The sequence below is a fragment of the Phacochoerus africanus genome, chromosome 2, assembly GCF_016906955.1.
Source record: "Phacochoerus africanus isolate WHEZ1 chromosome 2, ROS_Pafr_v1, whole genome shotgun sequence".
Taxonomy (NCBI): Eukaryota; Metazoa; Chordata; class Mammalia; order Artiodactyla; family Suidae; genus Phacochoerus; species Phacochoerus africanus.
Genome location: NC_062545.1, coordinates 169,876,199 through 170,020,377, shown reverse-complemented (window position 1 = coordinate 170,020,377; position 144,179 = coordinate 169,876,199). Strand labels below are relative to the sequence as shown.

Here is a 144,179-nt window from a genome sequence, read left to right as displayed (position 1 = left end):
AATACAGGAGGCAGAAGAACAAATAAGTGAGGTGGAGGACAGACTAGTGGAAATCACTGATGTGGAACAGAAAAGTGGAAAAAGATTGAAAAGAAATGAAAACAGAGAGAACTCTGGGACAACATTAAACACACCAACATTAGTATTATGGGGTGCCAGAAGGAGGAGAGCAAGAAAAAAAAATATGAAGAGATAAGAGCTGAAAACTTTCCTAACATGGGAAAGGAATCATTCATTCAAATCCAGGAAGCACAGGTACCATATAAAATAAACCCAAGGAGGAACACCCTGAGATGCATATTAATCAAACTGACCAAAATTAAAGACAGAAAATATTGAAAGCAGCTAGGGAAAAGAAACAAATAACATAGCAGGGAACCCTGATAAGGTTATTGGCAGATTCTTCAGCAGAAATTCTATAGACCAGAAGGGAGTGGCATGATATACTTAAAGTGGTGAGAGGAAAAACCCTCCAACCAAGATTACTCTACCCAGCAAGGCTTTTTTTTTCAGATTTGAAGGATAAATCAAAAGCTTTACAGACAAGCAAAAGCAAAGAGAATTCAGCACCACTAAACCAGCTTTACAACAAATACTAAAGGAACGTCTCTAGGTGGAAAAAAAAAAAGGTCACAACTAGAAACAAAAATATTACAAGTGACAAGGCTCACCAGTAAAGGCATACATATAGTAAAGGCAGGAAATCATCCACATACAAATATGCTACCAAATCAGAAATCATGAGAAGAGGGTACAAATGCAGGACACTGGAGATGCACTTGAAATTAAGAGACTAACAAAACAATATTGTATATATATAGACTCCTATATCAGAACTTCAGGGTAACCAAACCAAAAATCTGCAGTAGATATACACACACAAATAAGAAAAAGCAACTCAAATACAGCATTAAAGATAGTCCTCAAACCAAAAGAGGAGAAAACAAGAGAAGAAGGGAAGAGAAAAAGACCAACAAAAACAAATTGAAAGCAGTTAATAAAATGGCAATGAGAATATATATATATATATATATATATATATATATATCTCAATAATTACCTTAAACATAAATGGACTAAATGCCCCAACCAAAAGACCTAGACTGGCTGAATGGATACAAAAACAAGACCCATGTGTATGCTATCTTCAAGAGACCCAGTTCAGTTCTAGGGACATATACAAATTGAAAGTGGGAAGATGGAAGAAAATATTCCATGCAAACAATAATCAAAAGAAAGCTGGAGTAGCAATACTCATATCAGACAAAATAGACATTAAGATAAAGCATATTGTAAGAGACAAAGAAGGGCATTACATAATGATCAAAGGATCAATCCAAGAAGATATAACAATTGTAAATATATATGCATCCAACATAGGTTCACCTCAATATATAAGGCAACTGCTAACACCCTTAAAAGAAGAAATTGACAATAACCAAATAATGGAGAGGGACTTTAACACCCCACTTACAGTAATGGACAGATAATCCAGACAGGAAATCAACGAGGAAACACAGGCCCTAAATGACATATTAGACCAGATGGTAATAGATATTTATAGAACATTCCATCCAAAAGCAGGAGAATACACATTCTTCTCAAGTGCACATGGAAAATTCTCTAGGATTGATCACATTCTGGGCTGCAAATCTAGCTTTGGTAACTTTAAGAAAATTGAAATCATATCAAGCATTTTTTCTGACCATAACATTCTATGACTGGAAATCAACAAGAAGACAACTGCAAAAAACACAAACACATGGAGACTAAACAACATGCTACTAAACAACCAATGGATCATCGAAGAAATCAGAGGAAATTGAAAAGTGTCTAGAAGCAAATGGCAACAAAGACACAACAATCCAAAACCTATGGGATGCAGAAAAAACAGTTCTAAGAGGGAAGCTTATAGCAATACAAGCCTACTTCAGGAAATAAGAACAAGCTCAAATAAACAACCTAACTTTACATCTAAAGCAACTATAGAGAGAAGAACAGACAAGACCTGAAGTTAGCAGAAGGAAATAAATCATAATGATCAGAGCAGAAATAAATGATTTAGAAATGAAGAAAACTATAGAAAAGATGAAAGAAACAAAAAGCTGGTTCTTTGAAAAGATCAGCAAAACTGATAAACCCTTAGCCTCATCAAGAAAAAAAGAGGGAGGACTCAAATTAATAAAATTAGAAATGAAAAAGAAATTGCAACGGACATCACAGAAACCCAAAGGATCATAAACGACTACTACAGGCAACTATATGCCAATAGAATGGACAACTTAGAAGAAATGGACAAATTCTTAGAAAAGTACAATCTTCCAAGACTAAACCAAATGAAATAGAAAAGATGAATGGACCAGTCACAAGTACTGAAATTGAAACTGTGATTAAAAAACTTCCAACAAACAAAAGTCCGGAGCAGATAGCTTCACAGGCGAATTTTTTCAAATGTTTAGAGAAGAGTGAACACCTATCCTTCTGAAACTATTCCAAAAAATTGCAAAGGAAGGAACACTCCAAAACTCATTCTATGAGGCCACCATCACCCTGATACCAAAACAAGATGAAGATACTAAAAAAAAAAGAAAAAAAAAAAGAAAATTATAGGCCAGTATCACTGATGACCATAGATGCAGAAATCCCCAACAAAATACTAGCAAACTGCATCCAACAATACATTAAAAGGATTATACATCATGATCAAATGGAATTTATCCCAGGGATGCAAGGATTCTTTAATATCTGCAAATTAATTAGTGTGATACACCAAAATAGCAAACTGAAGAATAAAAACCATATGATCTTCTCAATAGATGCAGAAAAGGTTTTGACAAAATCCAACACCCATTTCTGATAAAAATCCTCCAGAAAGTGGGCACAGAGAGAACCTACCTCAACATAATAAAGGCCATATATGACAAACCCACAGCTAACATCATTCTGAGTGATGAAAAGCTCAAAGAATTCCTGCTGAGATCAGGAATAAGACAAGGATGTCCACTCTTGCCACTACTATTCAACATATCTTTCGAAGTCCTAGCCACGGCAATCAGAGAAAAAAAAGAAATAAAAGGAATCCAAATTAGAAAAGAAGAAGTAAAACTATCACTATTTGCAGATGACATGATACTATACCTAGAATATCCTAAAGACTCTACTAGAAAACTGTTAGAGCTCATCAATGAATTTGGCAAAGTTGCAGGATACAAAATTAATACATAGAAATCTACTGAATTTCTGTATACTAACAATGAAAAATCAAAAAGAGAAATTAGGGAAACTCCCATTTACCATTGCATCAAAAAGAACGCAATACTTAAGAATAAACCTACCTGAAGAAAAAAAAACCTATACTCTGAAAACTATAAGACACTGATGAAAGAGATCAAAGATGACACAAACAGATGGAAAGAGATACCATGCTCTTGGATTGGAAGAATCAATATTATCAAAATGACTATACTGCCCAAGGCAATCTACAGTTTCAATGCAATCCCTATCAAATTACCAAGGACATTTTTCACAAAACTAGAACAAAATATTTCAAAGTTTGTTTGGAAGCACACAAGGCCCAGAATAGCCAGAGCCATCCTGAGAAAGAAAAATGGAGCTGGAGGAATCAGGTTCCCTGACTTAAGAGTATACTACAAAGATACAGTCATCAAAACTGTATGGTACTGGCACAAAGACAGAAATATAGGTCGGTGGTACAGGATAGAGAGTCCAGAATTAAACCCACAAATCTACAGTCAACTAATCAATAACAAAGGAGTCAAGAATGTACGATGGAGAAAAGACAGTCCCTTCAATAAGTGGTGCTGGGAAAATTGGATAGCTATGTGTAAAAGAATGAAGTTAGAACATTTCCTAACACCATACACAAAAATAAACTCAAAATGGATTAAAGATCTAAATATAAGACTGTATATTGTAAAACTCTTAGAGGAAAACGCAGGCTGAACACTCTCTGACATAAATCACAACAGTGTCTTCTCAGATCCACCTCCTAGAGTAATGACAGTAAAAACAAAAATAAACAAATGGGACCTAATTCAACTTAAGAGTTTTTGCACAGCTAAGGAAACCCTAAACAAAATGAAAAGATACCCCACAGTGGGAGAAAATATTTGTCTTTTTTAAGGGCAGCACCTGTGGTATATGAAGGTTCCCAGGCTAGGGGTCTAATCAGAGCTACAGCTGCTGGCCTACACCACAGCCACAGCAACACAGGATCTGAGCTGCATCTGCAATCTACACCACAGTTCACGGCAACGCTGGATCCTTAACCCATTGAATGATGCCAGGTATCGAACCTGCAACCTCATGGTTCCTAGTTGGATTCATTTCTGCTGCACCACGATGGTAACTCCAAGAAAATATTTGTGAATGAAGCACTGACAAAGGATTAATCTCCAAAATTTATAAACACCTTCTGTAGCTCAAAACCAAAAAAACAGACAACACTATCAAAAAATGGGCAGAAGATCTAAATAGACAATTCTCTAATGAAGACATACAGATGGCCAAAAACCACTTGAAAAGATGCCAACATCACTCATTATTCGATAAATGCAAATCAAAACTACTATGAGGTACCACCTTACACCAGCCAGAATGGCCATCATCAAAAAGTCTACAAACAATAAATGCCGGAGAGGGTGTGGAGAAAAGGGAACCCTATTTCACTGTTGGTGAGAATGTAAATTGGTGCAACCACTGTGGAAAACAGTATGGAGATTCCTCAGAAAACTAAACATAGAACTACCATTTGATCTAGCAATTCCACTCGTGGGCATCTATCCAGAGAAAACCATGACTCAAAAAGATACATGTACTCCGATGTTCATTGCAGCACTAGATACAATAGCCAAGACATGAAAACAACCTAAATGTCCATCGACAGAGGAGTGGATCAAGAAGATGTGGTACATACACACAATGGAATATTAGCCATTAAAAGGAAAGAAGTAATGCCATTTGTAGCAGCATGGATGGACCTAGAAATTATCATGCTAAGTGAAGTTAGGCAGTGAGACACCAATGTCATATGCTATCACTTACATGTAGAATCTAAAAAAAAGGACAGACTGAATTTCTTTGCAGAACAGATACTGACTCACAGACTTTGAAATGCTTATGGTTTCCAAAGGAGACAGGTTGAAGGGTGGGGGATGGGCTGGGTGTTTGGGATGGAAATGCTGTAAAATTGGATTGTGATGATCATTGTACAACTATAAATGCAATAAAATTCATTGGGTTAAAAATAAATAAATTGTGAAAGAACATATCTCATGGATAGTTTGATGAGGGAAAATAATCACTCCGGATCTCTTATACAGCATTGTTTTTGTTTATTCCCTTCTAATCTTAAAAAAATTTATTATGGTAAAACTCTTATGACAAACTTTACCATCTTAGTTACTTTTCGTGTGCAGTTCAGTGATATTAGATACATTCATGGTGTTGTACAACCATCATCACCATCCATCTCAAAAATTCTCTTCATCTTATGAAACCAAAACTCTCTACCCATTAAAAACTAACTCCCCAATCCCCTGTCCCTCACCCCCTTGGCAACAACCCTTTTACCTTCTGTCTCTATGAATTTGAATATTCAAAGTGTCTCAAATAAGTGGAATCATGCAGTGTGTCTTTTGTGACTGGCTTATTTCACTTAGGATCATGCTTTCAGCTTTCATCCATGTTGTAACTTAGAGCTGATTTTAATGGTTTGGCTCTTGGTTTTAGAGATATATTCCTTATTATGTTAGAAAAATGTCTTTCTATTCTTAATTTTCTAGGAGATTTTAAATTAAAAATGTGCTTAATTTTTTTTGGTCTTTTTGTCTTTTCTAGGGCCGTTCCCGTGGCATATGGAGGTTCCCAGGCTAGGGGTCGAATCGGAGCTGTAGCCTCTGGCCTACGCCAGAGCCACAGCAGCTCGGGATCTGAGCTGCATCTGCGACGTACACCACAGCTCATGGCAACGCTGGATCCTTAACCCACTGAGCGAGGCCAGGGATCGAACCCACAACTTCATGGTTCCTAGTTGGATTCGCTAACCACTGAGCCATGACGGAAACTCTTAAATTTATTGAATAATTATTAGCAAACATTAAATAGATCTTTTAAAAATTTGATACTGAAATTCTGGATTACATCCGACCTCCTTAAATGATTTCTGTGTTTCTGATGTCAAGCCTAGTAAATCACAGAGAATTGTTCTCTTGATAGACTGTTGAATGATGTGGCTTGTATTGTACTTTGAATTTTTACATCTATATTCACTTTTTGGATGTGATAATTTAATCATAGTTTAACAATCCAGTTTAATTTGCTTAGTTATTTGAAAAAAAAAAACTCTCTGAAGTACTATTTCTTCTTTTTGCATTAATTTGGCAGTTGTACTTTGAGGTTTTAATTGATTTAAAGTTTGTCTCTAATCCTTTTGTACTATTTCATTTCCTTTCTTGAATTCTCCATTTTGATTTCATTTCTCAGATGACTAATTCATGTTTTGAAATATCTTTTTTCAAGGAGGAACATGTGGGTGATAAATTTTCTGAGGCTTACATATCTGAAACTGTCTGTATGTTGACCTCTCAATGAACAACTGATTGGGTTGCAAATTCTTGGGCCTCGCTTTTTCCCCCCATCAAGATTCTTAACCAAAAATGTTCCATTTTCTTCTGGTATATGGTGCTTTTGAGAAATTTGAGGTAAACCTGTTTTCTTTTGTTCTATAATGAATGTTCATAAGACATAGTTTAGTTTTTGAAATTTCAAAAACTATCCCTGAGATAAGAAGTCTCTGTTCATTAGATATTGCTATATCACAATGGAAAGCAAAATGTTTCTTCTATTAAGTTTTATTATTGGAGTTCCCCTCGTGGCACAGCGGAAATGAATCCGACTAGGAACCATGAGGTTGTGGGTTCGATCCCTGGCCTCCCTCAGTGGGTTAAGGATCTGGTGTTGCCGTGAGCTGTGGTGTAGGTCACAGATGCGGCTCAGATCTGGCATTGCTGTGGCTGTGCGTAGGCTGGCAGCGATAGCTCCGGTTTGACCCCTAACCTGGGAACCTCCATATGCTGCAGGTGTGGCCCTAAAAAGACAAAAAAAAAATTTGACTATTGACCTCCCTCCCTCTTCAAGGAACTGGTAAAATCTAGATCTGGGAATGTAAATAGTGAGCATATTCCTGACCCAGTTTTAAAATACTTTTTATTAAAGCGTTACAATTTTACTCATTTGTCTTTTAATTTACATGCAGTGTATAGTTCTGTGAGTTCTGACAAATGCTTTGTTATGTAACCACCACCACAATCAAGACACAAGACCTTTCTGTCACCCTCCCCCCAAATTCCTTCCTGCTGATCCTTTACAGTCATCCCATCACCAGCTCCTGGCAACCATGGATCTGTTTTCTCTGATCCAGGTTATTTATTTTTTCAATTTTTCATTTCAATTTAAAAATGATCATACCTAAAAGTGCCTTTTTTTTCTATTGGTGTACACGTTTATGAATTTCAGCATGCGTGTGGATTCTTCTAACCATCACTGTGATCAGTTCTATCCCTCCAAAAAGACTTCTCACATGGTCACCCACCTCTCCCCACCACCCATGACCCCTGGCAACCACCCCGATTTCTTCTGCATCACCATTGTTTCTTCTCTTTGAGACTGTCATATAAATGGAATTGTACAGTATGTAACCTTTTGAAAATGGCTTCTTTTACTTCACATGATGTCTTTGGGATTCATCCAAGTTGCCGCTCGTGTTCAGAACTTGGCCCTTCTTACTGCTGAGTCGTGTTCCATGGTTCAGATGTACCATAGTTTATATGTCCATTTGCCCGTGTCTGATTTTTAGAGTTTCATGGGCATTTGTTAAAGGGATTCTGGTTTTGCCATTTCTTCTCTGATCTGCACCTTCTCCACTCAGTCCAACCAGTGTTGCCCCTACCTTTGCCTTCCCCAGCCCCCTCCACCCTCTTCCCATGACCCCTCTCATCCCACTGGGTCAAGTGCAGGAAGCCCGACATGAAGCTATATGTGTGAGGGGGGCATCTGCTCCTCTGCTCAGTGCAGCCCAGAGACTGAGGCCGACACAGGAGCCAGATGCATCTCCGACTCTTTTTCTGCCTCTCCCAGCTATTTTGTTTCATGGTGGTGGCATGGGGGCAGCCTCCATTTGAGTTTCTCGGTGAAGGCAGGACTCAATCCCCACACTCAGACATGTGGCCACTTCTTCTCTTAGTGTCCAGAGTGACATTTCTTTATCAGTTGAGACATTTTAATTGTGAGTTGGAGAGAGCATGCTGGGCCTTGCTAGCCTACCGTCAGGTTCACCTGTAGCTCCTCTGTCCTGCATTTTCAACTACTTCCTCTCTTTTGGGGCTTTCCCCACAGCCTATGATCTAGGTCAGATCTCTCCCATCGCTTAAAGCACAAACGCAAGCAAAAAACAGTAGCTAAAATCATCATAAATTTACCCTGAGAAACGGGCCCCTGTTTATGCCATTGGATTATAAATAAGATAATTTGACAGCCAGGTTTATCAAAATAATATTCTACAATTATCTTTATTATTATTATTATCATTTTGTCTTTTTAGGGCCATATCCGCAGCATATGGAGGTTCCCAGGCTAGGGATCAAATCGGAGCTGCAGCCTACATCATAGCCACAGCAACTCAGGATCCAAGCTGTACCTGTGACTTACACCACAGCTCACAGCAACACCGGATCAATCCACTAAGTGAGGCCAGGGATTGAACCTGAGTCCTCATGGATACTAGCCAGGTTCATTACTTCTGAGCCACAATGGGAACTCCAGAATATTCTACAATTATTATCTTCACTTTTTCATATGTGTTCAGTTCTGTTTTTTTCCCAGAAAGTAATTTTTAAAAATTTATTATTTTTATAATTATCAAAATAACATATATACCTTTTGTGTAGAGATTGCAAAGTTCAGAAAAGAGTAAAGAAGTCTAAAGAAAACCCAGTTACAATACCACACATACCCTTAGCCAGAGGCAGCTATGAATAAGAGTTCAAAACAATTATTTCATATTTTACTTGATGGTACTTTTCCTTCACAATATATTGTACTGTATACAGTTTTGACTATTGACTTCTTTTTGTGCTGAACATTATATCATGAGCATTTTCCTGTAGAATTAAAAAAAACTCTTCAGAAACATACTTTTCATGGCCTCAGGGTATTTCATCATGTGGATGTATCTATATTTTACTTAATTACCCAAATGTTGAACATTTAAACCATTTCCAACTTTTCACAGTCATAAGTAACAGCTTGATTTGCTTTGTCCATTTTTAGACTATCTTGGGGTGGATTTCTAGAAGGAGAATTATTCCCTTAAACAAACATAAATGTTTCTAAGATTCTTGATACATATGAGGTTGAATTGCTTTTCTGCAGTGCTGGACCAAGACCTGCCCTGTGCAGCAATGATTGCGAGCCATCTTCTCCCATGTGGCTGTGTTTGGCCCTGGTCCATCATCAAGTCAGTCCTGCTGCTGCGAAAGGTGGGTGTGGCTTTCCATGGCTTTATTTTGCCCTCTCAAAGTGCTGCAAGGTAATCCATGATCTGGACACAGCATATTTTATTTAACTGGTCTGCTTTTACTCACCCTTTAGGTTGTTTCTAATTTCTCACTATCGTAACTGATGTTGCATTGCACATCCTTGTACATAAATGATTCATATTGTCGATTCCATCTTCTCTTTCCCCGTATAGCCACAAGGCTGGCCTCTCCATTTCTTCTGCCTGTCACATCCCTGAACACCCTCTACGAAACACCCCCTCTACCTGTCCCTCTGACCCCCTCCCTGTGCTTTATTTTTCTTCGGCGTTATCACCACCAGACATGTTGTTTGTTTATCTATGGCCTGGTCCCCACCATTGTAATGTAGCTCCACAAGGGTGTGGATTTTTATCAGTTGTTATAAAAGTAACACATGTTCATTAAATCAAATTTATAAATAGAAAAAAAGATAAAGGACACCGAAACACAATGGTTCCTATTTTGATTTGTTTCCTTTAGTCTTGTGTTGTTGTTTCAATGTTAACATAATTAAAATCATACTATATATATAGTTATAATACTTATAATTATACTATATGCATATATATGTGTGTATGTTTATATATATAGTGTGTGTAACAGCTTTGCTCAATTAACAGGGTACCTTATATATTATACCACAATCTTTGGGGGGGGGGTTGTGTGTGTGTGTGTGTGTGTGTGTGTGTGTGTGTGTGACTACTGACAATGATAATCCATTGTAATCAGGGTTCTGCTCCCACCATAGTAGGTGCTAGCGCTGGAAAGGCCACTCCTGGCCTCCCGGTCTCTAAACCCATTGCTACTTTTCAGTTCTCATGTACTTGATCTCCAGCACTGGAAATGCCTCTTGAGGTGTTCTCTGTCCTGGAGTTCTGCTGCCGTCTTCTTGTCCTCCTTTCTTCCATTCCAGCAATAATTGGGTTTTGGAAGGTAACATTTTCACTTAATATAAATTTAATGCCCCACAATTTATCACTTATTTTTAGCTCAGTGTCACTTGAAAGGACGTTTATAGGACTAAGAATTTTAGGGCAGAGGATACAGTGCTTTGGGTATTTTCCAAAGGGCACTAGGAAGCCCCCTCCATCCTCAGAGTGTCATCCACCATCCATCACAGGTTTGCTGTTCCCTCCTTCCCTTCTCCTTTCTAGTCTTTTTTTTGGACTGATTTTTGTGTGTGTGTGTGTGGTAAAATACTCATAAGAATTACCACTTTGGGAGTTCCCATTGTGACACAGTGGAAATGAATCTGACTGGTATCCATGAGGATGTGTGTTCGATCCCTGGCCTCGCTCGTGGGTTAAGAATGCGGCATTGCTGTGAGCTGTGGTATAGGCTGGCAGCTGTGGCTCAGGTTCCGCCCCTAGCCACGGCACTTCCATATACTTCAGGTGTAGCCCTAAAAAGTACACACACACACACACACACAAGCAACTACACTTTAACCATTTTAAAGTACAGTTCTGTGGCATTACGTACACTCACAGCATTGTGTACCCATCACCACCATCCAGCTCCAGAACATTTCCATCTTCTCAAACTGAAATTGCATCCAGTAAACACTAACTCCCCCTCTCCCTATTCCCCCAGCCTCTAGCCGCCCTTTTTCTACTTCCCGTCTCTCCATTTTAGGCCATTTCAGGTACCTCATATAAGCGGGTTACAACAGATGTCCGTTTATCTGGCTTATTTCACTTAGCCTGATATCTTCAAGGCTTGTGTCTGTTTCCTTGAATATTTATTGTACACCTGCTCTATGCCACTTCTCTACCCGGACCTGGGTGTACTGAGGAGATGTGACATGGGACAGGTAAGTGCCATCACCCCAGACATCAGTCATTAAGCCCATAAGAGGGATTAGCCTATCATGTGTGTCCCAAACTCATGGTCAACAGAGAGGAAATGGACAAAGGGAAGGTGAACTTCAGTAGAGGGAGAAAGACAGAGTGTTGGCTGGTGGAGAGGGAGGCTTGGGTGGACTGGGGCAAAGGTCGATTTGGTTAACCAAGATGTCCTGGGAATTTCTTAAGAGTGAGGGGTGGTGGGGGGTGGCAGTGTCAAGTCCAAATTCTCTGCACCTGAGATCATAAGGTATCGTGGCTGAAAGGGGCTGAGAGACACGTGCCTACCATCTCCTTGTGAGTGGTTTGAAGACTTGATCATAGTTCTCGCTTGAACTGCTAGGGCCCGATCCTCGAGCCCTCTGCAGAGTTGCTCCGTTATCAGTTAGCACGCATCCTTTCAGGTCTTGTCCAGTGCTTTTCCATGTATGAATATGGACATACAGAAATCTGCACATTTCCCTGTGTACCTGAGGTTTGCGCATGCTCTAACCTAAGTGGAATCCCCCTTTGCGGGCTTTGGTTGGGGCAGCCTGTCTGGTCAGATGTCACAGCCAGGGGGACTGGCACTTGGCTCAGCATGGGTGGGTTTCCAGTCTCAGCTTGTGTCAACAGCAGACATGCCTCTTGCAGCCAGCCAGGCCTTGGCGGGACTCAGGCTCCACTTTACTGTTCAGAAGCCGAGTGCCAGGGGACTTTGTATCGATGAGACTGCCTGGGCCAGGGAGGTACTGCTCTCCTCAGCCTCATCCTGTCCTCCTTTTCACTGTCTCTGCCATCCTAGTGCTCAGGGGTTTAAAATGAGCCCCAGCAACACTCCTAGAAGGGATGTGTGACAAGTTGTACCATGGTATGTTATATTGATGCTGACTGACAAATGCCCCTGGGAGAGTGACAGAGCTCACAGATGCAGCAGGCCCTGGGATCATACGCAGAGAGCTGCCTGCCTGTGTGAAGGCAGGGCTGCCTTGTAACCTGGTCACAAGCCACATGCCTGTCCCCAGAACCTTGATGGCTTCCACCTGCACCCAGTTGGCTAGAGGAAGGCAAAGAGAAAAGGAGGGAGGAAAAAAAGAGGAAAGCCAAGGAAGATGAGAGGGAAAGAGTAGAAGTAATTGGCAATCGGCAAGTTACTTGAGTCCTCAGTGACTGAGGGGAAGTTGGAGGTGGTTAGGGGAGTCAGTCAGAGGCTGAGGTAAGTTCTCATAGCGACACATAGAGGTCCAGATGGTGACACGGAGCCATGGTGGAGGGGGGAGAGAGAGGCAGAGGAAGAAATGGGGGACAGAGAGAAACGAGCAAAGAGGCTCAAAAGGAGGGAAATGGGGGGAAGCCCAGAAGGGCAGGGTGGCTGGATTTGAGGGGATAATCCTTTAATCCTGCCCAAGATCAAATTGTCCAGATCTAGCGAGCTTGTGGCTATCACCTTAGTCCCCAGAGATGAGCCAGGTGCTCCCACTGACCACAACAGTGGCCATTCTGATGAAGCCGGAAGGAGGTCCCTGTGGCCTAAAGTTCAACTCAGCTCTATTGGCCGTATATGTTCTGCCCAGCCCAGGAACAGTTAGGTAATTTAAAATAGGCGCAGAGAGAGAGAGAGAGAGAGAGGGATGAGACACCCGAGTGTGGCCCTACCCCCACAGCCCTCAGAGGGCCCACTCAGTTCTTGCTCACTCCCGCCACTTGTCAGGACCCCAGAATATTTGTAGTATTTCCCCAGGAATTAAATGAACTTGTTTTTTCCAGTGACTTTGGTGTGAAAGGAGCCACCCTTGGACATGGCCGATTCAAGAAGAAATTAGGAGAGGTTGTGTCCTGTCCTGTTTGGCCCTCTCCACTCACTGTGGAACTGCTCCATCTCCACTTAATGGACAAAGAAATTGCAATAGGGTTTGCAGCCCTTGGGGGAGAGGGCAAGACTAGCTTGGATCCACATGCAAGGAAGCCCCTTCCTGTTCTGAGCCTTGGTTTCCCTACCTATACCAACAGGAGGCCAAGCCCTGTGACTCTGCTCCATAGCTGCACATCTTTATGTGGAAGGTGAGCCCAGGCCCTCAGCACCAGCTGAAAGACAAGCAGCATGGGGTCCCCAAGGCTAACTGGCTGGAGCTAGCCCTCCAGGGATCGGCTGGCTGTGGAGAGCCACCTCCCCCAGTGCTCCTAGCAGCCTCTCCTGGCATGTCCAGTTGACCCAAGGACCTTGTACAGCCACAGAGCTGGAAGGGGTTAGACGTCAGGTGTCACTACCTAAATGTGTTACCTAAATGTGTTCTTAGAAGATCCAGACTAAGGATGTGGCCTCTGAAATTGAATACCCTTGAATTTGAATTCCAGCTTTGCCACTCCTGTCTTTATGACTTCAGGCCATTGATTTACCCTGTCACAGCCTCAGCTTTCTTGTCTGTAAATGGAGATAATAACAGTGCCTAAATCATAACATTGTCATGAGGATTAAATGAGATAATGCAAATAAAGGGCTTAGCACAGTGCTAGGCACATGGAAAGTCTTCAGTAAGTGTTCTGTTATAATGTTTAATATGGTTATGTGACTATATGTATGTATTTGGACAAATCAGTTTATACATAGCATATTACAAATGCCGACAGATCATAGAGGGATACAGCCCAAAGCAAAAGTTTGCCTTCATCCTCCCTTATCCTATATTCTTTCCATAAGTGGCTTGCTATTAGGAGTTTGTGTTCTTCCAGCTTATTTTATAAGCATTTATATACAGATGTACTAATACAGAAATTCATGGTTAGTTCTGTTTGCAAAGTAGTGTATTCTCCTACAGTCTGATTTTTTTTCCCTTTTTTGTTTAACAATATGTCTTTGCAGTTATCTTCATTATTTTTACATAAATCTGTTACCAAACAGATTCAGCTTCTCATTGCTCAAGAATCCGATAATGAGAGACAAGTGTTGGGTAAAAGGAAAGATAGTTTTATTGAGGAAGCTAGCACTCCTGGAGAGAAGATGGACTCATGTCCCAAAGAACCAGCTACCCCCTTCCCAGGTTTCGCTTGGGGATTATATATGGAAAAGAGGAAGGGGCTTTGTGCTGAGGAAAGGGTTGTGGGAGTGTGGTCAGCTCTTTAACATTCTTCTTATTGGTTGGTGGCGAGGTAACTGGGAGTCAATATCATCAGCCTTTGTGCTCCAAACAGTCTGAGATCTACATGCTTTTGGGAAGCATACATGTAACTTCTTCCACCTGGTGGGGGTTTTCATCTCTGCCAAACATCTCAAAGAACATGGCTCAGAATATGATCTACGGCCCTCGAGGGGGAACTAAAGGTCCTTGACTTTGTTTAATAGCTAAACTATTATTATTTTGTTTTGCTTGACTATTTCCCTTTGTTTCTGCATTTTCTCCTTTCTCTGATTAAATTTATTCTTCAGAATTCAGGGAAGGCCTAGGAGGCTAAAGGTTTTCTACAGATAAGAGGCAGGTGGAGGAAGAGGGTGGTGGTGTCCTGTCCTGGGAAGGCTCCATAGGGTCTTATTCAGTTACAGATCTATTCCATTAAAAACCAGATCTGGGAGTTCCCATCGTGGCACAGCAGAAACGACTAGGAACCATGAGGTTGTGGGTTCAATCCCTGGCCTTGCTCAGTGGGTCAAGGATCCAGCATTGCCGTGAGCTGTGGTGTAGGTCACAAACGTGGCTTGGATCCTGTGTTGCTGTGGCTGTGGCGTAGGCCAGCAGCTATAGCTCCAATTGGACCCCTAGCCTGGGAATTTCACATGCCATGAGTGCAGCCCTAAAAAGAAAAAAAAACCAAAAACAAAACACAGATCTGTTGTGAAGTGTTCTCTCATACAAATGTACTGGTTTGATCTTGCTTTGTGAATGGACATTCAGTTTGGCTCTTCTTTTCTTGTTATGGCAATGTAGTAATGACTATCTTAGACATATTGCTTTGTGGATATGTGCAGGTATTTCTCCAGGACAGCTACTCAAAATTTCTTTGGTTGAAGGGTCTGCAAATTTAAAACTATGATAGATTATGCCAAGTTGCTCTCCAACAATGATATTCCAATTTATATACCTGTCAGCAGCATAGAAGACCATTTCTTCAATCCATCTCCAACACCAAATATGTTCCTCCTCCCAATTTTTGACAGTCTTATAGGTAAGAAGCAACATCCTATTACTGCTTTAATTTGCATTTTTCTGATTACTTGCAAGCATGAGCATCTTCTCATGACTTATTGGCATTTCTTTTTCTGTGAACATCTCTTCCACATTCTCTGCTCATTTTTCTACTGAACTGTCTATTTTCTTATTGATTTATACACACAATTTATATATAAGGAGTATTATTTCTTTGTCTTTTATTCATGGCAAATATTTTCTCCTAGTCTGTCTCTTGTCTTTTGGCTTTATGTTATTCTCCATCATTTTTATGACACTTTTATGTGGTCAAATTTATCAGTTGCCGTTGAGTCCTGAATCTTTTGTAGATATATCCTTTCCCCAAGATGATGTTTTCTTCTAATACCTTTATTGTTGCATTTATTATGTTTAGTTCTCTACCCCACAGGCATTTTTTTGTGGGGTGTGGTGTGAAACAAGAAACCTAACTTTGCTTTTTTGCTTCAGTGTATGCTCTTTTTCCAAAACTCACTCTGTCCTATAGTCTATACTTGTGTCCCTGATATGATTTGTCACCTTTATCATATAATCAAATGTCATTTATATATGGATTGAAAACTGGCAGCTCCGAGGCCAGACCTAACTCTTGTTTGTTTGCATTTAATTGCATTCATTGTTTTGATAAGACAGTTGCATGTTTTGGAGACCTCTCCATATTGGCACACACACAACTTCCAGGTTGTTCTCAGGCTATGTGTTATGCCAGTGCCCACACGCCACCACTTGAAGATACCATCATATACTTAATCAGCCTTCTACTGATAGACAGTTGGGTTGTTTTCAATTTTTTTTGTCTACTACAAACAATGCTGCAATGATGTGTACAAACTGTTTTCCAAGTGTTTCAGTGTATCTGTAGGATAAATTTTTAGAATTGGAATTTCTGGGTCAAGGGCATAAGCATTTGTAATTTTGAAGGAGTTATTAAATTGCCTGATACCATAATCTGGGCCCGATTGTACTCCCCTGGCCAGTCTCTGAGAAGGCCTGTTTGCTCCCACCCTCACCAACACAGTGAAGTAGCAAAATGTTCAATCTTGCCGATCTGATAGGTGAAACTGGTATCTCATTGGAGTTTTAAGTTTCATTTTTCGTATTATGAATAAGGATAAACATCTTTCAGTGATTTCTGTTCAAATTCTTTGCTAGTTATTTTTTCATGTTATCTTTTTTCTAAAGGAGCTTTTTACATATTAGGTAATTTTCCATTTGTCTATCATATGAGATAGGTATTTGTGTGTATATGTCTGTGTGTATGTTTGTTTTACCGATTTCACTTATTTTTCGTATGCATTTATAATGGGTTTTGCTATTAAGAATTTTTTTCTATGGTCAGATTTATCAATTTTTTTATGGTTTCTGAGGTTCTTCCCCTACTTTTATCCCCCCTTTCTTTTTTTTGCTTTTTAGGGCCATACCCGTGGCATATGGAAATGCCCAGGCTAGGGGTCGAATCAGAGCTACAGCTGCCAGCCTATGCCAAAGTCATAGCAACACAGGATCTGAGCCGCATCTGCGACCTACACCACAGCTCATGGCAACGCCAGATTCTTAACCTATTGAGCAAGGCCAGGGATCAAACCCGCAACCTTGTGGTTCCTAGTCGGATTCGTTTCTGCTGCACCATGATGGGAACTCTCTTTCTGAGGTTCTTTGAATACTTAAGAAGTATTATCCACTATGAGATTATAAAAATATTCTCTAGTGTGTTCTTCCTCTTACTTTAAAGCTTTTGCTATTAACATTGAAATCTTTGATTCAGTCCTTTGACTCAGTTATCAAATATTTATTGACCACAGACTATATATCAGATACTGTTTTAAGTGCTGAGGATATAGCAGTGACCAAAATAGCCAAAAATCTCTGGCTTCATGGAACTTACATTCCAGAGGGGGAAGGCAGGTGAAAAACAATATAATTAATTGAAATTCATGGCATATCAGATTAGATGGAAAGTATTTTGTGTAAGGTGGAGGTGTAGATTTAACTTTATTTTTCTCCTATGAGTCTACCCAGTTATCCCCATCATTTGCTGATGTAATCCATGCCCCCATCTTAACAGTTCATCTTTATTATAGTTTAAATTCCCTTATGTATTTGGGTCTATTTCTAGACTTTACTTCTGGTTCCATCTCTCTATTTATTCCTCTGCCAGCACCACTCTTAACCGTTGAAACTTTGTACTGTTTTCCTATCTGATAAAGCTAATCCCCACCCTGACCTCTTCTTTTCCAGAATTTTCCTGTTATGGCATGTTTATTTTTTCCTGTATGCACTTTGGATTCACATATATTACTTTAAAAGTAGTACTAGATTACTTTTTATCTGGATTTGCCAGACTTTTTGTCTCCAACTCAGAGAGACTCAGCAGCATTATGATAGTGTGTTTTCCTATCCAAGCACTTGATGTGTCTTTCCATTTGGTTAAGTCATCGGGATGTCCTTCAGGAGAATTTGAAGTCTCTTAATTTAGTCCTCACACACTCAGAGCATTTAGACACATTTTCCCAATATCTAACAACATTGCAAAGTGGACAGAATTTTCTTTTTTCAAATCTGGATTTTTTTTTTCCTTGTAGAAAATGGGAAGATCTGGCAACACCACGCCCATGTCCTGCTACAACTATTGACGGTCCACTTGATAGGGCTGGCGTGTCACAGAGAATGCGAGCTCCCCAGATCACTGCAGTTTCTGATCATAGCCATGGCTCACCTGTTGCATCAGTGCCAGCACTCTGCAGGCATTGAGTTGCAGACCTTCTTTTGACAGCTCCTCCACTCTCATGCACATGCTTATTCCTTCCTAGGCCCACCTGCCTCACCTCCTGCTTGCTCAGGAGGGTTCCTGAGATGTGGCTCATGTGTCATCTTGACAGCGCCCCCCATCTCAGCCTCCTAAGATTTGAGGACCAGGCTCTGTGTGCTCCCTGGTACTGGCCATGAAACCCAGTATGCCCAGAGCAGAGGCTCTGATTCTTAGCACCATTTCTGGGCTCAATGGAGGGCCCCCGCTGCAAACATAGGTTGGTTCCCCCAGCAGCTGTCTCTCCATGACACAGTCTGAAATTCAGAGGACTTAACACCTTGGCTGAAAGTTTCTGACCGATGAGAAATAGAAGGTGGGAAGGAGATAGCAAGGCAGTTCCTTTTATTTCTTCCTTGCTGACAGGCCAGTGCAAGGAGCAGCAGTTCCAAAAAGCCTCTCCAGATACATCGAGTCTCTTTTTGTTCCTCAATTTAAAAAATTGTGATAAGATACATATGCCATAAAATTTGCTGTCCAACCCTTTTTTTGTATAAAGGTGTGACTGTCTCAGAGCACACAGCCTTGTACCTGCTTTCCCTCTGTATTGCTTTCTTAGGGCTTCCATCAAACAGGGTACCATAAGCACAGTGGCCTAAAACAGCAGGATTTATTCGCTCACAGTTCTAGAGGTCAGAAGTGTGAGATCCAGGCCAAGTTCCCCCCGACGTTTCTAGGAAAGAATCCTTCTTTGCGTCTTCAAGCTTCTGGTGGTTGCTGGCGATACTTGACTTTCCTTGGGTCTGTAGACACGTCGCTCCTGTTTCTGCCTCCCACTTCCCATGCTGCCATCCGTGTGTGTCTGTGTGTCCCCACATCTCTCCTCTTATAAGAATACCAGTCACTGTGTGAAGGACTACCCTGAGTGGTCCAGTGTGACTTCATCTTAACTAATTAAGACCCTATTTCCAAATGATGTCACATTCAGAGGTTCTAGATGGACACTATTTAACCAGTAAGCCTTACTTTCTTTTCTTCTGCCCTGGGATTATACTTCTTCCTAATAAAGCATCAGGATACAAGCTTGGTTTCAGGCTTTCCTTTCTAGGGAACCCAGGGTAAGAAAATATCTATATTCCAGAGGACCTTATAACACATAGATTTGGTTCCCCACAAGGAATTTGACAAATTCATTCATGCTGTCTTTCTTTTCTTCTAGAAACATTGATTTTATGTTAAGTTGATTTTAGGTTAAGTTCTGTGCCATCATGAGAAAAACCACAAGAGAAATTTTGGCTAAATCAGGGTTTCTTAAATACTTACACCATGGACCTACAAGCCATGTTATTTTCTTATAAAAAACTGCAGCAATGGGCAAAAGGAGGAGATGGGGAGGCCTACAGAGAAATTAAGGTATAAAGAAAGCTGAGTAGAGAAAATGGCAAAGAGGTCATATAATCTTGTCTTTCTAATTATTGGACAAAGGTTTAGGAAAAAATTCAGAGCTGGCTGATGGTATGTTAGATGCACTTATAACTGGTAAAGGAGAATGTTCAATAAGTGTCACTTTAAAAAAAGCATTATCAACCTGATGGGGTGGGTGTCTGGTGACATGCCACAGGACTCTGTCTTAAATGCTGACCAGTCTATGTCTTCATCAGTTAAGCTGATGAAGACAGAATAACTGCTTGCCACATGTTTAGCTGCCCTGAATTTGGGAAGAACAGTAAATACATTAGAGGGAAGGTAGCATGAATGCCCACCTTGACAGTCTGGATTGAAGAGGTGGACCCAACCAGGTAACATTTAATAAGGATAAACACCAAGGCCTACATTTGGGACCCCACAGCCAACTGCAGAAATCCTGGGTGCATATTCAAAATAGACAGTGAGGAGAGTTCCCTGTTCCCGCCACGGCCCAGTGGAAATGAACCTGTCCAGCATCCGTGAGGACACGGATTCAGTCCCTGGCTTCGCTCAGTCAGTGGGTTAAGGATCCGGCATTGACGTGAGCTGTGGTATAGGTCACAGATGCAGCTAGGATCCTGTGTTGCTGTGCCTCTGGTGTAGGCCAGCAGCTACAGCTCCGATTTGATCCCTAGCCTGGGAACTTCCATATATGCCTCTGGTGCAGCCCTAAACAAACAAACAAACAAAAAAAACAAACACACACTGAGGGTGGCAGGAAGTAGGGGTGGGTGCTGGCAGTTAGTCAGCTGTTAGCTCAGCATGTGGTCTGGCTAAGAACAGAGAAAGGGTATTGTTGGGTCTCCTTAAGAGAAGCACAGCATCTGAATGTGGGAAGAGGCAAGCATGGGTGGTGTTTGCTGTTCAGCCAGCATCTGGAGGAGCCTGATCCTGGGTCTGCTTCTTGGCAACAGAGCAGGAGAGGAGGCCTGCTTCTGCAGCAGGGTTGCCTGCGAGAGAGACAGTTGCCTCAGGTTCGAGGTCAGAATTCTGAACACTTTTCCACCTGGAGAGCTGTTTAATTCTACAGGGTAGAATTAATTAACTCATTAATTATCCCAACAGATACTAATTGAACTGCATTCTGGGCCATTCATTGGCTAAGTCTTGGGGCAAAGCAGTGAACAAGACAGATCCAGGTTTAATGGAGTGTGGTATAATACATGTGGCAGCTATGGGACGAGAATGCCAGGGGTTGTGCCTCTTACATAGGTGTGCAGGGTGTTCTGGGGTGCACGACAGGGACCTGTGCTGGGGCTCAGGGTGGGCTCCTCTGAGGTCATGATGTTGGTGTCCCCTATATCCATCATGGTTGGCTGAAGCATTATATATAACCACCTGAGCCACACTGCTTTTCCTAGAAAATTACCCTGAATTCAAATGTGCTTTCTCAGGCAGCCCTATAATGCAACTCTCCAAGGCTGAGCATGGTTATACCTCTAGTGGTTGGGATAGATGGTGCTAGAGGCCAATAATCAAGGGCTGGGCTAGACCCAGCTCTGCCACAAACTCTGGCAAGTCCCTTCCTCTCCCTTGGCCTCTGTTTCTTCATCTGTAAAAGGGATCCTTAGACCCAGTGATCCTGTGGGCTTCGGCTCTGTGACCTGGTGATTCCCTAGCACACTCTCATGCATGCATCCCACCACAGTGGGATCTCTCCCCAGGCCCCTGTCTTGTGGCCTCCCCACCCTCCTCACATTCATTGATTTAGCCAAACACTTACAGCCTTGGCTGTAAGGCTCAAAAGGGCAGGACTTTGCTGGCTCCAGGGAGCCTTTGGGCATTTGCTCAATTCTCAGGAAGCCACAGGGAGACAATGACCCAGAAGAGAAATTCCCACCTGGTGATACTCAGGTCTATGCATGAAATGAACTAAGCAGCCAAGTCTGTGGGGTCCAGGGAGCAAGCACTGTGCAAATCCCGCTCCTTTGGAAGGGCTCACCAAAGTAGCTGAGATGTGTGTTGGAGAGTCACCCTGCATGGAGAAGGATTACCTGGCTCCCCAGCCAACTTGTTTCTGGGGTCTGGGTACCCTTTGGAACCAACCATGGCATACACTCATTGGATCCAGAAGCTGGAAACTTCACCAAAAGCCAGTTTGGGGGGCAGGTCTGCTAGCTTAAGATCCCTAGAAGAATCAGGGGCAGCAGAGGCTGCCTGCCAGACCTCCATGTGACAGGCATTAATGAAGGACCTGGGACCCTCTAAAAGGAAGGAAAGAAGGGGAATGAGAGATTCTCTTCTTCCTGTCCCAGGTGGAGGCAGTAGGATCTATCATATTGCTCAAATTTCTTTCATCTAAAAAAAAAAATCCCCCAACTCTCTACCCCCTTGTCTCTTTCCATCTACTGCTCTATATCTCTTTTATCCACAAACTTCTGCAGAGCTGTGTGCATTGAAGTTCTCCATTTCCACATCACCCACTCTTTTCTTGACCCTCCACCACCTGGTTTCCATCCTTGTTCTCTTGGACCACTCAGCTGCATTTGACCTGTTGGCACCTCCCCTGCTCTAAAACCTTCTGTTGTATTTTATGACTCTCTTTCTATATTGAGTCTCCTTCTACCTCTCAGATCATTCTTCAGTCCCCCTTTGCAGGCTCCATTTCCACAGGCCAGGGCTTTCAACTCTGATTTATAGTCCGTCATACTGTCATTTGTGCTTTTAATGTGTTTGGCTCTGCCAGTGGGCTGTGTTCATCTCAACCTCCCTGGTAATTACCACAGGGATTCACAATGTCCTGTTTACCAAGTGAATGGATGGATGGATGGATGAACACATAAATGGATACACTTAGCACTACTCATGAGATTTTCCCAATGAATGAGAGTAAAATCCAAGGCTAGCTTTGAAGGTGACAACTCATTCACATGTGAAATACTCAGGCACTTTCATGATTAGTGTGAAAACACTTCCAGGAGGAAATGCTGGGGCCTGGGAGAGAGAAGGATGTAACCCAAATAGAACCAGGCTAGTACCATGGCTCAGTTCTGCCAGATTCCTGACTCTTTTCAGAATCTAAGTTTTCTATCAGGTCCACTTAACCACAGTTAAGAAAGGAAGGGGAAAGATGGACATTAAGAGGATCTTTAAAGGAAAGGGATGATAAGCTGAAGAGGGAGGGAAAGTTAAGCAGAGCAAGAGTTGCTGCAAAGGAGAGAGAATAAAGGAGGGAGCAAGAGGTAGGAAGCAAGGATTAGAGGGGAGAGTCAGACTGCGTGTGAGACCTTGCGTGTACTGAAGTGTGTCCACTTCAGTGATGTTATTGCCCCTTGGCAGTTGGACTACTCTTCATTGTTCTTCTCCTTTTAATCTTTATAGCAGGAACCCTGCTCTGTGCAGACTGGTTATAGCCGTCAACTGTGCAGTTGATTGCTCCCTCCTCAGGGCTCTTGACTCCTTTTTTCTTTTCTTTTTTTTTTTTAAACCTCTGATCCAGCCCTGGATGCTTCACATCATTCATGAGCTCTTTGGTCATCTGCCTCCTTCAGAACGTCAAGCCCTCTTCATCTGTTAGCTCATGCCTGGCCCCTAATAAGTGCTCAATATATATATTTTTTCCTTTCATGGAGAAAGTAATTCATGAATGGAAAGTCACAGATGTTGCCCTCAAGGGGCTTACAGTTTCCCTAGGGATATGAAACAAACCAATATTAGATTGATTAGATTGCTCTGACCCATGTATCGTCAACACGGTGGCAGATGCCAGCAGTGCTCAGCTTTCCTGATTTACTTCCTACCAGTTCCTCTAGCACAGAAGCAGGGGCCCCTCATGAAAGAAAGCAAGAGCCCAAGAGAGGCATTTCTGTGCTTAGTAGCCTTTGTGATCACAGTTGTCATCTACAATCAGTTTAGGTCATGAAGACTTAAGAGTCAGAATTAATGGAAATACATATTATGTAAAGCTCCAGCTTTTAAACATCCAATGTATACAGTAGGTACTCTGAGTGCTTAACAGAAGAATTCAAGAAAAGCTCATCTGTTTATGGGTCTACTTCTGCTCTTGGACAGTAAGCTTTCCACAGGTACTTTATTAATTTTTAAAAATTTTTATGGCTGCACCCACAGTGTATGGAAGTTCTTGGGCCAAGAATTGAATCTGAGCCACAGCCATGACCCACACACTGCAGTGGGCTGGGGATTGAATCAGCGCCTCTACAGCAACCTGAGCTGCTGCAGTCAGATTCTTAACCCACTGTGCCACAGAAGGAACTCCTCCACAGGTTTTTATTTTTCTAATGGTGATTATGAACATGCCTCCTGGAACAGATTTCTGAGGTTCTGATCTTGCTCTACCACCTAATAGCTGTGTGACCTCAGTTTCTTCATTGATAGACAGTAAAAACTGAAATCATAACAGTACCAATATGTAGGGTCATTATGAGAATTGAATGAGTAAATGTTCAGTACAAGGCACTACTTTTATCATCATCCTTTTGTTCCAGTATTTAGCATCAATGCCTTTCACCCAGTAGGGCTTCAAAACATGTTTACAGCTCAAAACATGTTTATGAGCTGGAAACATAAGCACAGATATTCCTCGGAGTTGAAAATGATAATAATGCTATCAAACGTAGATTTAGGAAATTCAACAACGGAATACAAAGACAATAAAAATAAAGTTAGTTGTCAAGGAATTGGGAATACACATTATTGCTCTGACTGCAACACAAACAAACAAGACTAATAATTCCACAATCTGAAATGTATCCCAAGAATGGTTATGGCTGCAGATGGCTGACTGGAGAATTCTGAGTGAGGTGCATAATTGCAGTACTGTTGCATCTCGTTGGACGGCTGCTGCACCCCTGCGTTTCAATGCTTGCTCCTGGCCCCCATGGGAAGGAGATCTGTAAGGCAGGAGCCCTTGGGGAGGCTTCCTGGAGAGGATGATGATAAATCATGAGGGCTTGGCACTTTAGGGGGCAAGAAATAGATGCCGGTCATGGAGTTGACCTTAAGGATGCCCACCTGTATGTACCACGGTGATGAGAGAGATGGGTCTCTGGGCTCCCAGGAATCTCCATTTCCAGCAACCCTGTCATCTCTAGGGACCAGCTAATTTTATCTCCTCCCTCAGAAGCAGACATCAAGTTTTATTTCAAGTTCCCGGGCCAAGGACTGAACCTGCTCCACAGTTGCTCCTTTTCCTGGGTCTTCAAAACTTTCTCCTGGCTTCACCTGTCATTCTCTCCACTGTGTGCCCGTTCCAATTCCAGAGGGAAAGTCTGATTGAGCTTCCCAGTCCTGATATTACCCCCAATCTTTGCATTGGGTGCCCCTTGGTCAGGAGTCTTCCAGCCCCTTCCTCTGGCCCCCACCGAGGTTCTGTCAGGAACTAGTCTTCGCTCCAGCCCCAGCCTGGTCTCTGCTTCCCTCAGGAAGGGGGGCGTGGGGGCAGAGTGCCTAGGGAGGACAAGGTGCAGGGCAGTCCAGCGTTGACAAGTCTGGTCTAATGAGCTTTGTCTGGTGCTGGGTTCCCCAAGGAGAGTGGGCGCAGGGTGGGAGGGTGGAGGAAGACATTTCTGGTGTGAGCCCGGTGCCGATCTTTCACCAGCTCCCCAGTGTCTGCTGGCCCTGCCAGGCAGACGCTCTTCGCTGTTCTCTGGAGAGAAGACGGCTGGTGCCTATGCTTCTGGAACCCTGCCTATCTGTCTCCCTCTGGAATTTTGACTGCTGTCTCAAGGTGTTGGGCTGGGGGCAAGGTGGCAGCCTGAGGACCCTGCAGCTCCCGCTTTCTGCAGTGATGTGGGGCGCAGGTAGGCTTCTTTGGGGAGTTCCCAGCTACAAACCGGAGGGCATGAACGTGCCCTCTGCAGCCTTCTCTCAGGTGGGCCCTGAAAGCAGCCATTGGGGTGAGAGGGGGTCGTTACCCTCCTTGACAGAGTCCCAGACGTATCTGCTTAGGGCTTAGGCTGTTTCTTCATGCCCTCCCTCCTCATAAGACATTGAATCACACCTTCCCTCTCATCTTAAAAAAACAGAAAAAAAAGTCTGGAAAGATCTCCTCTTTAATTGTCACAGGGTCTGCATGGCTGCTGGCTTTTGTGCCTGATAATTGGTCTGCAGCCTTCTCCCAGCTCCTCACCAGCGCCTTGGGGTGTGGGCCTGGATGGTGGAGGGGCAATTACAGAGATGCTGCCTCGCTGCTGCATCGCAAAGGGCCTGTGATTTACCTGCACCCCAATTCTGAGAGGGGGTCTGCGGCCAAGTTCACTTTGGTCAGATCAGTTTCCTGGGTGGGGGCGGTACCTTTGATCTCAGAGTCCTGGGGGTGGGGCCCAGGGTACCGTCACCCTACTCTCATGGATGAGGCTGTTGGCTGAGAAGTGGCCAGGAAGCAGCTGGAGGCAGAGGAAGTACCCTCCTTCCCACCCTGCAGAGACCTGCAGCTGGGGGCCCCCCGCTGGGCAAGAAGGGCTGTCCCTGTCTACCTTCCAAATATACTTTCAGACTGCCCTTCTGCCTTAATTTTCCTTCCTCTTCTTGGAAACATGAAAGCCAAGGTTCATTTATTTCTCAAACATGAGCTTAGGAGTGGGGGTGCAGGCACTATGCTGCCCTCCCAAGCTCCCTATCTTGTGGAGAAGAGGGTTGTGCCAGCTGGCAGTCACCACATGCGTGCTGGGGCCAGAATGGACATGGGGTGCTCCAGAAGCCTGGGGAGGGCATCACCTCAGCCTCTGTGATGGGGGTCACGGAAGGTTGTACCCTGTGAATCTTGTGTGTGGCAATGGCTAATGTGTGGACCAGAGCCTTTGCAGTCACTTGGCACTAGAGGCCATATGCCAGACCTACCTGCTTGTCAGGAGCCCACAGACGTGCCTGAGACCCAGGGAGCCAATTGCCATGGGCTCCGAAAGAAAAGAAAAATGCAAAATCAAAATGAGTAAATGGCCCATTAAATGCCTACAAAATGTGCTATGATGTCACCCAGTCAACTGCATCTCCACTCACCTCTTCCACACTTAAATATAAAATATACTTAATGTGGCATGTGGATAAATTAAATGGGTTTGATTTGATTAGGGGTGAGTGTTGCCAGAGTGCCTGAGGCAGAGGGAAATCCTAAGCCAGCCCTGCAAGGGTAGCACAGAGGGGGCTGAGGATTGCAGATAAAGGTGCAGCTTGGACACAGTGAGGGGGTGGGAGTAGCTTGCCCTGTCTAGTCCGCTGGGCCCGGGGGGAAGATATGTGTGATGGGGTGGGGATGGGGGGTTTCATGGATAGGGGCTCAAGAAGCATGGGAGGCAGCCAGGGGAACCCACTGGAATATCTAGAATGGCCCTGCCTATAGCTTCTCAGCTTCCCAAGCACTGATCTCAACATCCACCACATTCTGAGGCCTCCTGCGCGCCCCTCTACAGCCACAGCCGGCGCCACTGAAGATAAACACGCATCCCACAATTCATCGTGGTTTGTCTTCCCCTCCAACTCCAGATGGCCTGTCTGGGGACGGCCGAGGCCCCTGGGTGCAGGCCGTTGCTGTTTTTGATGAGCTGTGCACATATGGATACCCAAACATCTGGAGCGGCCATGTGCTGCTTGGGGCAGGCCAGCCCTGGTGAGCCAATCAGGGGCCCCGGGGCGCCGGGGGTGCACACAGCCCAGCCAGTGAGCACGGATAAATTATTCATGACCGAGTTATTTGTGGTGCAAGAGGTCCATCAGCTACTTTGATTAAAAATCCAATGAGTAATGAATATGCAAACGCCAGCGACTGCTCCGAGCAACAGATTTGTCAAATTGTCTATACTTCACCGAGATAAAGGAAAATCTCCTGGGGTCCAGAAATTGAAAAACCGCACCATCAAATCACAGCATTATCTTAATTATCAAATCTCCTTGGCCGTGCAAATACCCTGCGTGAAGCCGAGCAGGGCAACGGCAAAAATCGAGAGAAAGAGATATATTTGTCTCTGAAACTGGGGGCCTGGCTAGTGAGAAACAGGCTGGTGGAGGAGAAGCGATTTTAATTCACATGGTGACTCCACAGCCATTTAATTATTTTAATTAGGCTTAATTAGTGGTAAATTTACAATGATATGCTTGATACCTGGCATTAAATCTTTCATGCATAAATGTTTTGTTAAAATGAGAAAAAGGCAAGTGGCATTTCGCCAGCAATTACTGCTGAATGTTCTAATGAAGGATTAGGCTCCTCGGTGATTCATGAAGACAGGCGGGCACCAGACTTGTTTACGAGGCACCGGCACACCATAACTCATGTGCTCTCACCCACATCATCACTGTCCTTGTTGCTTTGGGGAGCACCTGCTTGGGGTGAGGGCCGGGGCGGTGGGGGCGGGGGCGGGGTACTGGCTCAGAGCCCCCAAGGCCCTCTGCGTGTGTGAGACCCTCCAACACTCCGCCAGAAGGGCTTCATCTGTGCTGTGTCACAAGCCACAGCAATGGGATGGGTTGTGGGAGGGGGTGGCCTCCAGTGTCATTGAGCAGGGTGGCTGTGTGTCCCTGGCCCTGGCTAAGTTTGTGAGCACCTGGAACTGCCCTGCGCATTCTCTGGGCTGCAACTCCTTTACCAGGGAACAAGGACTTGATCCCCACTCTCGGAGACCTGCTTCAGCTGCCCCCCTCCCTCCCCAGGAGGACACGCGACAGCTCACATCTAGACCAAAGGGGTGGCTCCAGAGAGAGCCAGGTGGACAGAGGAGAGGGTGCAAGGGCAGGGACAGAGAAGAAGGTGAAGCAAACTACCAACCCTACCATCAAAGCCTGTAATACTAACATCTGGCTACCTCTGTCCCTAGTCACATGCTGGTTTGGTCCTGGTCAGTATCAGAAGTTCCCAGTGTGGCCCCAGGGGGCTGTTGGTAGGTTCCTGCTTCACTTTGAACTTCTGACTCACCCTGCAGCTGCTGCTGCTCTGCCCACCAGAGGAGGAGGCCCTGCACCTGTTAGTGATGCTGTCTGAGGGGCCCTGGCCTCTTGCCTCTCTCCTCTTGGTCCAGCACTTGATCCCTAGTCACCTTCCCTCCCCAGGCTCCTCCACATCCTGCTCCCTTCTCATTAGCTCAAGCTCTTCTTAATTCAGTGGTAATGCCTTTGGCTCTGACTTAACCATTTCCCTGAAAAGTCCTGATGTTATGTTTCTTTAGCTCATCTCGGATCTCTAGTCTAGTTTCTTGGTTTTGGTCCCTTAATGGACTTTCAGAATTTTCTGCCTCAGCTTTTCTTTCCCTTCATGAGGAAAGAGTGACTACTAGTAAGGAAACCCCCTTTTTCGGGTTGCTGAATTAGCTTTTCGTTTTATTCATTCAAAGGCAGTGTTTATGCAGCCAGGTGGGTGTTTCTTCAAAGTAGCCAATGTTTACATCCACTTGAACAGATGTCCCACAAGGGTAGGGACCTCATCATTCTGGTTTTCTGACTGTCATCAAAACTTTCACTAACGGTACCCTGGAATGGGATGCCAGGGAAGGTAGAGCCCTGGTAGGGGCAAATATCTAAGACATTTGGGAAATTCTGGAGAAGTGGTAATTATGAATACTATCAAGTTAAATGGCTATTGCCAAGGGCAATCAGTGCATTGGATAAAGAAATAAAAGTCTGAGGGTGACTGTTCACCAATCAAAGACCAAGTCTCAAAGCCCAGTGAGCCCAATTGGCAGCATATAAAAAAACTTTAACTCTTGCAATTGGAGGGCAGGAAAAGCTGAGGGTCAGATCTAAGACTTAATTTTAAGGGTAGCAGGACTCTGGAAGAGACTGAATTCTATCTTTTCTCAGATAATGGACAACTGCAATAGCCATAGCTTGAGAAGGACATGATGACAGTCTGGGTCACTTCTCCAGGTTTCCCCCTTTTGTTCAAATAATTCGGCCCTCCTACTTAAACCAGACAGGTCTTGGAGGATGACAGTGGACTGTATGCAAACTCAAATAGGTAGTAACCCTAATTGCAGCTGGTATGCCAGATGTGACTTGTTAGCCTAGACTAAGATAGCCTCAGGTATGTAGTATATGGCCACTGATTTGGTGAATGCCTTCTTTTCCAGCTGCATCATGACTGAGGATCAAATATTTTACATTTGCTTGGGATGGATGACAGTATACATTGACAGTTTTATCCTAGAGCTCTAATAACTTTCTCTCCTCAGTCACAATTTAGTCCAAAGGGACCTGGACCATCTGAGCATTCTTCAGAACATCACCTTGGCTCATCCTGTTTAGATATCATGCTAATGAGACTAGCTGAACAAAAATTTTGGAGGCTTTGGTTGTATATGTGCCCAGAGATTGGGAAATAAAACTTACAAAGATTCGGGGCCTGGCCATGACAGGTTTTAGAGGTTCAGCGGTCTGGAACATCCTGGGACATGCTCTCTAGATGTTCATCATCTTGTATCTTTCACCACTAAGAAAGAAGTACTACACCTGTTAGGCCTCTTTGGGTTCTGGAATCAGCGTATTATATACTTGGAAGTGAACCCATCTGTCATATGCAGTGAGAGGCTGGTATGTATCAATGGCATCCAGGAAAGGGTATGGCAGCAGGTTCAGGCTATGGTAGGAAGCGGTTCTGGATTTGGGCCACACTACCCGAAAGACTCTATCGTATTAGAGATGTCAGTGCTGGGACAAGATGTTATGTGGAATTTATGAAAAACATCAAAGAGAATCACAGTAGATACATAGAGTTCTCGAGTAAAGCCATCCCTGCTGCCGTGGAGAAGGACCCAGCTCCTGGTGTGCTCCTGGGCCCTGGTAGAGAGTGTACCTCACCGCAGAACAGCAAGCGGCCGTGTTAGCAGCATTGCCCTTTGAGAGCTGAGTTTTTTCAGGCCCATGCACTTGCAGTATCAAATGCGCCTAGTAGCAATCTCCCGTAAGAGGGAAGCATTACTTCTGGGATTGGTGCTTAGGACTAGCTGCTGGAGAAGGAAGAAGCCTCAGTCTGGTTCATAGATGAATTGGCTTGGAATAGGGATGCAGGCTGAAAGCGGACTATTGCACTGCAGCCCCACTGAAGTTTAGCCATGAGTCCTTGGCCTTCTGTGGGCAGAGCTCCAGGCTGTGCATCTAGCAGTCTACCCTGTGTGGAGAAAGGAGACTTGAGGCAAAAGCAGATAAAGACTCATCCATGGCCAGTAGCCCTATGCCCAGTAAGTGGAATTGATGATTCGGAGAAGCCAGGAGTGGTAGGAGCAAGGGCCATGCAGGTTATCACTCCTAGTCACCCACATGGGAAGCTTTGCTTCTTTTTCCTGTAATTTTAGTCTTGGTGGGTCTCAAGTTCCTAGCTTCCAGGGGCGGTCATGCTTCTACTAGAGACACAGCGAGAAGTCTATCAAACTGTATGTGATGACTGCTGACTGCTCACTTTGAGCTCCATGTGCCAAAAGACAGGCAGGCAGAGAAAGGGGCCCCATCCTGGCTGGAGGAGCTGACTCTGATCATCATCGGGGGTGGGGCTCCTCTTATAAAACAGAGGCAGGGAGGGCTGTAGTTGGCACTCAGGCGATACGCTGGGGTGTCCCTTGGTCTTCTCTTGCTCAGTGTTCACAGGTAGTGGACAGCTGTAATTGCCACAGCTTGAGAAGGACATGATGATAGTCGGGGTCACTTCTCCAGGTTACCAATCTGGTCCAGCGTAAATGCTGAGTTTAAGGTAAGATAAATCTAGCATGGGGAGTAGAGAAAAGAGATGAGGGATGTCATTACAGCACTGAGACTAGCTCCACTGGTGGTGGACGTTGGGGTGGGAAGATACCTTCCTCCTCTGTATTTCCCCAGGGAAAATGAGCAGAATTCTAGAGGACCCCATGAAGGCAGGTCACTGTCGTGGTGTTGGTGTGCTGCCCCATGTCCCTCAGGCTCCCAGCACTCATCTTTCTAGCTTGAAGGGAGTATGAGTGACTCTCAGCTCAAGTCTCTCAGTCTCTCTCTAGGAATTCCTCTTTTTTTTTTGTCTTTTTGTCTTTTTGCCTTTTCTAGGGCCGCTCCTGCGACATATGGAGGTTCCCAGGCTAGGGGTCCAATCCGAGCTGTAGCTGCCGGCCTACGCCAGAGCCACAGCAACGCGGGATCCAAGCCTTGTCTGCAACCTACACCACAGCTCATGGCAATGCCAGATCCTTAACCCATTGAGCAAGGCCAGGAATCAAACCCGCAACTTCATGGTTCCTAGTCAGATTCATTAACCATTGCGCCACAACAGGAACTCCAGGAATTACTCTTAATTAAAGAGAATCCTCTTGGCCCAGGTCACTACCCCACTCTTGGAGGAGCAGAAAGGCCCAGCCCTCTTGTCTCAGGGCACGCCAGCTCAGCTGGGCCATTTCAACTGCAGGGCTCTCTGGGATTGGCTGAGTCTTTTGCCATGATAGTGAGTGCTCTCTTCCCGTTGCTTAACTTTGCTTCTCTCAACTCCCCACATCATCACCCATCCTGCAGGCAAAACTCAGAGTCTAGTTGCCAGGAACTGGCCTTATACCATCTATAATAGAAAAGGTTTAACCATAATTTCTTGCCCTCCCAGTGCCACCAAGCCTCTTTCTCCTCCAGCCAGTGGAAAAGAGCTTGGCTCTGGGAGAGGCTAAATAGGAGCACCACGGCCTGGGGAAGCAGGCATCACTGGAAGTGAGACAGAGTACAAGCCTGGATAGTGAAAGTGGAGCCTTTTCTACTGCTTGGCTTCCAGGGTGCAGGAGACCAGTCTTAGCATCTCCTCCCTGTTCCTTCCCTAGTGACAGAAGAGTGGATGATTTTTCTAGGGAAACTAACAGGATCCAGAGATTCTGGCAGGTGGAAGTACTGCAAGGAATTGGTGGGTCTCTATTTCATCATCCTATAGGCAAAACACCCACTCAGGCATTGAGATAATCCAGATGCCTTTTAGGATCTTATGAGTAAACATGTCTGTAAAAAACCTAAGGATTATCTGATATTTAAGGATAGTCTCTAACTTGAAAGGCAGATAGTAACCAATGAAACCAATGGAAAAAGAGCTGAGGAGAACGAGAAACAATGTAGGGAGAAAATGAAAACTGCAAATAACAAAGTAAAATCTTGGGTAAGTAAAGATATATTGTCTATGCAACAAAAATAAGATGTTATACAAAAGGAGCAGTCAGAGAGTCTAGAAATTAAAACTACCATTGTGGAAATAAAAATTGTGATGTATGGATATTGTGATATGCAGAGGAAAGAAAGTGTGTATCTGAGTATGATTGTGTGTGTGATGTGAGTGTGGTGGTATGTGTGTGTGTGTGTGTGTAAATGGTGTATAAAAAAAATCAAATCCTCATCTTCCACAGAAGGAAGATTTTGGATCACAGTTGTTCCTTGGTATCCATGGGGATTTGTTTCAGGATACTCCCTTCTCTCTCTATCCCTGTAGATACCAAAATCCAGGGATACTCATGTCCCTTATACAAAATGGCATAGTATTTGTATATAACCTATGCCCATCCTGCCATCCTGCCTTATTCTTCATCTCAAGATTACTGTGATGCCTAATACAATGTAAATGCTATATAAAGAGTTGTAAATACAGTGTAAATGCTATGTAAATAGTTGCCAGTGTGGCAAATTCAGGTTTTGCTTTTTGGAACTTGTCGAAGTGTTTTTTACTAGAAGTATTTTTTATCACAGTTAGTTGAATCCACAGATACAGAACCTGCAGGTATGGAGGCTAACTGTATATCTAAATGTTTTTTGGCTTTTTTTTTTTTTTTTGCTTTTTGGGGCCACATCTACAGCATATGGAGGTTCCCGGGCCAGGGGTCAAATCGGAGCTATAAGCTGCAGCCTCCACTACAGCCACAGTAACTCAGGATCTGAGCCGTGTCTTCGATCTATACCACATCTCACGGTAACATCAGATCCCGGACCCACTGAGTGAGGTCAGGGATCGAACCCACAACCTCATGGTTATTAGTTGGATATTAGTTTCCACTGTGCCACAACGGGAACTCTGCTGCTTTCACTAAAAGCCTCGTGGAACCATTTGACAGTTTAAATTATAATGCTTGTATTACCTTGTTAAAAATGCAAATCAAACTTAAAAAATTAATCACAATAGGATTTGAAATCTGAAAAACTTGGGTTGAAGTCTAAACTCTGCCACCCACTCCCTGAGGAGCCTTAGGTGAGTGCCTCAGTTTCCCTTTTGTAGAATAAGAACAGGAACGCTTGTTTGTTCAGGCTGTTCTGAGAATTCGGCCATATGATAAGTGTGGAAGCAAGTTTTCACCCGGAAAGCGCTATACAAACGAAGCTGCTATGGTTATGAACATTTTACCCCTGGATTTGGCCAGCAAAATGGATTTGGCTGTGGTGGTTGTGCTTTTGAGATGACAGTGTTCAAAAAGGCAAATCCCTTTTGGTTGTAAAGCTTTAAATGTCTTACTCTGAGACAGATTGTCTCATCAGAAATACTAACATATCTGGATGATTTGCAGACCAGCCCCCAGCTAAATTTGCTGCCTCCTGAAATAGTTTTGGGATAGCTCTAGGACTGGCCCAGCCCCCAGCACAGTCCTGAAGGCAGCCAAGCCTACCTTTGGCTCCCCTGCTCCCTTCTGGCCTGCAGCCTCTCTCCACCCAAGACATCCGGTACCCCACCCTCCTCCTCCCATCCCTCAGGCCTCCTTCTCCAGACAAAACCCACTCTCTGGGAGGAACTGAGACCCTACCACACTGTAGGGGTATAACTGGCCCATGGTAGCTTATGTCAGACTACCTTTTTCCTGGGGGAATATGCATTTAGACATGGAGTAAAGCATTCAGCTAAAGAAATAAAGCTCTGATGTGAATTAACGCAGGAGTGAGATATTAAAGAAGTGTATTTTGGTAAGTGATGACATCCTAGTCCTTCTAAAACTGTTTCACACAAATAAATAAGAGTTGAAATCTCTATTTTCACCCAAGGGGCCCCCTCCCCCCATCTGATGGGCCCCACTCTGAGGTCCCAGTAGGGTCCGTACGCTTCACACTAATAGAATCCTGGGGCTTCCCAGACTGCCCTTGGAAGCAATCTTCTTTAACTGCTGTTCTGGTACAAGAAGCCCTTTTGCAGCATCCCTTGACCTCTAATTATCCACCCTCCAGGCCAAGGGTGACCTTGTCCCTTCAGGCCCTAGCCTCATGCTACTCTTGTGTGGTGTTAGTATTAGAGAAGACTTCCTCTTACCAATGGGAATTCTGCCTCCCCTGGTTTAATGCCTTGGTCCCATTTCCACTCCCTGAAACAAAATGGAATAGCAAGTTGATCTCCCTCTCCAGTGATGGCCCTTTGTTTATGTGAAGACATTGTTTTGTTGGCATTTTCCCAAGTGTGTCCCATTGAACGCTAGTTCTAAGGGATGTTGCTAAGAGGTACGTGATGAAATGGTTGGGTGGTCAAACAGGTTGGGAGAATGCTGAGCTAATTGAACTTGCACAGGTTTCTTTACTGTGGGACTTTGGGGCCTTTAATAGACTAATGCACCAAATCGTGCTCTGAGAATGGGATTTAGATAATGCCATGTTTTTCAAAGTTGTGTAACCTTAGAATGCTCCTTTCGTCGTTGTCTTACGGGATTAGTGTTGGGGAACTGCTGGACCTGCAGAACAAGCCCTGTGTTGGGAGCCTCGGGAGTGCAGGACCGGCTTCTCCTGACCCACGACAGCTGAGTGTGCACATCTCTACCGGCTCTGCATTTAGTAACGGCACACTGGGAGCCTGAAATTGGCCACAGTGGGAGTGTTTACACCACAGAAACTGGCAAATGCTACAGATCAGGACTCTGTAATCCCAGAGAGCTGATTGTTAAATGTTCACCCGCATGCCACTCAATCAGAGGCCTTGGGTTAAATCCACCAGATACTTGACCTGGGATGAGTCATCCTGCTGCTCTGGGTCTCTGCCTCCACCCATCTGAATTTGCGAACTTGCATCCATTTCTGCTCTGAGACCCTGTGGCTCCTCTCGGGATGCTCTTTTAGGTTCAGCTTCCCCAGTCCCTCCTCACTATGTCCTGATTTCCAAATTTCTCACCACCCTGGCTGGATGCTCTAGGCCAAATGACCTCTATGTGGTCAGTTTCCCTTTCAAATGGAAACTTCTAGAAGGAGACACCATCCTCCAGGTGTGGCCTGGACAGTATGAGCTGGTGAGTTCCAGAGCTTCCGAGTGAGGACCAGAGGCATCAGAAGGGGGAGACTCCTGCCCAAGGCAGCCCAGCATCTTCAAAATGGCACATTCCTGCCACCAATGTGGCCACTCCTGCCCCTCAGACTGATATCAGGCATCATTAAGGGGTGGTACACGCAGGTTCTGGGGTGCATTGTGAATCCTGTCCACCATGTGACCTTGAGTAATTAGGTTTTCTGTGCCTCACTCAGCCTCCTTAGCTGCAATCTTGAGAAGTCGTAGTACTTTGTTATCTGATTCTTATTAGGATTAAATGAGGACACTTGTAAAGTACTAAGGATAGTGTCTGGCACATAAGTGCTCAACAAAGGGCAGTGTTCATAACCTATTATTATCAATCAAGAATAACAATATTCCCCCCTGCTGTAGATGCTGTTGGTGCCCTGCACAGATCCTCGTTCTTCCAAACCCCAGCTGTTAGGAGTGTTCTGTGCTAGTAGCTCATGGCCACTCTCTTCTCTGGAGCATCTCGCTCAGCAGACAGGTGACTCCTCTTCAGGAGATACCAGGGAGGTCACACATGTCCTCTCACCTACCCTCAAGGCCAGCCTCTAGCCAATGATTAATGGACACAGGGGTACGAAAGCTTTGCTTCACTGGGGGACAGCTCCGTGGTCCCCTTCATTCTCTGTAGATCAGGCTTCAGCTGAAACCACATCTTTGTTTTGCTGCTTTTCTGCATCCCTCACTTTTTTACAGGCTTTCTAGAGACCACCCCTTTCATAAATGATGTATACGATGTCATTTATGAACCAGACCTAAGATACCCACTGAGCCTCCATACAACTCTTTTGTGGCATCTTATGTAGACCCTGCCCGTGATCAGAGCTGGCATGAGAAGGAAAGCCTATTTGTCACTCCTGCTCCAGGTTCTGCCTTCTTCTTGGCATGGCTGGAAGACTGTGTGGGGCCATCACAGCTATAGGGATGGCCTGAATGAAGCACAAAGGTGAAACTGAATATTGTTTAGTAAGTAGAGAGGTAGCAAGAGATGAGCCTGGACAGATAAAGCAGAACCGGGGAACACAAGGCCTTACCCACAAGGCCAAGGTGTTTAGCCTTGATTAAAAATGTCCAAGATCTAAGTCAGGTGACTCGCAATCCAGTGCCAGCTCTGCCCCTCCGTAGCTGTGTGAACTGGAGAGCTGATTATAGATCTTACCTCACAGGGTAGAGATGACATGAGATAACCCTTTGTGCATTTTAAAGTGGCTGTGGTTGACACCTGTTGTTTTTGCTTGTTAAGCACCTATTTTCCCCTTTTCTGACATTGGCATTCTTGTGGTTCAGGTGGCCTTCTGCCAGTCTTGCCTTTGAATGGCGGCTGAATCATTATGTTTGGTCCATAGGTGGGTATGTGATCCAAGTCAGGCCAATGATAGTATCCCTGTTTCAGGAATGATACACTCTATCCTCTGATCTCTTTGTCTCTAAGGTCCAGGTAAGTGTGGAATTGCGTGGGGCCCTTGATGTTACTCCATAGAGCAGACAGCTCTGGGAATGAAGCCAACGTGGAGGAAAGCAGAGACCCCTGTTCCTGCCAACATTTGCCTAGATAACCCTAAATCCTTCCCTTAAAAAAGTCCTTTAAAACTTATATATAAATTATAACAAATGTGTTACAAAGTTATATATATAAGATTTGTTTAAGATGTTTAACTGAGCTTGTAGAATATTTGGGGAATCGTGAAGAGTCCCAAATGAAGACGAGACAAAAATCAGAGCATTTGGCATATACATTGAAATTGGAGCTGCCTTTGGGCAGAGGTGGGCAGTGTCAATATCTATAACCTGGACTTGAGATTGGATCTTCACATGGAGCAGGAGATAAGCCTGTGATAAGTTTGAAATGAGAAGCTTGTATAAAGGTGTGATCCTTCAAGCACTGTGCTTAGAGCAACTGTAAAAGCATCTTGCACAGGGAGGCAACAGGAAAGCTGTTTTTGTTTGTTTAAAATTGAGTATATGTCTTGGCCTGAGCTTTGGAGAGGGGAAGTCTCTCCTGATATTTTATAATGCAAGTCTGTGTCATGTGAGGGGTTGAGGTATGGCATGGTACCACCTGCATGGTCTGGGAATCCCCAAATCTAGAAACTAACATAAAATTACTGTAGGATAGATAGGGATTCCCCTGAGGAATTGGTAGGAGGCAAACTCAGACTTTTTTGGTAACATGCCATCTACCCAAAGGACTCTCAACAAGTAAATCTCCATTGAAAGTAGCCTTATAATCCTATGTAACAACACACACAAAGAATCTATCCATCTTGGATGACAGTCAGGAGACTCAATAAAGGGCGAAATTAGACCCTAATACTCACAACCCACAAAAATTCCAGGTAGCAGAACTCCTAGGGTATAAAAAATATAAGTGTGCTTGGAAGGAATAAAAATGTGAAAGGAGGAATCAGTAACGTAGGAAGGAATATGACAACATGAGAAAATAGCTTTCACATTATAAAAAGAACCTAATAGAATTACTAGGAAAAAGATATAGCTATTGGTACATGAAGAAAACTGGATTAGCTGAAAAGCAGATTAAACATTAAACACAATTGAAGAGAGGATTAATGAACTTGAAAATATACTTGAGGAAAATACCTAGCACCAGAGAGCTAAAAAGATAGAAGTATGAAAGAGTGGTTAAGAGTTAGGAGGACAAGATAAAATGGCACCACCTACATCAAATCGGAGTTACAGAGAAAGAGGGAGAGGCAGTATTAGACAATATAATGGATAAGAACATTTCAGAATTACTGATCAGCAAATCTGGGGATCATAGTCCCAGTTGAGATAAATAAAAATAAACCCACTCCTTGAATACCATGCATTGTACTAAAACTGTAGAGCACCAAAGATACAAAAAAAGATCTTAAGAGAGATAGCAGAGAAAAGGTAAGTTATTATAAAGGCATAACAGTCAGAAACTTTCAATAGCAACTTATAGAAACAAGGAGAAAATGGAATGTCTTCAAAGAGCTGAGCAAAAACCCTGCCAAACTGGAATTCTGATTAAGAGAATAAGAGGAAATGTAAAGGCATTTCAGACAAAGACTAACAGGGTTTCCTATGATCAGATCTTCTTTGAAAGGTCTATGGCAGGCTTATTTAAGGAAAAAGAAATCTTTATCTAGAAGCAAGGACTCAGATATACGAAGAACTAGTTAAGGAAAGAAAATAGTTAAAATGTGGATGAATCAAATCAATATTTCCTTCACAGAATGTAGAGATACTATAACAGTAATTCTGGGCTAGAAAACAACATGGCTGTTAAGAACTGGATAAGAATAACAGATAAGATGGGAAGATACCGATAGTGATTAAGGTATTTTTAGGCCTTATATTGTGAATGATATGGAATTTTATTAATTCAGATTTTTATGAAGTATATATGTTAAAAAAAGTTTAAAGAAATCACTAAAACAATGAATAAGCCATAAGCAAGTAGAGGAAAAAAGGGATAAAGAAAAAGATCACTCAATCAAACAGAAGGAAGAAAAAGAAGCATTAAAATGTAAAGTAAAAAATACTAAAATTAAAATGATACAAATACATCCAAATAAATTAGTAATCACAATATTTTTCTTTTTTTTAATCACAATATTTTTCAATGGATTTACAATTGTGGTTGAAATACAGAGATTTTCAGATTGTATTTTTTAAAAAATTTTTCTTATAGTTGATTTACAATATTCTGTCGATTTCTGCTGTACAGCAAAGTGACCCAGTTATACATATATATACGTTCTTTTTCTCATATTATCTCCATTATGTTCCATCAAGATTGGATTTTTTAAAATTTCAGCTTTATATTGTTTCAAAGGCATGCATAAATCTTAAGGACACTGAAAAGTTGAAAGCAAAAGGATAGAAAAAGCTGCTTCAAAGGAAAACAGAGTTGAGAGAGAAAGGAATTAGGAGTTCTTAATGGCATCAGTTAAAACTTAGACTCCACCCTTTACTCCTTGAATATTCAGTTATGTGAACCTGTAAATATCCCATTTCTCTCCCCCCGCCCCGTCTCCAGGTTGTAAACTTGTTTGAGTTGGATGTGTTCACTTGCAACCGGAAGGTGCAGAGGCGGTCAGTGCAAAGATGGACAGAGATTATTCTAAGAAGGGCAAGGTGAGAGTTGTGTTTAGAAATACTAACCTAGTGTTGAGAGGAAGAGAGGGCTGGAGAGGGGAGAGTTTGGAAATAGGCAGTGAACAAAGCAGTTATCCAGACAGGAGGTGAGAGCTGAGTTAAGGAAGTGCCAGTAAAACTGGAGAAGAAATGGGAAGGTTCCCAGAAACCTGAGTTGAAAGTTTGACTCCTCTAAGCTTAAAAGTCTTCATTCACACAGCCTGTGAAAGCACACTAGAGTTTGTAAAGACATTCATTGTGGGGCTTTTCAGTCCTGAGGAGAACCTTTTGAAAATTAGGTTCTCAGTCAACCTAATAAAAGGTCATCAGAAAACAAACCAAAAAACAACAGCAAGATTGTTTTGGGCACAATTTTGATTGAAGTGGTGGTGTCTGAAAGTCAGTAACTAAGGAACAAGGATTCCATGAACATATGTAAAGTCATGCTTTGCCTCTCAGATGGGTTGATTTATATATTTCTAGGCGAAAACCCAGGAACATGGGTGTCTGCCAATGGGACACTGTTGTAGGGGTATCTGCTACCTTTCTGAGCTTCATTTTTCTTATATGTTAAATGAGGCAGTTGGATTAGCTCATCAGCATCCATTCTCACTTTCAACTTCTTTGAGTTTATTTATTTTTCTTTTTCTCAAGTGTGAGATAGCAGACCAGAGAAGTGTGTATGGTTCTTTCTGTGCCTCCAGGTGTTTGTGTCATCAACCACCACGTGTAGGTCTGTTTTCCCCTGGGGCTCTGAATGCCTGCCTGCCTACCTGCGTGTGTGCACACGACCATTTGTTTGTTCCTCCCTTCCTCTTCTCCTCTTCCCACTGCCCTGCTTTCCCTCTCCCCACAATTCTGGAAGATGCATCAACATTTCTCAGTTATATGATGTTCTCAGCAGGAGGATGGAGCCAAATAATGGTGTTTCTAGTTATTACTCTGATGAATCACAGGGGAACAGCCTTCACTAAGGTAGAACGGCTTGCATAAAATATGTTCATTCAATTAAAAAAAAGAAATTGAAAAATAAGATACTGCCAACATGGGGCTCTGAGTTATGTAGGGTTTATGCAGTGATTCCATTTGCAATTCAAGCAAGGAACATAGCAGAGAGGCACCTGGGAACAAGCTCCTTGGAATGGGGGAAGGGTTCCCACTGTCAATGAAAAATCCGGTGCCTCAGATGAAGTTTCTGGAACAGAGAAGGGGAAAGTCTAGATCGTCCTTGGCCTCCCCCAGCCTAGATATGCCAGAATCTCTAGCACAAGTGATTCTGTGCTAGAGGTACTATAGTCCATAGGAGGGAGAACTGGTTGGCCTGTGACCTCTACTGCCCAGGTGGCCGTGTTTTATGCCCTGTGACTCCCTGGCCCATTGCTCAGCTGATTGGCTCGGGCATGGACACCTGACTCAGAGACACCAGTCTGATCTTTGAGGTAGCCTGGCACAAGAAGATGGGCTGAGCCAACTGCACTCTGTTTTTCTTTAACCCTGGAACTGCACTTGGACCTGGTACCAAGAAGCATGCTGAGAAGGAGGAAGTTAACAGTGGAGGTTGTGAATGAGGGCTGGGCCATGGTGGCCATGTACAAACTGAAGTTATGCGGGAGCAGAGAGTCAAAAAGATGGGGGATGGAAGCCAAGAGACAGCACAGGTCCTATGTGATAGGACCATGTAGCCCACAGAGAGGCAGTAAGAGGAACTATGTCCCGGGTATTATTCTAGAAGCTGGAAAAGAGACAAAAGTCCTTTTCATGCAGCTCATGTTTTAGTGGGCTGTCCCTGTGGGGCTGCCGTGGTCTGAACCTCTGACCTCTGTAACATTTCCTATGAAGTTCATTTTCCCCAAGCACTGGCGGGAGGAATGTCATCTCCCTTACAGTGCAGGAATGGGGTCGCCAGCAACAGAAATGAAGTTTGGCTAACTTAAGCCAAAGAGGAGTTTTAAAGCTCATGGAGCTGGGAAAGCTATGAGGGGAGCTCAGAAGAATTGAAGAAGGAGCTTCAGGCATCAGATCTGTCTCTCATCTCTGCTTGTTGTACTGACTGCCTTCTGCAGCCAGACCATGCACGGCAGGGAAATTCCTGCTCTCCCAGCCCAGGCTCCTCAGCACTAGGAGTGCAATCCCAGAGAAGATTCTGATTGGCTCAGCCTAGGTCAGGAGCACCCCAGTTGCCAGGGAGCAAGGCAGCGGTGACTAGTCAGGCCTATGTACATAGCCACCTGGGACCAGAGGCATGGACATCTTTACAAGATAAAGGGAGACAGGAAGAAATGCAACAGCCGTAGTTACCCTCGTCTAATAGAGTCAAGAAAGAAAACCCCAAAGGACTGAAGCCAGATTGGCCCAGGCCCCCAAGTGCTGGCCTACTCAGGTCTGGAGCAAGCTTTTGTACCATGGAACTTTGAATCCTTTTACTAGTTGCCTCTAAGAAGGTGGCTCCTGGAATACATTAGGATAACTCGATTGTTAAGATTTTAATGACACAACATTGAGACCTCAGGAGGCCTGAGCCCTGCAGTCGATCAATTCACATACCTTTCACTCAGCCCTAAGTGACTGAAAATCATTTTGCTCCCTGAGCTCTTAAAGGTCAGGAGTTGAATGCTTCAAGAAAATCTCTTTCTCTATCACAGGAAGCCTCTTGCATTTAGCGTCCTGTCAATCAGAAGCCCCTCAGGAGGCCTACGAAGGGGAGTGCAGAGAAAATGTGGCCTGTGTTCCTTTCTTCCCCCTTTTTTTTTTGTGGGAGGGGCTAGGCTGGTGTGTGTGTGTGTGTGTGTGTGTGTGTGTGTGTGTGTGTGTGTGTGTGTGTGTGGTGTGGGGCACTGGCTGGGGGGAACCCAGATAAGCCCAGAATGTTACAATTTACTTGTCTCCTCCTAAGCCATTATGTGGTGCCAAGTTTGAACTCCCTGAGCAATAAAGCCCTTTCCCTCCAGAAAAGGGTCTCTTCCAGCTTGTATCAGTTTGAGAGGGAGAGAGGGACAAGCTGGGGCACCATCGAGGTGGGGGCAGCACCCCAGCCCCCTAGGCTTCTCTTTCAAGAAAACTCTTTTCTCCAATCCACTCCTCTGGCTCAGGGCAGGTGTCCAACATGCAAATGGAGTTCGGCGCCTCTGTGCCCCAGCTTGGCAGGGAATCTGAAGCTATGTGTCCCCTTTGCTAACTGGCCTTCAACTTAATGACATGCAAATGGGAGGGACACTGTCTGTCAAATGGGGCCTAATCCCTTTGTTCCTACCTGCCAGGCGAGGAAGCCTTTTCTGAACCAGTTTTGGCTGTGAGGACAGCTGCGAGGTGCTAATGGGAAGCTCTGGGCAATGCGCTGGTTGCTGGTTGCCTGGTAACGGCAGCCCACTCTCAGAGGCCTCGGGTGGCGGATGGGCCCCCAGAGCCACACCACGGAAGTAGGGGTTCTTTTGCCTCCATGTTCCCACACAGGAAGCTGGAGAATTTGGGGATGTTTGGAGGGCTTGTGACCTTGATTGGGGGCCTTCTCTGGGTCTCAGTTTCCTTACCTCTCCAATGGGGTGGGTGTCCTTCAAACAGTGTTTCACCAACAAGGAAGCTTAAAGGCCAGCCTTCATCTCCAACTCAGCCTGAGCCGCTCTGTCCTCTAAGTTGCAGTTCTGAAGTTTTTTGTTTTTGTTTTTTTTCAAAGGATTCATCTGCTAAAATTAATATTTGAAAGGCATTAGATTCAATGATCTGATCTGCCATGCCTTTCCCATCTCCTGTGGGCTGTGGTTTGCCTCACAGAAACCCCGTCCAATAGACAGACCCAGGTAGCTCCATCTCTGCCTCTTACACATGGTAAAGCTGAAGCCTGGAGAGGTAAAGTGTGTTTCTTGGAATCACTAATTAGTTGTCATGCTCAGGTTAGACTGCATTCTACAGATCCTAGGTAGGAGTCTGAAACTCCCTGCAAAGAGGCAGGGCAGGGGTACAAGAAAGATTTGGCCCCTCGATGGGTGCTAGCCCTGACACTGCATGCAGGTAAGAGGGTCCAGAGGGTTTGGTGCTCAGATTTGGTTGGCCATGGGAGAAGGACTATGAGGCCAATACTGACCTTGGCTTCTTGGTCAAATTGTGTGTGTATATGTGCGCACACGTGCGCATGCATGCATGCATGCATGCAAGTGCGTGTGCTGGCACTGGGTGATTCCCTACCCAACTGCCTGTCCTTTTTTTTTTTTTTTTTTTTGGTCTTTTTGTCTTTTTGTCTTTTTAGGGCTACACCCGTGGCATATGGAGGTTCCAAGACTAGGAGTCCAATCAGAGCTGTAGCAGCTGGCCTATGCCAGAGCCACAGCAACTCGGGATCCGAGCCACATCTGCCACCTACACCACAGCTCACAGCAATGCCAGATCCTTAACCCACTGAGCAAGGCCAGGAATCAAACTCGTGTCCTCATGGATGCTAGTTGGGTTTGTTAACCACTGATCCATGATGGGAACTCCAACTCTCTGTCCTTTTAACAGCATCCTGTGGACCAAGTACTGGGCTTGCCATTAACCAAACGTTACCCTGTGCTTGTGCATTCAGCCAAGGTTTACTGATTACCTGCTTGGGGCTTAGCACCCTGTAGGGGGACTCCAGGGAGTTTACAGTCCCATCCTTGCCACTGGGCCCCTGCAATCCAGTGGGGGAATCAACACACATCTGATACACTGGCCAGGGCATGGTACTTGGAGATTGTCAATTCTGGTTCCCCTGCAGCTCAGTCTATTCCTGACTAGGTCTCAGGACTCCAGGCTGAGCAGAGCTGGTCTCAGTTGACTAGTCTTGAGCCACACTCAGATTCAGGGAGGTTCCCACTGATTTTGTGCAGGCTCTCAGTGAGGACTTCCACTTAACAACTCTCTCTCTCTCTTTTTTTTTTTTTGTCTTTTTGTCTTTTCTAGGGCCACACCTGTGGCATATGGAGGTTCCCAGGGCTCTAATCAGAGCTGTAGCTGCCGGCCTACACCAGAGCCACAGCAACGAGGGATCCAAGCCGCGTCTGTGACCTACACCACAGCTCACAGCAATGCTGGATCCTTAACCCACTGAGCGAGGCCAGGGATCGAACCCACAACCTCATGGTTCCTAGTCAGATTCATTAACCACTGAGCCACAGTGGAAACTCCCACTTAACAACTCATTTAATCTTCACAGTAACCCTCATAGGCAGAGACAGTTCTCATTCCCATTGAGCAGCTAAGAGAACTGAGGCTCCGCAGGGAGGGAAAGTGCCATGACCAAGGTCAGCTGGCTATTCAGAGGCAGAGGAAGGGGTGCAAGGGAAATAGCTTGTATAATTACAAGTCTGTTGTTTTCTCTGCTACACCCAAGCTTTCCTAGAAGCAGATCTCTGGGGACGGGTTAACCAAATGACCCCAATGCCCTCATTCTATTAATGCACTAATGGAGGCAGCTTGGTGGAGTGCAAAGAGCCGCAGGAGAATGGGTTGGAGTTCCCAGTCCCTTCATGGCCTCCGTGGGCCTCTCTGGTCCTGGATCCATCCACCTGGACAAGGGGAGGTGGGGCTGGCAACTCTGAGTTTCCTCCCAGCTCTGGCCCTCCAGGTTGCCATGAATTTCTCAGGCCCCAGCCAGGTCCTTGACTGACCTGTAGTTCATTGGGCCCTGCAGAAAGTGAAAACTCTGCCATGAATTTGACTGTTTTCTAACTAAAGCTGAGGATGCCAGAGGGGATGTTAACTATCTCTGGGATTTATCGATCTCTCAGTCTCGGGCTACTTGGAAACAATTAGAGGTCAGCACGTAACACAAAATGAAATTTGCAGCTGTCAGATCGACCATTTGGAAATGTCCCCATGCCCTTTTACCTCCATTTTCTGTCAAGAGAAATCCTTCTTGGGAACAGAACGGACACGGGACTGGGAGTCAGGCGTTGTGTATGTGGGCAGGGCAGCCACAGATTCCAATTAGCCTGGTACCACCCCGAGATATTGGCCTGAGAGCCTGGAGGCCCGTCCTGCCTGCTCCTTACTCTCAATGGGGTCTGGGCAGGTCACCTTGTTTTCTGAGCTTCATGGGGATTTTTCCTCTGAAAAATCCTACCTGGGTATAAAAGTCGCCACTTGTACTTTTTTTGTTTGGTTGCAGCCACACGTGATTCGATGTGAAATCTCACTCCCTAGAAACACTCTGAGTTGCCTAATGACAAATGTAGGTCTTTGCTCCCCCCATCTCCCATTTTAACCCATCTCCTATCCCCGACACCCTATCCTGCCCTCAGCCCAGGCCTAGCTTGTCCTCAGCCAACTCTTACTTCAGTCCCAGGCAAAATGTCAACTCATAATGGCTTCCTGTTACTCCCTCTAAAATACTTGTGTTTACTGGGGAGACTGGGTGACCAAAAGACACAGGGAATCAGGGAAGGTGGCATTTCACATGCTGTAGCACCTGGGAAAAGGGAGCAATTTTTTCAGCTGGAGTTAGGAAGTGAAGTTCTGAGCTCCCCACTCAGCTCCATCCATCAAATACTGGGGGAAATTCTAAGTTGAGCCAAGGTCAACAGTTTCCTGTCCTGCAAGACTCAGAGTCTTTCTATCTCTGGCGAGGTAACAGAGTATTCGGCATATCCCTAAACTTTTCCTGTTGAATACCTGGAGGGCTGAGTGTTCAGAGAAAAATATCGTGGGCAGTTCTGAACTAGTCTAATCCCTTCATTTTAGAGCTGAAGAATCTAAAGCCCACGCAGCTCATGAGAGGCAGAGATGGGTCCTAGGCTTGGATCTTGGCTTTCTTGCCCAGGGGTTTAAGCGTCTCACCTCTCTCCTACTCTGTACTGAAGGCATTGCTTAGTCTCGTCTTGCCAAGGCCCGCTTTGCTGAGAGCTTCCAGAAAGCCACTCTCCTGGACTCCTTGTACACTCTGCTAGATGGGGCTGGTTATCTCCCCCCACCCTCCACCAGCACAGCTACAGGAAGTTCCAGAACTCCTGAGGGGACCCCCCCGAGTGGAATATAAATTCAGCGTGGTTTTCTCCTCGCAGTATCAGCGCCATCCTTGAAATGTTGCTTTTGAGTAGCAGAGCTCAGGAGCCTGTGGCAAAGAAGATGGCAACTGGGGTGGCTGTTCGCCAAGCAACTTGGGCAGGTCATGCCAGCCTGGCGTCTCTATGTAGCTTGTATGTGGGGACCCATGTTCCCAGCATCTCTGCCCCAGGCAGGGGAACTGGGGCGATGCCACTGCTCTGGGCTACAGCCTGGGGAACTGTGAAGGCTGGGTGGAGCAGGAGAAATGTGATGGTTTGAAAACGAGGGGCACCTTTGTCCTGCAAGTGTCTCTGCCCACCACAGATGGCCCACAGCCCTATATTTGCAGTCTTTGCAACCTCTCTTACATGAGCCCTCTCTTCTCCAATCTTGCTATTACCACCCTGAGACCCAGGCTTCCATCCCTCCCCTTCTAGTATTGCTATAGCTTTCAAGCTCTTCTCTCTGCTTTTACCAGACACACTTTCCTCCAACCAGGCTCCTATCTGCCCCCAGCCGGTCACAGCCCTGAGCTGTCACTCTTTATGGGTGTGGATCTGCCTATACCCTGGCTCTGAAACTCCCCAGGAGTGGGTGATGGTCACACAAATTGAATATAATAAAAACCACTGAATTGTACCCTTGAAAGAGGTGGGTTTTAAAGCCTATGAATTATATCTCAATAAGGCTGCCATTAAAAAGAAAAGAAAAACATGGCAGTTCCCATTGTGGCTCAGTAGTAATGAACCTGAATAGTATTCAGGAGGTTGTGGGTTTGATCCCTGGCCTCGCTCAGTGAGTTAAGGACCTGGCATTGCTGTGAGCTGTGGTGTAGGTCACAGACATGGCTTGGATCTGGCATTGCTGAGGCTATCTATGGTGTAGGCTGGCAGGTACTTCTCCAATTCGACCCCTAGCCTGGGAACTTCCATAGGCCTTGGGTACAGCCCTGAAAAGCAAAAAAAAAAAAAAAAAAGGAAGAAAAGAAAAACAGTTCCCTAGATATCCCCTCAGTTTATTGCAGTGTTTCTCAAACTTTTCTGCCAAAGTGCCCCAATAACAAAGGAAAGGGAGTGGTCCCTCCAGGTCTGGAAGGAGCCTGAAATTGTCCATCTCAGTCATGTTTTTGTTCATTCAATCATTCAGAAAGTATTTTTTGGTACATTTTACATGTGTTTAGAAATGCAGCAATAATCAAAACAAGTGTCAACTGACCCTCATGCAGCTTAATTAAGTGGAAAATTTCTTCAAAGTCTCACCCCTTAATTTAAAGCTGCATGTGCATTTTGCATTCTAGTCAATAATATATCTGTGCTTATTTTAATGTAACATATATTGCTGCTCTGGGAAGATGCTCCCTGCTGGCCCAGGACTTCATGTACCCTCTGTCCCATCACCATGTTCTCCTGGGGGGACCTTAAGCTGCAGAGGGTGTTGTGGTTGACTCATCATCTTCTCACCCATTCTGCCTCCTTCTGAATTTGGGAGGCTTGCCCTCAGCCCAGAGGGAGGGCCTGGTTGATGTAAGGGGGTTGCTTTTGTCTTTGCCAATGATTGGTTCAGGAAGGGGCGAGTGATCCAGTTCTCCCCTCTGCTCCCCGTACCGGTGAGACATGAGGCTAGAGGTTTCTCAGGAACCCCCTTCTTGTTCTCAAGAGAGAGCTATGGGAAGCTATACTCTCTTTCTCTTTTGTAGGAAGTAAACGAGAAAGTCCTTTGCCCTCACTGCTGTTTGCAGTTACCGGTGATAACTAAACAGACGTGTGGAGAGGAAAAGTGTCTGGCTGAGAAAATCACCAGAAATGATGGAGATGGTGCCCTGATAGAACTGGACCTGAAGCTCTGCACTTGTGTCCTTCAATGCAAAGTAAGTCACATTTGTGTTATGGCATCTGCAGTTCTCTAATGACTGAAAAGGACTTTAGGTCAAAGTCAAACTTCTTCGCTGAGTTTTTCAGCCTTTCATGATGTGTAACCAGTTCCCTACACACCTCTTCAAACTTAGGTGGGTTTAGCCTCTCCTTCAGCAGCTCCTCATCAGGTTGCTCCCTCAGATTACACACTGTTCCCTGAACCTACCATACTTTTTCATGTCTGCCTTCCTTTGCGTGCTCCTTCTGTGTCCCAGAGATGTACCTGGGGATAGTGGGATTCTCAAAGCACAGGCAACTGCCCAGAGTAGGGTCTGCTTATCAGGATTGGGCTGCCTCTGCTACTCTCTCAAGAGAAGTCTGGGACCTCCACATGGGTCTCATTGAGCTGACCTGGCTCCCAATGTGCAGACACTGGGGAGATGGTGAGAGGGGAGAGAGTGATGGGGGCGGGAGGGAGGGAAATGGGGCGGATACAGAGTTAGGCTCGGGGAGCAGAGGGGAGACGTTTAAAGGATGCTAGAAGGAAAGGTAGAGTGAGAGAGAGAGTCTAAAGAAAGGGTTATGAGGGAAGAGAAGGAGAGGAACGGGGAGGGGCAAGGAAGAGAGGCTGCAAGAACGGATCCGGGAAGGAGCCAATAGCGCCCCGCATGAATGCATGGCTAAGTTCTAGTGGGAGCAATTTTATCAATAGCACTTTACCATACAAGTGATTCTCATCACAGCTGGTGCTAGGTGGGTTGGGAACAGCAATAAAAAAACAGTTTTATTAAAAAAAATCATCCAGGTTATTTGAAAACACTGTACACACACACACACACGCCCCTTCAGGCCCTAGTGGGAGAGGCCAGAGTGTGCAGACAGCCCCACAGGGACTGGGGGCCTGGCCCCAGCAGGGTAGTGATGGGGGCAGGTGCTCCCCAACACACACACACACACACACACACACACACACACACACAGAGGCTATGGGGGTAGTGCACAGCTCTTAAGTCTCCACAGTAAGGGGCTGATCTGCACTCTTGGTGGAGCCTAGCTACCTGAGTTGGGACTTGGCACCCCTGGCAAGGTGAGAGAGAGGGAGTTCTCCCTGAGCTCCTCCTGGCCACCAGGCTCCACACCAGGCATACCCACATGTGTGACCTGGTGTCATGAGAGGTGCTCTCCAGCCGAGACAGAGCTTGTCTGGCATGCACAGCCTCAGGAAATAAGGCCATGTGTCACAGAGGACCAAAGAAGGCTGGAAGAATCAAAGAATGTCAAAAGAATTGTAACATCACAGGAAGTCACATTTTAAAGGGTCTCCAAGGTCACCTGGAGAGTGGTTTTAGAACTGTATTCTTTGGAGCCCTGGGGTTCTGGGGAAGAGGCAGGGGGAGCGGGTGGTCATGGCACCACTTTGCTTTGATGCTGGGCAGAGCAATTCTTGTTTTCTTTTTTTGTGTTGTTTCATATCAGGGTTTTACCAGTTTGCTTTTACCAATATGTAGAAATAATGAATACCCGGGAAAAACAAATCCTGATCCAGTTTAACCTATTTGCGGATGGAGGGACTGAGGCTGTGAAAGTTTCCTTTAGCTCGCTTGTGACAAAGTCAGAAGGTGTGCCCTCCTTCAAGGAGTTCTTCCCACCAGCAGTTCTTCTTCCGTGTATTTAATGAGAACGCGTGGTTCCCAAGGGCCGCTGGGAGCTACAGGCAAGGGGTTTGTGATTCACACGAGAGCGAGATGGTGAGGTGGTGTTGATCTGAGCATCAGGTCTCTGAATTTTCTCTCTCTCTTTTTTTTTTTGTCTTTTTGCCATTTCTTGAGCTGCTCCCACGGCACATGGAGGTTCCCAGGCTAGGGGTCGAATTGGAGCTGTAGCCATCGGCCTACACCACAGCCACATCAACGCGGGATCCAAGTGGCGTCTGCAATCTACACCACAGCTCGCAGCAATGCCGGATCCTTAACCCACTGAGCCAGGCCAGGGGTCGAACCCACAACCTCATGGTTCCTAGTCGGATTCATTAACCATTGCACCACAGTGGGAAATCCAGGTATCCAGATTTTTCTATCTCCAGTTGCTCTCTGGCTATCAGGAGTCTTCTGGCAGATAAGCAGTCCTTGTGTGGCTAATGTATTATTTCCATTACGTATTTATTGGTTCTAAATATTTGAGAGGGGTGGTTTTATGGTCTCCTTGTCTCCTTGCCTTTAAAAACAAAACAAAACATGCGACTCGCCACAGTCTTTCATAAACCATAGTGGATTTAAACTTTATCACCTCCAGTTTTATTGCTCCTGCCGGGTGATAGTGTGAATATTCCCAAGGTTGTTCATGTTTCCTAATGTGAAGGGGGAATAGAGGTCTGTGAACAAACGGTTTGTTGCGAACAGGGTGGAAAAGGCAATTTTTAACTCTTTCATTGAAGTGAAACTTAACAGCACCTTGTGTTTGGATAGCGGGTGGTGGTTTTCAAAGCTCAGTTTACCAGGCATCACCTTACGGACCCGCACTGCAACTCTTTGAAGGAGGGAGAGCAGAAGTCCGGGCTTTCCAGAGGGGGAGCCAAGACCCGGGTAGGACCAGTTTCACACACCATGTTGGACCGTAATTAACGCTGTGATGTTAAATAAGCTGTGCTGCGAAGCCAACCTGTGCACACCCCAGCTAGAAGCTTTATATGTTGCTCTCTTCCGGATCCAGATAAAGAAATTGCCACTCATGGAGACCGAGTGACTTCTAGAAGGTCGAGGGTCAAAGGTCACGGAGGTAGCGTGAAGGGGCCCAGATGGAACCTTGGGAGTGCCCAGCTCCCCAGAACTGAGCATTCTACATGAACAATTCGTCACCTGTCAGGTCCTCAAGGACCTCCCTAGAGGACAAATAAATGCCCAGTCCTCCTTCTGCCGCAGGAGTGGGGCTGGCAGGCAAGGGCGAGTTGCGCTTTCTCCATCTGCTCTGAGGAAGGAGCCTCCCCACAGCTCGAGGGACTGTGAAACAAGGAGACCCAAGGTGTAAGGCCCAGCCCAGCCACTGTGGACTCCCTCCCCCATGTAACCTCAGGCCAAGACAGGCCCAGCTCCCCCAGTGGGGGAGCAGCGCTTTCTCCTGTGTCTTCCTGTTTGGCTGGGTAACTGGTTGTTGGTCAAGTTAACACACACTGAGCATCTACTCAGTTTCTGCCTCATGCCGGCTGTGTCTAATTGCTCACTTTCCATTCAGAGTTCACTTTATGAGGGCATTCATGTTTTCGACGTTTCCTGACCTCTGAATCCCACCAAAACTCGTCCGACCTACACCCTGTGTCCTTGATACAAGTCCCTACCAGCAACTCTGGCAAACGAGTGGACACTAAGCCTTTACTAAAAGACAAATAATAATACATATACTGCTTCTTCCAGAAAAGAACTAAAAGTCTCCTGAATTCATCACATCCAGAAAGATTGAGTCCTACTTCATGGCTTTACTAGCTGTGTGATCTTAGGCAAGTCATGGAACCTGTCTGAGCCTCAGTGTTCTCCTCTGCAAAAATAAGAAGGAAGGAAAGGAAGAAGGGAGAGAGGGAGAGAAGGGGAGGGGGAAGGGAAGGGAAGAGAAAAGGAAGGAAGGTAGGAGGAAAGGAAGATAGGTGGGTGGGGGTTCTACTACTGATTGTCTTAAGGAAAGGCCTCCTTTCTTTGCCCTTTAGTGCCCTTGTGGAAAAGATAGGCTATTGATAGCATTTCCATCCTTCAGGCCCACCCCCACCCTCTCCAGAAGCATTTTTTTTTTCTTGCCCCCTAACTGAGAGCTATCTCCTGCTCCACGCTCAGGAAGCATTTACTACCAGTCTCCCTGGATTGTTAACTTATCCGGGGTAGGAACCATCACTCACAAAATACTGGGGGGAATATTGTGAGTATTTTTATTTTCCCTAGGCTTTCTGCAAAGTAAATCAGTTAATGATTGGCTGATTGATTGACTAGATTTGTGCCCTATCTAGACACCAGGAGGAGGACTCTGTTTCTAGGCAGAGACTCAATCCAGTGACCTTTTAGTTTTATATATTTGACAACCACTAATTCAGGCTGTCCACCAATCATCAAAGGCCAGCTCACACCCCATGCTTTTCAAAATCTTCCCCAAACTCCAACTTTTGTTTCAGAGCATGTGTCATTGTTTCAGAAGGATTTGTTCCGTTATTTCCACCCATTCAGCTTTCTCAACTCATTCCCCGACTATACCAGCATCTGACACACAGCAGAGGTCTGCTAGTGAACTAATGAAAAGCTTTAACTCTGAACAGGGAGAGAAATGCCTAGTCAGAGTCTATAGTACCAGCCAAAGCAGAAATGGTGACCAGCTCAGCCAACAGGTAAGAATCAGCTTTGGAGAGACCACCACTTGTTGTGTGCATTTCCATGGCAGGAAAGGGGTTGAAAGTGCTTGAGAATAGTTGGCTTTCTTCAAAAGGGTGACATATGCCCTTTGCAATTCTGTGCCCCCTTGAATGAATGAATGATTGAATACCAGTAGGTGGTGTCCATAGGATAGTACTTGGTCTTGAAGGCCTAGTAGAGCTAGTCCATGGCAGGTGGTGGGAACAGAAGGGCAGTACTGTTCCTGAGCTATGGGGTCACCTATTCCTGGTAAGGGCTGTTGGGTCTCCACACTGGGGGGCGAGGATATTCCTGAAAGAGATGAAGGGGGCAGCGATTTACAGATACAAACTCACGCAGAGCTAGAGAGACCAAAACAGAGACTGAGATAAATGATGGTGTAGATCAATGAGAATAAGTCACAAATATAAGCAAAGACCCACAAAAAGTAGAGTTGGCTTCAAATGATCAAGAACAAGGCACATATGACCTTGAGAGTTTTTATTGAGTGCATTGGAGGGAACAAACAGTTCTGCCCTTAGGGACAGAATGTAGCCATGAAGGCAGGATGCTTGCATATGTCCTCACCCTCACCACTGTCACACACACAGCATACACACCCACCACTGGCAGAGGAAAAGTTTGACGGCACAAAGCAGACGTCTCTGCCCCTTCAAATAGGCCCAAGTGACAAGCCTGATTTATGACCCCTCACCCAAGCTTTCTGCAATTGCTTGACTTCCCTTTCCCTGACCAACCCGATTACAACCAAGTGACTAGTTATCTTCATGGTAAATTGTTGTAGGTCACCTTCTCTTCCTGGTTAGGCCCATAGTTTAGCTGTTGATGACTTCTGGCATTTCTATGCAAAAGTGTTGTTTCCTTAAAGGTGCTCAGTATAGACTACAGATGGATTAAGGAGGAGAAAAGAAGAGGTATTTGGAATAGTCTCAAGAAGAGAGGTCTGAGGAGATAACCCTTCACTTCTCTCTGGTAGTATATGCTTGGAGGAACGAAGCCAGTGGGAAAGAGAAATATGGGCAGTGTGGAGGGACATCTTTTGTCTGTCTGCTTTCTCTTTGGGGAGACCATCCTCTTCATTCTGAGTGTCGGTAGTTTGGGCAGGCAAGTGACTCACTTGAGTGGTCATATGACTAGGCCAGGCCAATCAGAGTTCTCTATCCTGTGTGGCCCAGTGATTGGTTCAGAGATAGGAAACTGGGCCAATCAGAGCCTTCTCAAGATTTTCCTGGGATTCTGGAGAAAGAACCTCCTCTGTTCTCAGAAATAGCCAGTGATGAGGAGGAGTCGAGGGTGTTGGTGATTGACTTTGCCAGTGTTGGGAGTACCTGCCTGAGAACAAAACCAACAGAGAAAAGTAGAGTCAGGAGATGAGGAAAAGAGACTGATTCTGGGTGTCTTTATAGAACTTGTGATTCAGCAGTGCTTGCTGAACCTCCAGCTTGCTTCTTGAACCTCCAAGCCAGCTTGCTTCTTGAACCTCCAATTTTATCAGCAAGTCCCTTTCCCTCCTTAAAAAAATAATTTTGTAATGGAAAGGACCCTAATTAGGGAGTGAATGGTCAATGCAATTTACTCAGACTCTGATTTTCAAAAAATAGCTCTGAGTTCTACTGTGAAAATAGGTGATATGCTCGCACCCAGGGTGGAGGAGGGGCCTTCCTTAAACTTTGAGCAGAGAAGGCCTCTCTGAGCGGCAGAAAGGAGCCGGCCCCAGGAAGATCTGAGGGATGGCTTTCCTGGCCAAGGCATTGCCAAGGGCAGAGTCTTTGAGGACAGAAGGAGCTTGAGCTCTTCAGGCACAGAACAAAGGCAGCCATGGCTGTAGCCGAGAGAGCAATGGGGTGATTGACAGAACTAGACCGAGATGCAAGGCCTGGGGGCCTTGAAAAAGATGGGGAGTACAGATTTCATTCCAGGATGGAAAATCACCGGATAACAAAGTGATCTGATCAGCTCTGGCTGCTGTGAGGACTGGGGAGCAGAGGTAGAAGCAGTGAGGAGGCTGGTGTAAGAGTCCTGGTGCATGGCAAGTGGTGGCTTGAACTGTAGAAGGAGATGGAGGGAAGAGGGTAGATTCTGCATGTACCTTGGAAAGAAAGCCCACATGAGTTTTTGGTACACTGGGTATGGGAGGTGAAGGAATGAGAAATCAGATATTTCCTGAGATGATGAAGACTGGGGAGCAAGACGGCTTTGGTGCCTATTTGTCACCTGCCAGTGTAAATGGGCTTTGGAAAGTTAAAAGTGCCATTGAGTGTCCTCTGGACTGTCATCTCCTGTGGAGCTTAAGATAGGCTTGGCCTAGAGACTGGCTCAGAGTGGGCTTGATGACTGGGTGGGCAGCTGGGTAGGTGGATTTTTGGATGGGGGAGTGTAAAGATGGATGGATGGGGGATGCAGGGATGGAAGTGTGGATGGGTAGCTGGATAGATGGGTGGATGGGGATGAGGGGCTGAGTGTTGGTAGGATGTATGCATGGATGACAGGCTACATTTACTGTGGATGTCAAGGCCATATCAAAATCTTACGCTGCAGGAAGTTCTCACTTCCTCCCACTTGCACTGACAGACTGTCTCACGCAAACACTGACTCCCTGGGAGACTTAGCAGGGACTAATTTAAGAGGCAGCTGGTTTTGGCACCCTTTCCCTGAGGATAGGTGAAGTGCAGACTGAGGCACTGCATACCTGTGAGCCTAGAAACCAGAAGTACAGCTTCCTACCTGCACCTGCCCCCACCTCGGGATGAGAGGGATGGGCAGGGTCTTGTTCATCCCACCTCTTGCTTCCTCCTAGCCTGTCTTTATAAATTTACCTGGGAAGGCTGCCGGTGCTCTGTGCTCATTGGCCCAAGGAGGGAGCAGCTGGCACCCACGTGGAGAGTACCTGTGAGCAAGCAAAGGAAATCCCCCCCACACCTCGCAATTAGACACCCCAGACAAACTCCGTGAGGACCAAGAAGATGGTTCTACCTGGGCATCCAGAGATCTGAATTTGAGTCTCATGCAGTTCTTCACCTTTTCTGCAAGCCTTTATCAACCACAACATTTCTCTGGGCCTTCTGTAAAACTGGATTCAGTAACCTCTAAGATCTTTTTACTTGGAGATTTTGTGACATAGTAATGTCTTGGTTGTTTTAAAGATTTTTGATTTAAAAAAATAACTATTGAACTGTGGTTTACATAGCATAAAATCATCCATTTTAAGTGATTTTTTAAATAAATTTACAGAATTGGGTAATCATCACCACAGTTCAGTTTTGAAACATTTTTATCACCCCGCAAAAGATCTTTGTATCTGTTCACAGCCAATCTCCATTTCTGCCCCCAGCCCCAGGCCATCATTCATCTGCTTTCTGTCACTCTAGATTTGCCGTTTCTGGACATTTCATATAAATGGAATCATACAGTATGTGGTCTTTTGTACCAGCTTCTCTTACTTAGCATAATGTTTGTAAGGGTCATCCATGTTGTGATACTTTTTTTAAACAGTGGAAGTAATTATAAGACTTTTTTTTGGTGTTTTTATTTTTTAATTTTTTAATAATTTTTATTTTCATCATTTTAGCTGGTTTACAGTGTTCAGTCAATTTTCTCCTGTACAGCATGGTGACCCAGTTACACATACATGTATACATTCTATTTTCTCCCATTGTCATGCTCCATCATAAGTGACTAGATGCAGTTCCCAATGCTACATAGCAGAATCTCATTGCTTATCCATTCCGAAGGCAATAGTCTGCATTTATTAACCCCAAGTTCCCAGTCCATCCGGCTCTCTCCCCCTCCCCCTTGGCAACCACAAGTCTGTCCTCCAAGTCCATGATTTTCTTTTCTGTGGAAAGTTTCATTTGTGCCACATATTAGATTCCAGATATAAGTGATATCATGTGGTATTTGTCTTTCTCTTTCTGACTTAGTTCAATCAGTATGAGAATCTCTAGTTCTATCTGTGTTGCTGCAAATGGCATTATTTTGTTCTTTTTTTATGGCCAAGTGGTATTCCATTGTGTATGTATACCACATATTCCCAATCCAATCATCTGTCGATGGACATTTAGGTTGTTTCCATGTCTTGGCTATTGTGAATAGTGCTGTAGTGAACATGTGGGTGCATGTGTCTTTTTCTAGGAAAGTTTTATCTGGATATATGCCCAAGAGTAGGATTGCTGGATCATATGGTAGTTCTATGTATAATTTTCTAAGATACCTCCATACTGTTTTCCATAGTGGTTGTACCAACTTACATTTCCACTAACAGTGCAGGAGGGTTCCCTCTTCTCCACACCCCCTCCAGCATTTGCTATTTGTGGACTTATTAATGATGGCCATTCTGACTGGTGTGAGGTGGTATCTCATGGTAGTTTTGATTTGCATTTCTCTAACAATCAGGGATGTTGAGCATTTTTTCATGTGCTTGTTGGCCATGTATATCTGTATATCTTCTTTAGAGAAATGTCTGTTCAAGTCTTTTGCCCATTTTTCAGTTGGGTTGTTGGCTTTTTGCTGTTGAGTTGTATAAGTTGTTGACTTTTTTCTTTTTTTGTCTTTTTAGGGCCGCATCTGTGGCATATGGAAGTTCCCAGGCCAGGGGTTGAATGGGAGCTACAGCTGCCCACCTACACCACAGCCACAGCAACAGTGGATCCGAGCTGCATCTGCATCCTACACCAGAGCTCATGGCAATGCCAGGTCCTTAACCCACTGAGCGAGACCAGGGATCAAACCTGGGTCCTCGTGGATGCTAGTCAGGTTCATTAACCACTAAGCCATGGCAGGAACTCCTAATTGTAAGACTTTAAACCAGGACTTAATCTTACTTTTCTATATAACTGCCCAACAAATTCCAACATGTGTTTTACACACTCTGGATCTGAATTTCATTCTAACTTCCAGAGCTTGAGTTTTCAATGTAAATTTGGGAAAAGTCTGGATTCTTAGTTATATACAGCATGTGCTGGTTGGCTTGTCGGTTGGCTGGGTCTTCTTGGGCCAATTGATTGGCCACTTCTCCTTATTATTCCTTTCAAAATGGTTTGCCCACCACTTTACCTCTGAAAACACCCATTGTCCTTCCTTCAACTGGATTGGCAATGGATGGCTTCAGCAGCCACAGGGTTTTTGTTTGTTTGCTTAAAAGTCACATTGCAGCACTTTGTCTGGGGACAGGTCTAGGAGAGAGGCATTTTTTGAGCAAAGATAAGCCAAGATATAAACATTTACAGTGACCCACGGGCAGCCTGGACACATTTGCCAGGGAGCATCAGGCTGCCTTTGTCCATGTGTCTTTTCACATGCCAGACCATGGCAACCCACTGTGTCCCAAGTGTGCACTGGTATGGATGACACAGCAGGGAACAAAATCAACATAGATCTCTTACTTGAGTGTGTTACCTTGGACAAATTATTATGGAATTTCTCTGGGCCTTGATTTCCTCATCTGTAAAATGGGAATAATAGTGGTTCCTGCCTGATAGGACTTCTGTAAAGAGATAGCACCTGCCAAATACTTAACACTGCGCCTGATGCTTAATAAGTGCTCAATAAGTGGCAAATAAATTATTATTATAATTGACATTATTATGGCACACCCCTGTCCTCAGATGATTAACATTCTTTACAGGAACCTATGGTTGAGCAACCATAAAACAACCTGGTAAGTGCTGAATGGAGTTTGCTCAGGATCCCATGGGCATGCAGAGGAGGGAGTGCTTGGCTTCACCCACAGTAGGGTGTGCAAGATTGGCTAGTTGTGGGCATGCTCCCAGACACTGACATGTCAATATAGCTCTTGACCACCTCTGATTCCATCCCGTGCCCCTGCATAGATTAGCATTGGGGTCCTCAGAATAGATGCTCTGTGTCCCATGTGATGAGTTTCCTGGTTGGTCCTGAAACCTGCCATCACCCCACCTTGGCATGTGCTGTCATCCTGCCTGTTCTTCCCTCCCTTGTCCAGTCTGTCCATCTGGATCCTTCTTTCTAAGGTGTTGCTCATTTCTGATCTGTTCCCAAAGTTCTTTGCGACTCCTGTAGCTTACCTGGGCCCTGCCTTCACAACTCTCAGGGCTTTGGGACATTAGGGAGTAACATGGAGCACCCGGGAAAACCCAACTCCCTTGTTTTACAGAAACAAGGGTCCAGGAAAGGATAGCAATGCTACCTCCCCAACTTAACTGTCCAACCTGGGAGTCACCTGAACGCCTCTGTCTACCAGCTCTGACCTGTCCCCACAGCCTGCTCTTTCCAGGTCCTAAATACCTCTCCTGTCATCCACCTCGGGCTCCTCAGCCGACTGCTGGGTCTGAGTCACCTTCATTTCTCAGACACCCCACTTCCCCTGCCTTCACCCTTGCTTCCCCCACTCTGGTGACCCCAACACCGCAAGAATGCTCCTTCTAAAATGTGAACCTGACCATTCCCTTCCCCGACTGAGAACCTCAGAGGCATCCCTCACTTTATTTCTGCTCCAGAATAAAGTCCACCCTCTTTAGCACCACTCTCCAGGCCAGCATTGTGGGAGTCTCGACACCACCACAGCCTCCCACCTCCCCACATTCCACAGGTGCTTCCCTTAGGTCTCAGAACCCTCTGTTACCCCTCCTCACTCCTGAGTGTTTGTCCAGACCCTTGCCTCCGCATGGAATTCTTTCCATTCCTTCTCCCTCTCCCAGCCTTCTCTCTCTCTCTCTTCCTTTGCCTGGGCGGTACCTACTCATGTTTACCACGTGGCCTTCCAGGATGGAGTTAGCCCTCATGCTCTGGGTGCCCTTAATCCTCTGTGCCTCCAGGTCCTGATGCCCACCCAGTGCTGTGATGGCTCTTATAATGCCGTGCTCCCCCACGTGCACTCTCAGCTCCTCGAGGGCTGGTTCACCAGCAGATCCGCAGCCCTTGGCACAATGCCCACAGGCAAGGCAGCCAGTGCATGCTTAGTTTGGCTGTTCTTGCCATTTCCTTTTACTTCATTGTAAAAGTTCCATGGTACCTGGTGCTCTTCAACTTGCCTCTGCTACTGAACAGTATTGGGGCTTGGAAGGGGCTAGAAATGACTCTCCTCCTTCCCAAACACGTTACTACTGATGGAAACTAGGCCAGAGGATGTGGCTTCAGCTGTGACCCTCCTGGCCCCATTCTGGATCTGTGGAGGGACGCATTTCCCCAGAATTGCTGCCTCCTTCTGGGAGGAGAGGGAGGAAAGGAAAGGTTGGAGCACTGGTCTCTGATTGAATCAGAAGGATCCAGGCACCCAGCTCTGGCCCAGTCAACTCTGGCAGGTGGGCAGGACCTCTGAGTACAGGGCGCTGCCTTCCAGCCCACAGGTGGACTAAGGGAAGGTGCGTATGCGTATCTCAGCAGGGCAAGATGTTGGACAGATGGAAGGAGAGTTGTCCACTTCCTAGGATATCAGGCCTCCTCAGATTTATTCTTTCTGTCTGGGTGCTGCCCTTTAAGAGAAATATTTATACATGACATCATGGTTCTCAAGCTTTGTAGAGAAGGCCTATTTATGATATTAAAAAAATTATCCTGCTTCCCTCTCTCCCACTTCCCCATCATAATGGCACTACCTTAATTAATAATTGGCGCCTATGGCAGAGATTTTTAAATGATTACCAGACATACATTGTCCCCCTCTTCCTTAGTTAACAGAATCCCAAGTTTTGACTGAGAGCATTACAGCCAGGATAAAAGGTTCCATTTCCCAGCCTCCCTTGTAGCTGGGTGTGACTGTGTAGTCCAGATCTGGCTGATGGAAGCATCGTGTGGCACTTCTGGAAAATCACCTCAAAAGAGAAGGGTGCATGCCTGTCTTTCCCCTTTTCCTTCTGCTTGGAGCACTAGGCTGATGGCGGGAAGTTTAGCAGCCATCTTGGACCATAAAGATAGAAGCCAGGAGTTCCCGTCGTGGCTCAATGGTTAACAAACCTGACTAGGAATCATGAGGTTGTGGGTTCGATCCCTGGCCTTGCTCAGTGGGTTAAGGCTCTGGAGTTGCCATGAGCTGTGGTGTAGGTCACAGACGTGGCTTGGATCTGGCATTGCTGTGGCTGTGGTGTAGGCCAGTGGCTACAGCTCTGATTAGACCCCTAGCCTGGGAATCTCCATATGCCGCGGGTGTGGCCCCCAAAAGACAAAAAAAACAAAACAAAACAAAAGATAGGAGCCACATTCTAAGGATGGCAGAGAAGAAAGGTAGAAGTTTCAACCCCATGATACAATCATAGAGCTTCCACCTTGGCTCCAAACTGTCTTGCCTTGGATTTCTTTTGTATGAAAGCGAAGGAGATCTTGATCTTGTTTTAAACGACTGCTGTTTTTCCATTGCATGCAGCTGAATCTAATCCTGAGGGACACAGACAGAAGATTCAGAGAACCCTTGAAATCAGGCTCCCAGAAGTCTGTGGCCCAGAGTTTGGAACAAGTGAACTAGAAAGTATATTGCAAAGAAGATCATAAGGGAGGGATGGTAGGTGCCTAGAAATCACTCCCACTGGGATGTAGTGGGTAAACTGGGAATGTTTAGGCATGATGAGCAGAGCCAGGGAACACATTTATAAGGGTCAGTTCCAAAGAAGAGTGAAGAAACTCGGGGGATGGTCTAGGGCATAGAAATTACTGTAAGGCAGACTGCATCACCAACTTTCTAATAAGTAGAGTAGCTTAGCAATGGAACAGGTATGTAAGCATGAAATGGATGGTGCATTAGTCAGGGTTCTTTAGAAGCAGCTCCAATGGGATAGGTATAGAAAGAGATTTATTGTAAGAGATTGGCTCACATTATTATAGAGGCTGAGAGGTCCCATGATCTGCTATCCACAAGCTAGAAGCCCAGGAAAGCCAGAGGTGAAGTTCTAGTTCAAATTCCAAGTCCTGAGACCCAGGGGAGCCAGTGGTGTAGGTCCCAGTTCACCTCCGAAGGCCTGAGAATCAGGAACCGTGATGTCCAAGGGCAGGAAGAGATGGATGTCCCAGCTGAAGGAGAGTCAGTTTGTTCTTCCCTCTGCCATCTTGTTCTGTTCAGCACCCCCACCCCGAATTGGATGATGCCCCCCACCCCATGTTGCTGAGGGTGGTCTTCTTTACTCAGTCTATTGATTCAAATGCTAATTTCTTCCAGAAACACCATCCCACAGACTTGCCTAGAAAGAATGTTTTACAGCATCCCTTAGCCCAGTCAAAGTGGCACATAAAATGAAGCATCATGAGAAACCATCAGTTTTTTAATTGGCTAATATTTGGGATTAAATGATGTGATTCGAAGAAAAATTAGAAGAGGCTTCTGCCAAAAGTCAGGACTTTGGGCTAGAATCCAATGTCCAATATATCTCACTATATTTGGAAACTTAGAGGAGTATAAGGTATATAGTAGGTGCTCGGTACACCTCAGTTGAGTGACTGAATGCATAAATGGATGAAAACACTGCCTGCAGATCAGCTTCTCTTTCTAAAAGAAAGAGCAGAGAGAATTTTGATTGAAAGCAAATCTAAAGTCTTGTCTCTACACTTGGACAAAATGCCACTGACATTGTTATACACTGAAAACCCTTTGGCGGCATAACTTAGAGACACCCTCTTCCCCCAGAGGGCCACCTTCCTATGGTATATCTGGGGAAAGGCATCAGCCTCAGATCTGCTGGTGGGGTGTCTGTGGGGGCGCTGTTTTCTCCACGCCTGTGGGAGTCACTGCTGACAACACCAGAATGTCTGTCCTCCACATGGCCCTGCAGTGGCTTCCAAGGAGGGGTGAGGAGGGTAGCCCTCACTTGGCAATTCTGCCAAGGCAGTTAGGAGGGGTTGGGGACCGGCGAAAGGAGTCATAACATAGGGGAAGACGCTGAAGCCACAGGTTACAGAAGACACGTCCCATGGAAAGAAAATCACAGTGGACTGTCCCTGGGTGGCACGTGTGGGCACCCCTGGATCTCCTCCTGGTTCCCTGAGCCCCAGCGTCCCCCTTCTCCTCCAACAGTGTTGCTGCTTCTGAGAAATCTCCTGGAGGTGACTCTCCAGTTAAGGGAATCTCAGCTCTTACCTATAGCGGGGGGACTTGCTTCCTGATAAAGCTCCCTTCCCTGCCCATGGAGCAGGAGCAGCCCTATTCTCCACCTACCTTTCCCAGAGCCCCAGGGGCCCGAGCGAGAATGACACTGCACTGAGTCAAGTGGAGATGTAGGGACAGTAGGAGAGTCTAGGGAGGACCTGTGCTTCCAAGCAGGCTCCACTCCAGGCTTTCATCGCACGCACGTGCACATGCACACGCATGCGCACACGCACATACACACCACTCCCGGGGACCCACACTGATCTCCAGGAGCTCAGAGTCCACATCCATAGAAAGGGAGGAAAACTGTTACCTGCCATCTGGGAAGAAAGTGGAGTGGTATCTGTTTCCCTTTATTCATCCTGAGGCTTCCCATCCATCCTCCGAGGACAGAACCATGCAGGAAGCAGGTCATTACCTTTGCTGCCTGCACACGGCAAGCGCTGTCCCCCCAGTGGGCCCTTTGGTTCCACAAAAGGTAGCAGAAGCTTTGAAGCCCCCCTGTTTCTGGCCTCTGGCTGGTTGCCCCCACACTAACCTCTGCAAGCAGAAGGAGGCAGGCTCAGGATTTATGGCCTCTCTGCACATGGCGACCCCCACCCCCGGGGGTGGGGGAAGGGGTGAGAGTGTTGGTTCTTCCTGTTCCAGATGCATGAAGTATATTAAGGGTCATGATTTATGGGACCACAGCGAGATTTCATCTGGAATAAAGTTTCCTTGTATTCAGAGGAGAGAAGTAGCTGACCCGTGCCTTCCCGCAGCCCTTCCCTAATTCCAGCACAGTTGCGCTGGGAGAAAATGATCAATTTCTTCACAAAGACCCTTTGCTGTGGCAGACAGAGCACTAGCAGTCTCAGAGCATTGCGCGAGGCATCTGTATTTCCCTTTCCATTATTCAGGCACTCTCTGTACTGTGGAAGGTTGAATAAGGCAAAATCATAATGCACATGCTTTTATCTCAAGGGCTGGTATTTTTAGTATGGAAGTCGGGCTAAATGAAATTAAAGTTTAAAAAAAAATAAAAAGGAAGGGAAAATATATTGAGGCTTAGATCATTGGCTGTGATTACACAGGCGTTCTTCAGTTTGGAGTCTTCGTAGAATGGTGCTCGTGGGTTTGAGGGTGGGATGGGGGAAGGGCTCATTTCAGGGCAGAGGCAGCCTGATGATGGGGCCACCTCCACATCCTTGTGAAAAGGCGGGCTGCCAGGGCCGGCCTTATTCATCTTTGGTAAGGAGGGCAGGGGTCTGCCCCTTCTGTGGCTGGCCCTGTTCTGGGCACGTTCCCACCAGAGTCTCTCTGACTCCCAGGAGGACACTGTGAGGCAGGTCCCATCACTACCATGTTGCCCACCGTTAAGTCTGAAGCCCAGAAACCCCCCTTGACTTGCCCAGGTCGCTCAGCCGAGGGCAACAAAACCATTCTGTCCCCAGCCTGCCCGGAGTCCTTGCTCCTGCTCTGCCTGTGCCACCACCACTATGGAGTGTTGACCTCAGGAATGCGGAGAATTGAAATATTAATCCCCCTACCTCCCATACCAAAAAACCTGTTTTTCTGGATTAATAGGAAGCCTTCATCTAGGCAGGCACTAAAAAATAATTAAAGAGTGCTGACAGCACCCTCACCATCACTGGGACAGCCTGGAGTTGGATTGGCGCCGTATGGGACTGGTTGAGGGGCAGCAAGCCCAGGCTCCTAAACTTAGGCCACAAAGCAACACAGTCTGCAGGCACCTGGGCAGGCGGCTTCCTTGCTGTCCCCTAGTTTTAGGCCATGCTGGAGGTGGAACCAGCCAACAGTGGCACCAGTCTGCTGATCAGAGCAAAGGCCACTGCCCCTTTCAACTGTGCTGAGGTGGCCAGGGAACCAGGCCTCTAGGACATGAGGCAGCCATGAAACTCAACCCACTCTGGTCCGTCTTACCTGGTCGGAGAAGGAGGTATGTGAACCAGAGCCTGTACTGTGATCCATTTCCCTGTAGGAGTCAAGGTGAAATTTCTTGGAGATACAGTATAGAGAGGAAGGGGGTCTTTGCTTTTTATCTTTTTCTTTTTAGGGCCATATCCAAGACGTATGGAAATTCCCAGGCTAGGAGTCAAACCAGAGCTGTAGCTGCCAGCCTATGCCACAGCTACAGCAATGCAGGATCGGAGCTGCACCTGCAACCTGCACCACGATTCATGGCAACACCAGATCCTGAATGCACTGAGCAAGGCCAGGGATCAAACTTGCATCCTCATGGACACTAGTTGAATTCGTCACTGCTGAACCACAACCGGAACTCCCATCTTTTCTTTCTAGAGACAGACAGATCTGTGTTCAAATCTCTGTGCTACCCTTTACTGGCTGTGTGACCTGGGGCAAGTTACTTAACCTCTCTGGGCCTCCAGTTGCCCCTATCACGAAGATAACTATGCCAGCCTCATGAGATTATTGTTAAATGAAATCATGTAAGTATTGAAAGCACTTAGCCCAGTGCTCTCCTTGAGGCCAAGGCCCCGTTTCATCTTCGCATCCAGTATAGGAAATGACTATGCATGCTATGTTCTTCACTCTCTCCTTTCTAGGGGCACAGTGACAATGACCAAAGCTACAACCTAGGCGAGGTCTGAGCTCTTGGCATTACCTCACAAGGTTCCCATGACAAGTGGCCCCTGTCACTCACTAGGCTCATCTTACAGCGAAGGAGCCTAGCCTGTGACTTGCTTCAGGTCACCCAGCTCGTACCTGACAGTAGGGATTCCAGCTGGGGCATATCTGAGTCGGGAGTGGCATTCAGAATGACAGCGCTTCACACTCCATGAGATGTCATTGAGCGTGGCCCAGTGTCACCTGGGGTTTGCACTGTCTCTCTAGAGCCCATTCTGTATGGACCCGGAGGGATGTACGTGTGTGTGTGCATGTGAGTGCACATGCACAAGTGTGTGTGTACTCTTTCCACATCAAGAGTAAGGGATGAGGTGCTGGGTGGGCCTTTGAAGGTGGGCTGGGCACATGCATTCTTCCGGCTGATCTTGCCACTAACATTCTGTCAATCCTCAGGCAAATCACTGAATTCTTCAGGGCCTCCCTTTCCCTGGTTTTGAAATGGGCAGGAGGGCAGCTGCCAGGTTCTCACCTGCTCTCAGACCATCTCTCTGAGGCCGTGGCCATCTCCTCCCAACCCGGGTGATGGCTGGCTCTGGAACTGTCTTCACCCCCTGGGAGAATGTTCTTCTGCTCTTCCACCAAGACTGGATTCTTCCCCAGAGGGGAAGCCAAGCCTGAGATTTCTGTGTGTCCCCGGCGCTATCCTGGGAACACAATTGAGTGTTGAAAGAATCCCTGTTAGATCTTAAAGCAGAACCGCATGTGCGTGTATACATGCGTACGAGTATGGGTGTTTTTCCTTATTTTTCTTTGAGACAGAACAAGCGTTCTGTTTACAGCAACGTGCTCTCCTCAGTACCTCCCAGTGGCTTACCTCCTGTGACCCTCATGCGTCCCCCACAAGGTGAGCCAGTGCAGAGATATTACCCACACTCGGCAGGTGAGGGACAGGCTCAGAGGGCTTAAGCGACTTGTCAGAAGTCACAGACTGTCATTCCAGACCAGCTCCTTCTCACTGATCCACCCACATGAGAGAACAGGCCCGGCCACGTGGCACCAAGGGCTCCCTTTCCCACAGAAGGTGGGCATTACAAGGATCCCCTTCCTCGCCCTCTGCACAGAAGCCCGAGGGGCTGCCAGGTGCAAAGCGATGGCTTCGTCATTGGCCCCTCTTCTGCATCCTGTCAACCAACCTCCCACCTCATGAGGTGGACAGACTCCAGAGGGCCCCTTTGTCATGGGGCAGACCAGGACACAAGGCAGGCTTCGGGCAGGCTGGGAGGAGGCCCCCACCTGGATGTATAATGGCTCTGAGGTGAGGGGACGGTGCGAGGGCGTGTGTGTGGTGAGGGGGGATACACGCTGCCCAGGGCTGCACTTTGGGGTTCTCCTCTTTGCCAGGGCGGCCCCAGGGAAGGGGCAGGAGGGCCTGGAGTGACACAGTGTGGTGGTGGTGGTGGTGTGTGTGTGTATGAGAGAGAGAAAAAGAGAGAGGGAGGGAGGGACTGATGGGCCCTAGGAGAGTTGGCGTCATCATAGGGATGTGCAGCAGAGGCTCCTCCCTGGATCGGGCATCTCCAGGATGTCTGCCTTGTGCTCTGTCTTCCTCTGTTTCCACGCCCCTGCCTCCACGTTCCCCACGGTGCCCTGGAAGGTGGACCATGGAACTCAGGCCAGCAGGCCTCCTTCTGAGCACAGCAGGTGAAGTGAGCCTGTGGGCCTGGGTGTCCTCATGTGGAACACGGGGTGAGAGCCCTGCTCAATGCAAGGCTGTGCAGCTTAAAGAGATGGTGTGTGCGGCCAAACTGCCAACAGTCATGCAGGGGCCTGGCCCTCCAGGAGGACCGGGGGATTACGGGAGGGCTGAGCTGTGCTCTCCACGCTGATCATTATTTCCATTCGGACCCCTGTGTCCAGCGGCCTGCCAGGAAATGGGACCTTGGAGGGAAGAGAAGCTGGGCAGCTGGCTGGGAAGTCCTGGCCCTCTTCTCCCTCAGCAGAGCTGATGGCCACGGACCGTGCAGGCAGTGCTGGCATCCAGGTGGGCCCTGCCAGGGCTCAGTCACCTGGCAGAAGGGTGCGCGAGGCCTCCCTCCCCGGGCAGAGGGCTCAGGCAGATAGCCAGGTCTTGTGGAGGCCACGATGAACCCCTCCCCACTGGCCAGCCCCTACTTGGAACCCTTTAATCATCCCCACCTAGTGCTGCCCAGCTGTTCTGGGATACGGGCTGCTCGACCTGGCCTGTGTGTGCCCAGACCTATAGAAACCTTATTCCGTGAAGCAACATCTGGCCCTGGAGTCAGGGGCAGCAGATCTGAATTCAGCTCCCTGGCTGGGCAAGTGACTCCCCTCCTGAAGCTCAGTTTCACTGCCAACAAAATGAGAATAATAATAGCACCTACCCCATTGGGTTATTGGATGATTAAATATGAAAAATATATACTATATACCATATAACATGCAAGTAATACATAACGTTACCTTGCATATGCTCTGTTGATGCCAGCCATCATTATTTGTTGTTATTGTGAATATAATTATCTCTTCCAGAGACGTCTTTGAGGGCAGGAACCATATTTAATTCCCCTTCATATTATACAATACCTGTAATTCAACATTTTTGTGCATTAAGCACCTACTATGCACTTATCTCATACTAGACTGTCATCATGTGATGTGATGAGCTGTGAGGTGCAGGGAAAACTGGCGGCCTGCATCACTGCCCAGTTCACGGGTGTCCTCACAGCCAACGTGTCCACTCTCTCCCCTCTGGCCTCTTCTCTCCCTGCCTTCCTGGCCTCTAAGATCCTAAGGGTTCTCACCTCCTCCTCTTGGTCTAAACCAGATGGACAGTGCTTCAGAGAACATCAGATGAATTTGCACACACTTGAGTATAGATAACTGATAACCACTTGATGTGTTGTTCCTATAAGGGATTATTTCAGTTCTAAGAAAGATTGAAACTTAGAGCAGATGTTCTCAATCTGGGTTCACTGAAGGTCTGCGTATGGGTGTAACTCATGTACTCACACTCTTTTTCCTGGATAGAAAATCCCTATCTTTTATCAGATTTGCCATTGATCTGCGAACCAAAAAAGATGTCAAAAGTAGTTGCCTTGAGCCATGCTGTCCAGTAGAACTTTCTGTGATGAAGGAAATGTTCTGAGTTTGCTGTCCACTCAGGAGTCACTAACCACTTGTGGCTGTTGAGTCCTTGAGGTGTAAGAGAGCTGGTGAGGAACCAATTTTTTTTTCATGTTTAATAATGGTTTTTATTTTTTCCATGATGGCTGATTTACATTGCTCTCTCTCTCTCAATTTTCTGCTGCACAGTGAGGTGACCCAGTCACACATACATGTATACATTCTTTTTTCTCACATGATCATGCTCCATCACAAGTTCCCAGACAGAGTTCCCAGTGCTATATAGCAGGATCCCATTGCTTATCCATTCCAAAGGCAATAGTTTGCGTAACCAAATCTTTAATTTTATTGATATTATTTAATTTAGATTTCAATTTATATAGCCACATGTAGCTACCATACTGGTCCATGCAGCCTAAGATGATAAAAATTCAGCATATATTGGAAAGGTGGCATCTTACAGGTGGGGATTTCTCAAAGTTTCTAAAATCTGAAAAACTCAACTATCCCATCCAGCCAGCCAGCCAGCCAGCCCCTCTTGCATGCATACATACATGAATTAGCACTAACATCTGCTGAACAGCCATCATTCATGCTGCACCAAGGGAAGAGAGCATGTGGTGACTAAGAGAGGTACTTCCGGGTCACTTGGGATCAGGTCTGCCCAGAATGTTCAGGTGGGTCTCTTTGGGGTCAGCTCATATTTAAGAGGAGCACCACCCTATCCCATAGTCTGGTCCTCATGACACTTGGCCATCTTGTGAGCAAGAGAATGTTTCTTCCCCTTAGAAGGCTATTTGGTCCCAGGAGCTGGGGAAGGAGAGGTGGGGGGTGTGCGATTGCAAAATGGTAGAGACTGGGGATGTCTCCTGGGTGATCAGGTTGAGTTTGTAAATGGAAATTTCATCGTTAACTTTCTATGGCTGTCAATGAGGCAACCTTTGGGAAACCAGGGAACTTAGCATCTGGCTTTCATTGATTTTCAGACTTCTTCTCTTACATGTTATCGCTAGCTTATCTATTCCCGGGATTGCGGTGAGGATTAATTAGCTCTTGTGGATAAAGCTCTTAGAGCAGTGCCAGTTGCACAGTGACTGCTCTGGAAATGTCAGTTATTATTACTGTTGAGATGCCCAGTAAATGTAGGAGGGGTCAGTGCTCAATACCTGTCTGTGGAATAAATGACAGAGGTTGCCAAGACTGAGTACACAGATTTAAAAAGAATCAAGCAGAACCAGACAAAAACTGAGTGTCAAGGGCTACAACAGCCTTTGCTGCTTACAAAATGGCCCATTGCCATGGCCAAAGCCATCACAGTCTCTGAAGAGACAACAAAAGAAGGCTTCAGTGATGGGCTTTGTCAAGGAACCCATGAAGCCTTGACGTCTTGGTGCTGGGACCCCCATCTTAGGCCAGGGTTTCTCAAGTGAAAGTGGACTAGACAGCTGCAGTGATCTAAGAACTTGCCACCGTTCTCTAGAGGGGGCTTTTCAACCCTGAAGGCTTAATGATAACATCCCTGGTTCCTCCAGTCAAGGGAGCTCCAACAGTCCACCAAATGAACGTACTCAGAGACTGGGATTTGGGTCCAAGTGACCCATTTTGCAACAGCTCAAGAATTTCCCATTGTGCATGCTAGTGAGCATAAAGTCCAGAAGTGGGATGGCACTGGAGGACATCTGCAAGTGAGTTATGGTGGCATTCTTGGCTCTGCCAAGGAAGGGGGTGGGCCAGCGCCCACAGAAAAAGACCAAACAACCCAACAAGGTCCTAATTGCACACTGCAGAATCTTTAAAACTTAGTTTGGGTGAATAACCTCTTTTGTATCTGGCTGCCATTGAGCCAGACACAGTTATAATTCCTTTCTGCTGGCTGCTGGCAGCCCTCAATGTGGCCTTTGTCTTGTCAACACAGGGCCCTTTGACCTCCAATTCTACTGTTCTGATCAAAATGCCAGAATGGGTCTCCAGATCGCCATTGATGCTATAATATATCCTCTTAGAAGAGGAGGGAAATGGAAGGTGAGCAGGTCAGCTAGCCCAGGTGTGAGGAACGGGCAGTGCTTCTGGGCGGGAGGGTAGAGGAGAAGGTGGTCCAGAAGGGGGCTGTCAGAAGACTCTGTTCTGTGTGTTTCCGGGGAACAAGGTCTTCACGCTTAAGGGGGGAGCTTAGCTGTGCAGAGGAATGAATGTGCGTTGGCATCTCTTGGAATGACCTCAGTCTCAGAAGGCATCCTTCCAAGCTGGACATTTCTGAAAATGATGGGCCCAGACCCGTCTACTCGCCAGTGATGAGGTATTCCTCAGTCTCTCCTCTGGCTGGTGCAGCGAGAAGGAAGGTGGAGAACTGGAGACCGGGAGTCAGCCCACCCTGGCTGGCCCAGCCACTTCCTGGTTAGGGGACATCGGGGAAGTTTATCTGGCTGAGCCTTGCTTTCCTTAACTATAACATGGGGTTACTACATCTATCCTGTAGAGTGATTGGTGGATGAAACAACTCTAGGAAAGAAGTTTGATTAAGAAAAGGGCAGTTTTGGAGTTCCTGTCATGGCGCCATGGAAAACGAATCCGACTAGGAACCATGAGGTTACGGGTTCAATCCCTGGCCTCGCTTGGTGGGTTAAGGTTCCGGTGTTGCTGTGAGCTCTGGTGTAGGTGGCAGATGTGGCCTGGATCTGCTGTGGCTGTGGCTATAGTGTAGGCTAGTGGCAACAGCTCCAATTTGACCCCTAGCCTGGGAACATCCATATGCCATGGATGCGGCACTAACTAAAAAAAAAAAAAAAAAAAAAAAAGACCAAAAAAAAAAAAGGGCAGTTTTCATTATCATTATTTTTTCTCTTTGGTCAGCATGAAGACATTGAGATGTGAGTGGATTATACCCATTTTGGTTTTTTCAAAGAATCTTCTTTCACCCCAAAATTGGACCTTCAAACAACTGGTGTGTTTCACTCCAAGAACTACTGGTTTTAAGTCATTGTTTCTGCATTCATCCTTGGCGGTGCACCTTCCTTTGCTCTCTGATACGTGCTCCCAAACTCTCCATTCAGCATTTAGCATTCAACACTTCCCGAGCACCTACTCCTACATTATCTGTATGGCAGGCACGTCTGTGAACAAAAGGAAGATTTATTCCCCTGGCGGAACTTACATTCTAATGGAGGGAGAGAGAGAGTAACTAGAGTATGTACGTAAATGATACAATTGTTAGAAAGCAGCAAGTGCTAAGAGAAAAATGAGGTGTAGAGCTGGGAAAGGGGGGCTGGGAATACAGGGGAGGTGTAGGCTGCAGACGGTGGCCTCGTGGACAAGGTGAAATTTTAGCAAAGACATGATGAAGAGGAGGAACTTGGCCAAGCAGAGATGGGAGAGGAGATTTCTCGACAGAAGGAGCAGTTGAAAAGCTTCCAAAGCTGTGTTGGAAAGTTCAAGGACAAGAAGGAGGCTAGTATGGCTGGGCCAGGATATTGGGGCAGAGGTAGATGAAAAAGTCACGAGGATGGGATTGGGGAAGAACAGATCACACAGGGCTTTTTGGCCACTGTTAGGGTTTGGGGTTTGACTCTTGAAAGACATGGAGGGACAGTGCAGGGTTTTGACAAAATGTCCCCCTTTTTTTTTTTTCTGTCTTTTTAGGGCCACATCTGCAGCATATGGAGGTTTCCAGACAAGGTGTCCAATCGGAGCTGCAGCTGCCAGCCCACACCACAGCCACAGCAACGCCAGATCCGAGCCGTGTCTGCGACCTACACCACAGCTCACGGCGATGCCAGATTCTTAACCCACTGAGTGAGGCCAGGGATGGAACCCATGTCCTCATGGATCCTAGTCAGATTCATTTCCGCTGAGCCATGATGGTAACTCCTCACTGACTTTTTTTTTTTTGGCTTTTTGGCTTTTTGCCTCCTCTAGGGTCACTCCCGAGGCATATGGAGGTTCCCAGGCTAGGGGTCTAGTCAGAGCCGTAGCCACTGGCCTACACCAGAGCCGCAGCAATGTGGGATCCGAGCTGCGTCTGCGACTCACACCACAGCTCACGGCAATGCCAGATCGTTAACCCACTGAGCAAGGGCAGGGACCAAACCCGCAACCTCATGGTTCCCAGTAGGATTCGTTCTCACTGACTTTTTAAAGGAATCCTCTGGTTCTATGTTACAAAGAGATGGATGGTAGGGAGGGAAGGATGGAAGCAGGGAGACCCTTTAGGAAAGCTTTGCTTTGATGGAGAGGGTGGGGGCTTTGAGCAGCCTGGGATCAAGGGAAGTGAGGAGAAATGGTCAGACTCTGGGTCTAGTTGAAGGTAGAGAACCTCTAGGTTTGCTGCTGTGTTGGATGTGGGGTGTGAGAGAAAGAAGTGGAAGGCCCTTCCCAGGCTTTGGGCTAAGCAAGAGGAAGAACAGAGGTAGGACAGCTCAGTGGGGGAAAGCTGTAGGTAGAGAGAGTTTTGAGTAGGGGAGGTCAGGAATTGTAGCTATGCTGAGTTTGAGATGCCTGTTAGACATCTAAGTCAAGATGTTGAGTGGGTTTGACTGTGTAAGACTGAGGTCCAGGGAAAACAGACTTGAGCTGGAAATATAAATGTGGGAGTCATCAGTGCACAGTTGGCTTTGGAGTTCCCATTGTGGTGCAGTGGAAAGGAATCTGACAAGGAACCATGAGGTTGTGGGTTTGATCCCTGGCCTCGCTCAGTGGGTTAAGGATCTGGCATTGCCATGAGCTGTGGTGTAGGTCACAGATGGGGCTCAGATTCTGCCTTGATGTGGCTGTGGCTGTGGTGTAGGCCGGCAGCTGCAGCTCTGATTAGACCGCTAGTCTGGGAACCATCCCACAAGTGTGGCCCTAAGAAGCAAAAAAAAAAAAAAGTGTACAGTTGGCATTTAAAACCATGAGACTAGACTGCCCGCTGCCTTTCTCCTATAAAGCTTCTGTTCAGTCTGTAAACCAAACTACCAGGAGACAGATAAGATCAAATTGATAGTACTACCTCAGACCTTTCTTCTTCTTTATCCAGAGCTGACAATGCAGGACCCCCAGCTTCTGAAAATTGTTCCACTCCCATCTGATATTTCTGGGAGTTCTCAGGTGATGCCTCATATGTGCTCACAAATAAGTCCAGCCCTCCCAGCCATGTCCAAAGGCATCAGCCAGGGTGCCTTGTGCAGGTCATGGGTACCATTGCTCTCTCACCCATAGACCCAGCAGCCCAGGTATTACAGTCCCCACTGGTGCTCTTCTTCTCCATGGGGTGTCACCATCCTTTTACCACTGCCCTCAGGGAACAGAGCCCATGTGGGACTGGGGATGCACATCTTCCCCTTTGTGCTGACCTCTGTCCCCTGGAGAACTTGCCGTACTCTTAGTTTCATGCCAGGCTTCTCACACTGGGACAGGGCTTCCCTGGTGACATGTCAGGAGTATACAACACTGCAGAATAAACATGATGCATCTTATTGGAGCATAGGTTTTCCTCACTAGTATCTAATTGAAACTATATACTTTTTGGTTTTTTAGGGCTGCATCTGAGACATGTGAAAGTTCCCAGGCTAGGGATCAAATCGGAGCTGTAGCCGCCGGCCTACACCACAGCCACAGCCACAGCCACAGCCACGCCAAATCCTAGCCGCATCTGCGACCTATACCACAGCTCACGGCAACACTGGATCCTTAACCCACTGAGCAAGGCCAGGGATCGAACCTACGTCCTCATGGATGCTAGTCAGATTCATTTCCACTGAGCCACGATGGGAACTCAGAATTTTTTTTTCAATAGTAAAAGAATATGGAAGAGTATAAAACTAGTATATGATTTGAAGTCAAACCCGATATACATCCATAGTAGTTTTCATTTGTGACTGTCGCAGATCTCCATGGCAGCCTCCCATCATCTTTCAGTGGATGCTTAATTAAAAATTTTTTAAAAGTCCTGGGACACTGTCAGGTTAGGTGGTCAAAGGGAAATGGGAGAAATAAGCTTAAAGGTTCTGCAACTTTTAGGTCCTTTGCTTGAACTGAGTTAAATTAGCCAGGCCCCTTCTAGAACCCAAGGTACCCAGAGGCAAGATGGCAAGGTGGGGTGATGAATTACATTTTGCAGAGAAAACCATGATTTGGTGAGGCAGGATGGCAACCTCTTGTCTTTTCTCTCCATCTCTGTAGCCAGGTTTCTGGACTCACACAGACTTGAAACCAAAGCCAGGCTCGACCACAGATAGTTCGAGGCTCCAGGATGTTCCTGAGATGGCGAAGCTGGCGTCCCTCACGGTCTGAAGGCAGGGGAGGCCCTGAGCTAGCCAAGACCTCACACTGGAACGCGATGAAACTGTCTGTCAGATGAGGTACGTGATGAGTGCTATACGGGGGATGTTGAAACAGGAATGGTGCAGGGAGGAGACATTCAGGGATTTCCAGGGAACACAGCTGGGAAGAGAGTCCACGCTTGCCCCACTCCAGCCAAGGGATCCACACATAGTCAGCAGTCAGGTGAGCTAGAAGCAGGAGCTGAGTTCTAGGCCAGTGGTTCCAAAGGGTGGCACTGATCAGAATTTTGATATTTATTAAATATACTCATCTTCAGGCACCTCTTCTAGACCCCCTGAATCAGAATCCCCCCCCCAAAAAAAAGGGCCTTTGGGGACTTCCAGATTGTCCCATCTCATTCCAGGTGACCCATGTTTACCCTGGTTCAGGTCTTGATAACCACCGAATATCTATTCTGTACCAGGGAACAGGCCGATGCGGTGGGAGAGCACGACCATTTAAGACATGGGTTCTGCCCTCAAATAGCTTGAAGACAAGAAGACAATTTATAACTTCATGAGTCTATTCCAGGCAATGAAATGGTAGTTCTCATAGGCCATATGTTGCTGAGAACCCTGTGCAGGCTACACACTGGAAGGGCTATGAGGTCCCAGGATGGCTTGTGCCAGCCTTTGTCATGGACTGAAAATGTGACTCAGACCTTGAGTGAGGATTCCAGCTGGGCCTAAAGGGAGTCAGTGTCTCACTGTGTCTGCTGAACTGGTGGGCTTCAGGGAGAATGTGCTGCCCTGGGGGAGAGGGCGTTGGCTGGAGGTCTTACATAGACAATGAAAGCAGATCCAGGGCCATGGAGGAATACAGCGTGACCCCTCTCCCTGGGCCGTGTCTGAATGCCGTGAAGCGAGGGCTGGGGAGGGGGCTATGCAGCTGTTTGCATAGGGCTCGGGCAATGTCATTTGGGAGCCCGGGTGACAAAGTGATCTGCAGAATGGAGGAAGTATGCATTTCTCCCCAGCAGGGGTCCTGACAGGACTCCCGGCCTCGTCATGATGGCTGTTCATGAGTGGTGGGTGGGAACATGGAAACTGGATATTAGGCTGTGGGTGTAACTCACACTTGGTGTGAGAGCTGATGCCTGGATGTCGCGGACAGTCTTTTCAACTAGGAATAGGATGGACCTCTGGGGAATTCACACCAGACCTTCCTTAGGTGTACCTACAAGGAGAGGAGGCCTTGGGAGTGGGGGGGGGGGAGTCCTGTATCAGCCAGTGAATGCAATGAGCCAGAACAACCTGAATTAAGGCTGTCAAGTACTGAGGCCTTTTGGGTACCAACAAACTGATGAAGCTGGGAAAACTGTGCATCACTGAAAGACCAGAGCAATTTAGGGGGTGAATGGTGGGGTTAAAAGTGAGTGACGATGTCTGTGTGGGCTTGTGTTTGGGGAAAGGTAAGTTGTCAAGGACAGCAGAAAGAGCAGTCTTAACCCAGTGGTTCCTGGAGCAACAAGCTTTGGTTAATTGAGAGTGTGAAAGTCCATATGGAAGTAGCAGGTATTTGGTAAAGACCATAGTTGGGGGGACCTATGTGGAAACCACTGGGCCTGATCCTAATGCTTGTCCAAGGCACTGGGAGAGACTGAACCCTCCTGGGAAGGCCACTGATGCCATCTGGAGATGAAGACAGGGAAATTAGCACAAGAACTCAGAGACTTCCCTGAGGAGGGCTCCCTGAAAACATGGAACCAACAGCCCACTGGCCTTCTTTTGCCAACAGGCATTCTGTGCGCTCATCCATCAAATCTGTACCCACCTCAGACCTATAATCCTGCATAACCTTATTCTGTATTCCAGACTCTCCCATCTCAGGTGAGTCCTCCCCATCCTGGCAGGGAAGGTCATATATGCCAACATAGCCACTCACCAGGAGACAGGAAGTAAGCTGGGCTTAGGAGAACAATTTCAGTGCCCGTAGTGATTCCATTCCATTCCTCTCCATTCTGCAACTGAGAGCCCGGTTGGCAGGCAACCTCATCCTCCCCCCAATCCTGACAGAAGCTGGAGGGCTCTGCAGCCCGTGGGCGAGATTATATGATACCGCCTAATTTGTTCTGAGCTCCCTGAGAGCTGCAGGGAAGACATTTGCAATGGTAGCTTCCTCTGAAAGACAAAAATACCATAAAATAAAAGGTTGTGACAGAGATTTAAATGAGAATAAAATGCCAATTAACTCAGAGGTATTGGACAAGAATCTGTTTCTCAGAAGAATCCCAGCCACACTTGGTGGATCAGTTTCAATTTCCCCCAAAGCACCGAATGGCCACACCAGGGAAGCAGACCTCAGAACAATCCAGAACTCAGTGCCAGACCCACTGCTTATCACTTTAATTGACACTTACTCCATATGATGCTCATACATTCACCGAATGGGTTCAATTTAATTTGAAATAGGGAATTTTTTCCTTCTCCTATTGAAATATTTAATGCAGCAGGCTTTAAAGCTGAAGAGCTTCAGCCCTAGCATTTCATTAGTCTTTTGTTTTGCTTTAAAGAATACAAAAAACCCCTCCAACCATAATTTATTTTGAAAAAAAAATTTTTTTTTACCGACTCTAGAATTACAAAGCCTATTGATCTATACTTTTTCTTTGATAGGGCAGTGGGCTAGGTGGCAAAGAAGAAAATCCTCCTTTGCTATCTGTTCAGTAGTCCTCAAAGTTATATTAACAAGTATGGATCTACTGGAAAGAAGCCACCCTCAGAATTGGGGTGGAGGTCATGTAGGCTTCTGCTGCCGTGGCGCATGCATGTTTCTGCGCCCTGCCCTCATCAGGCTGTGCTGAGCGCAGGCTTGGGAGGCAGCATCTTTGCCGAAGAGAAGGATGAGATGCTCCAGATCTTGGCTGATGGCAGGAAGGCAGGTGGGCCCTCCCCCGCCCCGTGTTTATTAGTGCTGACAGACGGAGTGCAAGAGCGTCGTTCACCCCGAGGTGTTACATACTGATACACTGACAGGCAATTATCTTTGGAGATAGTGTTAAAACACAATAATTAATTGGAAGAGCAAGCGAAAGAGTAGTGGCCCCAGGCCGAGGCAGAATGGTATTTTTAAAAACGCTCTGTGAGGCTGGTAATTTAGCCTCAATGGGTCATTTGATTTCACCACCTCCCCCATCCTGAAACCTTCCCAGCGCTTTGTTTTTCAAAAGCATTAGCCTTGAATGTATCTCAGACGTCATTAAAGTGCAGACCAACCTCCTATAGCAACTTTCGAAAATGGTGCCTGGCAATAGAGAAAAATCACTGCCTTAGCAAAGATGTCTCACACAGCCCTGCTTTTGTGATGGTCCGTGCTGGCAGAGTGTCTTTGTTTCAGACGGAGGCTAACACATGTCTGCTTAAATAAAACATTCCCCCTTGAGCTGATTTGGTGGGAACAAGAAGTTCACACGCCAAAGCATGGACTGACCTTCACGACCCCCCTAGCAGCAGGGGGGAAGACCGCATTGTTGGATCCTTTGACTAACAAGCATGGAGAAGTGTGAGCTTTTCTTTTGCTTGTTTTACCATGGTGACATCCATTGACCTATATTTGATATTCTGCATAATGTACATGTGTCAGCCATCACACATTTGATGGAGGGGGGAAGGGGGCAAGGAAGGAAGAGAAGGTTGGAGGAAGCCTTTTACAGTTTAGCAAGAACCTGAATGTGTTATAGAGGATTCTTCAGGTGCAAGGGGGCAGAAACCATCTGGATTTAACTTAAAAGGGGAAAGGGGAGATTTATTTTTAGGCCACAGGATGTTGAACAGAATCCGAGGGAAAGCAGGCTTCCTGACCTCGGAAATAGGTCAGAACAAGAAGCCATTTGCTCTCACCATCTCTTGTCCCTAATAAAGGCTTTATTTTCTTTCCTCTTGCTGTTCAAGCTGGGCCCTCTTTCTCTCTGGCCCACATGGTGGTGGACAACCCCAAGCCCCAGGAACCAGGACACATGTTGAAGGTACAGCCACACGAAAAGTGTCTCAGTCATACTGTCTTGTGGGTAAAAACCCCAAGCCCTGGACAAGGGTTTTGATTGGTCTGTCTGAAGTTATGTACCTACCCCTTGTCTAAGCAGCCTCATCTCCAAAATTCTATTGGAAGCTGAAGGGTCTGATGATCCATGGGGGAGATGATACGACATCACGAGATTTGGTGCAGAGAAGGTATTTGAATGGTAAAAATAAGAATAAAATAGAATAGAAGGTTGTGGCTTCCTCTAGAGGGTAAGTCACTGTGAACAAAATGATTGTGTATAGGTTGGGGCAGTTAGGAGTTCATTGACCGGGGGGGGGGGGGTGTAGCCAAAAAGGTTGTATTATAAAGAGAATAACTTATTTTTTAATTAAAGAAAATATTCAGGGAGATTGCTCACTGTGTTGAGTTATTTAGAGGAAGCTTAAAGAGCAGAAGTCGGAATTCAGTGGTTGTCTGCATCCTGTCCTAGACCGTCTCACCCTTCCCCTCATTCTCCAAGAGAGACACTTTATGGTTCTTTAATATCCTACATTTCCTTTTCTGGACAATCTACACAACCCTTTGGCATAAAAGGTCTAGGAGAACTGGATTCTTCTGCCTCTCTTTTATTGCCATGAAGGAATTATCTAACTAGGGTATTGTAGAAGTAATAACTCGCTGACTTACAGGTGATGGAAACCACCTCAGATTATCTTTTATAAAGGGGGGGCCATGTCAGGGTACATCATAACTGGGAAATGCTTTGGGGGGGGTCAAGGCAGGCATGGCACGTCTAGAGGAAATCAAGAGCCTTAATAAGGGCTCGCTTATCCTTCTCCTTGTCTCAGCCGATTCCCTCTGTGTGTTGGCTCCATTCACTCCTGCTGAGACTGATTTTTTTTTCCCTGTGGTCCAGGAAGATGACTCCTGGCAGCCTCAGCCTCATACCTCCCTGGCACCAAGACTTAGGCAAAAAGCAGCCTCTATAGAGGCAGATGAGTCCTTGCAAGACTCTGATTGGTTGAGCATAGGTCATGTGCATGTCCCTGAACTAACCAGGGCTACCTTGGGTCAGTGTCTGCCCCCTGTTGGAGTGGGAAGGTCCAGGGTACCACATTGCTGCACGTCCTGGATCACACGGTGTGTGAAGGGGATGGTTGCCCCAAAGGAAGGGCTGTGTGTGCACAAACAATATCTGACATCCATGGGTCTTCATCTTGTCTGTTATTGTTGGGCCCTGAAGAGGTACATATAGGGCCGATAAATAGCTTTGGTACCAAGCTGCTGGGGCTCCAAGGATCCATCTGGCAATGCTGCTGGTGCTCACAGGCTCTTGGCATCCTGCCACAAGATGCTAAGAGATCAAGCTCAGAAGCATGTGGGATTCCTAAGTGGGTCTCTGATAATAAATCTCCAAGGTTAAAGTTAATATTGCCTTTCTAGGCTCTTTCCTCTGATCTCTCCTGAAACTATCCTCAGTTTTTGTCATGGGATCTGGTTTCCTATGATGATGTGAATATGGAAAGGAGGGGACTAATAGGGAGCTGTGGGGGGAAATGTTTCAATAGGAAAGATGTTTTGTTTCCTTGGTTTTAAAAAAATTCTTTAAGATAATTGTGGATTCATAGGTCATTGTAAGAAATAATATGGAGAAATCTTTATACCCTTCACTCAGTTTCCCCAAGGGTAGCATCCTAGATAATTGCAGTATACTGTCATTGACACAACTCATGGGTTTTATTTAGATCTCACCAGTTTTTAATGCGCTTATTTGAAGACCAGATTATAATCTGTATACATTTTTCTCAATAGTTAACTTCTTGCTGCTGGTACTCATGGCAGCAATAACATTTCCTAAGTTTCTGCAGCCAGATGCCTTCCCATAATCCTCTGAGATCTGATAAGATCACACCTTGAAGGAGAGTAGAGATGATCTAAGTATAAATAGGCTGGTGTTCATTTCTATAAATTACAAAAAGCTTGGAATTTCCATCTGGCACTGATCCGGGTGTACCCAGCAGACACTGGAGACACAGGGCAGTATTTTGCACTTCGCAGCAGAGTGTAGGGTGGCTTAGGAGGGAGGAACACTGGAGGAAGGGAGACACCTAGCAAGCTAAAACACCACTTGAGATGAGATGCCGCCTGGGACTGAAGCCAAGCTGTGGCAATCGAGAGAAGGAGACACACCGGGGATATGCAGAAGAGTAGGAGAAAGGGCAGACCTTTGCACTTGGTTGAGTGTGTGTGTTCATATCCATTACTGGCCTTTATCTGCCCCAGGACCCCACATGGCATGTAGATGAGCTTAATTGTTGCGTCCTTCACTTGGAGGACCTGATGGACCGAGCGGCATAGTTTCTGCAGAGCACAGGTGATCTTGTCACTGGGCTTGGCTAAATTTGGCAGAAGGGAGGGATGGGTTGGAGAGAATCAACCCACCAAGGTTTTCATTTTTGTTTCACAAGTTGTTCTAGAAAGTACCTCTCTTCATCTCTCTGGGGAGATTTTCAGGGGCTCCTGCATGAAAGCAGGTAGTGCATCACGTGATTCCTCAAGTCCCTTTCCAACCTGCTCAGGTTCAGCATGGGCAGAGGCTCAGAGAGCTGCACTATGGCTGGGGACATATGACTGCTGAGGGCTGGCAGTGGGACCCTGCCTAGGCCTGCAGGTCTCCAGCATCTGTTTCCATCATGAGGGTGGGGGTGGGGATGGGGGGACATGCTCCTGCCCTGCTCATCTGCCCAACCACAGAAATGTGGTTGTTTGGGATAAGAACTGCGATTGTCTTTGGATCCCTAGATATGCCTGCCCAGCAGCTGATTTAATGAAGCTGCTCCTTATACCGTTGTGGAAGGGAGGGAGGGAAGGAGGAAAAAGAGATAGTCTGCATCCGTGTACTCAAATCAGAAGCATTAGGGGGCTAAATTAATTGCTTGAGTTAGGATTTAATTAGGGCTTTAAACAACAGCTGTGTTATCTGGAGTGCCAACTGCAGATGACAGCACCCGATCCACCCTTACCTTTCTGACATGCTGCACCCACTTCAGATAAGCCTCTGTAAACTGAAGGCGGACAAAGAACTATATTTAAATGGCAGGAGCAATCAATCCAAACCCTTAAATAAGAGGTTGCTAATATCTCACACCCTGGGACGCGGCTAGAGATGGATAATAGGACAGAAGCCAAAAAAAATGCTAAGACTGGGAGTCAGGAGACCGGGATTGGGTCTTGGTGGTTTATGAACTGTGTGAGCTCGAGGAGGTTCCCCTTCCATGGTCTCCAGCGGCCTCGTCTGAGAAATGATCAAGGTCTCTAACAGCTAAAAATGGTGCCAACGTACCATCACACTGAGCTCTCAGTGTTTTGCATAAGAGGCAGAAAGAAGAAATACTGTCTGAAATCCTTTTGTTCAAAGCCATGTGAGCGCCTCACAGCAGCCTCTGCCCTGGTCTCTTGCCCTTTTGGTCTCTCCCTCCACTCTGGATTTTATGGATCAAGGAGGGAGAGGCCCACGCTGGCTCACGTCTGTGTCTGCCTCGTGCTCACAGCTCTGTGAGGACAGTCCAGTGTGGCACGGAGTCCTCCATGACCACACAGGGAGTGGGCCTCTCAGGAAAGGGTGGGTGAAAGAGCGGGTGGCTGAACAAAGAAGCCAAGCAACAGATGAGTGATCGTAACTCTCAGGAAAAGAAGCCAGAACACAGGCCAGAAGGTGTGCCTTTTCCTGAGAGCAGTTGCCCACGTGCGTGAGCTCTTGTTTGCCTGGAGCCAACTCTGCAGTCAGCCATCCTCCCCACCATGATCCTGCTGACAGCTCTCTGCAGTAGGTGCCATAATTTCATCCCACTCCACAGAGGAGGGGGCCCAGACTCTTAGTGCCCAGGGCCACACAGCCAGGGTCAAATTTTGATCTGCCCAAGCCAGCATCTTGATTGTGCCACCCAGGGAGATGGGGCTGTGCCTTCACTGCCTCTGAAGCCCGTATTTGCCTCAACAGCATCCTTTCTGCTCAGGTGGCGCTGAGAGCCACTTCCCGTGTGGACAGCGGCAGTGGGTGGAAGTGACTGGGAGCTACCCAGCACCCTTCTCAGCTGAGTGATCTTGGCCCAGTCCCTTAACCTCTCCAAGTCTCTTTCCTCTTGTGTACAGTGGGGCTAAGGCTCTCCACCTCTTGGAGCTGCTGTGATGATGAGAGACCAGCCATGGAAAGTGTTTAAGACGGGGCTTGGCACTCAGCTGCCAATAAATAAATCAGTAACAGCAGCAACTGCCTAGTTGAGAACAGTTTGTTTTTACATGCACCTCAGTAAGGTAAGCATGGTGTTGGCATTTGACACCTTTTTACATACAGGGAAACAGGCCTGCAGGAGTGAAATGACAAGCCTAGGGTAACATAGTTTATCAGGGGTAGAGCTGAGTCGAGGCTGCCTTGCATGAGGGTTTCCCTTAGTCTTGGCGTTCTGATGTCCCTGCAGAAGCTAGTGAGAGGATCTCTTTTCTTGTCGTCTTTGCTGAGAGATGAGTAAACTGGCCTGGAGGCCCCGTGCCATGCGTATTGCCTCCTCAGGCAGAGGCACGATCCTGGGGCCTGACATGGGGAAGCAAGGTCATAGGACATTTGCTGAAGTCGGTGTGACTTCTGATCCCACTTGAGTGGCGACAGTGAGGACACTGACCACCAGAAGCAAAGCCATGTGTGATGTGGGGTGAACAGTAGGGGACACAGTCTGGTGGGATCCCTAGGGCACAGTGGCCTGATTCTTTTGGCCTTGCATCTGGGGGCCAGGAGAGGGGAGGCCTGGGTGAGAAAAGCCTCAGGCAGGAATCCCTGAGTGTTATGCCCCAGGCAGGAATCCTGACCTCCTCCAAGGGGGCACTGGAGTGCCTGGGCCCTGGGAGGCCAGTGGGGTGGAGAGCCTGGGAGAGCTGTGGGTTGTGCCAAGTGGGCTCTGCAGAGGGGGGCCAGGGCTCCTGAACCAGCCCTGCTTCTCCCATGGCACATGCCTCCCACTGACTTGTGCCAAAGGCTGCTCCTTCCATGCAAGCCTTCATGTGGGAGAGAGAATGGGATTCATCTGCTTTTAAAACCTCACAGTTTAGGAGTTCCCATCGTGGCTCAGCAGAAATAAATCTGACTAGCATCCATGAAGACGCAGGTTCGATCCCTGGCCTCACTCAGCGGGTTAAGGATCTGGCATTGCTGTGAGCTTTAGTGTAGGTCTCAGATGTGGCTCATATCTGGCGTGGCTGTGGCTGTGGCTGTGGCCGGCAGCTGTAGCTCCAATTTGACCCCTAGCCTGGGAACCTCCATATGCCGCGAGTGCGGCCCTAAAAAGACCAAAAAAAAAAAAAAAAAATCCCAGTTTACCTGCATGACTTCGCATGGGACACATGGAGGCTGGGGAAGCCAAGTGCACTGTCCCAGGGTCCCCTGGGCCGTACAGGGGGACTGCAACCCTTGTCTTTTGCAGGGACAGCAACTGCACCAAGCTGCACAGCTCTGCTCCTGACACGGCACTTTATCTTCTGACTGGTCTGAGGAAAGATCTCGATTCAGCCCAGGCTACGTGGGCAGTTAGGGTCACAGACAGAACTTGGGACCTTCCCCAGGGGATGGCATTCTGGCCCTGCCCTCTCATTTTCCCAGAGCCTCCAGTTCTGACTTTTGGCTCTGTCTCCAGATGAGGTTATGCTTAGAGGTACAGATGGGACAGGAAGGGGACATCTCAATAAACTAATTTCCGTACCCATCTCTGCACTTAAAATACACCCAGAGCCCCATAAGATGAGCCTGGCCTTGGCCTCTTAGGCTCGGGATGAGGCCAGGTAACCCACATCCACTCAGGAAAGGGTGCCTGTCACCTGTCCGCCTTGTGACAACAACGATGCTCCTCATCCCGCTGCCCCCACCCCAGGACCCCAGAGTGTGGGCATTGATTGAAGCCACAGCCAACTGGTCTGGCCCTGCCCGTGATGCAGAGAAACACACCCAGCAGCTTTCAGAGTTCCTTTCTCTCCTCTCCTTTCTAATGAAAACCCTCATGTAATCTGTTAGTGCCCGTCTGCTGGAGCATGAATTATTCAGAGAAGTCTCTGTTCCGTTATCTCCCCTCCCCGGGGACGCCCCTACCATTGTCCGCCCTGATGGGTCATTATGCACTCTGTGAATTTAATCTTTTAGGCTATCCGGCCGCACAGAAAAAATGTATGAATAACAATTTTCCTGTAATAACCTTCAACTAACCTTTCAACCAGAGTGAGTCATTCCAATCCCATTTTCACATCAAGAGGAGTCAAAGGCAGGCAATTACCTCTTATCTGTTTCAGGAGCTGCCCCCACCTCCGCTGCACCCTTAATTTTTAAGGGGGTGTTGAAGAAGCCAGAGGGGGAGGTGGGAGGGGTTGGGTGGTAAGAGGTAGGCTGTGATTCCCTAGGCCGAATGTGGGTGAGAGGTCCCGAGCCTCAGCTTTTCCCTGTGGATAGGGGGACCGGACCACCCCATCCAGCCCCCAGGGCTCCTGCATCTGGCTGTCATCAGTCAGCAGTCTGATTTTTGCCCCACTGAAGGCCCTAATTCCTTCTCTCACCCCTGCCTAAGGGGAAAGTGTCTCCTGTGCCCAGAGATTTCCCCAAAGCCCTTCCACATCCATTTTGGCTCCTGGTGGGAGCTGTGGGGTCACCGTGGTGCTGATGTGAGGGAGGATGTAGAGGGTGGGGGCCACGTGCAGAGCTTCCCCCAAGCCCTCTTTTCCCGCAGTGTGGGGATCTAGAAGGAGCCTGGAGTTTGGAGTCAGGTGCAACTGACTTTAAAACTTGACTCCCCCAGCTGTGTGACCTTGGGTAAGTCACTGCCTCTCTCCAAGCCTTGGGAGGGCCTCATGGGGAAAATGGGGATAGTGGTACTTTGCAGGGTTGTTCTGACAATCAAATAGAACATTGAAGCAGTCTGTCCTGTGTGAAGCCCCAGGCCTGAGGTGGTTCCCCTCCTGGGGCTGAGGTGTGCCGTCCCCGACGCTCTGCCACTTTCCCATCTCGTTTCTGTTCCTGAGTTCAGCTGCCCCTGAGCACTCATCTCCCTTCCCCAGACTCCTTGGTGCTAAAGAAGATTCCGTACACTCATCCATCTCAGGTCTGAGAACAGCCTCTCCCAGTGGCTCAACAGACCCACAGTGGGAGAGGTCGGTGCTCGCTCTGCAATCGGCCTTGGCCCACTGGGCTCCTGCAGCCCACTCGCCTTTGCCTCTGGGACCACGTCTTCAATTCTGCTCTTCTGGTTTGCCTCATACCAGTCTTCTTTCTGTTTTAACCAAATGTGAAAAGCAAACCCAGGGTGTGCAAGGACTCTTCCAGGCCATGACTCAGAGGGCCAGAAGCAGATCCTGATAAGGACCCCTTGTCCTGACTCCCCTCTGGTTGCCGAATCATCTCATTGCCCCTTAAAGGGCTTGGATGGTGGCCTCAGGCAAGGGTGGGGACCCTGGATCTCCCTGAGAGAGAGGTTCTTCAGTGAGGATCTTCTCTTGGGTCACAGAGATGGTCAGGGAGCAGGTCCTAAGGTTCGGACAGGTTCCTCAGTAGGAGATGGCCACCCTGGGTGGTCACACAGGTGGCAGAGAGCACGTTGGAGCCCAAGAGGGAGGCGCGGTGTGGGTGAGAGAGAGAAAGATGGGAGAGTGAGAACTTGGGATTTATCTGCCATCAGTTTTCAGACTGTCAGCAGCTTCCCACACTCCTGGCCAGCTGTCCTGGCTCTCACAGAGCAGGGATGTGTGGCCCTGTCCCACATCTGCCTCCCTACCTGCTGGTCGGCCCCACCCAGGAGGCTGCCACCCTGGGTCTTCCACAGCCTGGACCTGGAACCTATGTTTTGGTGCTGAGAGCACACCCCATGTCCTTTTTGACCTCTAAGCCTCCAACAAGCTCCCCCCTTGGTTTGTCTTTGGGAACTGGAGGGAGGCAGCCTGGACCCAGCCCTCCTCTCCATTCCAAGCCCTGCTGGATTCCTGTCCACATCTCCTCCCCATCTCCCTCCAGGGTTTTTGACAGGCTCAGAGCACAGCCCTCTGCCCCTGCAGAAGGATCTTCCTGAAAAAACGTTGCCCCAAGGGCCAAAAGGAAATATAGAAAAACACTCTCAATTGTTACCTTTGGGCAATGGGATTATAAGTGGGTTGTTTTGAGTGTTATGTTTTTCCCCCTACTTTTTTGGGTAGTTTCCAAACTTTAAAAATGCCAGAGTCTTGACCTGGCTTAGTGGCTAACGAACCCATTGAGGATGCAGGTTCGATCCCTGGCCTTGCTCAGTAGGTTAAGGATCCGGTGTTGCCGTGAACTGTGGTGCAGGTGGCAGATGTGGCTTGGATCTGGCATTGCTGTGGTTGTGGTATAGGCCAGTGGCTACAGCTCTGATTTGACCCCCAGCCTGGGAACCTCCATGTGCTGCCAGTGCGGCCCCAAAAAGCCAAAAAAAAAAAAAAAAGCCTGTTCTGAAAGTAGACAATTTAAGAGAAGCACAATTCCCAGCATGTTTACTCTCCCACTTCAGATCTGAAAGTGATGCTCTGTGGCCCACTTGACACACAATTGTGGAGAACCTACTGAGCACTGGGACCCAGGAGGACCACACGGAAGACCAGCCTTATGACTGGCAAGTGTTGCTGTCAGTTGGTGCATTCAGAGGCTTCTGGAAGATGCCCCTGTTAAAAGAAAAACTCTCCAATTGCCAAATGGGACCATGCCAGGACTGGTCACTCCGCCCAGCCCCTCAGGAACTCACACCTGAGGTACAGAGGCTGCAAGAGAAGTGGTTTGGCTGAGCTGTGAGACTTGGGTACGGGCAGCCCTGCATGGGGCTTTTCCACCAGACTATGGAAAAGCGTCCTCTCCTCCACACCATGGAGCAGCCTGGCCTTCTCAGCTTCCCGGGTATCAGCCATGCTAGACGGAGGAACAGCAGGGCACCCCAGGGGCACTGACTGCCAGCCTCAGTGGGGATTGGCAAGGACTAAAGACAAAGGCAGTTACTTGGCGGATATGGTGGAGGCCAGGAGGAGTGACCCTCTTTACCACACAGGGGACCCGCCGTGCTTGTTTGGAGGTGCACACAGAAAAGCCCTGGGCCTCCTTGGAAATACTTGGCAGCACAGACTTCCCAGAGACTGGCCGTGCTGTTTTGCGGACAAGGGCACAGGAGCCAGCACCATCCGTGATTATAGACATGCAAGCCCATTTTAACTCTCCGACGAAGGGTATATAGGCCAGCAGGGTGCGTCTCAAGGGTTGTTTCCCTACCCGCCTCCTCCCCTGCTGTAGCTCTTCGGGGTTGAGGACCATGGCTGACCCTGTCCCGTGTCTCACTGTCCCTTGCTTGTGTCCTGTAGCCAGAAAGGTGCAGGAGACAGAGCCTTTCCAAAGAGCAAATGTGAATGGAGCATTGGGGTGAAGAGTACAGGTCTTTGAGCCATTTATGAAGGAGGGAAGAATCCCGAATGGCAGCTGGGGGCCACCCCTGGGGGACCACCAGACTCAAGGCTGGGCTTCTGCCGCAGAGTCTTCAAAGGCTCCCAGAAGAAGGAGGCAGCCCCCCAGGGAGGACCTTTCCTAGGTCAGGATTCAAATGCAGGTTCAATCTGGGTCCAAAGCTTGCTTGCTTAATCCGTCCCATCTTCCTTTCCAGCACTCATGGAATTTCCAGTCCCCGGGCAAGTGGCCTTGGCTTTGTTGATTTCTCCACTGGCTGTGTAGCAGTCACGATTCTTCACCTCTGCTGTCTCTGTCACCTCCCCCATGTCTGCCGCATACATACCTCTGCCTTTTACAGTTATTCCTGACCGCCCGCCCGTAGTCAGACCCTGATGTGAACATGAGATCCTTCTCCTGGGCCAACTACTAAACCCTACTGTGCAGTCTCCACTCCTGGGGAGCTTGTCTTGGAGCCTGGAGCAGGTTCCCCTGAAAGGCAAGCACATGGTGAAGGCTGGGGGAAAGTGCTCTGAACTTCTGGTGCCTGTTCGCTCAGATGTTTCCCATTTTGAGAGTATATAAAAGAGCAAAATGGGCTCAAGAGCCAACATTTGTGCTACAAAAACATGTCATATCAACAACAGCAACCTTTTTCCCCAGAGAAAATTAGGTTGTATATATGTGTGTTTTTTTCTTTCTTTTTTTTTTTTTTTTTCCGGGGGTGGAAGTGTTGCATTTTAATGCCTGATTTTGGCACTTGGTGCAGAAAAATAATTGAGATGCCAATGGCCAAATTTTCCTCCATTCCGTCTCAGAAAACTCAAGTTTATGTTTAAATTTCTTACAGCAGAGTTATATACACAGTACATGAGGGCGGCTGTTCAAAATGTACACATTTATAGCTCCACTGTATTTTTTTTCCCCTTTGCAAAGGAGAACTGAGACATAAACACCACCCCCGTCTGACTGCACACAAGGTATGTATGTATGTGACAAAAATAAATCCCCCGGGATTTCTTCAGCCAGGCTTCATGCACACAGGCACGACACACGCCAGTGCAGATTGCCAACAGGTGTGGCTCAGGGGGAGGACTGCACAGAAGGTGGTGGAAAGATGGCAGAGGGGGCGCATGCACCACCTTTCTCTCCCACAACTTGGCCCTGTCTCCCTCCTGGACCAAGTGTGAGAGGCATGGTCGCTGGCGTGTGGCCAAAATGTGGGCTTCTGGGCAGTGCTACAGCTCTAAGAGTGGCCTCTGTAGGAGAGAAAAGGGGACATACATGTCCTTCCGAGTTTGGGAAGCTGGGATAGCCACTCTGGGGAAAGGCCCGATGTACACCTCACTGTCCAGTGGTTAAGAAACCAGCTGTTTGGGGACCCTGTGGAAGCGAGGGTGATGTGTATTGGGGTGTTTGAGAAGTCCGGTGTGTTTCTGAACCCCATGAGGTATAACAGAAAGGCAATGTCTTCCTGTTTCACAGGTGAGTACCAGAGAGGCTGAGTCACTGGGCCATGGTCACACAGCAGCCAGAGGTAGAAAAGAGCTCTGAAACTCTCTGGAGCAAAGGCAACAGATGCTGAGGAAAATTTGAGGGGAGTGGCATGGGTGCAGGACAACTTGAGGGACTGAGCAAGTCTTGCCTCACCCATTTGCAGGCATGAAATTCTTTGGGGCAGAGTCAACCATTGGGTTTTGATAAAATTTCCCAAAAGTGGTATATTCCTGGGATACATAAAGTGTGTCCAGAGAAGTTTGAGAAATGCTGATTTACCCTCTATACCCACTTTGGTAAGAGTTTTCATCATGAATGCATGTTGCATTTTGTCAGATGCTTTTTCTGCATCTATTGAGATGATCATGTGGTTTTTGAATTTTCTTTTGTTGATGTGGTGTATGACATTGATTGATTTGCATATGTTGAACCATCCTTGTGAACCTGGGATGAATCCCACTTGGTTGTGGTGTATGATCTTTTTTATATATTGTTGGATTCGGTTGGCTTAAATTTCGTTGAGAATTTTTCATCTATATTCATCAAAGATACTGGTGTATAATTTTCTTTTTTGGTGTATCTTTGTCTCGTTTTGGTATTAGGATGATGGTGGCTTCATAGAATGTCTCTTGGAATGTTCATTCTTCTTCAGTCTTTTAGAAAAGTTTAAGAAGTATGAGTATAAATTCTTCTTTGTATATTTGGTAGAATTCGCCTGTGAAGCCATCTGGTCCTGGACTTTTGTTTGTAGGGAATGTTTTTATTACATATTCAATTTTATATCTAGTGATTGGTCTGTTCATTTGATCTGTTTCTTCTTGATTCAATTTTGGCAGGCTGTATGTCTCTAGAAAGTTGTCCATTTATTCTAAGTTGTCCAATTTGTTGGCATATAATTGGTCATAGTATTCTCTTAAATCTTTTTTTTAATTTCTGCAGTATCCATTGAGATTTCTCCTTTTTCATTTCTTATTTTGTTTATTTTGGTTTTTTCTCTCCTCTTCTTGGTCAATCTGGACAGAGGGTTTGTCAGTTTTGTTTACCCTTTCAAGGACCAGCTCTTTGTTTTATTGTTTTTTTTCTATTGGTTTTCAAATTTCTATTTTATTGATTTCCTCTCTGACATTTATGATTTCCTTTCTTCTGCTGACTTTATGTTTTGTTTGTTCCTTTTCTAATTCTTTTAGATAGTGGTTAAATTGTCGATTTGAAATTTTTCTTCTTTTTTTTTTTTTTTTTTTTTGCTTTTTAGGGCTGCACCTGTGGCATCTGGAGGTTCCCAGGCTAGGGGTCTAATTGGAGCTACAGCCATGGCAGTGCCAGATCCAAGCTGCATGACCTACACCACAACTCATGGCAACACCAGACCCTTAACCCACTGAGCAAGACCAGGGATTGAAACCACAACCTCATGGTTCCTAGTCAGATTCGTTTCCACTGAGCCATGATGGAAGGCCTGTATCACTATGAATTTCCCTCTAAGCACTGCTTTTGTGGCATCTCATAGATTTTGAATTGTGCCTTCATTATCATTTGTTTTGAGGTATTTTTAAATTTCTTTTTTTTATTTCCTCATTGACCCATTGGTTTTTTAGTGGCATGTTGTTGTCTTTTTTTTTTTTTTTTTTTTTAGGGCTGCACCTTTGGCATATGAAGTGTTCCAGGCTAGGGGTCTAATCGGAGCTGTAGCTGCTGCCGCAGCCACAGCACTGCCAGATCCTACCCGAATCTGCAACCTACACCATAGCTCATGGCAATGCCAGATCCTTAACCCACTGAGCAAAGCCAGGGATCAAACCCGAGTCCTCACAGTTACTAGTCAGATTCGTTTCCTCTGAGCCACAATGGGAAGTCCAGTAGCATGTTGTTTAGTCTCCAAGTAGTCAGTTTTTCCTCATTTCTTTTCCTGTGGTTGATGTGTAGTTTCACACCATTGTGGTCAGAGAAGATACTTGAAATAACTTCCATACTCTTAAATTTGTTGAGGTTAGTTTTGTGCCCCAGTATGTGGTCAATCCTTGAGAATGTTCCACGTGCACTTGAAAAGAATGTATGGTCTGATTTTTTTTGGATGTAATGTTCTGAAAATGTCAATTAAGTCTTTTCTATTGTGTCATTAGCATCTCCATTGCCTTATAGATTTTCTGTCTAGAGGATCTGTCCATTGATGTGAGTGGGGTGTTAAAGTCTCCTGCTATTATTGTATTCCCATCAATTTCTCCTTTTACGTCTGATAGTATTTGTTGTAGATATCTGGGTGCTCCTATACTAGGGGCATATATATTGACGATTGTAATATCCTCTTCTTGAATGGGTCCTTTTATCATTAAATAGTGTCCTTCTTTGACTTTCTTTATGGCCTTCATTTTAAAGTCTATTTTGTCTGATATGAGTATTGCAACTCCTGCTTTCCTGTCTTTTCCATGGCATGAAATATCTTTTCCCATCCCCTCACTTTCAATTTATATGTGTCCTTTGCCCTAAGGTGAGTCTCTTGCAGACAGCATTTTGTAGGCTCTTGCTTTTTTATCCAATCTGCTGCTCTATGTCTTTTGATTGGAGCATTCAGTCTATTAGCATTTAAGGTAATTATTGATAAATATGTATTTATTGCCATTTTAAACATTGTTTTCCAGTGATTCTAAGTTTCTCCTTTGTTTCTTTCTTCTTCTTTTTTTTTTGGTTAGATGATTTCCTTTTATTTTATGCTTGTGTCCTCTTTTTAGTTTTTGCAGATATAATGCTTGGTTTTGATTTGTGGTTGCCCTGTTTTTCAAGTATGTTAACCCCTTCCTATATCTGCTTGCTCTAGCCTATTAGTCATATAGGCTCAAACACATTCTAAAAAGAGTCTAGATTTTCTTACTTTCCTTCCCCACATTCTGCGATTTTGAAGTCCTTTTTTAATATCTTCATGTTTGTCCTTTTGCTGTTCCTTGTGTTTATTGTCACTTTTACAATAGTTTTTTTTTTTCCTTTTAGATCTGTATACTGGCTTATTTAAGTGATTGCTTTCAAATTGTGATTTCCTCCATCCTATTCCTTCATACTTGTTTTTTATTTAGAGAAGCCCTTTCAGGATTTCTTTTAGAATGGGTTTTAGTATTGCTCTACTCTTAGTTTTTGTTTGTTGGAGAAATTCTTTATTTCTCCTTCTATTTTAAATGATATTCTTGCTGGGTAGAGTATTCTAGGCTGCAAATTTTTCCCTTTTATAACTCTGAATATATCTCGCCACTCTCTTCTGGCCTGTAGTGTTTAGTAGAGAAATCAGCTGATAGTCTTATGGAGGTTCCCTTATAATTAATGCTTTGTGTTTCTCTTGCTGCCTTTAAATCCCTATTCATGACTGACCCACAGAAAATATAGTGCTTAATGGAGGAAAGACTTCCTGCTAAAATCTGGAATAAGACGAGGATGCCCCACTCTTACCACTTTTATTCAGCATAGTCCTAGACACAGAAATCAAACAAACAAAAGAAATAAAAGGTATCCAAATTGGAAAAGAAGAGGTAAAATTGTTACTTTGTGCAATGACATGATACTATATATAGAAAACCCTAAGGACTCCATGCAAAAACTACTCAAACTGATCAACAAATTCAGCAAAGTAGCAGGATACAAGATTAATATTCAGAAATGGGTTTCATTTCTGTATACTAACAATGAAATATTAGCAAAGGAATACAAAAGGAGAAAACCTTTTAAAATCACACCCCCCCAAAATTAAATACCTAGGAATAAACTTTACTAAGGAGGTGAAAGACTTATATACTTAGAACTATAGAACATTAATCAAGGAAATTAAACAGGATTCAAAGAAATGGGAAGATACCCTATGCTCCTGGGTTGGGAGAATTAGTATCATTAAAACATCGCCATACTACCCAAAGCAGTCTACAGATTCAGTGCAATCCCTATCAAATTACCCATGACAGTTTTCACAGAACTACAACAAACAACCTCAAAATTTATATGGAACTGTAAAAGACCTAGAATTGCCAAAGCAATCCTGAGGAAGAAAAACCAAGCAGGAAGCATAACTCTCCCAGACTTCAGGCACTATTACAAAGCCGCAATCATCAAGACGGTGTGGTACTGTTACCAAAACAGACATACAGACCAATGGAACAGAATAGAGAACTCAGAAATAAACCCAGATACCTACGGTCAATTAATCTTCGACAAAGGAGGCAAGAATGTTAAATGGGAAAAAGACAGTCTTGAAAAGAAATACAAAAAGAGAATACCTTTTAAAATAGCACCCCCCAAAATTAAATACCTAGGAAAAAACCTTACTAAGGAGGTGAAAGCAAGTGGTGCTGGGAAAACTGAACAGCTGCATGTAAATCAGTGAAATTGGAACACATCCTCACACCATGCACAAAAATAAACTCAAAATGGCTTAAAGACTGAAACATAAGACAAGACACCATCGAACTTCTAGAAGAGAACATAGGCAAAACATTCTCTGACATCAACCATATTAATGTTTTTTTAGGTCAATCCCCCAAGGCAACAGAAATAAAAGCAAAAAAAAAAAAAAACCAAAAACCCAATGGGACCTAATCAAACTGACAAGCTTTTGCACAGCAAAGGAAACCATAAAAAAGAAAAAAAAGACAACCTACAGAATGGGACAAAATAGGTGCAAAAGATGCAACTGACAAGGGCTTAATCTATAAAATATACAAACAACTTATACAACTCAACAGCCAAGAAACCAACAACCCAATTAAAAAATGGGCAGAAGACCTGAATAGACATTTCTCCGAAGAAAACATGCAGATGGCTGACAAGCACATGAAAAAATGCTCAACATCACTAATTATCAGAGAAATGCAAATCAAAACTACAATGAGGTATCACCTCACTCCTGTCAGAATGGGAATTAGTAAGTCTACAAATAACGAATGCTGGAGAGGGTGTGGAGAAAGGGTACCCTTGGTGGGAATGTAAATTGGTACAACCACTATGGGAAACAGTATGGAGGTACCTCAGAAAACTAAATATAGAGCTACCATATGACCTAGCAATCCCACTCTTGGGCATGTATCTGGACAAAACTTTCCTTGAAAAAGATACATGCACCCATATGTTCATTGCAGCACTATTCACAATAGCCATGACATGGAAACAACCTAAATGTCCATCCACAGATGAATGGATTCAGAAGATGTGATATATACACAATGGAATACTACTCAGCTATAAAAAAGAACAAAATAATGCCATTTGCAGCAACATGGATAGGACTAGACACTCTCATACTAAGTGAAGTAAGTCAGAAAGAGAAAGACAAATACCATATGATATCACCAACATCTGGAATATAAAATGCAGCACAAATTAACCTTTCCACAGAAAAGAAGTTCATGGATTTGGAGAAAAGGCTTGTGGTTGCCAAGGGGGAAGCGGTGGGAGTGGGATGGACTGGGAGTCTGGGTTTAATAGATGCAAACTATTACCTTTGACATAGATAAGCAATGAGATTCTGCTGTATAGCACAGGGAACTATATCTAGTCACTTGTGATGGAACATGATGGAGGATAATGTGAGAAAAAGAATGTATGTATATGTATGACTGGGTCACTTTGCTGTACAGCAAAAATTGAAAGAACACTGTAAACCAGCTCTAATAGAAAAAAACCATAAATGTGAAGAAAAAATAAAAAAATAAAACTTTAAATAAATGTAGAATTTTCTACCTTGCAGGACTTCTCAGAGCCTTTAACATGCTAATGATCCAAGGTGGGATGGGGCAGGGCTTCTAGCCTCCAGGAGTTCCCAACCCTACTGACCAGGAAGGCATTTTCATCAAGCCCTCACTAGACCTCTGTAGACATACATTTGGTGAAAAATGCTGGATTGGGCCAGTGATGAGTTTAGAAAGGTATATTTTCTTGGGGAAAAGTAAAATACTAATATTGGTTAAATCCTTTTACCTGCAAAGTGGTTCGTAAAAACTAGCTTAAATTATCTAGAGGGCTCAGAGGAAATGGGACACAGAAAAGGTAATTTTTGATTAGAAGAAGAGCAGAGGGAAGTGAAACCACCTTAAATCCAATTTGAGAAAAGCTTATTCAAATGTGTTGCTGAAAAAAAACAAAAGAGGTTTCGTGTTTTGTAGAGGTTAGATTTGGCACCAGGAACACTTAGGCTGAGTTGTGAAAGCTGCTGATCCATCACTCTAGGAACCCATGTCCTCTGTGCAAGCAGTAGGCCAGAGGCATCCTGGGAAACACCTGTTAGCTGCAAGTGGGGGAGGGGGAACTGGGAGCTGAGTTGATCATTTTTAAGAGAAGAGAGATTTCTACTTTATTCGGGAAAAATAAAATTCTTTTGTGTTCGTTTTTGTGTGGTGCTGTAATGTGAGAACACATTTCTGCTCCTTGGAAGGATTTTTTAAAAAATGAAACCCTAACATTCTAGCTCCCAAGGGCAGGGGCTGGATCTTGGGCACCCCCGTTGCCTACCTCCTAGTTTAGGGGTGAGAGCCTAAGGGAAATAGTACCGCTGAACTGGACATTTGACTCCTGTGCTTTTGAGATGGGATTCTAAGTGTAAAAAAAAAAAAGTAAGCAAACCTCAGTTTGCACACAGTTTTTTCTTGCAGGATTGTCTTATTCGTGTGGCCCTGTCCAGACAGAGCCCAAGGTTGGGGGAGGTGACCTGGGGGTCTGTGCCTGCCTCAGCTTCTCTGCAGCTGGGTGGCCACAGGCACCACAGTCTCTTAACCTCTCTGAGCTCAAGTTTCCGCCCCATAACATAGGGATCCTAAAAGCTGCCTTGCTTGTCTTTCAGGTGGTAGAAGCATTAAAGGAGAGATGGAATAAACACAGTTTGTAAAATTAAGATGCCATACAAATACCAGTTTTTATTACATGACAGAATTTAAGCGATGTCAGGAAGGCCTCTTTCCTACCTAGAAATATCTTTTGTCAAGGCTTGTCAAGGGGCCTGAAATTGTATCATTAGAAATACATTCCCTAGGATGTTAAAGGCTTTTAGATCTTTAAGACATTTTCACTAAAATGCATTTGGGAGACATCAATATGAAGCCATTATCTCCTAGTCCCTGAGAGCATGGCTGAAGAGATGGACTTCTCCAGGCTGGCAGCAAACCAGCGGAGGGGGTGGGGAAGCGATAAAGAGAAGTTGGTGTTCCGGGAAGGGGTCCCCAAGAGTGCTGTAGAGCGGCGCTTCTTACCCTTGATGCCGCCCACGACCTGGGGATGGAGAATGCAGATTCTGATTCAGGGGACAGGACAGGGGCCTGAGAACCCGAATTTCTCACAGGCGTCCCGGTGATGCCGATACTGCTAGTCTGCAGTCCCCTTTTAGGGTACAAGTATAATAATACTGAAAATAACTAACAGCAAGCTCAAGTCTCCCAAGAACACCTGGCTTTGGTCGAAGGCGGTTTGGGGAGGAGTTTCGGCAAAAAGCAGTGCTCCCTTGTGAGAGGAGAGTGGCTGACACAGGGGTGCTGTTTGTTCATCGGGATCTTCAGTTTTGTGTGAACATGGTTAGTGAGCTGTACTCTTAAGAACTGTTATGACATGTGTGCAAGGTGGGGCCCTGGGACCTTGCTGAGCCCCACCCTTCCACGCGACAGAGTCCAGTGGGACCTAAGTCTCCGTGTTCACTCCCACCCGACTTGCCCCTCTTGCTTTGTCACCTACCCCTAGCTCTGGCTCTCTAACATGCCTCTGCACATTGAGTGGTTTGTGTATGTGTTCATGTATTTCTGTCTTACCCTTCACCTATCTCCCCCTCTTCTCTCTCCCAGTCTCTCCCTCTATTCTCCTCCCGCATCATCATCTAAGCATCGTCTCTGTGTTTCCTCCCCAGTAGCTGGTTCACGAAGGGGTGACACACCATATCCCCAGGTGATTGGTGTTTGCTCTTCCACAGTCCCAGGCACTCTTAACACTGGACGGTGAGCCCCTGAGTGCAGACGCAGGTCTTGCTGTGTTTGGAGCTCCATGGTGCAGACCAGGCAGGGACCAAGAGATTGGCCAGTTCTCCTGCTACTTCTAACAGCTGCATATAGAGATGGACGTGCAGATCTCAAGCAGGTGCCTCTGAGCCCCAGGTGTAATGTACAACGCTCCTAAGCTCTTGCTTTCTGGTTTTCCAGGTCCTAGAAGTTACCACATGGGAATGAATAAGGAAGATGCAAAATGTAGTGAAAGAGACCAGTCATCTCCCACGGTGGAGGCACAGCTGAGTATCTGAGAACACGTGATTGAAGGGTCTCTCCCACCTGCATGGCCAGGGCGTCCTTCAGGGAGAATGATGGGGGAGGGGTGATGCCAGGGGGAAGCCTGGGCCCCCAGAAGAGAATGGGCTGCATGGTACCTCTAAAGAGGGCAGCTTGTGGGGGGAACTCATTGGTTTCCCAGCATCCTGGATACATGGCACCTGGTGGGGGGAGACCTGTCCTTATGGAGAAGGTAAGGTTACAAACATTTAACGTAATAACTGACGCGCAGTGTTGGGCATGTGCTGGCTCATTATGCTATTCTATTTTTGTATAGATGACATTTGCCAAAATAAAAAGTGAAAGAGAGAAAGAGAAGAAAAATAAACATATCTTGCTTCCCATACAGCTTTCCAATTCCAATCTGACTACCCAGGAGTTCCCTTCATGGCTCAGTGGTTAACGAAACTGACTCCAATCCACAAGGATGTGGGTTTGATCCCTGGCCTCGCTCAGTGGGCTAAAGATCCATCATTGCCGAGAGCTGTGGTGTAGGTTGCAGACGTGGCTCAGATCTGGCGTTGCCGTGGCTGTGGTGTAGGCTGGCAGCTGTAGCTCCAATTCGACCCCTAGCCTGAGAACTTTCATATGCCACGAGTTCGGCCCTAAAAAGCAAAAAAAAAAAAAAAGTTCTGACTACCCATCGTTCTGTTGGTAAAGATGACTCTGACCCTGGCCACATGGTCTTGGATTACTTGGTGATTATGTTTCCCTTTGCAAATGTGGTGGCATTAAGAATGTGGCATTCAAGTTTGGATTGGCACTGCTCACAGTGTGGTATAAGGATCAGAGCTTATGTGTGAACTGAACTGTTTGTTACCAGAATACAAGAGAGTTGAGAGTAAATACTTAGAAACTTCTGTAGCCATTGACTTTTCCCTACCATCCAAGTTCATGGTCAGTGGATGGGTCTCATGAACAGGGCTTGAGGGTAGTCAAACTAGAGTGATGACGGTTATGTGGTGTGAACTGTGGCTTGATCATGCACAGTGGGACTATACATCAGGCTGTGATGGACTAGATATTTTTTAATCACGACATACAGCTCAAGTCCTTGGGACTTTCAGTGGCATCAACTAGCCCTTTAGAATCTAGTCCTGGAGAACCCCAACAAGAACAGATTTCTAGACCCATAGGGAGTAAGGCCTCCCTATGCTCTGGATTGTGTCTCCCTAGGGGGGCCTGCCCGGGCCACCTGCCCATCTTCCCTGCCCTGCCCTCACCCCTTCTCACCCAGGTTGAAAAGCAACAGATGCCGAGAGCCTGCAGGGCGGGGCGGTTTCTCTGGCTAAAGCCAGATCCCTTTGCTCCTTTTCTTTTTTCAAATTAAAATGGAGATGTGCTTCGGCTGCCTCTCCCAGATCCCTGTTTTTGGGAGGGCCTGGCAGGGACAGAGGGCCATGCAGGAGCCCCACACAAGCTGTCGAGGCTGTTCTGGAAGTGGGTAATCTCAGAAAGGATGATTTAGAGCGTGGCATGGCAAGGTTGGAGGCAGCGAGGTAGCTGTTCCCCACGGCGCTCATTAAGCTTCCATAGATTGCATTTCCTGCCTCCCCCGCTAGCCCTCCAAAGTGCCTGTTATTAATTCATAAAAACACTGCAAGCGTGATTGAGTCCGCTGATTACTGGAGCAGGCAGACACAAGAGACGGTAAAATATTCCGTGTCTCTCTATCAGGCTCTCAGGGGCTCGGGAGGAAGAAAAAAAAAAAAAAAAGAGAGAGAGAGAAAGGCAACAACATGAAGAAAGGAATATTAAAAAAAAAAAAAAAACCTGTGTTGTGAAATATTAATCAGAGCTGTTTGCCCCCGGGGGCCAAAAATATGAGGCAGCATAATCAATGTAGCAAGAGCTGCCCAGTGACACGTCTTTGAGAAGCTGATTATTGCGGGTAAACACAGCTAAATATTCTGGATCTTTGGACTGTGCCTCTGGTGTTGCTGGAGAATCCAATTCCCTTATCATCCCTCTGCAGGTGTGGCCCTGGGGGAGCACGGGAGGTGCTGGCGGGATATGGCTTCCTAGGCAGGGAGTCTCTTGGGCCCAGGGAGGAGCTGCCTCTGTTCCTTTCCAAACGCTGATCAGGAGGGGTGGGAGTAGGGGGCTGGGAGGGGGGCAGTGTTGGATGATGCCCGAAGAGATTTGTGTGAGCACGTGGGCTGGGGCCATCTTTCAGAATTGGCTCTGAACAGCTAAAGACCCAATGCTGGCCATGCCTAGGGAGCCCCAGTTCTAGAATGGCCTTCCTGAGAGTTCCCCAAAAGAGCCCAGGTTGTTTAAAGGGAACTGAGTGGTGGATTCATGGGACTCCAGCAAGGATGGAGTCTTTCCAACTAAACTCTGTGTTGGAGAGGGTTTGGTTTGTTGATTGCAGTACAGCCTCGTGGTACACCCATCATTGCATTAAGGGGTCTTCATGCCTGCCTCGAATCCCTTAGGCTCAGTGATCGGGATATGAAGCCTGCATTCAAGACTGGATGGGAAAGCTCACCTGTCAGTATGGGCTCAAGTGAATCTGGGTATCATTGAGACCTGAGGGTTGGAGCTCACCTGCACAGAGTTTGAGACTATCAGAGTGGAAATACCTTTGGAGATCAGGTGTTCCAACATCCTCATTAGACAGAGGCCCAAAGAGAGACAGTGACTTGCCCAAGGTCACACAGCAGAGACAGGTTTCTTGATGCAGAGGCTAATCTCCCAGCACACCCTTGGGAGCATGAAGAAGGAGGAGCAGGGGCAAGTGATAGAGATTGGTTTGCTTAAAGCCTTTAGGCTTAAGAAGAGCTCCCTGTCAGCTATGAGGAGCCAGATGAAAGGGGAGTGAGCTCAGAGGAAGAGACGGTGCCCCAGAATTCCTGGGTGCTAGCATCAGATCCACAACTAAATTTTTGAAGAACCTTGATTAGATCACCCCCTCTGAGCCTCAGTTTCTGCATTTGGAAAGGAGTTGGACTACACAGTGGCAAAGACCTCATCAAGTCCATGAAAGAGAACAGTATTTGAGGTGAGCTGGGGCCAGAGTCTTCTCCATGGTGAACAGAAAGTGAAGGGGGTTAAGTAAGAAACACTGGGCCAATCATAGCATCCCCCATCCTGGCACTAGGGGAGCAGCTGCCACAAAAGGACTCAGGAGGAGAATGGCCCTCTACCCCAGAGAGCTCAGAGTTACTTTGTTTTCCTCTTGGTGTTTGTTATAGAAGCTCAGAACTTCATCTCTGTTCTCCATCAGTCACAACAGCAGAGAATCCAGGCTGAGGAGGACCTAGGCAGGTGATGGCTGATTGCTTTGGTGAGTGGCTTAACTTGTGAGAAAAGTGTGCCTTCTTAGCCCCAAGAGATGGTTGCTCAAGCCAGTTGGGATGATAATGATAATTGTAACTATCATTCATTGAGTAAGTACATTATTCCTAGTCTTAAACCAGTTCTGCCCATTTTACAGAACTGGAGAGCAAGGATTAGCAAGGTTCAACAACTTTCCCCAGGTCACAGAGCTGAACAGTGGTAGAGCTGGGATTTGAACAAAACCTCTGTCTGATTCCCAAGGCCCATGACATTCCCAGTACCCCTCTCATTGATGTCAGGGGATGAAGAGGAAATGAATGTTGTCTACTATTGATTTCTTCTGAGGCCAGGAAAGTGAACTTCAGACTAGAAGGAAAAAAAGTGCTATGAGCTGGTGGCACAGCTGTGGTGGAGTGGGGAAGTCAGAACCCTGACCTTAGTTCAGTTTCCTAAGATCTATACCCTGGGTCCTGAGAGCTCCTGGCAAAGAAAATCACCAAACAGCTAGTGGTGATCTTGGGAGGATTGTGGAGATGAGAAAACTTGAATGATAATAGAAATATTATATATTCATGATCCTGATATTGATCCAGGGAGGGATTGCAGTATGAGCAATTAAATTCATGATTTATTAGCAATTGGAAAATGGCATGGTGATCATCAGGCCTCAAGATAGCTTTACAAGGAATAGCTGAGTCCTAATAAGCCATAGTAAGTCATAATAAGCTTAGTGTCAAATCAGCACTCTTTGACAAGTTTACTGAAAAGGTGATCCAAGAAACACAACAAATATAATAGATCTAAGTTTCCATAAAGTAATTGACATGGACTCTCAGGACATCCTGATGAATGAGATGGAGAAATGCAGGCAAGAACCTTAGGAAACTGAGTTTAGCATAACTCAGAGAACTTTGATTAATGCCCAGTGCCTGGTCTTGAGACACACGGAATGTTTCCCAAATGGAGTGTCAGTGTGGCTACTGCTGTGGCTGTGACTGAATAGGATCCTACCCCAGTTAGTGACCTCCCCCATCAGCTAATGTAGACAGAGAAGTCAGGTTTAATATTAACTTGAGAATAATCCTAATAGCATAATCTTTGTAAAGTCCTTCATGTACCCTCAAAATAAAATAAAAAATAATTGAACACCCATAAAAAGTTCTGAAAGGATACACAGGAGAACCCAATACCACTTGGGGGGAGGCTGGACAGACATCAAGGGGGATTCTTTCTTTGGGTGATTATTTTATAATGAGAATGTAATCAGACCTTATTTGTATGAATAGAACTAGAAGAAGAATAAAGAGTAGTCAGGCTTATCAAATATTTGGTGGGATTTGAACACCAGGTATGTTGTTGGTGTGGTGACATGGAAGGTCCCTTCCAACACTTGGCTCTGTACATCTCACCTTGGCTCCAACCCTTATTCATGGTGCTGACCTTGGACACATCCCTGCCCCTGCTCTGCCTCCACTTTCTGGAATCTTGTCCCCTCTCATAAGAGAGTCTAGTTTAGGTTCATGGTCCCCAAATGTAGCTATACATCAGAGTCACTTGATAAGCTTTTTAAAAACAAGAGACTCAGGGGTCACCCCATCTCAACAATGGATTAGGCAGCACCACTGCCCTCTCTGCAGCAGCAAAGACAGACATTTGAGCAGTCATGGCATACTAAGCACCAGGCACTGTGCTCTCCCTTTTCATGCTCATAACACTTATCCACTTGGCATATGGTTACCACCAAAGGACAAGGTCACAGAGGCTTGGGGAGGTGGGGACCTGTCCAAAGCCAGGAGGCTAGGAAGTGACCAAGTCACAATTTGGATCATTTCTTATGCAGTATGTTGTAGGAGCTCAAAGAAGAGGGTGATGATTTTTCATGGAGAAAAGATGGGTTCAGGAAGATTTCATTCAGATGTGACATTTGAGCGGAGGTTAGAAAGATGAGCACATTGTGATGTTATAGGCGGGTCTGGCAGGAGAGGTAAGGAGCAGCCTGAGGAAGATGTGAAGCTGTGCAAACAGGTACCTGGGAGGCAACAAGTGTTCTCTGGCTTAGGGTTCTGGCCTGATGGGTGGGATGGAGGCAGGGGAAGTAGCAGTGGCATCTATCTGCTCTGTCAGTGCTCCCTGGAGAACAGCCACTCAGATCTCCATCTGCCCATCAGACAACATTTCTTGACCCCCTGCTGTTTACCAAACCCTGTGCTAGGCAGTAAAGGGCCCAGGAACACAGAGAAGCTGCATTCCTCCCCCAAAAGGCTCTCAGGCAGCAGGAAGACCAGACTGTGCTTCAAAGGAACACCAAATAATGATTTAGAAAATCACTAGCAATGCAAGACAGCAACCTAAGAGATGCCATACTGCTCAGAGTTAGTGGCAAAATGAATGGGCCAGACTATACACCTTGGTTGAGGTCAGGAAGAAAGAGATGCTGCAGAACCGGCGGAACCTCAGCTGAAGGTTGGGCTATTTAGAAAAGAGGAGGGAGAGCAGAATTGTTTGCTATGCCTTGTTTAGGCCCAGAGCATGAGCAAAGGTGCTGAGGTCCGAACACAGCAGATGGCACTGGGGCCAGGCTGTGGTGTACAGATTCAGGTGTCCAGCCCTGTCCTGTGAGTGTGGCCTGGAGGACTGCTAAGCCAAGGGCTTTTGTTATGGAACTCCAAGATAATTAGATGCCCTTATAGCCAATGACCAGGTGGCTTTCAGCCTTCAGTGTCTCAGGCAAATGGCTGTCCCTGCAAAGGGCTCCAAGCAGCCCAGGCCCCTGGCCCCAGAGCACCTACAGCCCCAGGGGAGGCAGCTTCAGAGCCCCATCCTCTAAGGACAGTAGCTACTTTCTACCTGCAGGGCTGCTGGGACAATTAATGAGCTTGTGTTTATAAAGGACTCTCAGCTCCTCAGAAGGGCTCTGCAGAAGTACAAGTGGGTTATAATTACCACTGCTGTAATTAATGAGTCCCAACTTCTTAGAGAATATAAAGTGCATAATAAAAGGAAGGGGCTAAGCAAGAGAAAAAAACTCCATGTGTTTGAACTTGGGATTTTTCTCCCTTTGTAAACTACGCTTTGGTAAAGTATCAAATGAGATTATATTCTCTCCTTTCAGTGGAACCCAAATGGGATGCCTCAATGCCAAGGGAAGAGTTTCTAAGAATAATAGAGTGTGTTGCAGGTCTTTGAAAAACACTGGACTGAAATCAATCCTGCCACTCCCAGTAACTTGCATAGTGAGCCTTCGTCTGTAAGGGGACCTAACAGGTGGGGAGAGGGGTGTCACTGAGCTCAGGAAGGTGAGGCACTGGGAACACAGCTGGCATTCAGTTCATACCGGTTCTGTGATCTTTTATACCTCAGATCCCAAATGTGAAGGGAAAATAATGCTTCCTGCTTAGCCAAAATTGAAAATAAGAAAACACACACTTCTAATTTTCCACTCTAATAAATGTAGTTATTGATAATAGGTACTTTTCATTTTTTTTTTCTTTTGGTGGTGGTTGGGTATCATATCCTTAAGATAAATTCCTAGGGTTGAAAAGAAAAAGCATTCTGACGGTTCTCAGAGTACATTATTAAATTTCTCTTTGGAGGAGTTTATGCTGGGGCTACCCAATTAGATAAGGATGTGCATTTTCCCACAACTTCACCAGCATTATGTATTACTATTTTGATGTGTGTTGCAGGGGATGCCATTACTTTTGCAAGGTTTCCATCATTGGTGGGGAAGTTGGGAGGCTGGGAGTTTACTTTCACCTCCCAATTTCTGCTAGTGTTGGTTTTGAAGTTGTTAGCAGTGCTTCAGTAGGACTAAGAGGCAGATGAACAATTTCCTTCTATACAGAAGAATACTTTTAAAAACATGAACAGGGATACACATGCATCAAAATTTCTTGTAGGAGTTCCCCTCATGGCACAGCAGAAACAAATCCGACTAGGAACCATGAGGTTGCGGGTTCGATCCCTGGCCTCGCTCAGTGGGTTGAGGATCTGGCGTTGCCATGATCTGTGGTGTAGGTCACAGATGCAGCTCAGATCTGATGTGGCTGTGGCTATGGCGTAGGCTGGAAGCTGTAGCTCCAATTGGACCCCTAGCCTGGGAACTTCCATATGCCATGGGTGTGGCCCTAAAAAGAAAAAAAAAATTTCTTGTAAACAATTTGCATTATTTGGAAAAATAAGCCAGGAATTATTTCTAAATAATGTCAAATAACTTGTATATATGACCTATCATGCAAATTCAATTTTAAGAAGTGCTAAGGAGGATATATGCAAAGAGCATATAATGGCACTTCCATGAGATTAAGTTTCCTTTCTAAGCTTGGCTTGGTTTATCCGGTTTGTCTGTAGATGCCTGAGGCCTCTTCTTGGCTTTGGTGCCATCATACCTTATTTACTCCCAGATGCTGGGAAATTGAAGTCCAAGTGCTCTTTTTTACACTAATTCCATCACGTCATTTTCTAGGATCCCCCATGTCTCAGCCTGTTTTCTTAATTTTATCAGCTCTTGTCTGTTCTCCTTGGCTAGAATCAGCACCTCTCATGCTCCTGTTCCTATCTTGTGCATCCAGAAGCTGCCAAAGGGATTCCTCTCAACTCTGCAGGGGCTCAACATGCCCAGACTCCACCTGGGCAAATGGTGCAGCAGGCCCACCACACGCTGATGTACCTGAGAGTTCATGGGTTTACACATCTGTCCTCTTCCCCCAGATTGTGACTCACTGGGGGCAAGGACAGGTCCACTCACTTTTGGCTTCGCGGCCTTTGAGAGAGGAAAATAAATGTGGCAACAAGTGTCAAGGAGGGATCTAGCTGCCTGACTGAGAGCCTCAGAGCCTTTCTGGAAAGAGGCCAGCTCATGCAGAGACTGGAGGGAGTTAAAAGGAAGCTTTCCCCACATGCCTGGAAGGAAAGCTAGGGTTGCATGAAGGTGAGAACAGAGCAATGCCGTCCTCAGGTATTTGTGGGGACGTGGGACCTAAATGTCTGCCTGCCCACCCGAGCTCCCCAGATGATCTGCCCCAAGTGGCCTGCCCTGGCTGCACCTGCCCATCAGGGTGGGTGAGCATCTGACCCAAGCTTGGGCTAGCTCATGACATCCCAGGGATTTTGGAATTGGATCTTGGAACCTTTGGGTAGGTTCCTGTTTGTACTTGAACTGGTAGGTCAAGGTGATCATTTTCTGCTACTAATGTAGGGAAGAGAAAGGCAAATATCAGCGGGAGAGGGAGGGAGGAAAGAGAGTGAGAATTGAAACAGATGAGAAGGTCAGAGGGAACTGGAGACAGGAGATCATTAGGAACCCGAGATGGGGGAAAGGAAGAGACGTCCCTGGGCCAGCTTGCCTCACTGGCCCACCAGCTTCCTGCCCTTGGCCCCTCGGATGGTCCCACAAATCTTATAATATCCTCCTGATTTTACTTAAGGCAGTCATGTAGATTTCTGTTCCTTTCAACTAAATGACTCCTGCCTAAAACACTCATGATTTTCTAATAACTTGACCTCATTTACTGATGTGATCATTTTTTTTTAATTTTTAAAAGGAAGATCTAAGGAAGAAAGATGCTAATTTCTCCTATTTATTCCTTCTGCCACAGAGATTTCAAGTTACCTACCTAATACCCATTCACCTTTTTTTATTAAAGAATCCCTATATTTGGGAGGCAGCAATATGCCCAAAGAAAACGCTGCATATCCCAAGTTGTCTTGTAGCTATTGGTGGCTCAAGCGAGCTGCTGGAGAGAAAAGCTGCACGGGCATCGTGTGTGGCTGGGAGGTCCCCCCTGCCGCCTGCTGCTGGCCAGGCTACCACACATTGGAGGAATGGTGTTTCCTCTTCCTGAAGGAAACCCAGGACCCTCCCTCCTCCTTCATGAGAAGTTAGAGCCATCCCTGAAGGGCACCAGAGGAGAACTGGGCGTGGCCTTGGGAGGTAAATCCAAAGGATCCTGCAACCTTAAACCTGCATATGATGTGAAACAGATTCCCCAGGTGGGGATGTCGCAATATAATGGCTCTCCAACTTGAGCGGGTGTCAGGATCCCCTGGAGGGCTTGTGGAAACAGACTGCTGGCTCCACCCCGGGAGTTTCCGATTGGGAGGTCCATTTGGGGTGGACCTGGGAATCTGCATTTCCCACAAGCTCGCAGGTGATGCCGATGCTGCTGGTCAGGGACTCACACTTTGGAAGTGCTGCCCTCCTGGGACCTGGAGCAGCCAACCTGGAGCCTCCACCACCTGTCAGAGGCAGAGGAGGTGCCCCTGGCTGGTGCTGCCAAGCTGGATGGCTGTGGTCAGATGCCCAGCAAAGTGATGCCACCTAGCCGCCCCCCCCCCCGGGTGCTCGCCCTGCACCAACATCCTGGAACATCTGGAGCCTGGGCTCCATTCAGCTGCCTTTGCAAGCCTTTCCTAAAACCCTTGAAAAGAGGGAGAAAGATTCAAAGTCCTTACTCTGCACTATGGAAGAAATAATAAGGAATTATGTAGCCTTAAACCCTATATATGCAAATGGACTCATTTGAATAACTGCCAATTTATATGCCTCATCAAATTAGGGATTCAAATTCTAGCCTGTATGTGTGTGCCGTTGTTCCTCTTCCTGGTTTGGACTTAAACAGTCACATGAAGGATGAGCTGCTGGCTTCTCTTCTGAGCCCCTGTCTCCTTAGAACTGGAAGGAATAATTAGGGATTAGTTTTCCGGAGCGTAAATTGTCCCTTTGATGGTTGGGCTGGCCCTCCTTTTTGTCGCTTCTGTCATCGTAATACACCATCTCCTTCCCCTGTGTGGGACTCCTGAAAGTATATATTTTTTTCTATCCCCCTGGGTTTCACCACACCCCCGGCACCCACACTTCACAGGTGGGGAAACCAAGACTTGAGGTTAGACAGCCTGCAAACTGGGACTCAAGCCTCGGGTTTTGGATTCAAAACTCAGGCCTCTGTGTCCTGTCACATTAGTCCTGCGCGTGGCGCATTTTCTCTTTTTTTACCTCACAAGATCAAACACGATAACACTTTAAAGCTCTTTTATTATTATTTTTTTCCCCCAGAGAGCTTGCTAAAAAATAGCAAAGCCCTTTCACTCACTCTCTTCCTGATGACCCCTGTGGGGCACCTGAAGACAGGGGTTCATCGCTCTGTTGCACAGATGAGGAAACCAAGGCTTGGAGTTGTAGGGCAGGTTAGAATCAGAGCAGCAGCGAAGACCAGGTCACGCTCCCCCCGTGATGCGAGGTCAGCTTATAAGGTGGTTGTTAGTACCTCTCCCAACCCTGAGTCAGTGACCTCACATGGGCAGACTGGCCATGGAGATGGACCACGGTGGGTGTCTTTACACCATGGGAATCAGCAAACAGTACAAATCAAGGCATCGCCTCAACCTCACTCCAGATTCATCTCTCCCAGAGAAGATGTCCTGGAGAGAGCGCAGCCTTCTTTTCCAGCCTTTCTTGGCTCTTCATGGCTACAGCCATCAGCATGCCACTCTCATCTCTTGAGGGAGGCCAGACACCGCACAGTGGACTCACTCCCAGGGAGGTGACCAAGTAGCCACGGCTACCCATGTCGGAGGGACCGTTCACCTGCCTCTGGGTGTCCTTCCAGCTCCTGCCAGTTCCTATGGGATCTACAAGTTCCATAAGATCAGCCAAGGAGCTGCCTCCATCCTAGAATTATACACCAGCCATGTGCTACCTCATCACATCTCTTTGACCTCTGGGACCCTGAAGCCCAGGTCATTCAGCACCTGTCCGTTCCTCCCTATCTTACTAACTCAGGACCCTTTGGTTGTAATGAATCTTCATCCATGGAGATGTTCAAGGCGGGGCTGGACAGACACGTGGCCAAGATGGGGCCGGGTTAAAGCTGAGCCTCATGTAGAAGGTAAGTCCAGATGTCTCAACCTTGGAAGACATGATTGTCCTCTTTGGGCTTGACCCTTGACCTTACCTGACCTTTAGATGCTGCTGACTTTTCCTGCTGGGTTAAATGCCTGGGCCTCTTCTCTCTCAGCCTGCCCTGCCCATCACAACCCAGAACTAGTGTGAGATGTCCAGGTACCACTGTGGAGGCTTTCTTCTGATTTTGGAATCTGACAGTAGACAGGGCCACTAAAATCTCAGATTTCCTGTTGCCATTCCCACCAGTAGAACCTCCTCTATGGTGTGGGATGGTGTCTTGGGAAGGCCTCTGTTAGCTGGCTGGCATGGCCTCAAAGACACAGCAGGCAGGTTGCAAGGAGCAGCAGGCTGGGAGGGCTGGGAGATGCGGGTTCTGAAAAAGCCTTTTCCTGTTCTCCTGGGTGTTGGTGTTCCTGGTTTGTAGGTATCAGGAAAGGACGTGGGGTAGTTAGAAATGATAATGCCTTCCTTTTGCTGAGACCTGTGTGGTCCAGTTCAGCTCCAGCCCTCCCAGTCTCAACATTGCTACAGGTTATTTTATCAGCTGATACAGAGAAAATCCTCCAGCAAAAGAGACACAGAGAGTGCCATTTTAATGGAGGCAGGAGGAAGCCTTTGGTGTACTTGGGGTGTGTTTTCTTGAGACTTACACCGTACCTACTTCCTGAAAGTATCTGAGGCAGTTTATGGTTTTAAGATAGCCAAAAGTAAAACCAAAAGGAGGTTTCCCAGGCCAGTTAGAGAATTGGAAGGAAGAACTCTTCAGGAGCCTGGAATAAGATCTGATTTACCTCTGAACCTCCTGGTGGCCAAAGCAAAATGAAGTAACCAAAGAAAGGTGATGGGTAATCCCAGGATGATTGTCAAGGAAAACCTGATCCCTTCCTGTGGGTGGGGGCCCCCGCCGCCTCACCTTTACCTCCTTTTTCATCCAGGTAATGCCAGCTCCCCGCAGCTAACCACAGCTAAAGCCCAGAAATTAGTCATGTCTGCTGTGCTTCCAAACTGGCTTCATAAATAAACATGGGCACCTAGGAGGAATTCCCCAAAGAAAGTTAGGAAATCAGAGTCCTGTTTATACTAAGGAGCAGGGCATGCAAATAGAGCAGCTGCCTCGATCCGTAAATAGGAGAGGAGAGGGATTTGGTGGCTGTTTGCAATGATCAAGTGTGGTCTAGACCAAAATAGTCAAGTGTGTTTGGGCTGGGAATTAGGTGCAGATAAACATGAGGTAACTTGCTTTATGCAGTGACTTTGCCTGGAAACACTGTGGGCAGACTGGTCTCTTGTAAAGTGAGCATTATTTCATACATGCACTCAGGCAGGCATCCTTTAAAGAACTCCATTGGCTAATCTTTTGTTGAGGTTCAAAAACATCTGTCTCCTTCATCCATTTGGTCCAGGTGACTTTCGAATGGATGCTCTGGTTGAAGAGGGAATCTTTGGCACATGATGAACAGGAGTTGGTTCGATTCCTCATGCCAGGATGGCTGTGAGATGCCCGTGCTCCCTTCCCCACTTCTGGCCCACGCTCCATCTTGCTCCATCTCTGGAATAAATCAGCTTTTAGTTCACACCGAGTCAGGAAAGGGGTGCCGTGTGATTTGGGACGCTCTGTGCTGCTCTCAAGGGGAAGATGAGCCTGCTGACAGTGTATGTGCAGCCCTTCACCCCTGCAGCCCCCCAGAGACACTGCAGCGGGCAGGGGGGGGTGGGCTGCAAAAGCTCTACCTGAGGGCATTTGCTGTGGCCTCAACACAGGTGGATTAGGCAAGAAACCTGCTGCCAGTGGAAGGGCCCAGATGAGCAGGACAATAACTTCCAAAACAATTTTCAGAAGCCTGAGCTGACCATACAGAGCTCAGGGTGCATCTCAGCAGGGCTGTGTGACTTTTGCCAAGCAGCCTCCAGGAGTTCCCTTCCAGCCTCAGGTTCCTCTCCTGTAATAGAAGGAGCACAGGCCCTTCCATTGCAGACCCTATTCCGACCGGAGCTCCCAACCCTCTGAGGTGCCAGCTGCCCACTTCACCATCAGTTCAGCTGAACTGCTGAAAGAAACCAAGATAAACTCCCCTCCACAAAAACCGTGGGAGCCAGAAAACCTTGTTAGAAAATGCTACTAAATAGACTGCCAGCTGGAAATGACAGTCATAGTTTAATTAATTCCAGAGAAAATCCTTCTCTTCTGGGCTATGGATTTATATACCTTTCCACCTGCTTCTCCTCTCTTGTCACCACAGCCCCTCTGAGCTGGCTGATTTGCCCCAGGCAGCTCCTCCCAAGTGAGAGCAAGAGCCGGGCAGGGGCCGCCTAAGGCATCAGCCTGGGAGTCAGGTGATCCAGGGACCAGCATGGCCCCTGCTGCCATGTGACCTTGAACTAGCCTCCTTACGTACCTGGGCCTCAGTTCACCCACCTGTCCAATGGGGTGATAACACTTCGGCTACCTCATAGAGTTACTAGAAAATGAATGGGAAAAGGGAAGAACAAGACAAAGGATGCAGCTAATATTTCTGGGACCCTAGTCCCTACCAGGACCTCTACATACATTATTGCACTATTCTTCACGCTGATTCCTTCATTCTACAGAGAAGGAAACTGAGGCTCCGTGATGGTGACACATGCTCACAATCCCATGGTGGTTGAATAGAGATGTGAGCCCACATCTACTCCACACCAGGGACCACATTCTCCTGTCCACGCTACACTCTCTCCATCACATGTACTGCCTGTGAAACCAGGGAGTCCCATCCACGTGCAAGCCTTCCCCAGAATCAACATCCCAGCACACACTTCCATCCTTTGTTAGCAGCTAAAGTGTGCCACACAGAGGCTATCCTGGAGGAGGAGAGGAAAGAGAAAGCAGTGTGAGCTGGATGAGGTGGGATTTGAGCTGGGCCTTGGAGGATGAGGCAGAGAGGAGCAAGGAAGGCATCCCAGGCAGGAAGAAGGACAAAGCCAGGAGCATGGCAGCTGGGATGGGTGTGGGGGGATGCAGGTGGGGGTGAGAAGAGCATCTGACTAAAGCAGAGACCCCACAGGGAGTGATACAGAAAGGGTCAGAGAAATGGGTGTGTTGAGGTGATAAGCCATCTCCTCTGTCCACAGGCCACGAAATGTAGCTGTCAGATCCCTCATTCACTCTATGGGGTTAGTGACAGACCAGTAAAGAAAAATTCAGGAGTTCCCGTCGTGGCGCAGTGGTTAACGAATCCGACTAGGAACCATGATGTTGCAGGTTCGATCCCTGCCCTTGCTCAGTGGGTTAACGATCCGGCGTTGCCGTGAGCTGTGGTGTAGATTACAGACGTGGCTCGGATCTTGCATTGCTGTGGCTCTGGCGTAGGCTGGTGGCTGCAGCTCCGATTTGACCCCTAGCCTGGGAACCTCCATATGCCTCGGGAGTGGCCCAAGAAATGGCAAAAAGACAAAAAAAAAAAAAAAAGAAAAATTCAAAAGGAGAACCCTTGGAGATATTTAGCATCTCAATTGGGATCAATGCTTCAGGCTCAAAGGAGGAGGCTTTAGTGGTGGGTTTCCAGGCAGCAACTGGCAAGTCCAGTCGGAGCTGGGATGCTGGCTTACCACAGGGATGCAGCCAGCCCTTCCTCTTCCTCCCCCACCTTCCCATTCACAACCTCACTGGTACCTCCCCTATAGCAGGCCTTCCAGTGCTTTGCACACCCACTGTATCTCATTTAATTCCCTGAGCAGGCCCAGAGCTGACTGCAAGTTATTTCCATCCATCCCACTCTCAGGCTGCCCAGGGTTTGTTCAACCCTGTCTGCAGGTGTGGCAACTAAAGGCTAGGTTGTTGAAGTTACTTCCGTGAAGTCCCCTAGCTCTTAGTAGCAGAGCTGACACTGGTTTCCAGATCTGCTCAGCTCCCTGTCTGGTGTCTTTTGCTGGTAACTCTTGGCCTGATGAAAAGAATATGAAAAGAACAAGGGGGAGATTCATGCTCCTTCACCTGACCTCAGTTTTGAGTTTCAGTCAGTCACTGTGAGTGCCCACTGGCCTGGAGAGCAAGGAAATTGACCAAAAAGTCTATTTCCAGGCGATTGAAGAGTCTTGATTTAAGGACTGCATTTTTAAAAAAGCACAAGTATTAACCATTTCACATGGAAATCTTCCTAAAATAGCCTTCTTTCCTGCTCTAAGAAGTGGCACTTAGGGGCCCCGACGTGTTAGTCCATAGTAAAGGAGGTACTTGGTGCATAAGGGCCTTTGTAGTTTTTTGGCCTTGGTATGCTTGGGTAAAATCCATGGCTCACTTGCCTGAGAAGAAGGCAAAATAATAATAATAATAATAATAATAATAGTAATAATTGGAAGAGGCAAAGTACTGACAATTGTAGCTATCTTGAAGACCCCTGGCTAACTTGGATGTGTTGGATCTACCTGGAAGCAGCCTCCGCACTGTCCTCAAAATGCTGGTTGGTGAAACCGCACATCATTTGCCCATAAAACCTAACAGTGGGGAGGGGGATGCTGATGCTTTTCATTCAGTTTGCAGTCCATCAAGAGACCTCCCAGCCCCCAGTGGGAGTTCTTCCTGGGTCCTGCCACTGTTGCTTTCCAAGCTTCCCAGCAAACACCCCTCCTACCTGATGTACTCCAGGCTCTTCCTTTGGGGGCAGTCTTGGAGGGGCTCCCAAGAGAGGCGTAGTCACCCAGCTAGGAGCAGACCCCCAGCCCAAGCTAAGCCAGGCCACCAGCCATCCTGGGTAAGAGTATGTCCAGGAGCATCTCTGCCCACAGTTCCTAACTCAGGACATGCTGGCTTGGCTTTCATTCTGTTTCTGAGACTGGTTCCCCTTCTGTGAGCTTCCTGTTTCCCTGCCTGCAAGGGCCCTGCCTCTCCTAATGGTCTAGAACTATTCTATGGTTTGCAGCTAATGTTTCTGAGCCAAATGGTGCCATGTCCTAGCTTGCTGCCCACCATGCCTTCTCTCCGTGCCATCAGCATGCTGGCCTTCAGAAGTGCTCCTCTCCTGACCTGCACCACTGGGATGGGCCATGGGGCAGACGAGCCCTCAACTAGCTCATTTGAGACACAAGGCGAGAGTCTATGGGATCCAAACAGGGCGTGGAATCAGCTACACAGTCCGTCAACTCACACTATGTACCAAGGTCAGTACCAGCCTCAAGGGGGGTGGGCAGGGCTGCCAGGTATGTCAGCCCTGCTGGGCAGCGCCCGCCACAGGCAGCAGAGTAAGGTTCTGCGGCTTCCTTCCATCAGCTGCCCGGCCTGGGGAGCTCCCCTCTAAGGGACTAAGGTTGAAAGCAGCAGTCCCTGCAGGGCCCTTTGATCAAGAACCTAAGGGCAGTTTACAGGATATTTTAAATAGCCTTTTATCTTTACAACAGGAAGCTAGGTTGTGACCGAGGTTCCCTCGTGTGCAGATGCCAGGCTGGCTTGGAACATATGCCCCCGTCTGGGAGGAGACACACACTTTTTACCAAAGATCCAGAGCACTAGGGGCTGGCCTCAGACTTTACACTCACATTTATGTGTTTCTCCACTCAATTGGCATTTTTGAGCCCCTTCTATGTGCCAGGTTAAATGCTGGACACTCTAAACGGTCCATCACAACCTCCACAACCGTAGGCTCCCACATGGAAGGCAAGGACAAGGCAATCAGCTGGGACACAGGTCTGAGTGAAGCTTCTCCTGCCTGGCTTGAAGCTCTACTTTGCCCAGAAGATGCTCTGCCCCCTTTTGGCTCTGAAATGCTAAGACCCGTTTGATCAGGCGTGCTTCCCCGCATTGACCCCCTTACCACTCCCGAAACACTGCTCAGAGCTAAGCTCAGCATCAAGGGAAAAAAATGCATTTTGTCCATTATCCTGCCTCCCGTCTGGCCCAGCTCCACCTTCAGTGCCCGGACAAGAAGTGGGCCTGGGTCTTGCTCCACAGTACTGTTGGGAATGGGGACTCTGTCCTTGCAGCATAGGCAGGAATGGGTGGGAAGGAGAACTGGAGAAGGGAAGTTGTGTGGGGGCCGTGCTGAACCCAACAGGTTAGCCGCCCATCAGAGGGTGCTGGGCTCTCAGCCCATTTCTGGATGAAGGGGTGGCATGTGATGGCATCCTTCCCTGTCTGCACTGTCCTTAGACCCAGGAAGCCAGCCCATAGCCACCTCTGGCCATGATCCACGCCAAGGGCCAGGAGGCCACAGGACAAAAGGGCCATGCCCCTCCAGGCTGGTGGCCCTCTCCTTCCAGACCATGTTTTGGAAGCTGAGACCCCCACATTCCCTGCCCAAATGGTCCTGCCTGTGTTTCTGGGGCCTGAAACATTTTTTTCTAGAGTCCGTCTCCCTTGAGGTCTGACCACCCTGCCAGTGGGTGCAACCCTGGACCAAGGGGTGGCCTGGGGGGCGGCTGGTTGGGAAGAAGAGAGCTCACGCAGGAAGAACACCCACAGGTGTGACGGTGAGGCCTCCCACATGTGGGTGCAACCAGGGTGTGGTAACAAGGGGCGAGGCTGTGGGCTGGGAACGTCCTTCATGTTCTTGCTCTGGGCGCTGCAAACATCTCCAGTCCTGATACCAAGGATGGGGCCTGACAGAAGACGCCTTAGTGTCCGCGCTGATTATCAACGTCTTGATTATTACTATTTTTATCAATTCATTGAGCCAGAATTTCTAAATACACTAGCTTAAAGTATAATGTTTAATAGAAATGTTTTTTAAAGATCAGGGACCGCCTCCAATATGGACTGAGAGCCTCCTAAAAGCTGATCCTGTGGGTGCTGGCTGCCTGGACTGGGAGATGACAGTATGCAAGGAAGGCCATGAGTGATGAGACACTATTAAAGGGAAGTGCAGGCTGCTGCTTCTTTTTTTTTTTTTGCTTTTTAGGGCCACACCCATGGCATATGGAAGTTCCCAGGCTAGGGGTTGAATCCGAGCTACGGCTGCCAGCCTACACCAGAGCCATAGCAACTTGGGATCCGAGTGCATCTGCGACCTACACCACAGCTCATGGCAACACTGGCTCCTTAACCCACTGAGCGAAGCCAGGGATCAAACCCGCATCCTCATGGACACTCATCAAGTTAGTGTCCTCTGAGCCACAACGGGAACTCCCAGGCTTCTAAACAGACATCTCAGCCCAGTGGTGGGAAGGCTTCCCCAAGGGAAGGAGATAAGGTTACAGGTGGGTAAACCAAGGCCCAGAGAGGCTAAGCACATGAAACTCAGAGTGGCTGTCATGAGTAGATGCCAGTTTTCCCAGCTCTGACCTCAGGAGGCTTGGGGCCACCTTTTGTGGCCTAGTTTTCATGTTTGAGTGTGAAAGGATGCCACACACCATCTTGCCTTCACACAAAGTTCACAATTTACACCCATCATTAGATTTTGGCCATGTGTGTGTGCACGCACGCACACACACACACACACACCTGCTTCCAGTCTGAGTGTGGTGACAAGCCTGATGGCAAAGAGACGCCGGGTCCTGCCTTCAAGGCATTCGGAAGAAAAGGAGACCCGCCGGCCAGTTAGCAGGCATCCTCAGCACAGCTTTGAAATCTGAGGCTGGGGCCAACCCTGCCCGCCTGCGGTTTTCCTCCCCAGGCCTCCCCAGGGAAGCGGGCCCCGCCGTGAAGCTGGATTTGATCAAAGCCTCCCCAAACGCGAGCTGAAGCCACAGCTCTCAGCATTATTAAAGTGTTTAATAACTTTCCACAGCTCCTCCCTCACAAAGACCCTGAAAGGCCCCACCGTCCCTCCTCTGTCCTCCCTCTGCCTTTTCATGTGAGCAGAAGGGGGCTGGGGTGGGGGGCAGGTGGATTTGATTTCCCTCGCCCAGTTCACAACCATAATCGCCATGTTCGTAATTTCCATGTTCTGGAAAGCTCCTTGCAGTATAACAAATGCCCTAATTACCGTGTTTGCGGCCCTTAATGTCATTTGAAACACACTGCTCTATTTCGGTCACCCTGCAACGTGTAGAGAAGCTGCTGTGAGAATTTCCTGTGTGCAGAATGGGTCTCCGGCCTGCCCGGATCCCAAGATTTCAGCCTCATCTGGCAGGCACAGTTATTTGAAATGGAATCATGTGTCACCCCAAGTGGGAATGCCTTATTATTGCCTTTTTTAGAGAAAAGAGCAGGCTCAGAAATCAATCTCCAAAATTTGGAGGGGTTGCATCAGGCTATGGATCCAAGGCCGCCTCGTTAGGGGTCTCTGGTCTTGGGATGCGCATCATGACTGCTTTCAGCTGGAGCCGGCTGCGCTGCTCTGGGCACAGGCAGGCCAGGATCCTGGCGGGCAGGCCCTGGCAAGATCGTCTCTTCGTGAACTCTCCCCTCCCCCAGCCTTTCCTGTGCTCAGAATTTCACAGGGAAGATTTTTTTTTTTCTCTCCCGTCTTGAAAGGTAATCATCTCAAAGAGGTGGTCTGCTAGGCCCCGATGAGCCAGAAGGCTCTCCAGGAGGCCGCTTGGCACCCAGGTTCCCCACTTAGGCGATGAAGGTGCTTTAGCAGCAGCCTGCAGCCAAGAGAGCGAAATAAGAATGTAGGCAGTTTTTTGATAAAACCAGATTCTGTCTGTGGATCTGGATCGTGGAGGAAAAAGAAGGTTTGCGTGTATAGAGCCAGCAGCTAGTCTAAGGAAAACACTGCCTGTCATCAGCTGTGTACACATCTAAGTGGAGAATCTGTTTCTCATCATGTCTGGCCAAAACGGAAGTTCTCTCCTGTCTGGGATATACTTGATAATCCTGCGTGTACAATTACGAACACCCCGTATATTGACAGTTCATCTGTGCAGGAAATTGGATAGAGGTTTTCCCAAGTTTTGCCACAGTCTTAAAATTTAAATGATGTAACAGCAATGAGTTAGGAAGCTAGAAGAAACTTCTCTAAGTGATTAATAATAAAAAGACAAAATCTAGTTGACAATATCAAAGAGAAGACAAAAATATCCTTTTATTTTCCCTACAGAACCTGGTAACACAACTGTTGACATGTGGAAAGGGAGTTGAAGAGTAGGTAGGAAAAAAAATATCATAAAAGCATGTCAGGCAGTTAACTATTAAATGTTATGGGGGGTGGGTTCCCCTAATTTTGTCATGTTGGTGGTATTGGTCAGCTTTCTCAGATGTGATTGGTGATGTGTTGTGATTTCTCATTCTAAATAATACTCATACCTAATTTTGTGTTTGGCATTTGGCATTTGGCATTTTTTTTTTTTCTGAATGAACACCCAGCCAAACTTGGGTCCAATCTGGACAGAGCAGTTGCGACCTGCTGGCAGGTTGGGTGTGGGTCCAAGAGAGGGTGGTTAACACTGACTTCAGGTTTGTATCTTTCCAAATGTTCAGAGAGTTAAAAAAAACCTACTTTATGGGATAATGGGAATAACTGTTTTCAAATGCCCTTTACTTGGAAAAGGATACAGCCTGCCCTTTATGCTGACTTCCCCTTACTTTTACATCTGGGATGCTGCTGGTCTGTGAAATCTCACATCGAAGCTGAGTCATGCAGTGTCTGAGCAGGACTGCCCAGCAATGAGCCCTGCAGAGGTGCCTTGGCCAGGAGGGGCTTGGGAAAGAGCTGGCTCTGAGACGCAGACTCAGCTGGGTCAGTTGAGCCATGGAGAGGCCCAGAGCGTACAGCTGGCCCAGAGCAAAGACTGTTTCCCCAGGGCTGGCCCTGCTTGCGGTCCTCCCAGCAGGCCTGACCCCCACTTTCACACCTGCTGCCCTCCAGGCTTCATGCTGGCTGTGTTCAAACACTCCAGGGTTTTTGTTGCTCAAGTTGAATCTCCTTGTTGCCCAAATGCCTTTTGCAGCTTCTCAGCATCTTTGCCCATACTCAAGGTGGTCCCCCGCTCACCCAAGATCTCCGTGTCACCCCAGGTCACGTCCTGGCTGATGCTGACTCATGGTACCACCTGAACCAGGCCACTTGCGCCCTATGTTTATTGACAGGTGGGACCATGTGGCAAAGGCATGAAAACCCCCTGCAGCTGCAAGCCACATCCGGGGAGCCTGTGACACCTGGGGAGTCATCATTAGAGCCATTACACTTGTAACTTGCCTTCGCTAATCAAGCTTGCTTTAATTGTTGCTACAAAACCCCTGCGTGTCTTCCAAGCCACACCTAGCTGAAACAAGATGTTCACCCGAGATGTTTTTTAGGAACTTGGAGTCAGCTGTGTCCACTTGGAACTCAACCCTGTTAAGATTGGTTAGGACCACCGACCCACCAACTGGGCATGCGCTAGTGTCCGCTCCGTGACCTTTTGACATCAGAGGACCCAAAACTCCACCCCTAGAGCGTGCGCACCACCTTCTCTTGAATACGCATTCTGTGAAGAAGCCTGGGGCTTAGTTACACCTGCACGGAGCTCAATCACCTCATCTTTTTCTTACTTTCAATCACCTTTCCCCACGTTCTCCACGCCTCCCACACCTAAGACCATAAATACCCCTCACCCTCTGGAAGGCAGAGCTGAGACTTACTCTTCAGGCTCTTTTTTTTTTTTTTTTTTTTTGCCTCAAAAGGAAAGAAAACCCTTTCTTCTCAAATCTCGGTTATTGGGCTGGCTGCTTGTAGGGAAAATGAACTTTAAGTAACACTCTGAACTCCTTCCTTTCTGTCTCCTGGCTTTTTTGCCTCCAAAAAACCCCCTTTTCCTGCCTAAATCTCGGCCACTGGGATAGCTGCTTGTAGGGAAAACGAGCTTTCTTTAGTAATGAGTAATGCTCTGAACTTTCTCTGCCCTTCTGCTTGAAAGAATCAACTGTAGGTCACCTTGGAAGACAAATCTAGCCTGTTTAAAGTTACCCTTAGTTGCTCTTAATTCTTTCTGCTTCTCAAACACGTGGGCAGCCACCCAAAGAGGCCTGTGGAACTTAAGGGTGCTTCAGGTCCCTCGGCACAAGCCTTTGACCTCAGCCAAGGCAGCCCCACGCCCTTGGGCTCCCCCTGTGCAGGAGGAAGCCACCTAAGTTTAAGTTAGGTTTAACTAGGGTGAAACAGGGTGGCAAATGCTTCTGCGGTACTTATTTCCGTGTCAGGCTATTCTAAGTGCTGGAATAGTGTCCTTAATCCTCTCCACAACCCTGTGATGCTCCCCAACTTCTAGAGGGGAAAACTGAAGGTAGCTCTCATTTAAAGTTGACTTTGTGCCACTCTCGGCACCAGCTTCTCACCTGGGCTAATGCGGAGTCTGAGACCACCGCGCAGATGAGCGAGAAGCACTGAGCTCCTCTCTGTCTCCTTCAACCTGGCTCTTATGTCTGCCATTCCAGGGTGGTGGGAAATTCTGCAGCAGTTCTTTTACCTGCCCTCCCCTTGCCCTGGGGTAACCTCAGTTTTCTGCCCAGGCCTGAGGCAGGTCCCATGGTGAGCACCCCCACGTTCTGTGTAGGGCGAACACCTACAGTCTCGGGCTTCCATGCACTTTCTGCATCTAAGCTATGTGAAGGGCACGGGTCTTTGCCAGGCAGGAGGCCCTTTGCCCAGGGTCCAGCCTCCTTGTGCTGCTCAAGGCTGTACCTTCTGGGTCTAACTTCTGGGACCTGGCAGCCCACCCACTGTAACCCCATCCCTATGTGGGACAATCCTCTTGAGAATCCCTAAAGGCAACCCCTTTTTATTGTCCCTGAAGGAGTACCTGGGTCAGACTGGAAAAACATTGAGAGGACCGGCCCAAGTTAACATCACAATACGCAGTGTCCTTAGCCATGCCTTCTCAAACCCTCACAGAAGCCCTCTAAGTTCAATCTTCTGGTCTCCATTTCCACAGATGAAGAAATTGAAACTTAAAACTGTCAAATGACTTACCCCTGTAAAAGTCTTAAATGGTTAGTCTCACAGCTTCAGGGCAGAGCAGGGAGCTGAATCCAGTCTGCCTTAATCATGCCTCAGCTCCTCCTGGTTCTACCTTTTTTAAAAGATTGTCTAACACTGAGAACAAACCCCCAGGAGCAGGGTTCCCTTTCCCCGATTTCAGCCAGGGCTGCCTCCTGGGGTCTGGACCGGGCCTGCCAAAGCCATTTCCTTTCCCATGTCCCATCCAGCTGCACCGCTTCCCTCCTGCCTCTGAGAAAGAAGAGCATTAAAGGCTAAAATTCACTGACTGCACTAAAAAACAGGGTCAGCTATTGCAGCAGAGTCCAGGGCACGAAGAATGCCCTGGAGGGAGGGGTGTACACAGGTGGGGAAACCCAGCCTTCTCCAAGGTTTCATGAGGCTAGCGGGAGGTGTGGGGGCCTCCCTGCTGCTTTCTGGGAAGTGATTCTTCCCACCTCAATCCCTTTTCTTTCTCTCCCCTTGCCCCTAAATAAAGCAAAGTGAAGACGGACGCTTCATCAGCTAAATAAAGCATCCACGCGATGGGGTGGCGAAGCTGTGTGGGTAGCCGGGGCCTTCCCTAAAATGAATCTCAGTGGAACGTGCGACCACTGTCTAGAGCCAGGAAGGCTGTTGTCACCACTCGGGGACCCATGGGAGAGTGTTGAGAAAGGTGGGGGAGGGGAAACAGGAAGACCTGGAAATGGCCAGAAACAGACCTTCCAATGAGGAGAGCTGGGCAGGAAGCTGAGAGTACCTCCAGTCACTGGGAAGGGACAGTCAGTAACCACGGGCACCTGGTGAGTTAGCCGTATCGAAGCTCTCGTCACACAGGTGTATCCTTTTGGTTTATAGAAATCCTAGATCTCTCTGTATCCTGTACTTCTATGATATGTCATACAGGACACCTGTAATGTCAGGGCAGGGTGAGATTCCTTAAGGAGGTGCAAAAGAGAAAGTGGACAGAGTAGTTAACCAAGAGGGTACCTCAGTGTGGCTAGCCAAACAGATTAAGAAAAACACCAAGACAAAACAAAAAAAACAAGCCACTGATGTCTCATCATTTTCTGTAGAAATCTCAATATTGCTTGACGTTGATAAAATACCTACATTCCACCACCTACCTAGGGGAAGGGCAAGCTGTAGCTCACGGGCCAAAAAACCTGTTTTTGTGTGGCCTTCAAGCTAAGAGTGCATTTTTAGGTTTTAAAATGGCTGGAAAAACTAAAGAATGGTATTTTGTGACATGTGAAAACCATGAAATTCAGTCCCTAAATAAAACTTTATTGGAAACAGGCCTGTTCATTCACAGATGGGCTGCTTTCCTGATAACAACTGTGGAGCTGAGTAGCTGCAACAGAGACCCTGCAGCCTGGGCCTGCAGCGTGGAAAATAGTTACTATCTGGCCCTTTAAGAAAGTATGACCTCTGACTCAGATCTACAATTTCCCTTTTATTATAAGTACTTTATTACACAACCATCCAGCTGTGAAAAAAACTGCAAGCCAGAGACTAGCAAGAGATGAATGTGCAAAATTAGTGGAGGAGCATTTGGACTTGCTTCGAGGCAGCCTCAAAGGGGTGTAAAAAGGCCAAAGTTAAGGTAAATGGCCACTGCCCCCCCATCTGGGCTCTGTTGGTGTGACATTGTCCAACAGTAAGACTGTTACAATTGCTGGTGGGTTTTTTTCCTGCACACCCCCCCGCCCCCCCGCATAAATGGACTGGGCCAGTCAGGTGTTGCAAACATGAAGCATCTCCATGGTGTGCGATTGTATTCGGAAGGTTATTTGATTCTATGGATTTTATGCTCCAAGGAGGCTGGGTCCACGCAGCAGCATAGTGTCTGGCACCTAGCCCAGCGTTGGGCCACCTCTGACCTCCATCCGTGTTTGCGCCATGAATGAATGGCTGGCTCTCTGAGACAGGAGATGAGTCACCACCACCCCCGCTTGCCAAGGCATCACCTCTGCCTGCCTGTGACAGGAACCTCTGGCCCACCTTGTCCCCTGAGCCCTCACCCCAGGAAGGAGGGAAGGTGCCAGTTAGCCCTTCATCCTGTGGTGGGGAGCGGGGGCGCGTGCTAGATGATGTGGGGTGTTCCCTGTGCCTGAGGCACCCCCAGACAGGTAAGGGCGCTGCCATCCTCACAAGTCTCTGACACCAGGAAGAAAGGGAAGTAGACCCTCCAGCATGGAGTACATTTCATGCAGGTGTTAGCTGTACCATTCTGGCTTTCTAGGTAGCTCCCGAAAACAGGCTTCCAAATAGATCCATAAAAGGCCATGTGATTGCAAACAGGTGTCTCCAACACATAATATGGTCTGTTTCTGAGTAGCATTTTCAAAGACTAGGAGAGCAGTCGGTTTGGGGTAGTGAAAAAGATCCGAAAAGCGGTGTAATTGGAGAATTTGTGAGAGGCTGGGAAGGCATCCAGGCTTCAGATGCCAGTTCCTCTGCTGTCTCTGAAACTGCTGTTCTGATTGCAAAGTTGCCTACTCCAGGCTCTGAGAACTAATTGGGCATTCCCTTGGAGGGGGGGCTATATGGGCTGCACCTACTGTTTTTTCATTTTGGCAAATGGGAAAGGTTGGGGTGTGTTCTGCCCACTCATCCAACAGTCACTAATAAGGGAAAGGCTGCACCCCCCTGGGCATCTGTGTACTCTCCACCCTGTGCGGATGAACTTATTTGTTCAGGGAATCATATGGTCCTGGTCACGGTCCTGTGCTGCCGGGGTTGCTGAACTGTAGGGACTTCTGATTGGCCCAGTGTAATGCCACTCTCCTTGCCAGTGACTGCTTTAAGAACAATCATGTAACTCAATTTGGGTTGATGAGACTTGAGGGGCACATCTTTTGAGATTCTAGGAAAGGTTTCCTCAAAAGACATAAGGGCTCTCTTCTAGGGAGTACATGTTTTGGAACTTGATACTGGGCAACATTGAAAGTACTAAATGGTACTGACTGGCACGCCTGAAGATGGTTTCTTCAGTCCACAAAACAAAAATGGACACCAAGGAGGGGGCCTTTGCCTTCCTGGCCTCTTCCAATGCCATGTGAGGATGCTAAACCCAGAGCCTCAGCAGCCATTTTGTAACCATGAGGGCATGGGGCTGGAGCCAAACATCAGTATGCTAAGGATTGTAGAGCTGAAAGGTGGAAAGAATGTCTTGAATACACAGGAGCTATGAATTAGCCAATGCTGGGATAGGCTTATCTTGGAAGATGGTAAGATGTTAAATTGCCTGGTTTGTCAAAGCTGTTTGGAGTCAAATTTTGTGTTACTGGTACCCCAATTACACATGGTACATATCTGTTGCCCTCAGTCCAAGAGGGCAGGGCTCATCTCTGCTCAGCACCTATTCCTATTGCCCTACAGTCTTGTCTAGAACAGAGACAGATGTTAGTAGTTGAAAAATGGTCATTTTACCTAAATTATACCACTGGGATTTAACAACTCTGAGATTGAACCACGTGATTTCAAAGCAGAGGCAGCTTGAGTCTCAGACTTAGTAACTTGCCTAAAATTGCAGAGGAATAAACCGAGGTCTTGGCCACAGTGCACACTGGTGTTCCAGTCTGCCCTGTAGCCTTCACATGCCGGGCTACGGACAAAAGGGCCACAGCGTGTGTCTGGAACTTAGCAGTTGGAGGACAGATGTAGCTTTGCAAAAGTAAGGCACAAATGGTCACACAGCTTCCCTTTGTGTGCTCTTGTGGCAGTTACAAGATTTTCTAACACACAGGCCTTCTGGTGGGATTCTCACACAGCCCTGTAAGGAGGGGACGTTAGGATTGCTCACGTTTTAGCGATGAGGATGATATATGAGCAGGAAATTAATTTTCCTCTGTCGTTAGAATTCAAAGGGTTAATGGAATGAACGTCATCTGTTAGTTGCGAGACTGTATATGGTGTGCAGTACTGCTGGAGCACCAGGAGGGAGGCAATTTCGAAAATGAGCTTATAATAGCAGCAATGATTAGGCCCCACTGTGTGCCAGGCACTGCCTTAGGCACTTGACATGAATCTCATTTAATCTCTTCAGTATTAATACTATTGACTCAGATCTGCTTATGAGACAAGTTGAAGCCCAGAAGGTGTTTCTACCAAAGTCACACAGCCGTGCTCGGAGGGAGCCAGGACTTGAGCTCAGGCAGGCTGACCCCAGTCTGACTTGGTCACTAACAAAATCTCCACCTGTCCCTGAGTCTTTGACAAGTAGCTGTGGTCTCTGATATAACCAACCAAATAAGAAATTACCTTTTCCAATGCTTTCAAGGATGGCCCCTGAAGTGATGTGCCCCTATAAACCCTTATCCCTGCCTGTCATTTTCCCATGATGCTCTGCTTCTCATTCTTAAAGATGATCCTAAGAACTGTCCCGTTCAAAAAGGCAAGTAGGCCCCTGGGAAGGGCACTCTTGTTAACTCTGGAAGTTATCACCTTAGTTTTAATAAATGGTGAAGGTGTGACATGAAAGAGTTAAACACCCCTCACATGTACACAAGGACACAAGAAGAGATGTCAACCACGGCCTCTGTGTGAGGTGCAGTGAGTGCAGTGGACTTACTTAGGCAGCCTGGGAAATGGCCTATGCATGAATGAAGGAATCGAGTATACGGAGTAGATTTTCTCTTCCTGTGAAAAGCTGAGAAGGTCCATGAGCCCCACCGACTACCAGAATGCAGAGAAGGGCCCATTTTATACCAGCACCCACAGGCAACAAATGTCTCACTGGAGGAGAGTTACTCCTCCAGCTTTGGCAGCAGGTTTTAATAGGAGCAAAAATAGGTAAAGCCTCAGAGATGCAGCGGTTCAAGACCCTGCCCTTGATATAAGGACTTTGCACCATTTTAGCACATGAACGCCTCTGCCACTGTCAGGCCAGCCCTGGCACAGGTATCCAATGCCTGGTACAGTGCAGACAGTCTGAACTGGGGCCAGGGTGAACTTGGAGACATAGGGGATGGACCCCGTCTCCAGACAATAAAGGGCAATCCAGGGCCGTGCCTGAGCCTTACCTGCCCCAGCTAAGGGGTATACTCCCTGCTCACACAACCCAGGAGGAGAGATTGCTATTAATACAAGATCCCCATGGTAGCGATAGCTTAATATAATTTTGAGCCATGGTAGTGATAGTTTAATTTTGATCCATATTTATGCTTAAATGCTTGGTTAGACACTCTACTTGGGTGGTTCTATGGCCTGTAATCAGTCCTTGGCCAATAGCTTTAGTTCTCTATAAAACCCTGAGCTTCAAGAGTCATTCCTGGCCTTCTCAATGAGAGGTAATCCAGCCAGGCAGATGCTATAGCAATTCCAGTGGATGGCAGTTGAACTCCAGGGACTAAAGCTTTTCAAACTTCCTGACCTGGTCCTTCTTCAGAAAACATATGCTAAGCAACCAATATAGGGTGGCTTTCCATGCACATCAGTTATAACAGCAATAACCTGGAAACTAGCTGCACACCCAACAATGGGGGAGTGCTTGGGTAAAGTAGGAAGCCCATTTATGGGATTGGCAGGGAGCTGTTAGGAACTACGCTTACAAGGACCTTGAAAACCCAGGCATGCCTATTACCATGTAGAGTGGGGGGAAGCACTCAAAATGGAATGCACATTTATGGTAATCTATAAAAAAATAACGACCCTGTACACTAAAGGGAAGCCAGAGCCTGAGTCATGTCTGTGTGAGGATCCAGATAATTCTAAGCTTGCTTGGTCATCTTGTGAGGAAATTTGCCCAGGGCTGCCTCAGCATGTGCTGGCATACATGAAGGCTGGAGGGAGGCACCCCTGTGTGTGTGTGTGTGTGTGTGTGTGTGTGTGTGAGACGAGCCCCAGAGGGGCGGGACCCGGGGGGCTTAGCATCATACACATTCCGTCATAAACCCTTCTGCAGACTAAGCCCTAAGGAGAGAGGACTGTAACTGGACACCAGGTGCAATCATGTAGAATGTAGAATGGGCTTGTCTTCGCCTCTGGATGGGAACCCGCCTGGCAGCTCACTGCTGGCTGACTGTAGCATTCGTTCAGCACCAGGAAGTGTCAGAGGTGGTGTGAGCACAGTCACCCCAGGGCAGCACTGGAACACCGCAGACTCTGGTTTGTGAGCACAAGCCAGATGCCCCCATAGGACCCCAAGAAGCGTGCAATGTGCATGCTTGCCTGTGTGACTGTGTGTGATCTGACAAGTTGAGCAGAGCCAGAGAAAGTGACGACTTGGGCTGGGCTGTAGAAACCCGAGTGACCCATACCCCAAACTCCTGGAGAAGAACCTGTCCAAATACTAACAGTGAAAGAGGAGAAAAAGGACTCAGAAGCCTAGAGGAGAGAGATGACCTTGACAGTTCCCCTTGGAGGGTAATGTATAGGAGTCTGGTCATGTGCAACAGAAGCCCTTGAACTAGCTGCCCTCCCTACACAAAGGATGGCTAGTGACAGTCTCAGATATTAACTCCTCACTCAAACCAGGTATGGTCCTAGGGACAAGATGTATCCATGCAGCCTTGACCTTTCAGGAGCTCCTGGTCCAGTGCCAAACCCCTGCCTCTAACTAACCTCAGCCCTGCCCCTCTCCCCCTCATTCTGTGCTCCTATCACTTGAGGTTTCTTCATCCAGCTCCCTGCCCTTGGGACTTTGCAGTGCTGTTCCCTTTGAAAACACTCTTCCTTTCCTTCCTCCTGGTTGGCTCCTACTTGAGGTCCAGGTCTCAGCCCCAACCTGGTCAGCCCCATGGTTCTACAGGCTTACCACTCTTGAGTTTTCCCTTTATGGTGCTTCTCGGTCTATAAGCTTAGATGTAAGTCATTTGATGGGATTGGTGTCGAACTCCGTTAAGACTGAGTTTTGAGAGGTGGTGCTGTGAACGGTGGCTCAGTGTTGTATCACCAGAGCCTCAAACAGGACTCACATGGCAGAAACTGAATAGATATTTGGATGGATGGGTGGATGGACAGATAAATGAGGTGTGAAAGAACATGTTATGATAGGGAGAGTGAGAAGCATAGCGTGATGGGGGAAGGGTACATGAGGATAAAGTAGGGGCCAGACTGGTGGCTGGTCAGCCATGCTGAGAGCAATGCAGATACACTGAGGAGTCTTGGGGATAAGATTAAGGGCATTCGTCATTTAGGGCTGGCGGGAGAGTGGTGACAGCCCAGGGGCAGCAAGAAGATGTGGGCCACAATTCTCCAGGTGTCTGTCCTCTAGACCCTCAAGCTGGCCTAGCTGCCCCATGTCAGGCCAGCCTGGGCACAGCAGACCTCCAAGGCTGGCAGGCCCTTCCCAACTCTGACCTATACCCACCCTGATGCCCAGCTCTTGACTCCATGTTGGCCCCCATGCCATAGGAGGCTGGCACAGGGATCCTGGCTCTGCCTTACAGGGACCTGGCCTGGACTCACTTTCAAGGTCTTGGGTGGATGCCATGGCCAGGTCCCTGCCTCTAGAAGCCAACCCCCCCCGGCCCCCGAGGCTGGAGCCCATGGAAGCTGTGGGAGAGGACCTCTCTGCCCCTCTTCACTGTTGGGCAAGCCCTGTCTCTTGAGCACAGCCTGGAACCGGGAGCCAGGAGGCCTGGCTGCCTCTCCCCTGACCCTTGGAGTATTTGAAGGCCCATCAGTGGGAGGAGAACCAGAGCACATCCCAGGGGGCGGGCCGCCATCTCGATCTGCCTCAGCTGCCAATAACAAAGGGCCCTGTGCTGGGGGCTCAACTTAAGAGCTGTGCTTTCCCACAGCTTTGGAGGGTGAGGTCGAGGTGTCGACAGGGTTGGCTGCTTCTGAGGTCTCTTTCCTCGCTTGTAGATGGCCATCTTCCCCCTGTGTCATCACGTGCTCTCCTGTTATAAGGACATCAGTCACAGTGGATCAGCACCCATCCTCACAAATCTGTTGTAACTTAATTTTTGGATAGACCCTACCTTCCAATATGGTCACATCCTGAGGTCATCCTGGGGGTTAGGACATGCGAATTTTGGGGGGACACAAGTCTGCCCATCACAGAAGCCCAAGATGAACACACTGAATCCCATGCTCCCCGTTATGTAGACTGGAACCCAGGGCCTGCATGAAGGGAAAGAGAAGGGGGAGTCCAGGCCAGCCAGGGCTGCCTCTGGTGGGGACAGAGCCAGAAGGCATTGCTGGCCCCTGGGCCCTCCCCACCACAGTCCTGTGGGGACCGGCCCCTCCTGGGCTGCCAAGTCTGAGGCAGCCGTGAGGCTAATTGCTTGGCAGGGAGGCTTGAGGGGGTAGAGGAAAGGCCTTGAGCAGGCTTTGAGCTCCTCCACGACAGGGCAGCTCCAACCCCCTGCTTATCAGTGCGCTGCTGGGTCAGGATCCAATAATTAGAACGACATTCCCAGAGCAGCGAGGTGGGGCGTCTGCCCTCCCCATTCACGCCCGCCAGACGGGGCCTCTGGTTGGCAGCTTCAGAAAAACAAATTCCAGGAAGGGATTAATGACTTAATTATAAATGCGGCTTGGAAATGGAAAGGTTATTAAGGAGGGGAAAAGATACATGCTAATAAGAGACATGCTATTAACAACAGAATAAAGATTCATTGTTGGCGCCGCTGTAAACTTTTCCAAGTTCGGTAATAAAAACCACCTGGTCTTGGGAGGGCTGGCTGCCATGGTGACGGAGCCAGCGGCACTAGGGCTGGCTAATGAGGTGTGTCTTCCCCGCCTCTGATCCCCGCTCCCTGCAAGTCTGGGGCTCGCTGGCGAAATTGGCTGACAGACCTCGAACCACCTCGGAAGCGCTGGGCCTGTGCCCATTGGTCAGAAGCGTGCAGAGGCTTTGGGAAGCGCGGGTGTGTCGTGGGGCCCGTCGATGAGGCTGACTCTGGGTACCCGAAGGCCCGGCAGTGGGGAGACGGACGCCTTAGTGCTGGAAGGAAGCAGGGATCCTGGGAAGGGCCTTCAGCCATTGCAGGTCAAGGACCGTGTCCTCCCACCCTAGGTGATAAAGACATCGCCCTGGGCTTGAAACATGGCTGCCCTGCATCTGAACTTTGACTCAGCACTGGAATGGAGTTGTCCTCCATGCCAGGGATTATAAGAGGTGCTTTGTTCTCCTGAAGTTATTTAATCTTTGCAACCATCTTGTGAAAGCATTATTGTTTCTGCATCTCCCAGACAAATGCAAGAGAGGTTCAGAGAGGTTAGGAGGTGCATCAGAGATCCAGGAACTATGGAGGGCAGAGCTGTGCTTCACAGCAGGTGGAAGCGGGTGAAAAGGCGCTCCAGGGCATTGAGCTGTCCCCTGCCACTGCCCCAGACTTAAAGGCTCCCTTCTTGCACACCTCCCAGACACTGGGTTCCAATCTCAAAATCCTGGAGAAGCTTCTCTAGGACCTGTGTTTCCAAGTTGGGCTTCTTTCTGAACCAACCAGCTGTGCCCATGTGCTCCTCCCCAGGGCCACCAGGTCACCTGCTCTCCTACTGCCTTTGCCCAGGGTGGCTTCTCCCCAGAGTTTCCTAGGGGGTTAATTGCTCCAGATGAGCATTTAAGGGTTGATCTACACCTTCTCTCTTCCCCTCCACCCCCAGTGCAGGAATCCTGGAATTCAGATGGAGTTGGGCAGACTGCACCATGCCGTGTCGGGAGGCCTGGCACCCAAGGGGCTGGGCACTCTTGGGAGAGGGGAGGAAAAACTATGCCAAAGGAGATGAGACCATAGCCTCATGGGCTTAGCCAGCCAGCTCCACGGGGAGGTATTACACCTGTCCTGTTCACCTGGGGACCCCAGTGCCTGGCACCACAGCTGGCTCCAGTGGGTGCTCCGTAAACACCAGTGGGATGAGTGGTATGTCAGGAGAGCAGCCTTCACACCCCCCAGCGATGCTCAGATCCACTCCCTGCTTGAACCACTCCAACAAAGAGCTCATGCCATCCTCGGCCTCCCATTCAGTGTTTAGAACTGTTTTTTGTCCTAAGCTGAATCCCACCCCTCTCACCATCTCCTTCTGTGCCCCTGTGCCCTCAGGGTCACCAGAACTGGTCTGCTCCCATATCCGTTAGAAATAGCACAGCCACTTCCTTGCTGTGTGACTCTGCCCACATTCCTAAGCCTCTCTGAGCCTGTTTCCTCATCCATAAAGTGTGGAGATCACACTGTGTGTGTACATGGGTCTAGTTTTTATAGCAAATCACCTGACATGGGACACCTTCAGGAATCCAATGCCTGCTGGCTTTTCCCAGGTCAAACACCCAGCCCCAGCTTGTGACTGGCCTCACTTGTCACAGTGCTCAGTGCCCCCTCCCCATCTTGGCTCCTTTCCACCCGGCCAGTCCCAAGGCTCAGTCTGACCCCAACACAGAATATCGCTAGATGCCCTGGCTCACCCAGGCCACACCCGCCAGCCCTTCCTGCTGCCTGGAGGGCTGGGGAATAGAGCAAGAGAGAAAATGAAGAAAGGGGTGGGGGGCTTCTCCGGACACCAAATAGGGGAACCTCAACGAGAGAGGACCCAGACTATGTGGGGTTCGAGCCCAGTCTCTGCTCATCAGCTCCCTCCTGAAGCTCAGTTTCCTCATCTGAAAGTGATGAAACCCTTCATTTGTAGGGTCGCTCTGAAGGCCATTGGCAGGTGTCCAACACTTAGTCAACCAATCCATCTGGTGTTATTCCTGTCATCATTAGATATGTGTTTTGTTGCTCATGGCATCTGATTGAAGGCACTTGGGGTCTTTGTTAACCAGGCGTTTTGGGGAGAAGACTTTTAGAACCATCTAGGCCTCAAAGCAGACCTCGGGTACAACTGGCCATCCAGCCCAGGGGGGCACTCAGCCCTTCCAGATCCAAGGCCTGCACGGCCTGTCCCTCAGGGTGGTGACCTCTGGCCGGCCTCAGACCAAAGCAGGTCCACCCTGCCATCAGCTGCCTCAGAGGGAAAGTGGGTGCTGGTGCAGGGCAGAAGACAGCAGGATGGTGAAGGAAGAAGGCTGGTCTAAAATGGGGAAAGTAATGAAGGAATCTCCATCTAATTAGACAGGCTGCAGTTTTAATCAGTTTCCTTGGCAAAACCTGTTTGCATGTTTTCTGTCATTCAGCCAAAGTGTTAATTAGGCAAATAATATTAATAAGATTCACGTCAAGATTCACGTCAAGAAAGTTAAGAGGGGAGGGAGAAGGTGGAAGTGATAGTTTGGGGTCAGGCAGGTGGAAGGGGGGCGGGGGCTGGGACTCCCAGGCAACATGAGGGCTGAGAGAGAAGGCAGCCTGGAGAGGGCCAAGCCTGGGCTTGGGTCCCAGCTGTGCCCTGTGGCCTGAGCATCTGCTTCTCTCCAAGCCTCAGTTTCTTCATCTGTGCAATGGGAACGATGACACCTAGGCCCTTCCTCACAAGTGAGGACCAGAAGGCTATGTGCGGCCAGGCAGAGCTGAGAGCAGGGAGGGCTCAGGGGAGGTGCTGCTTCCTGGTTTCTGCCTTGCCTGCTTCCCCAGCCCCGCTGCCCTGTCTGGAGCCCTCAATGCCACGTCAGCAGGGAGTGGAGCAGGGGTGGAATGGAGAGTGAGGGGCCCTGAACATCCTGCTTAGCTTCCCAGAGCCCCACTCAGGGAGCATCCTGGCTGATCGCATCCTTCCCCCAGCAGAGTCTAGGACGGGACCCCAACTTCCTGTCCACTGAGTGTGGGGGTTGTGGTGGGAGGGAGTCTACCCTGCTTCTACCTTGTGGCCAAGCCTCTCCAGAGGCAATGTGTCCCCGGGCCCCCCGACATCCCAGGTTGGGACTCCCCCAGGCATGAGGAGCCACACCTCCATGGCACACCCTCCAGACCGGGCTTCTAGGAGGGCACATCCCCCCAACTCATGATCACACATCACAGAAGGAACCTTAAAAATCAATGAGCAAGCCTCCTTCCTCCTAGGACAAGAGCCACTCTCAGACACTGTAACTGGCCTCAACTTGGATGCCCATTGATGCTGCCTGACCATTAAGCAGTTTGGGCTCCTCACTGCAACCAGACGTAGTCGAACCCAAAGCAGCATCTAGTCACGGGACTCAGTCCTCCCTCCCAAGATGCACAGAAGTCCAGGCTCTCTCCCTCTGGGAAGTTGGCCCTTCAGCCACTTGAAGCCAGCTGTCCTGGGTCTTCCTCTAGGACCCATGTCCCCAGCCTCCAGACAGGTCCCGGCAAGACTGTGGATTGCATCCGTGGATGCTTACTGAGCACGTACTGTGCATGTGCCATGCATGGCATCCAGGCATCTTCTGCCTGTGTCTACTGCTTAATGCTCCCAGTCGGGGCTCAGTATCCCTATCTTACAGTTGAAAAAGCTAAAGGTCAGAGCCTTGAAAGGCCTCTGAGATTTCTCATAATTTAGTCACCAAGGAGAGACCAGAACTCAAGCCTTTCTTTTGTACCCCACATCTCTCTAGAAGAAACCCCACAGCATCTCCTCCAGGCTCTGAGGAGGGCACTGCCATCCTCCCCACTCCGCAGGTGGGGGCCTGAGCCTCTGTAGCCAGCATTGCCCACATTCCATGACTGAGAGGATGTTGGTCTGCCCAACTGTGCCCCTCTGACCCAGGGTGAGAAGAACCCCACTATTCTGGCCCTCACAGGGCACCATCCTCCACTCCAGCGGCTTGGGTGATGCCGGTTTGTTGCATGGGGGAGCAGTTGGTGCTGGGCTCCCAGTGGTTGATGCCGCCTCTTCGCCTCTGAAATCCCCAGCCTGTCTGCACTTCACCTGCAGGAAGAGGCTGGTGAACCCTTTTAACTGCAGCCAGAGCACTTGGCTGTGTTCCCCTTGCCTGGGGTCAGACGCGCTGCACACCTCCCAGCCAACCGCGAACAAGGTGATTATGAGCTAATAACATTTGGATCCAGAACCCCAAGTGAGCGCTGACCAGGAGTCACCCCTAAGGCAGCTCCCAGGGAGGCATGGGAGCAGGGCCTCGCCTGGGCTTTGCAGCCACCAAAGAAGAATTCTTGGGAATGGCAGGGTGCCCTGATGACTCTCTTGGCCTGCTGTGGTCACCAGGCGGCTGGAAAGCAGTCCTAGCCTGCAGGCGGTCACCCTGGGGCTCTGCCTACTGCAGGCAGGGAGATGAGCCCTAAAATGGGATGGAGTGTGCCAAGCCCTCTGGAGGGTCTGCGGTAGGCAGGCCAGGCGGAAAGCCTCGCCATATGTGTGGGCCTCTCAGCTTTATCAGCTCTCAGGATCGGCACATGGGGGGAGGGGTGTGTGTTTGGGAGACCAGCCCTCTGCACAGGCCACCAGCCAGCCTATTACCCGCCCTTTCCAGACACTTGACTTCTCTTCCTCTAATATTTATAATTTAGATGTAGGCCCAGTTGCTGAGAGGTACAGAGCCTCAGCACTGTGGGCTAGGTGGGGAGCCCCTTCCCCCTGCTGAAGTGAGGCAAATACAGGGTAGGAGAGCAGAGTTGGGGGTGGGAGGGATCTGCTAGGGAGCCCCCCCAGGCGACAGCATTAACTTGTGATGTAAATCCTTAATTCAATGATTCCTCCTCCTCCCTGCTTATCCCTCTGGCTTGTGACTATTAAGCCCAGCTCTCCTGCCCGAGCAGTTCAGTGGTGGGAAACTGGCCTCCAAAGGAAAGAAGAGGACCCTGGAACCTGAGAGGAAGACGGGTGCCTCATTTCCACATCCCTAACACAGGATTGGCACAATCAGTCCACAGAGACATAATGTCTGCTTCTATGGAGACACCAGACTAGGCTCAGGCTAGACTGGCTGGTGCCGCAATGATTCTGCATCTCTGGGCCTCAGCATCCTCTCCTGTAAAATGGAGAAGCAACATTTACCTCATCAGTGGTTGTGACTCATGAGCTGATTGCATACAATGTACCTGGGCATTCCAGTTGTGGCTCAGTGGGTTAAAACCAAACGCAGTGTCTGAAGATGCAGCTTCAATATCTCACCTTACTCGGTGGGTTAAGGATCTGGCTTGGATCCAGTGTTGCATAGATGTGGTGTAGGCCTGCTCCTGAAGGGCTAATTTGACCCCTAACCTGGAAATGTCTACGTGCTGTAGGTACAGCCATAAGAAGAAAACCAAACAAAAAACAAACAAAAAAGTGCCTATACCATAAGCGCAGTTCAGAGCACCTAAATGAATCGTCTCTGCATGACGGAGCCCAAACTTGCCCTTGGGGAGCTCAGGGCCTGGTTTCCAGGGACATCTGCTGAGGGGGAAGGCACCTAGGGCCCAGAGGGGAGGGCAGGGCAAGCAGGAGGTGGAGGCTGTGGAAGGACGGGGGGTCCGTGGCCTCGGGGAGGTGTGGAGGGCTTCCTGGCAGAGGCAGACTTGCAATGGACCTACAGATTACATTTATTCTTTCACTGAATGCATACTTACTGAGCACCTACTATGTGTCAGGCACTTGGAGTATAGTGATGAACAAAACCGCCTAAAGACCGTACCCTTGGGAAGCAGGTGATGGTGGATAGAAGATGGCCCTTCTCCCAGTGACAGGTGGGCTCTATTCCCCTCCCTCGAGTCCAGGCTGGACTCAAACTTGTTTGACCAATAGAATGAGGCAGAAATGCTGTTCTGAGGAGAGATCAAGAGAAGTCTCGTAGCCTGTGCCTGTTCCTCTTAGAAATCTCACTCCAGGAGCCCTGGGCCTCCAGAGGCAAAGTCTGACTAGGGAGTGTTGGCGAGGCTGTGTGCAGGCAATGTAGTCAGTCTCAGAGCTGCCTCCTCACGCTCCTCAACAGGGCAGTGGGCAGATGGGTGTCCAGCTCCGGTGTCCCGTCCCAGCCACCAACTGAGGACCCCAGAGCATGTGAGACAGAAGTCACCTGCTGAGCTCCTCCTGGATGCCTCACTCACAACTGAAATACAAAACATAGTTTTTTGTTGTTGTTGTTGTTTAAGCTATGGAGTTTCTAAGAAGTGTGTCATACAGCTGCAGATAACAGAATAGTATAACGGGGGAAGATGTGCTCCTGACACTCAAACACGTAATAAGCCTGTCTGGGGGTGGGGGCGGTAAATGCTACCTAGGACAATCAGGGAGTTGAGGAATGTGTACAAGCATGACACACAATGTTAGTGTGCCCAGGGAAGCACTCACTGAGAGGATGACATCTGAGCAAAGACCCAAGGAGCTAAGAAAATACACAGATCTCCAGGGGGCAGAAAGAGCCAGTGCAAAGATCCTGTGGCAGGGGTGAACCTAGCTTATGCTAGGAGCAGCAGGGCTGGAGTGGAGAGGCTGCAGCCTAGTCACCCACAGCGGTACCCTCCCCCCCTTCCCAGCAGCTGTCTGGAATGATGGTCCTATTTCCTGCCTGCCAGTCTCCTCACCCACTCTGAGCAGTAACCATCCCATAACATCAGCGTTCCTGTCCCACAGACTGGGAAACCCAAGGGCCCCCAGCTTTGTTGAGAGAGTCAGCTGAGAGGCTGTTCAGTGACCCCAGGATTTTTCCAGCCATCCCTCCTCTTTCCTTTCTTTTGGAACAGCCTGCTTCCTGACTCCAACATTCTCCCCTGGGGGCTTGCACTGCCTCTGGCTTCTCAGTCTACCCAGGAGCCCTGCCTACTGGGGGGGGAGCTGCCCCATTGGACCCTCCAAGGGGTCTCCCCAAGAGCCAACCTGAGCATCCACCCTCACCTTCCATCCCCCCTCCCCGCTCCCACACTGACATTTTAAAGACACCTGAGCCACTCAAGAGACCAGGAATCAGAGATGGCTCAGAGGCTTCAGAAATCAGAGCAAGGGACTTGCTTAGACTGAGCACCTATCAGACGGTGAGCCCACCCCTGGGAGGCGCGCCTCACCATGGCTGGTGCTGAGTGGGCACCTGCTTGCGCCAGGCTGTCCTGGCTCCTTTGTCTCATTAACCCTCCATGCTCTGAGGTTGTTGCGGACTGTGTCCCACCTCACAGATGAGGAAACAGACACAGGAAATGCTTTGCCCAAGGCCTTCCAGTGAGAAGGCAGAGGTGGGCACCATGGGCCATCATAGCTCATGGCTGAGAGCCCTGAGCAGTTTCCTACTATCAGAAATGTCAACCCCAATGTAAGGCTTTCCGCGAAGGGTGGGGATTTCTGTCCCCACTGTAGACAGCAGACAAAAAGACAGTAGAAGGCTTCCCAGGACTCTTCAAGTCACGACATGAAAGTGACCACCTCCTCCTTCACAGCCCAAGCGTCAAGTGAAAACAAGAAAGCGGGGATTAAGTATCAGCAGGAGGAGGGGGGTGATGGTACCGCGGGGACGAACTCCATTCAACCCAGACAGTGACAGGGCAAAGGGAAGGTGGGTGGAGTTGGCAAGACCCGCGCTCTGAGCTGGCTCTCACGGAGCTCAGAATGGGGTGGGGCTGGAATGCGCCCCTGTTGGTTAAGATCAGGGTTGTTAATAACTTACTAAGGCGGATAATCACATAGTTGACATTAATAGAACCCTTACCTGCAACAACCTTTCAACACGGCTCATTAACTGCTCATCGTAAACAGAGAAGTAGTGATTCCCACTTGACATAGGACATTGTAGCTCAGAGATGTTAAGTGATCTGCCCAGTGTCACAGAGCCACTAAGCTCACTGGACCCAGCTCTTTTCAATCCCAAGGCCCATGCCACTGTTTTATATATAGAACAACTAACCGCAAAGCCCCTGCCCAAGGGCATCTACATATAGCCATATACAAGCCGTGGGGGATGTGATCTACAGGCAGAATTTCAGGCGTCAGTCTTCAGGATTCACAACATCTAGAAGGCCCTGGTTTTATTGGTGCAGTCTGGTTTGAGCCTCACAAGAGGCCCTTGAAGTTAACATCCCTCTTTCCTCTTACGAGTAGGCGGGCCAAGAGCCACAGCCACCCAGAGTCTCCAAGTTAACGGCAAAGTCGGGATTGAGCCCCAGCTGCTTCCTTGCTGCCCAGCTTACACACCTCTTGGCATGACCATCATCTCCCCTTGACGCAGCTCTGGCCACAGGTACTGCCTGGGAGCAGTGTGCCTCCCAGGAGGGCAGCGCCCTGTGATCCTACTTCTGTGGAGGGACAGACCAGGCTCTGCGGAAGTTCTCAGCTCTGGGGCAGCATTCCTCAAAGTCGGTCCCCTGTGCTGGTTTGTTCTAACCTGAGATTGGGAGAGACTCGAGCATGCCGTGGGGGTGCCCACACTCATTTCATGTCCTATTGCACCACTGCATTTCTTTCTCTTTTTTTAAACTTTATTGTTACTTCCCCAATACTTTTTTTTTTTTTAACTGTAACCAAACAAAAGGCATCCAAATGGGAAGAGAAGAGGTAAAACTGTCACTGTATGCAGGTGACATGATACTATATATAGAAAACCCTAAGGACTCAACCCCAAAACTACTTGAACTGATCAATAAATTCAAAGTAGCAGGATATAAGATTAACACTCAGAAATCAGTTGCATTTCTTTTTTCTTTTTGCCTTTTCTAGGGCCGCTCCTGCAACATATGGAGGTTCCCGGGCTAGGGGTCTAATCGGAGCTGTAGCCACTGGCCTACACTAGAGCCACAGCAACGCGGGATCCGAGCCGCGTCTGCAACCTACACCACAGCTCACGGCAACGCTGGATCCTTAACCCACTGAGCGAGGCCACAGATCGAACCCGCAACCTCATGGTTCCTAGTTGGATTCCTTAACCACTGAGCTATGACGGGAACTCCAGAAATCAGTCGCATTTCTGTATACTAACAATGAAATATTAGAAAAGGAATATGAAAGTACAATACCTTTTTAAAATTGTACCCCCAAAAAATCAAATACCTGTGAATACACCTGACCAAGGAGGGTAAAGGACTTATATGCTGAGAACTACAAAACATTAATCAAGGAAATTAAAGAGGATACAAAGAAATGGAAAGATAGTCCATGCTCTTGGGTTGGAAAAATTAATATTGTAAAAATGGCCATAATACCCAAAGCAATCTACAGATTAAATGCAGTCCCTATCAAATTACCCATGACATTTTTTCACACAACTAGAACAAACAATCCAAAAATTTATATGGCACCACAAAAGACCTAGAATTGCCAAAGCAATCCTGAGGAACAAAACCCAAGCAGGAGGCATAACTCTCAGGCAATATTGCCAGACTTCAGGCAATATTACAAAGCCACAGTCATCAAGACAGTGTGGTACTGGTACCAAAACAGGCAGACCAATGGAACAGAATAGAGAACCCAGAAATAAACCACTGCATTTCTTAACCACGCAAATAAATGCCTATTATACCTTTAAAAAGACTACTTTAAAAAGGGATGTTATGATGTGCTACTTCAAAGAACAGTTGCAAACTGACCTCACTAATAGTTAAAGGAAATAATAATTCATCAATCTGCCTGACAAAAGAGTTACAGGGTAATACCTAAAGAGCTGGCCAGGAGTAGGGGTGAATGGAGAAACAGCCATTCTCAGAATCATGGTGGGGAAATAGGTTGGTATAAGTACCCCTTCCTAGCCATAGGGTCTGCGGCAACAGATTCAACCAACGCCAATCCGCAGTGCGTTTGCTCCAGGTGTGGAGCCAGTGGGTACAGAGCTTTTGGATACGGGAGGCTGGTTGCAGGCGGCGCTTATGTGAGGGAATGGATCATACGCGGGCACCTGGGGCAGTCCCCTGAGGATACCGAGGGATGCCTGTAATCCATTTTGAGAACCTAATTAGCAATGTAGGCTGAGCATCAAATATTCTTGACCCCTTCATCCAGCAACCCCAATGGTTGTACTTCTGGAACTGTATCCTGCAACTGTTCAAATGCACCAGGATCCCTTTGCAAAGATGTTAGCGGTGGTGAAAATAGTAACCATGAAAAGTTAGACTGTACCTGAATGAATTCAGTGGAGTAATGATACAGTCACGAAAATATGGTAAATCTCCAGATAACAGGGCATATGTAAGTAAGGGCATGCAATTGCCCACTGGTGGGCAAATGTCACAAAATCGTGCATCTTTTGATATTTTGGAGAGTCCCAGACATAGAGTTTTCTGCTTTCTACGCTGCTGTGTTTGAAAATTTTTACCAGGCCTCCTCCTATATCTGTAAGCAGAAGACAAATATGGTTAACAAATAACGAATTAAAACAGAAAGGAGGGTAGGATCTGTGAAGCCAGAGGGCAGAGGAAAGGCACCTGAGCAGGAGGAAGAGCCCAGTGAAGGTGGGGCCATGGAGACAGCTGGGCCTAGACACAGAAGGGAAGAGGCTGGTGGGAGGCATCTCTGAGGGTCTCAGTGTCCTGCCCACCCCAGCACCCCAGGGGCACTCAGGGGAGGAGGTCAACATGTGGAGGAGGAACTGGAACCAGAAGGCATGTCCCAAAGCTCAGTTTTGCAACCTGAAAGCCATTCCAAGCACAGACATGGAACAGAGAAAGGGTGACAGCTTGGGGATATGAGGCAACCTGACCAGGGAGAGGTACAGTGTGCAGGGGGCAATGGAGAGAAAGCCTAGGTGTGGAAGCATGGGGTCTTAGGGTATACCTGGCAATGGACGTCACAACGGATCCTGGGAATAGCAGTTCTCCAAAGACCTCCAGACCCTCCTCTCCAAATCTCTGAAGGTCAGGGCCAGAAACCTTCATTTGTTAACCCAATTCCCTTCCCCGTGAGTGCCTGGTACTCTGAAGTTTGAGAACCAATGGTTTAGAAGTTATAAAGCCCACCTTCTTTATTTTAAAATGTGGACACTAACGCACAGAGAGGCTGAGCCCCTTGCCCAAGGTCACACAGCCAGTGCGTGGCAGAGCTAAATGAGAAGCCACGTGCTCTGTCCTTTGGCGTGTCCAGAACTCTATCTTGCCCCGCTTCCACCCCAAAGAAAGGCCTTACCAGGCCATGGAGGCATTGGGACAACTTGACACCTCTGTCCCCCAGCATCCAGGTCCTCTGTCGTCCAGCTCCCACCTTCCAGGCCATCATTCGGGGTGGAGATTTGCAGACCTAGGTACTTGCACCTCAACTCTCTCAGCGAGCTTTAAGTCAGCTTCCTTAAATCAACTTGAAATCTACTTTGGCAGAAAAGTACTTGTTGGTCAGTTCTGAGCCTTTTCAGTCATTCTGGTGTCTTCTCGGTCATGTCAGGTGTTCCTGGCCCTCCCCACTCTTCCCTTCCTGGGTCTGATCTAAGATCGATGCAGGGGGTGGTAGGGGGTAAATATAGCCAACCCTCTGCTGGGTCCTTTCCCTGCCATGAGGTTTCCTCCAGGCCGCCGGCCTGCAGTCTCCAAGGTGCTGGTGTTGTCAACTCTGCTGGATGGCGAATGTCACAGAATGCCTGGTCCTGCCTGTCTAGACACCACCCCCTACAACCTATTCCTCCGTTCCCATGCCCAGTCTGCCGTGATTGCTGTGTGGCTATCGGGGTGGGGGCAGGGTGCAGTCCCCCAAGCCTGTCTTTGGGGGGGCAGTTGTTACCATTATTCTTCCTCTGGTGCAGAGCTAGTTAGTTTGGGGCACAGAATCCCATCTTCTCCCCACTCGTGACTCGACTCCTCCCCTGCCAGCCCCACAGCTGGAGTCGCCACTCCCCCTCTGGAAGAGATCAAAAACAGCGTGGCAAGCACTCCCTCCAGATGCACTGTTTATAGCTTTGGAAGCTCAGAAAGCCAGGATCCTGTCCCTGTCTCTCATTGGCAGCTGGGGCTCAGCTCCCCAGGGAGGAAGATGGGGCATGTGGGCAAGAGGAGGAGCGGGAAGCACGTGCGGACCAAGGCTTTGCAAAATCTGCCTTCCACTGCTGCACGAGGCTCCTGGCCCATGCCTGCCCCACTTCCCGGGGCTAGATGCCCCTTCTTGGGGCACCCAATTGCTCTGAGCCCACCCCTCCCATTCAGAGCTCCTGCAGTCCTGGTGCCCCCAACAGGCACCGCTCTGTGGTCCACTCATCTTGTCATTGTGTGATCCGCGAGGTGTCTGCCGTGTGAATGTGCACACCCATGTCTTGGCTACCCCAGGGCTGTGGGTGCTCTACTCCCTCTAGGGCCCAGGAGAGTGGCATTGGCTGGGGTGTGATGGAAGCGCCAAGGCTGGGGCACCAACCCTGACTCACGGTGCAGTTCTGGGGGAGTTCGTCTCCTTTCTGGCCAGCCACTGCCTCTATAAAATTAGGAAGGTAGACCCTACGTTCTGCACAGTCCTTCCAGGATTATATAATTCATCTAAAGTTCACACCAAAACTGTGACTCATCCTGAACCCCTGTCCCCTCAGCCTCAGTCTCTGGCTCTGTGCTGGGCAATTGAGAATTCAATAAATATTTAGCTGATTGATGTAAGCAAAGCACAAAAGTCACTGAAAAGGGACATTAAGCTTCCAAGAAACACTGGAACCGTCCATGGTATCTCTCTCTTGTGAATTCTCTCAGAGGGCAGAAAGCATAAATAAAGCAGGCAGCTGATCTGTTTTTTTTCCTCTTTAAAGTCAAAGACCTATAAATCATGCATGTGCAAATTCATTTCATAATTAACATCTCTGGGTATATGTCTGAAAGTCGTGCTTCAGCCGAGTGCGATGTTCTGTTAATTAAAGGCTTATTTTGTGATGGGAATCATTTTGTGGAAGCTACTTCACACACGCTAGTTTAGTTTTTTTTTTTTCCTTTTAATGACCCACAGGCTCTGCAAAGTGAGTCATCTGATGGCGCCAAGCTGCTCACGGCTTATTAGACAGTAACACGGCGTGCACTCCAGAGCCTCCACTTCCAAACACAGCCAGTGGTGAGCGTGTTCTCGGAGTCACAAAGATCACATGCAGAGAGCCTTGGAGCAGGAGGGGAACCCAGAGGGCCTTGGAGATCAGAGGCCCAGAGAGGGAAAGCGACCTGCCCAGGACCTCCTAGTAAACTTACGAGACACGGTCTGAGAACCCTCTTTTTCGCCAGCCTGCACACCTCTGTCCTTATGTTGCACACGCCCACGTGCCTCTGGCTGTCTTGGGGGCTCTGGATTCGATGGCTGGGCTTTCCCCCTCAATGCAGGAGCCCTCAGTCGGTAAGCCTGCTCACCCCCTTGCTGAGCACTCCCTGGAAGCAAGAAAATTGGAAAGAGACAGCTGGGCTGGAGTCTTAACTATTTTAATAACGTTTGGTACCATGGCTGTTGCTGGGAGATTAGCAGGGAAATGTAACGGTGTGTAATTTTTCCTAAGAATTGCATTAACAAAATCAAATGGGCAGATGGAGGTGGAAGTTGGGGGGCAGGGATAGAGCGCTTTCTGGAGGCTCCCTTGGGAGGGAGTTTCTAGGCTCAGGACCTCAGCAAAGCTCTGGGGTGTAAGTGAGAGCTTTCCTTGGGCCATCTCTCATCTTTCCTATCCCTGCCTGTCCTCCATGTGGGAGGAGAGGCAAGGCAGGGGAAAGAAGAAGGACTGGGTTCAAATTTCTATCCTGCTGCTTTCTCACTGGGGGGGGGGGGCTTAGATAAGTGGCTTTACCTCTCTTGAGTGTGTGCTTCCTTGCCTGTAGCTAGGGGTAGCCATGCAAGGCTCTTCCAAGGATCAGGATGCTAAGTGTGGCGTCTGATGCAAAGTGGCCTGGGATAGACGCCTGTCTGGTTAACTCTCCAAATGTCCACTCTCTGGCTCACCCAGATCATACCATCTACCTCTCATGCTCCACTTTCT

At 47.5% G+C, this 144,179-nt stretch overlaps 1 long non-coding RNA gene across 1 annotated transcript; it reads left to right on the top strand.

Annotated features, from left to right (window-relative positions):
* Nucleotides 1-48,787: 48,787 nt before the first annotated feature.
* Nucleotides 48,788-98,891, top strand: LOC125121229 (uncharacterized). Its single transcript, XR_007133409.1, has 3 exons — nucleotides 48,788-48,954; nucleotides 75,260-75,438; nucleotides 98,465-98,891. It is a non-coding gene; the product is annotated as an uncharacterized LOC125121229 (long non-coding RNA).
* Nucleotides 98,892-144,179: the final 45,288 nt, after the last annotated feature.